The sequence below is a fragment of the Diabrotica virgifera genome, chromosome 5, assembly GCF_917563875.1.
Source record: "Diabrotica virgifera virgifera chromosome 5, PGI_DIABVI_V3a".
NCBI classification, from domain to species: domain Eukaryota; kingdom Metazoa; phylum Arthropoda; class Insecta; order Coleoptera; family Chrysomelidae; genus Diabrotica; species Diabrotica virgifera.
In genome coordinates this window covers 256,614,355-256,740,626 of record NC_065447.1, presented here as the reverse complement: position 1 = coordinate 256,740,626, position 126,272 = coordinate 256,614,355, and the positions used below count along the sequence as shown (strand labels likewise).

The following is a 126,272-nucleotide window of genomic DNA, read 5'->3' as shown; positions in this document are numbered from 1 at the left end:
GAAGAGATGCTAAAAACTGTAGAAACATTTTCTAATGATATTAGTATGCAGTTCGGTCTAGACAAGTGCCGTGTTTTGAATATAGTCAGAGGAAAGGTACAGCCCGGTGGATTCGATATGCAAAATGGCCAGAACATCGAGGCCATGGGCGATAACGATATGTACAAATATCTTGGAGTAAAGCAGGCGCGGAAAATTGACCATAAGCAAATGAAAACTGAGATGACTACTGAGTTTATAAGAAGGGTAAAACAGCTGCTTCGTTCACAGCTTAACAGTAAAAATTTGTTTAAGGCACTAAACACCTACGCTTGTTCCGCGCTTAGCTATTCATTTGGTATTGTTAAGTGGACAAAAACGGATATAGAAAACCTTCAGCGAAAAGTACGAACACACCTCACAAAGGCACAAAAACACCACCCTAAAAGTGCAGTAGAACGAACGACATTACCCTGGTATTTAGGAGGAAGAGGACTTATGGATATAAGTGAGCAATTAGATAAACAAATTGCTAATTTAAGAACTTATTTTCAGATGCAGGCTGAGACATCTACTCTACATCGCGCTATCTGCGCAGTAGATGACACAACACCGATCAAACTGAGGGAAGCAGAACTGCGCATAAACCACCTTACTAAGGACGAAAAAGTGCGCGCCTGGATGGGTAAACCTTTGCACGGGCGACATCCCAATGAGGTCAGCCAAGATTATGTCGACAATATAGCGTCGAACTACTGGTTGACATCAGGAAAGATGTTCCCTGAAACGGAGGGTTCATTACTGGCCATTCAGGATCAGGTTATACCAACCAGAAACTACCTGAAATATATCATCAAAGACCCTCAGGTTCAAAACGACAGATGCCGATATGGATGTCAAGCCCAAGAAACCATCCAACATCTTACAGGGGGCTGCCAGGCATTTGCTGCAACTGAATACAAGGAACGACATGACGCAGTGGGAAAAATCCTTCATCAAGAGATAGCTATCAAGCTGGGACTTCTCCAAACGGACCATCTCCCGTATTATCAATACGTCCCTGAGAGTATGCTTGAGGATGGCAACTACAAGCTATACTGGGACCGCACTGTGCTCACAGACCAAACAGTGGCACATAATAGACCAGATCTCGTACTAGTTAATAAATTAACAAGACAAACAACATTAATTGATGTGGCGATACCTAACAACAATAATCTACGTAGTAAATTCACTGAAAAGATCGCCAAGTACAGAGATCTAGAAATTCAAATACGAAGGCAATGGAGAATGCAAAGTACCCAGACGATACCTATTGTTATGTCTACTACTGGAGTCATTCCGAAGAACCTCCTCGAAAGCATAAAAAGGCTGGGTCTAAATGAACATCTTTACAAGACCATGCAGAAAGCTGTACTACTCGCAACGGCCAGATGTGTACGAAAATTTTTGGGAGATACACCTTCATACCAAGTCACCTAGGGCTCGATAACACGGAAAGAGTCCCACCAGAGCTCAATCCTTTTGATACCGTAGGTATCTGGGATGAGTCAATTTTCCCCTTAGAGGGAGTGTGAGCCGTATGGCTAAATCTGGATAAACGCTTTTTTCTCCTGGCTGGAATTTCATTTTCACCTGGAAATTCGGAACTTATATTAAGATTTTCTCCAATTTCATTAAATTTTTATTTGGTCATTAGCCATATTGTCTGTAACTTTTCATTTTTTCTATAGTTTCTGACAATATTTTACACAATCTGACATTTTTTTTTTCGATTTTACTAATTATGCCGCCCCCCTTGTGATGCCGCCTGATGCGACTGCCTCACCGCATCATAGCACGGCACGGCCCTGATTCCAAGGTATTTATGTATTTCCATAACTTATTCAATACTGATACCATCAATTTCTTTTTTACAGCTGATCAGGGCCGCGTTTAGGTCAATTGACGCCCTAGACAATTCTCTAGTAGCCGCCCTTCAACCATGAACCATTTTTGCGAAAAAAAAATTTCAGAAATTTGCATAAACACTAAAAATGGATGTAAACTGCGATGTGTATATACCTATAACAGAAAAAATTGTCATTCCAGTTCGATCACATCAGAGACTTCTTTTCAAAAAAGACTTTTCACAAAAACTTTTTTTTCTTGACAAAATCGACAAATTGCACGTTCTTGCGTCAAAGGAAGCGTTCAAGTATAACGCAACGCGATTTTTGAAGGTTTTTAGCCCCCCCCCTTAGTAACGCACTCTTATGGGAGTTTAACTATTGCGTAACGCAATTTTTGAAGATTTTTAACTCCCCCCAACCTGCGTTACGTAATACTTGAAGGTCCCATACTTGATGAAAAATTATTTTTAATTATTGACGTTTTCGAAAATGGCCTTTCAGCGGACACGTTGGCACCTGGGATGCACAAGTAAATGTGCAAAGCAATGTCAGAATTAGGGAATAGCTATTTGTATAACAAGGGAGGAAAGTGCTACTTTTCCTCCCGAGAATGAAGTTTACTGCCCGACGCGTAGCGGAGGGCAGTAATCATTCAAGGGAGGAAAAGGCACTTTACTCCCATGTTATACATATGGTTTTTCCACCTTCCTCAAATAACAAGTCATTTTTTTCATTTTTACTTAATTTATTTATGTAACTAACCAACAAAATTTATTAGAACTAAAACTAACAAGTACGTACAATATAACTGTCAACTGTCATATATAAGTCAAATTAATAATGTAAACATTGTTAAATCAAAATAACAATTTACTGTTTTTTACCATTCTGCAAAATACAGAGTGTTTTATAAATAAACGTTAAAATGTATAGAAACTTACGTAATAGAAAATAGATATTGTACAGGGCGTCAATAAGTTACATTTCATGAATGAAATACCATGACGTCACTTTTACTTTTCCTCCCTAGGGAGGAAAAGTACAACTTTGCTCCCTACAATCAGGTCCGGAAAAGTATACTTTCGGTAGAGGTAGGTGGAAATAGCTATTTGTATAACAAGGGAGGAAAGTGCTACTTTTCCTCCCGAGAATGAAGTTTACTGCCCGACGCGTAGCGGAGGGCAGTAATCATTCAAGGGAGGAAAAGGCACTTTACTCCCATGTTATACATATGGTTTTTCCACCTTCCTCAAATAACAAGTCATTTTTTCATTTTTACTTAATTTATTTATGTAACTAACCAACAAAATTTGTTAGAACTAAAACTAATAAGTAGGTACAATATAACTGTCAACTGTCAATAATATAAGTCAAATTATTAATGTAAACATTGTTAAATCAGAATAACAATTTACTGTTTTTTACCATTCTGCAAAATACAGAGTGTTTTTAAATAAACGTTAAAATGTATAGATACTTACGTAATAGAAAATAGATATTGTACAGGGCGTCAATAAGTTATATTTCATGAATGAAATACCATGACGTCACTTTTACTTTTCCTCCCTAGGGAGGAAAAATATTTTCCTCCCTAGGGAGGAAAAGTACAACTTTGCTCCCTACAATCAGGTCCGGAAAAGTATACTTTCGGTAGAGGTAGGTGGAAAAATATATTTCAATCCACTTAGTGCAGTCACTGAAGCTTTTCACCTCCGATATCGTTGAACCTCCATCAATTTTCATGAAAATTGGTGAGTAGTTAGAGGATACATCAAGGAACAAAGGTGACATGATGCCAACTTGCGCTTTTACCGTGGTGGTGAATGCCACCCCTTCTCGAGGATGAAAATTATTTTTTTTAATAATTCCATAAATCGATAGAGAGACAAATTCTAAGCAAAATTTGTTTTATAAAGTTATTAATATAAATCAATACTTTTTGAGTTATCAAAAATCAAAGATTAATTTTTTTCGTAAAAAATGCATATTTTTAAGCTGTTTTTCCCGTAGAACTCAATAACTATAAGCTTTTACAAAAAAGTTATTATTATCAAAATTGAAGATAATATAAAGTTGAATACACTCCTTGCTTAAAAAAACTAAACTAATATTAATTCAAAGTGAGTTATGGTTAATTGAATGTACATTTTTTTCGACGAGTACTCAAATCTAAGTATTCAAGCTTAAATGACGGGAAAAAGATGCATTTTATAAAATATACCTACTAAACACTTGTCAAAGTACTTCGGAGTACCTATCAAATGAGCTCCAGTAGCAGTCAATATCATCACAATTAGCAAGTTATGATGAAAATAAGAGAACCCTTTAGAACTTTTTTGGAAAAAGTGAAAAATAAAACATACGCCATTTCCACAAAAATTAAAATTGATAGTAATCCTTAAAAGAATTTCTTTAATATTAGCATAAATAATGATTTCAACAATTTTGACTGGTTTAGAATGCATATTAAAAAAAGATATAATTTAAAAAAATCAGAATTTTTAAAATTATCGTAATTTTCATTTTCTTTGGATCATAAATGCAAAAATACTCAATATACGTAAAAAGTGATATAGGTATATACAGGGTGAGTTTTTAGTGCGGGATCGGTCGATAATTCCATTACGGTATAGAATATCGAAAAAAGTTATTTAGAAAAAATGTAGGCAATGATATTCTCCACGCTTGGAAAATATGTCCATTTCTACAGGGTGATCAATAACAGCGTGGTATATCAAACATATAATTTTTTAAATGGGACACCCTATATATTTTTTCATATTTATATTCCACTCATAATTCTTGTTAATATGATATAGGGTTTTGCATTATTATACAGAGTATTTAAAAAGTTATGACCATTTTTATTTCGAAATCCCTATGAGATTAACACCCTGTATATAAAGAAGTAATTCATAGACAATAATTTGTTTTATGTAGTAAGATAAAAAATATACTGTAGTTTTTAAATTAAGTCCAATTGAAATCATTGACGAATGTTTGTATACAGGGTGAACTACAAAACCAAATTACGATTTTCTCTATTTTTTTAAATGGATCACCCTATATTTTATTTTTCAAAAATATTGTATTTATTATACTCTTTCATTTTTATATAGCATTCCCTATATCTAAACTTATTACTTTCGGAGATATTTTTAGTTTTCTTCAACTTTCGGGAATACATTCAATTTTTCTAGTAGAAATAAGTTGGTATTGAATGATAATTAAACAAAATTATTTTTATTCAATAAATAACTAACACAAAATATAAACCATAGCAATAGGCAATGAATGTATCAATAGATGTGATTTTAAGGAATTATCATATTTCCCGAATATTCAAGAATCATACAATTCCTACAAAAAAATATACCTAGGTATCTTGTGTATAATAAAATTACAAGATTATTTTTATTTAATAAACAAATCACACAAATATAAATCAAAACAATATACAACTAATTTAATAGTTTTTAGATTATTATATTAACAGCATTCTAAGCCAAGAAATTTTTAGTAACACATTCCTAATTGCAGATTGTGACCCGCAGTTATTAATAATATAATTTTCATATTAAATTTCATTAATATGCATCAAGAAATCCCTACTTTGTTAACACTCAAATTAGGTGATCTATAAATGTTTAAGGTGATATTGTTAGAGATTATGTGATTGGTCCACATTTTTTGACGGTTCAGGTTTTTATACGACGGTGCTCCAGTTCTTCCAAAATTGATTTTTTTAAGTGGGGCTATATAAAAAACCTTGTATACCAGAAGCATCCAACAACGCTTGATTATATGAAAAATAGAATAAAAGAAGCTTTTAATAATATTGACTTACAAAAATGTTAGAAATGTGGCTCGGTCATTTGAATATCGGTTACAAAATTGCATAGACGTTGAAAGTGGTCATTTTCAACATTTACTTTAGACTTATATCCTTAACATCACATTAATTGGTACATTCATTAAATTTTGTTATGGTTTATTATTTTTTGTTGGTTATTTATTGAATGAAAATATTTGTTATATTATTGCATAATACTTATTTGTTAATTTATTATTATATTTATAAGAATTGAATGTATTCCCGGCAAATGAAGAAAACTAAAAATATCTCAGAAACTAATAAGCTTATAGAGCTTATTAGGTATAGGAGATGCTATATAAAAATGAAAGAGTATCATAAATACAATATTTCAAAAAAAACAAAATATAGGGTGATCTATTAAAAAAAATTGAGAAAATCGTAATTTGGTTTTGTAGTTTAAAAGTGCTTATAAAAATGAATGTTCTACTAAAAAATTCTTGGCTTAGAATGCTGTTGATATACCAATCTAAAGACTGTTACATCAGTGCTATATTATTTTGATTTATGTTTCATGTAAGTTATTTATTTAATAAAAATTATCTTGTTATATTATTATATACAATAGAAAGTTTTTTTTGTAGGAATTTTACGATTCTTTTATATTACGGAAATATGATAATTTCTTAATATCACATTTATTAGTATATTCACTGCATATTGCTATGGTTTATATTTTGCGTTATTTATTTATCTAATAAAAATAAGTTTGTTTAATTATCACTCAATACTAACTTATTTCTACTAGAAAAAATTGAATATATTCCCGAAATTTGAAGAAAACTAAAAATATCTCAGAAAGTAATAAGTTTAGATATAGGGAATGCTATATAAAAATGAAAGAGTATATTAAATACAATAATGTTGAAAAATAAAATATAGGGTGATCCATTTAAAAAAATAGAGAAAATCGTAATTTGGTTTTGTAGTTCACCCTGTATACAAATATTCGTCAATGATGTGAATTGGACTTAATTTAAAAACTACAGTATATTTTTTATCTTATTACATAAAACAAATTATTGTCTACGAATTACTTCTTTATATACAGGGTGCTAGTCTCATAGTGATTTCGAAATAAAAATGGTCATAACTTGTTAAATACTCTGTATAGTAATGCAAAACCACATATTATATGAACAAGAATTATGAGGGGAATATAAATATGAAAAAATATATAGGGTGTCCCATTTAAAAAATTATATGTTTGATATACCACGCAGTTACTGATCACCCTGTAGAAATGGACATATTTTCCAAGCGTGGAGAATATCATTGCCTACATTTTTTTTAAATAACTTTTCTCGATATTTTATACTATAATAGAGTTATCGACCGATCCCGCACTAAAAACTCACCCTGTATAACCAAATTTTAGTTTTCTCTTTATCAAATATTTTAACTTTATATAACTATATAAAACTATAGGGTATATAACTACAGGGTAAAAAATAACTGAGATAGAAACGTTTAAAGCTTAAATTTTGCTGCGAGAACCAAGTAACAGGGACCGGGGCCATTTAACCTTTTATTTTTAAAAAAGTAAGGGGTTTAAAAGATTAAATTTAACGTGGTTTAAATCTGTGGTCAATAAAATTAACTTTCAAATGGTGTCGTAAAATATTGGTGCCTGATATCGTAAAAATTAACGAAGTTATTTGAAAAAAAAAAAACAATAACGTTTTTGGAAAAATTCTTAAAAGATAAATTTTGAAAAATATTTCGTGCATAAATTTTAATGCTATCAACTTGTTTGAGGGCTCATTTGGTAGATATTTCTAAGTACTTTGAAAATTAATGTTTAATAAGGTTATGTTATAAAATGCATCATTTTCCCGATATTTAAGCTTGAATACTTAGATTTTGCTACTCGCTGAAAAAAATATACATTCAATTACCTATAACTCACTTTTAGTTAACATTAAAAAGTTTTTCCAGTAAGGAGTTTATTTCATTTTCTATTAGCTTCAATTCCGGTAATAATAACTTTTATGTAAAATCTTATAGTTTTTGAGTTATTTATGAAAAATCGGTTAAAAACATGAATTTTTCTCACAGAAAATTAAAATCTTTGATCTTTAATAACTCAAAAGTTTTCGATTTATTTTAATAACTTTATGTAACAAATTTTGCTTAGAATTTGCCCCTCTCTATCGAATTCTGGGGATATTTTTAATAAAATAATTTTCACTCCCGAGAAGGGGTGGCATCCACCCCTAGGGTAAAAGAGCAAGTTGACACCATGTCACCTTTGTATCTTGAGATATCCTCTAACCACTCACCAATTTTCCTGCAAATCGATGGAGGTTCAACGAAATCCATATCCACCTTCAGTGACTGCACTAACTCTCTAAATGTTTGGTGATTTTATTGTGGTATACAAATGCATTCCGAATGCATTCATGCATGAATGATGTATCTTGGTCGTCTTTATTTTGTACCGGATTTTCAGCTTTTTTAATAATTTCTTCATTGCTTTATTTTGGAAAATCTGTTAATAACACGAAAACGTTGATAAATAAGTCGATAAGATTCAGGTCTCTTATCAGAGTGTCGATTATAATATAGAATGTGTACATTTTCATCTCATCACTAGCTGAACAGTTTAGTTCATCATCGGCCCCCTTGTCAAATTGAATTTTTATTTTTCTCTTTCTTATTTCTTTATATGTTTTATTTGGGCCCAACCATACTCTTTAATGACAGAACCCAGATCCATAATTTTTATATACAAATATTTTTGTACAGTATTTGTGCCGCCCTCTCATAATGTGCCGCCCTAGGCAACTGCCTATACTTATTGTCTAATGGATAAAGCAGCCCTGCGGCTGATTGGTTCTTTACTGATTCCTATTGTTTTAGTGTTCTGAGATGAAATTGTCATATTGAATTCTTTTGCTTTTATGTTAAATCTTTGCAGACTATCTTCATCCTGACCTATCAATATTGCGTCGTCTGGGTAACAAAGTAGTTTTACTTATTTGTTTCCTATTATGTATCCTCTTCCTTTGTTGACGCTTTTGATTATTTCATCCATGATTAAATTGAAGAGCATAGGACTCAATGAGTCTCCCTGTCTTATTCCGCTGCCTATATCTATAGGTTCTGTAAGTTGTCTATTTATTCTGACTTCCATTTTGTTGTTTTGGTAGATGTTTTCAATGGTTTTTATGATAATTATGGGGACTTCTCTATTATACAGAAGATGGACTAGATATTTGAGTTGCACACTGTCAAAAGGTTTCTTCAAGTCAATCGGAAATAGAAATGCTGGTCTATTATGCTGGAAAATGTCTATTATTATACTCTAGTGATTTCCCAGTAATTTGCTTTATGACGAATATTGCATCAGTACCACTCTCGGGTAGGGAGCTCGTGTCATCTTGTCAGTCCTGCCACCGTATAGTTACGCCACTGGCAATATCTAACTTTTGTTTGGTAATTAAAGGTGCAGTAGAGCACGCCAATGAGTTTGCACAAATCTTCATATGGCATGAAACGTCTCGTTTTGCGATTGTAACTGCATACTGCATGCAAACGTAAGACTTTATAAATTACAATAAAAACAAAAGAGCATTCTTTCTTGCCATTGCCATATTTGTATACATCACAGAAAACTTTCAATTTGCTGTTATTAGCATTTTTTAACATCTGCACATATGCGCCCACATGACAATACCTTCCTGCTATGACAAAATTCCAGTTCAGCCCACGAGATATTACGTGCACAACAGCAAGACGGCTGGCTGACCGCTATTTGTTCCCAGAAATTTTAAAGGCCTTCAGCTTTTAAATGACCCCCAGTAGCTTACCTTGCAATATACCTGTTTCGGGCATTCTCAATCGTACCCAATTCTTCGCCCACGCTTTTAAAACATCTTGGTCTCGTTCATGTACGAATTGACGCATGCGTTTCTTCCTACGCTTAGCTCAGTTGCTGTGTTGCCAGTCTTGTTGGTTTGGTAGAGAATTTACCAAAATTGTAAGATTTTCAAAGTCTTTCCTACGTTTTCCAGTCTGAAGAAAACTACAAAAATTCGTTATTCGCTTTTAACTCCATTTTTTTAAACTAATCATTCTAAGCCGGTCAAACTTCTAGAATCTATTAATAATACATAAATAAAGAAGATCGAATAAGGTCAATGACTAATTTTAATTAGGGTGGTAATTAGAGGGTTGTTTCCGATCACTTTTTCGCTGGAAAAAATACGGACTGACATTTTTTTCATTATAAGTCTCTTAATTTTTAAGCTAGAGACTCTTTTTTTATTTTTAGATCTTTTTAAATATGTACTTAAATTAGTTTTTATAAGTTATCCTTGAAAAATGCATAGTTTTCCCGTCTCTTAACTTTTAAACTACAATATTCAGCAGTTGAAGAAGTAGAGCTATTAACATATATGTAATAAAGTACCTATAGCTCGATTACTATTGGTCTTAAAGAAAACAAAAAAAAAACCGTTTTGTTTATTTTTTCAAAAGGTACATTTTTGTTAAGTAAAGTTGTTTTAATAAAACGAAAACTTTATGAGTTATTAGCAGAAAACTGATTAAAAACATTGATTTTTTCGATATAAAATTAACACTTTAGATAGCGAATACATCGAAATCTATTAATTTTATCAAAAAGTTGTAAAGAACATTTTTTGTTTAGAATCAATGTTTTTACCAACTTTTGCGGTCAAAATTTAATAAAAAATTTCCACTCCCGAGATGGGGTGGCACCCTCCCCGATGGTAAAAGCGCCATTCGGCATCATATAGATTTTATAATCTATATAATTTATATCGCTGGATAGGTTAATGACCGTTTTTTCAAGTTACAAAAAAATATACTGGGTTTTTTAATAAAAAGAGTCAACAAAGTTTCTTTTTCAAAAATCCGCAATTTTTTATTTAAAAGCGATATAAAAAATGGTCATTTACCTAAAAACTTGAAAAAACGGTCATTTACCTATCCAGCGATATAAATTTTTTTAAAATCGGTTGTCAAATGACTGAGCAATTAATTTTTAATTTATGTAATAATTGACTGAGCAATTAATTTTTATGTGGAAATCGCATAACATAATATCAATTTGCTTAGTTATGTTATATATGTAATATCCACGTTGCACATCTCATTTTAAAAATTAATTACTCAGTGATTTGACAACCGATTTTAAAAACTTTATATCGCTGAAGAGCTGAATTTCTTCCAATTTACAAAAAAATATACTGGGTGTCCCATTAAAAAAAGTCAACGTTTTTTTTTCAAAAAATCCGCCATTTTTTTCCATATTTGAAAGCGATATAAAAAATTAAATCCATTCAGACAACACTTTTACTAAAATAAAGCATTTCAGCGAAAACCGCATATTTATATCTTCAACCGTTTCGAAGTTATAGGCAGTTAAAATGGGGGAAAATATAAGTGGACACCCGGTAATTAATTTCCAAACCCCAGCTTTCAAATTTTTCTTCCAGCATTTTTATCATTTTGTCTATCTGACATGAACATATTATTCTTCTATTATTTTGTTTCCTTGACACTTTTCATTTACTATAGTAAGTAAAGCTATGTCAATTTCCATTGTTTTAGTTCCGTAAAAGTTTGTTGGTTTTTATTGGTTATACTCTGTACATTCCAACATTCTATCTCAACAAGGACCTCGAAAACCAAAAACCATAAATCCATCGTCAAAGTTGAAGTAACATATGGATGCCAAACAAGTATATTGACTATAGCACATCAAGAAAAATTCAGTTACGTAAACACCGACAGAGAAAGAAATAAACATCTCATTTCAGAAAAGTTTATGGAAAGCCGAGCCAATTGGAAAAAAGTTGTACAATCAACAAATACTCAGCAGTTGTAGCGTAATATAATGATAATGGTCAATGCTGATGATATTATGATACTTAGGATAAGAAATAATCGTAATACTGAATATGTCTGATAAACGATGTCGAGTTAAGAGCATAGGCGCAAAATTTCGCGCAAATGTGTTTTAAATGCATTCATTTTTTCGAATCCTGAGAAAACTAATGAATATTTTTGAAAACTTAAAACGTATAATGAAAGATTGCATTATTATCGAGGGCCAAAAGTCCCTGAAAACTTTTATTATAATGTTTATTTTATCAAGTTACAGCAGTATGAAAGTAAATGACTGATTCGGACCATAGTCTGCAGATACTGTTAAATAGGGTTACTGAGAGTTGTGAAAAAAATGGGGATGAAGATCAATACTGCGAAAACCAAGTTATGAAAATATCAAGGAACAAAAATTTACCCCTTCCAATATATGTGATCCACCAACAGCTTGAATACGTAAACCAATACAAATATCTTGGTTGCTGGTTTAACTTGATTATAAACAAGAAGTAAGAGCGAGAATAGAGGTAGCCCGGGTTTTATCAAACAAGGGTTTATCAAAATGAACAGCTTATTTTATAACAGTTGCAATAATATCAGCCTTAGATGTCTTTTCTGCATTGCTATGTTTGGTCGATATTTTTGTATGGAACAGAGGCCTGGACACTCAACATAACACGGATGAACAAGTTAGAAGCTTTTGAATTCTGGCTTTAGAGAAGAATCTTGAAATTCAGAAGTCAGAAAAGTTAGCTACCTGGGACAAATAATGAGAAACGAAAAGTACCGCCTCGCGCAGGGTAATATTGAAGGAAAACGTTGTCCCGGTAGGCGCCAGATTTCATGGCTTAGAAATATCAGAGACTGGACCGACATTTATTCAACATTTTTGTTTAGAGCCGCATTGGACAGAGACAGATTTGTCAACCTCAACTAAAGGAGAAAGCACCACAAGAAGAAGAACAGCAGTGAAAAAAAAAAGAAAAAAAGTAGTGTGATTTATAATTTCAAACATCTCATTCAAAAGAAACTTTTTGGTTATTCTAAGGGACTTTCGACCCTCGGTAATAATGAAATCTGCTTTTAAATTTTTCAAAAATACTTATTAGTTTTCTCAGGATTCGAAAACAATGAATGTATTCAAAACAGACTAGCGAAATTGTGTGCCTACGCCCTTAAAAAATATTTATACAATACTGAAATTCCAAGATCTAAGAAAAAGTGATCCGGCAACACCGCGTCTGACAGAGACGGTTCGCGCCGGCGACTAGCAGGAGCTGATCTCCGAATAGAACAACAGAAAATTCCTGAGATATTGGATCGCGGTGATCGGTGCTATTTCGTGATACCGCCAAGAAAACCAACAGTGCCAAAGTGCGCGAGTTTCTTCTGTTTGTGCACATTGCAGGAATAGCACTTCTAGGATACACTTCTAGGATTAAACGGTATGCCCAAATTTTGACAGTTATTATAATCAAATTAATTTTAATTGAAATTATGTAGAAACAGTTTTTAAAAAGCCTTCTTTGGTTTGGTTAATCTTTTTTTCTTCTCCTGCTAAGGAATAGCAGGGATACACTTCTAGGATTAAACGGTATGCCCAAATTTTGAGTTATTATAATTAAATAAATTTTAATTGAAAGTCTGTAGAAACAAATTTAAAAAACTGATAAAGCCTTCTTTGGTTTGGTTAATTTTTTTCTCTTCTATTCTGAACACAATCGAGGATAGCTAATGAATTATGGAAGAAAAATCTTACAGTTGTTTACTAAATTAATTTGTTAAGTATTATCAAAACATAATTATTATTATTTACAAATATATGATTTAACTTTCGTTAAAAGTTAAGCGTTTGTTTTTATACAAATAAAAATTTTTAATATCAAATAATATTCCTGCGAAAAATTTTTCTATTTGGTTTTAATAACTAAATATTTAATATCTAACCCTGTATTTTTAAGTTTTTTGAATTTCTTCACTTTTAGTTTTTTTTTTTAAATTGTAATACATTATATTATATAGTTTGGAAATAAACAACAATTTTAATTAAAAATGTTCTGTATTTGTGTTACCGATCTTTGTCAGTTTTTCAAAATACAAAATATCTTACCTTTTATTATTTTAGTTTATTAGTATTCCTACTTTGTTCTAATATGTTGCAAAATTCTTAAAACACAATCAGAAATATACAAATCAATTAACATACACAAATTAAAACAATAGGCATTTTGCCAATGATCAGCTGATAATTTTGAAATTTTGAAAGTGATCCTCAAAGAACCATCTGTCAACTATATAGTGTTAGTGTTGGTGTGTAAGAATCGTAATAGTATGAAGATATATGTCAAAAATATGAAAGTTATGTTGTTTGAAGCTTAGTATCCCATAAGAACAAAAATATCTACTAAATAATTGACCATCATCTACTAGTCTTCTTCTTCTTCTTCTTCTTTTTGTATAGACATGACTGTCTGTTTTTTCAATGTGCCTCTAGTAAGTTGTTGTTCCATCGTTTTAGTGGTCTTCCCACTGATCGTCTTCCTATTGGGGAACCGTCTCTCGCTGTCCTGACTACCCTATTTGTTGTCATTCGGCTTATGTGGCCATTCCATTCTATTCTTCTGTTTCTTACCCAGTTATTAATGTTATCCACCTTGCATCTCCGTCGTATATCTGTACTTCTAGCTCTGTCCCATAGAGTCTTACCATCGATTTTTCGAAGGGTTTTCATCTCCGCTGCTTCGAGCAATCTTTTTGTCTTCTCTCTGTCGGGTCGTGTTTCTGCCGCGTATGTCATTATTGGTCTGATGACTGTTTTGTAAATTCTGCCTTTCATTTCTTTTCCGATATTTTTATGTCTCCATATTGTGTCATTCAGGCAACCTGCGGCTCTGTTTGCTCTATTCACTTGATCTTCCACTTCTGTTTCGAGCTTTCCATAGCTAGATAGTGTGATGCCTAGGTATTTAAACTCCATCACTTGTTCTACTATCTGACCTTCCAGCTCCAATTTTCATCATATTAGATCTGCTGTTATAACCATGCATTTTGTCTTTTTTGAGGAAATTAACATGTTAAATTTTCTGGCGATTATGTTGAATTGGTGCAGCATACGTTGTAAATCATCTACTAGTCAACGGAATCATTTAATTAACTAAGTTATTACACAAGTTTCTAGAAAAATAGAGACATCGATCCTAAAATTTGCAGGTTTCAGCGCATATCAACAGTAACACACAGAACATTGAAGAACAAGATAAGAAACGATACAGAAATAAATCTGGGAAAAGAACTGATCAAAAGAAGCGTAGGACAGGACCAGTTTGCCGGAACAGGCAACAAATAACTTATCCCTTGAACTAAATGGAAGACTAACAATTAAATTAAGACATGGACACATAATCGATATTCTTCTATCGTTGGATGTCGAAGGTGTGTCTACTTTTGATGAATTTACTCAATTTTTACTTTCACTTACTTACAAATATTTTCTGAAGGGAATTTACAATAACGAAAGGTTTGAGACAAGGATGCTGTCTTTCCCCTACCCTATTCAAAATATATATCCAAGAAGCACTGCACCAGTGGAGACAAAAATGTGCGGGAATGGGGTTGAAGTTTAACAACCATTAACTGACAACTCTGTTTTTGCGGATGATCAAGTACTATTGCACGCTGTGAAGAAGATGCAGATTATATGTTTAGAAAGCTCAAATATGAATACGACAAATGGGGATGGGTATGAATATGTCAAAGTCAGAATATATGCGAATAGGAAGTGAAGACGAAGACATTTGGAAATTAGACAAATGAAAAGATGCAACGAATACAAATTATTGGGAAGTATCTGCAGTAAAGGAACAACGGAACAAGATATCGATTATAGAGTGCAACAAGACAGGAAGATTGTTCAAATTCTGAATTAGATACTGTAGTCCAACAGAGCTCCTTTGAAAACTAAAATGACAAAGTAATTGTAGAGCCCATTCCTACATCTTACATATTATGGAGCAGATTGTTGGCAAATGACAGCAAAGGAAAGAAAAAAGTTGACACGTTTGAAATGGACTACCTGAGAAGAGCTTGTCGTATCAAGAACAGAACGTACCTATACCTAATACTAAAATTAGAAGAAAAACAGATATAGAGTACATAAAACTTCAAAAAAGATTAGAAACTAGACAGTTAATATGGTATGGACAGGTGCAGCGGATGGACGACAACAGATGGCCAAAAAGAGCTATCAAATATAGTAAACCAAGTAATTGAAGGAAACGAAGAAGACCAGCTAAGTCTTGGATACAAGGTTTTATGGAAACCATGAAAGACAGAGCCATTAATGAAGACACCTAGAGAGATAGGAAAATATGACGATCGAAATGCAGGAAGCGGCAGAAGCTGTAGGACTCCCGCCTATACAAACATAGCATACTTAATTTTTTTCTGTTCTTCGCCATTTGTGTTGCTTCTTAGCGATATTTACCCTTATTTTTGCGAATTTCTTCAATTAATATAATTAATGTAATGAATGCAATATTCTGTGCTAATTAACATAATTTAAATTGTACAGCGGATTGGAATATGCGGTGAATCTAGGACGACAAAGGGACTACTACAGGGCTGCTCCATATCACCAAAACTGTTTAAAATATTCTTGGAAAAAAACCTGAAACCGTTTGAAAAAAAAAGTGGGAGAGAATGGGTATACCAGTAAGGAACAAATATCTATATTCTAAGTTTTGCTGACGACCAAATAGTGATCGCACAAGACGAAGATGGCCTCAGCTCTATGATGAGAACACTGGAATAGGAATATACAAAGAATGGAATGGAAATAAACCTTAAGAAAACTGAATAGCTAACAACGGAAAATACAGAAATAAACAATTGGAAATAGATGAAGGCAAACAAATCAAATAGATTAAATTATCGTCAACAGAAGATATAGAAATTGTATAATATCATTTAAAACTTATCCAGGAGCGGACATATCTTCCGATCACAACCCTGTTTTTTTTTGTCTATGAGAGTGAAACCAAAGAAGGTAAAGAGCCCTAGCTTCAATAAAATCATGGATACAAGGCGGCTCAAACAAGACAACACATATGCGGAAACGAAAGTTAAAATAAACGAGAACTTAAGGAAAGTCAAAGCAGATAATGCGGAAACTCTGACTGTTGACCAAAAATGGGGAAAAATTCAACATGCCTTAGTGTCAGTTGGAAAGGAAACCCTCAAACCACTTGGAGAAACAACAAAACCTTGGATGACAGTAGAAATTCTTGAACTTATGGAAAAACGAAGAAAACAAAAAACAAAAGACCCGGATAAATACAAAGAAATTCAAAGAAACATCAGAAAGAAAATTCGAGAGGCAAAAGCTGGGTGGCTCTCCGACAGATGCAAAGAAAAGAAGACGTGGATAAAAAAATATGACAGCTTTAATTTACACAAAAAAATCAAAGAAATGACAGGTTCTAGAAAAATCATAAGAACGAATACCCTTAAAAATGATAAAGGGGATAATATTACTGACGTGAAGGAGAGATTGTGTCACTGGACCAATTACATCCAACAACTATTTAACGATGAAAGAGGAGAACTGTCATTAGAAATCACAGAGGATACCGGACTACCAATATTAAGAGAAGAAGTCATATATGCCATTAAAAACACGAAAGAGAGTAAAGCTACTGATGCAGTAGCGAATGCAGTAGTGCAGAGCTATTTAGAGCGGCAGTCAACAGGGTCCGTATTGCCATGATGATTTCCAAACTTCGAAAGAAGATGGAACTTAAAGAAGAAGAAACAAATCAAAGTGCCAGACAAGTACAAGTATTTAGCTTTCATAATATCAAACAAAGGAACAACGGAAGAAAATATAAAAAATAGACTAGGACTAGAGACTGCATACTAAAATTGAACCCGGTACTGTGGGATAAGAACATCAGCATAAAAACAAAAAGAGGAATATATTATAACTTGGCAAGAAGTATCCTCACTTATGGGTGTGAAAATTGGACAATAAATAAGAAAACCAAAAACAAAAGAAGAACAACAGAGTTGGGATCAACAGGGAATTATATACATCTGTCTGTGTCAGCCCCGTTTTCATTTTCTCGTTTTTCTTTTAGTTTACTTCTATCTTTCAGAACATCAAACAATAATATTTAAGAATATTTAAAAATATTTTTATTATATATATATATATATATATATATATATATATATATATATATATATATATATATATATATATATATATTATATTGGTTTTATAGCGTTCTACGCCTTTCCGTTCCTAATCGCCACTCCTTTCTATTGTGGAAGTCTTCCTCTCTTAGATTTCTTTCAGACATCGCCTTGGAGATGCCCTTTATCCGCATGTAGTTGCTGGTCTTCCTCGTATTCGTTTTTCTGTGGGGGTCTATTCTAACACTTTTTTGGAGATTCTCCCTTCGTCCATTCGTCTTACGTGTCCGTACCAAACTAGCTGTTGTCTTTCGATGTCATCTATGATTGTTCTTTCTATTTCCATTTGTTGTCTAATGTCGTCGTTTCTTATGTGTTCTAGAGATCCTTGCTGACCTTGTCCAAAAATCCATCTCAGTGGCTAGTAAAATATTTTTAATTTACCAATAGATACATCAATCCACCTTTGACAACATTGCCAACATTGTAAATATACAAAGGACAACACAGTGTTACGTGTTATGTGTATCTAAAGCTTTTTTCTGGACTATCAATAAATAAATCATTGGAAAATGAGAGGATTGTATTATGCAACGATTTAATTAAGTGTCTACATCTACGACGTAAAATAAAATCAACTTCATCATACAACAAAATGAATTTATTCAGTAGTTTACCTTTTATGTTAATGATGCTATTACATCTCTCTTAAAAAGTGTTTCATAACATTATTATTATTCACTAATAATATTCCACCGACTCAAAACTTTTTGGTAAGTTAGAAAAAATTTGACACGTGCTTTAGGAAAGAAATTTTATGAAGATAGTCCAAGGCAAACATAAATGAATTGAAATAAATTAAGTGAAGGAGCCAAGAAAAAATATTGTGTTGAAGTAAGATGAGTTGTAGTATATATTACATCTGTTTTTCGCAGATCTTTCGCAGATCCTGAGCTATCTGCTGCCAGTATCGTCCTGCCTTTTGTTTAAGGCCGTCGATCCATCTTTTTTGCGGTGTTCCTATGCCTCGTTTATGTGCTCTTGGTCACCATTATTATTCTCTTTGCCCACTTCTCTTCACTTTCTCTTGCCACCTGTCCTGCCAATTCCATTTAGATTTTGCGTTGCGATAGCTTCGATATCATCTTTCACTTTGGTTCTTTTTCTTAGATCTTCGTTTCTTATGTGATCTTTTTTTTTTGGCCCTTGGGAGCTATGCCCATTTAGCCAGCACCAAATCCTAAACTAAAAACTATCTCATCCTAACAAGCAGCGAGATTATGACGAAACCAAAACGAGCAAGGATGGAAAAAGGAAAAACACTTTTCACACCCAGGGATCGATCAGGGGACTAACCACAGAAAAGGTAGACCACGGAGGCAAGGGATATTATAACAACCAGGAGAAAAACAAAGGTTATTCAACGCTAATCCTAATCTAAAGTTTTAATTTACACGATTTGAGAAAACCTAAAAGAATATTAAAGATTGAAATTTTATTTAGAGCCAGTAAATTCATGAAATGTGATCTTTTAAGCTTGCGTTTGTAACGAAATAGCGATGGACTACCCCAGCTAATTGAAACAATATCCGAAAATATTACCTCAACTAACCAAGATAGCCATCGTTACACCCTTAGCTTAGCTCAATCACTCAGGTGTGTGTTCGTCTTGTCCTAACCTCAGATATGAACTATGAAAATTGGAATGGAAGCAAACAAAACATAGTTTTTAACTAATCATGTTTATTGTTCATAAAGATATAATAAATAAAATGACTTAGTAAATTGCATTAACAAATGTATTCAAATTCTTGCCAAAAACTAACAATTCTGGATTATACTTATGGCTTTTGGTAGCTGATGGTAGGGGAGATATGCCTGAGACGGCATACTTTTTTTTAAATGTTTTGTAATCGATAATCGATAGAGTTAGATATGTAATAAAAATCAAAGTCAGTGCTAGGAACATTTACATAAATATAACATTATTTTTTAACAAGGTACATATTATAGTTTTTTTCTGAGAAAATAAATTGTAAAGTATTACATGTGCCATCTCACCCACATACATGTGGGTAAGATGGCATACCCTTGAAATAAAGGCACTAATCTAGACTCATAAGTCACAAATAATTTTTTTTGTAGTCTTGGGTACACCGGCACATTCGGAATATGACCACTTGCCACAAATTTGGCAAGGTTAGTCATTTGGCACATCTTAGTCGGGTTTTTCGAGAACGAGATAATGAAAAGAGGCCATTACAAAAAATGCAAGCAGCATCTTCCTCGTCACTTGTCTCAATATCGACGGAATCGATTTTGTCGGTTCGAATTCCTCTTAAAACGATCCATAACTGTAACGACAAACTTCAATCATATAACAAAATTAATGCAGTGTAAAAACGCATAAGGGTGAGATGGCATACCTATGCCATCTTATCCACCTGCTTACTATGCCATCTCAGACAACATTGCAATCATACCGTTTTTTTAACCTAATTTTTCTTAAGCACATTTTTAAGATATAAATCGATACAGGCGTGATAGGCATAAGGTAAAGGAACATCACAAAATGTAAAAACTTAACTCAGGTGTAAAGACTCGCGAATTATAATGTGATACAAAAAAAGTCAATAAATATTTTGTCCTACTTAATTAACATTCCAAAGGCTACTGCTGTCAAAATAAAACTAACATGCATAAGTTCAACAATGTTGACAAATTTTAACTTGAGGAACTGAAAACTGTCACACTAGGCACCAAATTTGGAATAGTTTACGAAAAACGCGTGATATGCCATCTCAGCCAGTATGCCGTCTCAGGCATACTTCCCCTATCTTCTTGATGTCGTATGGTTCTGCTGTTGTAGACTTCTCGTAGGCCTGGGCGGATCTTCGGCCCAAGGCCCCTGCAGCTAGAGGTGGTGGTTGTGCAGTTTGGATGTCATTGTCTTCGCCTTCAAGTGTGCATCACCGGTGATGTGAGGCTTAAGTTCCCGAAGAGGGAAAGGTTGATCTCTTTCCAAAAAACTATAAAACAGAGACACATATCAATCATCAAGAAGAAAAACCAAAATATACCTTTGCCAAATAGTATTCAGAAATAGTAATTGGCAAGGGTAAATTACATAGAATTTAGATGAGAATAGTTAAAATTCTGATTACCAAAAGTGCATATTAATAGATGAAAAGAAATATAGAAATCAAACACATGGTTGAACATTTGAAGGTTAGAAAAAAAAACATTAGAAAAACTGTTAGACGGAGAAATATAATTACTGTAAGAAATTATTAAAAAAAACTATGTGTAACTCACCCCAAGAGGAAGATGATTTGTTGAAATAGAAATGATTTATTTTTCGAATTACATGCCTTTTTAAGGATTAATTTTTCCCTTCCTGTGTATGTCAGGGAGTAGGGGGTCAAGTCGATGAAGTGACACTGTCATTGAAAACGACGTTTAAAATGACAACCAAGTACTATGAAGTAGCGGCATGTTCCGTATTGAAAATACAGATATTTGGAGAGTATGAATATACGAGGTATGTTCAGTATGATGATTTAAATGAAAGAGATATATTAAATAGAAGATAATAAAAGAAGGTAATAAAAGAGAGCGCCAACCGATTTTTAAAGGGGAAAATGGGTAAACCAAATAGAAGAAGATAATGATTAATGAAATATTAAAGGAAATAAGGTAAAATAATTATTTAAAAATAAAATATCAAAGATGTGACGTTTGTAACGTTACACATTTAACATAAGTCTCTCAATAGCTCTTTGAGTTGTTTTAATTTATTGAGAGATTGGGGTAGTAAGTGTCATGGTCTCCACTCCATAAGTTATGACAAAAAGGAAACATGTGTCAAAAACTTTTTGTTTTAAATTAACTGGGAATTTTAGATCTTTTACAATAAAGCTTGATTTTTAATCTTTAATCGTCAAGAGTGGTAGGTATATACTTCTTCAGCTAACATTACCTTAGTAGTTTTCTCAATATTCACTTAGCTTATTTAAAAAAATTTGATTCCTTCAAAGACGGTCCTGTGTTTTGGATTTGGTTTATTCATTTAGTTAAATTGGATCAAGTTCAAACTTCGCATTTAAGCACACAGAAACATTATTTATTTTTATACCCGTTACCGAAAGGTTGTCCCACTAGTCCCACACCAGATATAAATTGATTGAGATCGCAACATTGAATGGAAGATTTAGTATTTGGTATTATAAATACTACTTATTTGATTTCTTGCATGTTTGGTACATGTATATCATCACCAATTTATTGGTGAACGAGAGGATACACCCACATTGATTATATTCGACTGTGGTCTATTTTTGTTTTGAATTAAGGATATATTATGTGTGTAATAATTATTATGATCAGACACAAGACTATGGACAGGTTTATTAGCGTGTCCTCCCAATCAATTACGTGGGTTTTAATTATCCATTTTCGGCTATGACATGGCGAAAACAACACAAAACGACAAATAGACTAATAAAAATGTTGATGAAATAATTACTATTCTATTAAATAGATAATATTAATAGTTATTGTTAAATAATGATAAACTCATAATATAAACTATGTACATAATATCTTTATAGTATTCGAAAACATTAATTTAGCAAACCATATCTAAAGATATACGAGGTAAGAGCAATATAGTAGTTATGTATAGTTTGGTTTTTGAACCTTAACAACTATATTTTTTTAGTAGAATTTCTTGGGTATTATTAGAATTTCATATTAGATATTGTTCTCTATGTTACTATAACAATATTTATTTACCTTTTTTAATGTTTCGGCAGGATACTCATGCCATTTTCAAGAAATATTATTCCAAACATATCTAGTGTTATTGCTCAATTAGTTTTAGAGCACCTAGAAGACATTGTTGTAAATAAAATATATTTCGATATACCTTTTGTCTATCGTTTTATAGATTACTGTTTAAGGGTAGCACTCGAGAATATACTGGATATTTTGTTAAATGAATTCAACAACTTCCACCAAAAACTAACATTCATATTAGAAGTTGAAAAAAATTGTCAAAGCAATTTTCTGGACCTGACATGTTTGGTAACTGAACTGTAATGGTAGTTTACTATAATGATATTGTAGAAGTGTTACTGTAAATGGTACTGTAGAAAATGGTATTGTATCTACTTCATGGTACACCAAAAAAATCTGATCGTCGAGATGTCTGAATTTCAACTCTCATGATCTCTTTTCCCACAAGAAATCATTATTTATTGTTGTTGACCTCTACTGGGAAACAGTTTGGTTTATCAATAAACATAAAGAAAACAAAAATTATGGTTATCAGTAAGAGGGACAAAGTCATTACAAGCGTCCAGATAAAAAATGTAGATATTAAAGAAGTGGACAAACTGAAATACTTAGGAGACTGGATTACGGAAGATCTAAATTCGAAATCAGAAATTCGATCAAGAATAGAGCAATCAAGAACAGTATTTTTGAAGATGAGGAATTTCTGAGTAACCAAGGACTCAATTTGCAAATCCGATATCAGATGGTAAAATGTTGTATCCACTCTATTCTTCTTTATGGTGTCGAAGCCTGGAATGTTAATGTTGACGTAATTAGAAAGCTGGAAGCTTTTGAAATGTGGATTTTCAGGAGAATTTTGAAAATACCTTAGATCGATCATACTACGAACGAAATGGTGTTACACAGAATGGGAAGAGACAGAAAACTTTTGACCGCCATTAAAAGGCGAAAGACAGCATATTTGAGGCACATACTTAGAAATGATTAGTACGAATTGTTGCAGCTGGTTATAAAAGGTAACATCGAAGTAAAAAAGGAGGCCTAATGGAAGACAAATATCCCGGCTGAAAAAAATTCGCGACTGGACCGGGTTAAACACACAGACCCCTTTAAGAAAAGCAGAAGATAGAGACAAATTTGCAATAGTTATGGCCAACATTCAGTAGTGGAGTAGACACTAGAAGAAGAAGATTAATAGACCTCAAGCCATGAATAAAGCAAAAGCACTTTGTCTTTCAACAATTTCTTTAACTAATAATACATTAATCAATAAAATTTAAATATTTTTTAAGAAATAATAGTAAAATTAAACTTTTTTATAGAAAAATTGAACTAATTGATTTCTCCGAAATATTCTGAATTTTTCGGGAGGTGAAAATAGCACAGTACTTATTATTTCATCGACCTATATTTAAAAAAAAAGGCGAAAACGGCGGGTTCGCGGAATATAAAATTTTTTCAATTTTCCAATTTTTTTTTAACAATTTTTTTTAATCAAATTTCAAAAATCAATATTTTCGGCCTCGAGAAATTTTTTTTAGATTTTTCGGACCATTCCGGACAGAAAAGGTCTCTTATAATTTTTCGCTAAATTTTGATTCTGTTCGAGTTATAAGCAATTCAAAATTTGAAAAACACGAATATGGCCATTTTTAAGACTTAATAACTCGGTTAAAAATTATTATTATGAAAGTCAGAAAGTGACTAAATCAAATTTAAAGCCCCCCCTTCATGATCCTGAAGAAATTTGTGTCATTAATTTATTACTAAGCTGTTATTTTTAATTATTAATAATGAGTGGTAAGATCGTATTGACGCGGCTATAAATGTGAGTGCGAGTGAGATGCGCCATTAGACTGCCTGAATGGCATCTCTTTCGCACCAATCATGGACGGCCGCCTAATACGTGCATGGCGCTCATTATTTTTACTTAAAAATAACAGCTTAGTAATCAAATAATGACAAAAATTTCTTCAGGATCTTGTAGGAGAGCTTTAAACTTTGATTTAGTTACTTTCTGACTTTCATCGTAATAACTTTTAACCGAGTTATTAAGCCATGAAAATCGCCATTTTTCGTTTTTTTCAATCTTAAAATGCTTTTACCTCGAAAACGATTAACTTTAGAGAAAAATTATAAGAGACCTTTTTTATCCACAATGGTCCAAGAAACCTAAAAAAATTTGTTCCGGACAAAAATATTGATTTCTGTAATTTGATTAAAAAAATTGTTAAAAAAATTTTTAACCACTTTTCGTGTGGGCGACTTCTTGAATCTTATTCTGGAATGTCTCACGAATGTGATTATGCAAAAAATCGGACATCTTGAATATTAGTGCACCCTATGTAACGCACAGCTGAATCTGTTTGTGCGTCACAGTGTTGCCATGCCATTTCTTTCATAATTTCAATCAATGTTAAATGTACCTACAAGAATAATAGAATAAGAACGTTTACTTCTCCGTCATTATACTAGGTAGAATGACAAATGAGGTGTCAAATAAAAGCTTATAATCCAAGGATAGTACCAAAGGTGAGAAATTAGACCTAGATTGTCTGTCCCTCAAAAAATAAGCGTTATATTGGGGATTTCTAATGTCGACATTAAAAGTTGCATTATTTTTTTTTCTATAAAACATTTTGATCTAAAACTTACCAGAAAACTTCTTTGTACTCTCTACTTTCAAATAAACGTGATTAAGAAGCTAAATTTTAAACTTCGTCACACAACTTTTGCGATTAACTTTGCAATGCACAAATCCGCACCTTTTTCTTTGAAAAATTCATAACCTTTATCATGATAAGAATAAACACTTGAAGCAGGTACCTTTGTCTTCAGAAATGTTAGAGCTATATTCTGTAAAAATTTCAGAAAAAAATATTAAAATGGAACAGAGTTGTAGCGAGGTAAACGATAAAACGTGATTTAATTTTTTTTTATTTTTAGGTTAAAATTGCGATTTTGACAATGTTCCCCCATATAAAATTCAAAATAAACCTCATTTTCGTTTTCAGCACCCTCGAAAATATAAAGTATGAATAAAATTAGCCATTCACCCCTCCGTGGTCAGTATCTCGAAAGTTAAGCGCTTTTTTGAGGGTGTCCCGCTCGTGTATAATATCACAAAAAATTGTAACGTGATAGTATGAAAAAATAGAGGATACGGCAACGGTGTTACAAGTGATGGTCGGCCCCAATGCCAAAATCTACACAGACATATTAGGGTGCACTAATAGCCAAGATATCCAAAAAATCTCATGGGAATATTTTCTCCAAAGAACCCGCCATTTTCGCCTTGTCTACGTCTATAAAATGGATAAAAAATTTAGATCTTCGTTTATAATCTGATCCATTTTCAGCTTTTAATGTTAATAAACAATGAAAATATGATTTTAAGAATTAGTTATGTATTTTAATTAAGAAACTTGAAAAACAAATAATTTTTTAGATTTACAACTTTTTTTTTTGAATAATTTTTCTCTAAAATGATAATTGATAATTGTTTAAGAAAGTCAAAATTATGCCTACGTCGTCAAAGATTTGTCATTATCCCTCATATATCTTTTAAAACCTTATTTTTTTCGACCGTTTTTTTTCTTTACTGGCTTCCATATCTTTTAAAATGTTACGTACATTTTAATTACTTTATTTTTGTTGGATAATCCATATGATTAGGTTAGATCGTATCTGATGCTGAAAATAAGCCAATACACAGGAGTTTACACGCTCCTGCTTTTTTACCAATTTGGCAACTCTCCAAACTCTATTATTAACCCACATAAAACATTTTTAAAGTGCATTTTATTTAAAAAGCTAATGTAAAATTTGAAGAACACTGAAGATTTATCATTATAAAAATGTTAAGTATACGTAATTTTGTTAATTGGATCGTAAATTTAATTTGATTCAAGGATATACAGGGTGTCCCGAAAAGATTGGTCATAAATAATTATACCACAGATTCTTGGGTCAAAAATAGGTTGATTGAACCTAACTTACCTTAGTACAAGTATGCACATAAAAAAAGTTACAACCCTTTGAATTACAAAATGAAAATCAATTGTTTCCAATATTTCTAAAATTATTAGAGATTTTTTTATTGAAAATAGACATGTGGCATTCTTATGGCAGGAGCATTTTAAAAAAAATTATAGTGAAATTTGTACACCCAATAAAAATTTTATGGGGGTTTTGATCCCTTAAACCCCCCTAAACTTTTGTGTACGTTCCTATTAAATTATTATTATAGTACTATTAACACAGTGTTATAAACACAGTGTTTTTAAAACTTTTTTGCCTCTTAGTACTTTCTCAAAATGCCAGTTTTTATCGAGATATGTTTTGAATATTATTGGTCAAATCCACCACATATTTGTATATGGTTAAGTACGATTGAGGCGAAAAAGTTTTACAAACACTGTGTTTAACCAATGGTACCGCAATAATAGTTTAATTGGAACGTACACAAACATTTGGGGGGTTTAAAGGAACGACACCCCCATAAAATTTTTATGTAAACATATTAAAAAAGAAGCCGCATCTCGATAAAAACTGGCTTATTGAAAAAACACTAAGAGGCAAAACGTTTTAAAAATATTGTGTTTAACTGATGAAACCACAATAATAATTTAATTGGAACGTACACAAAAGTTTCTGGGGGTTTAAGGGAACAAAACCCCATAACATTTTTATGGGGTGTACAACTTTTACTGTTGTTTTTTTTTAAGATGTTCCTGCCATAATAATGCCACATGTCCAATTGCAATAAAAAAATCTCTAAGAGTTTTTGATATATGAAAAAAAATTGATTTTCATTTTGTAACTTAAGGGCTGTAACTTTTTTTGTGTACACTATTGTAGATAGTTAGATTCAATCAACCTATTTTTGACCGCAGAATCTGTGGTATAATTTATGACCAATATTTTCGGGACACCCTGTATATCTCAAAAGATACCTCATAAAGTGACAAATTAAATCATAACGAAATCCTAAAACAATAACACTTGATGATCTTCTTCCCCTTGCTTGTTTATACACATTTTCTGTGTTAGTTTTATTCGTATACTGCTTCTTCTGTCTTAGGAGAGTACTCTAACTCTCTCAGAGACGACTATAACACAATAAAATAAAATAATCTGGAAGGAATATGCAGGTTGATTAACATTTGCGACGAAGCCGAAGGCAGGTATATCTCTTATTATAGGAGATAAGATTGCTAGAGAATTTATTTCGGTACAGCAGTTCCAAAGAGTAACAAGCCCGAATTTTAATGATTTGGAGTTAAGTATTGGTAAGTGCTTCAATAACAAATATTTACGAGTTCCAAAGGGTAACAAAACAACTCTATAATAACGTTTTGTGAAGACGTCGTACATATACTTTGTCATAAAACGGTAATTACTTATTTTGATTCCAAAGTGTAAAAATTCGAGTTGTTACCCTGTTTTCTCGTTAATAATGATTTTTAACTTGTGACACTTTGGAACTGTTGTATCGATTTGATGATGTGACTAAGTAGACCAGGGCGCATCTGTAAAAATATTAGGACATTTAGACGTTGAGAGGTGACTCAAATTTGTTTGCAGAAATTGCTTAAAAATAACTCAAATAATAATATTTGAGGTATCCTCCCTCTCAAAAAGGTCCGGAACATTGTTTAAACAATCAAAATGTCAAAAAATGAAGGAAAAATTCGATATTTTTCTTCGTTTTTTGATTATAACTTTAAAAGTATCCATTTCCGAGAAAAGTTGTACGGACATAAATGTTGCGTAATTAAATTTCCTACAATATAGAATTAGTTAAAAATTTAAAACATAGTCACCCTTGATGCAAAATAGCAATAATTGCGAAAAAACCATACAAAAACAAGTATTCGCATTTTACGTTTTTCAACCATTTATGCTACACTTAGGACCTTCATATTTCACCCAGAAAAACTTTATAATACAGTAAAACAACACTGTAAATTTGATTAAGATCGGTTCAATACATTTTGCAAAATAAATTTTGCAATCCAGCTTTCGCAAAAAAAAATTCATTTTTTCAAAATGTTACAGGACTGAAAATAAAGCAGATAGCAAGTTGAAATTTTTTTGCGTATGGAAGTGTACTGTACCTTTTATTTGCAATTTGAAAAATTAAAATTGATTAACTACATCGGGGTCAGGAATTTTTTTAAATAAACATTAATTATTGGTGCTACGCGTAGGACAGCGGATAGTTTGCTCTGATTGGGCATTCCAATGACCTTTGATAATGATTAATACATTTTAATTTTTATTACGTTTCGATATAAATAAATAAATTTGTTTATTGAAAAATAAAAACACATACTCTATCCTTTGAAATAATACTTTTTTAGCAAAAACTTTCTTTGTTCATATATTTTAACTTAGAGAATAAAAGTTTATTAGTTTTAAACATATCCAATTGTTTAAATAATATTTCACAAACAATAATAAAATTAGTTTGATTTTTGTGGAATTAAAATATTAAAATACAACAAAATATAGAGTAAGAAAATATTATATTAGATAAAGATTGGAAGACATTTTGGTGGAAATCAACTTGTGTGAATCGAACACCGCTGTCCTGCGCGTAGCACCAAAAATTATTGTTTATTTAAAAAATTTCCTGACGCCGCCGTGGTAATTATTCGATTTTAATTTTGCAAATTGCAAATGAAAGGTACAGTACACTTCTATAAGCAAAAAAGTCAACTTGCTATCTGCTTTATTTTCAGTCCTGCAACATTTTAAAAAAATGAATTTTTTTTGCGAAAGCTGGATTTTAAAATTTATTTTGCAAAATCTATTAAACCGATCTTAATAAAATTTATAGTGCTGTTTTAATCATAAAGTTTTTCTGGGTAAAATATGAAGGTCCTAAGTGTAGCATAAATGGTTGAAAAACGTAAAATGCGAATACAGTGGAACCCCGTTAACTCGGATTAATCGGGACCGCGGCCGATCCGGGTTATCGAAAATCCGGGTTAGCCGGAAAAAATGGTAAAAGTTAATAAAATATGGTATGCTTACAGATAAACTCCGTTATAATAATTGTCACACAGACACTGGTAAACCACGTTCGCATTAAACACAAAACCACACATACAAAGCGTCGTCAAGAGTCTCATTCTTAGCTTTATTAGCTTTGCACTGATTGTCCAAACTGTTTTTTGTTATCATTTTGAAAAAAAATTCTTCGATTTTAGTTCTATTTTTCTTCCAATCCGATACTGTAGATGTACCGACACCATAAAATGCTGTAAGATTCACCTTTATCAATTCTACTTAATGCTTCTAGTTTCTTTTCCATTGTCACTACAACATTTTTACGTTTTGTTGCCCTTATAGACAAAAGACACGCACACAAAATCTGAATAGATTTACGAACGACTACAGAACGGAAGCGAACAATACGACTTTACTACACACAATACCGTCTCTGATGTTATGTTATTTAATAACAGTGATGACTAAGACCATTGTTAAAAAAGAATTTTAATAGTCTTTTCTAAACAATGCTAAGACAGTTTCAAATAAATAAAGGATAATACAGGTGCCTGTTGTTTTCGATAACACGACAATGAATGTGGTGTGCCATGAGTCATTTTTACTATGGTATATGTAGTTCAAATTACACAAATACCCCTTATCTCTCAAATATTATATTACATAGAGTTGGTACAAAACCTCGTGAACCTTGAAAATGCGTATGTATAACCGAAATAAAATGAAGCCAAAAACATACGACTATTTTATTTGCTGCGAAGCGAATTGCGCGACAGGGTCCCATCTGCACCCTGATATTTTCAGTCGGATTCAATCGTTTCGTTCGTATATTGACGTCACCAAATGAATGAATTAGGTTCACGAGATTTTGTAACAGCAATACATTTTTATTGTTGAAATGTTTGTCTGATAAAAATCGGTCCGGGTTAGCCGGAGTTCCTGGTTATCGGGGGCCGACTTATCGGGGTTCCACTGTACTTCCTTTTGTATGGTTTTTTTTCGCAATTATTGCTATTTTGCAACAAGGGTGACTATTTTTTTAAATTTGTAACCAATCCTATATTGTAGGAAATTTAATTACGCAACTTTTATGTCAGTACAACTTTTCTTAGAAATGAATAGTTTTAAAGTTATAATCAAAAAACCAATAAGAAAATCGAATTTTTCCTTCATATTTTGACATTTTGATTATTTAAACAATGTTCCGGACCATTTTGAGTGGGAGGATAACTCAAATATTATTATTTGAGTTATTTTTAAGCAATTTCTGCAAAAAAATTTGAGTCACCTCTCAACGTCCATCTCAAGACAGATGCACCCTGGACTAAAGTAGTTTTATAGCCCTGTCGTTTTTACATTGTTGTATATCTCACTTGTTTTTGTAAACAGGTATTAATATACTGCTTCTCCATTCATCTGGCAGGTGTCCCATACTCATAATAATTGTATTAAATAAACCTGTTCGCCAACTTGTTCCTGTGTCTCCTAAAGCTACCCACACTTCCCCAGGAATATCATCTGGTCTAGCTTTTCCCTTACTTTATTTTTTTAAGTACTTGAACAACTTCCGTGACCATTGCTGTTACTATCTCCGTGTACTTGAGTAGGTTTTTGAGTACTGGTTTTCTGTCAAATTATTCATTTAATAAACATGTACTTTTTTATCTCTTCTTGACATCCTTTCCCTACTAAATCGGGCCAAAAATTTATCCAGCTTAAACAAACGAATGCCTTCTGGTAGTTAGCAAAGCATAATATAGTAGGTATGTACTTGAAATTCTCTTGACTTTTCAATGAGTTGTCTCAAGTTCTAGATTTGCTCACGTGTACCTTTACAAACCCCACTTGTTCCTATGTTATTTAATAACATAGGTAGGTTTTTAATCTGTTTTTGTTGTTATGCAACAAGATTTTACTGGCATGTGTTACTAATGACAATATTATGTATAGTAGGTTTCACATCTGGTAACGGCTTCTTTTTTTGTGTAGTGGAATATAAATTGAGGTACACCAATCATATGGCCATCTTCCGAATTCTAAATAGCGACACAGATAGAATGGATATTATTAATCCATTGTCATCTATCTATACTGCACTCACTAGATGAGTCATCTAGTGACTGCAGTATTTGTCCTGGTATTATGTCAACTGGGGATTTATTTCTCTTTAGCGTTTTATTTGCATCTTTTTCTTCAATTCTTTCCTTACATTCACGTATATTCTTTTTTTTTTTCATAAAATAGTGTTGCTGAAAGTTCCCAGCATCATTTTGTGGTTCCAATACCTGGTGTTCCATGTATTGCTTCATATGGTCTTTTGAATTGAGCCACATCTTAGTGAAAATAAATCTTAAACATAAGTATAAAAACATGAGATCGAAAAAGAAAGTAGTGAATAAGACAAGAAGCAATCGAATGATATTGAAAGATACTGCATGGTAAAGTTTAAATGAAGATTTTCATATCGTGTCATGCGACAAAACGAAGCAATATGAAAAAAAGTAATTGATAAACATACTAAAATAAGATGCATGTCAATAGAGCAAAAATTAATACAATAAGGGACGGGAGATACACATATTTGCGAGTATTTGAACCGTTAAAACTTTTCATGCTAAGATTTTTCGTCTTTCTGAAACGAATAAGTGTAATTCAGAGTAACATCAATTAAAGGTAACACGGTAGCCTTGATATTTGTACACATGTTTCGTTTCAGACAAGCAGTAAAAAACTAAAATATTTGTAAAGCAAAATCTGCAAACCTGCTTTACGAGAATTACATAACATAACTATTAATTCCAAGGTGAAACGAATAAAATCTTTGAGTTAGTTTTATTAGAAGTATCAGTAAATATAAATAAAGTTACGAGACACATGCTCCGACAGGGAGTTATTTTTAAAACTGACACATTTTTCGTTTTAATTTCCATATTGTAAGGTCTTGAATGTGTAGTCGTAGGATAATTTTATTTTCACCTAATAATTGTTTTGATCGTTTAGAATCAAAACAATTAAATATTCAACACAGATAATAAAAAATGTTAAACCTGGTATTCACCAAAATACCATTGCTGGATAATAATAGGTATGATATTGTTTCTTAATTTATGCAATTTGTATACACATAGACGCGTAGAGAAAAATGTGAAGTGTGTATATTGAAACTATCAAATCAGTATGATTGAGTTACATTACAAAAAGATATTGGACACACAGTACCTATATAGGGTGAGGCAGATAAAGGGCCTATTAGAAATATCTCGAGAACTAAAGGTAACTAAATTGTGAAAATTGGAATAATGAGGTTTTGAAGACTGATCTATTTAATGAAAATATTTTCATCTACTTGGTACTTCCGGTTATACCGGAAGTTGCTTATAACTTCGTTTTTTTTAATGGGACACCTTGTATATTTTGACATTTTGGGTTCTCCTCGATTTCTTCTTTCTTAAAATATAGTGTTTTGTAACATTATACAGGGTAGGTTAAAAGATATTTACGTTTTCTTATTAATTTCGTAGCAATATTCACACCCTATAGGATTGTAGTAGTTTGACATAATAAACTTTATTTATATTCAAATGATTTTTAATATAGTCTACTATTGTTAGCAATTATTAGTATAGCTAAATTTTTAATATTAGTATACAGGGTGGGTCCAAACTCGGAATGAGTATTTTCTGAGTTTTCTTAAATGGAACACCCTATATTTTAGTATTGTAATGAAATGATATTTCATGGTACTTTTTTATTCCTTAAGCATTCCCTATACCTAACTGCTTTAATTTGTGCTTAATTGTTAATCGCATCAACAATCTTAACTTCGATGGTATTTTGACAGCTCAACCATTATTGGCAATTTTAAGTATCAGTCTAGATTAATATGTATTTATTTCCAAAAAATTATTTGTCATTGAATATTTTCACGGCCAACCTAATACAATTTCACATATTTTGTGTTGCAATTAATGTTTTGCTTGAATCACCAATAACTCACAAATTAAAGCAGTTAGGTATAGGGAGTGCTTAAGTAATTAAAATGTACCATAAAACAACATTTCATTACAATACTAAAATACAGGGTGTTCCATTTAAGAAAACTCAGAAAATACTCATTCCGTGTTTCGACCAACCCTGTATACTAAAACGAAAAATTTAGCTATACTAATAATTGTTAACAATAGAAGACTATATTAAAAATCATTTGAACATAAATAGAATTTATTATGACAAACTACTACAAGCCTACAGGGTGTGAATGTTGCTACGAAATTAATAAGGAAACGTAATTATCTTTTAACCTACCGTGTATAATATTACAAAACCTTATATTTAAAGAACGAAGAAATCGAGGAGAATCCAAAAATGTAAAAATATACAGGGTGTCCTATTTAAAAAAACGAAGTTACAATCAACTTCCGGTATAACCGGAAGTAGCAAAGAGACCAAAATATTTTCATTAAATAGTTCACACCTCAAAACCCCTGTATAACAATTTTCATGATTTTCTTACCTTTAGTTCTCGAGATATTTCTAATAGGCCCTTTATCTGCCTCACCCTGTATATGAAGTTATATTTTACATATCGCAATATCGCACCTCCGCTCAAAGAGCACTCTAAACTCAAAACATTGTCTCCTCAGGTTGATATTCGAGTGCTTGTCTTGTGATGTTATTAAGTATCTTTCTTTAACGTATGGCCAATCCATTTACATTTCTTCTGCTTAAAAATGATTGTTATTTTACAGGTTTGTTTTGATGTTTTCCATAGTTCTACATTCGTTATTTTATTTTTTTATTAGGCCAGTGAATTTTTAGGATCTTTCTTATAGACGGAGAGGCAGCGCTGAAAAATCTCTTTGAATTTACTAAAGCTAGATTTTTCACAGTTTTCATTACTGTGAGTGTGTAGAGAAACATACTGCGGTCGGTCAAGCGAAACGTAGAACAGGGGTTACTGAGAGGGTATCAAAGCTGCTTTCCTACGAAGGTGATTAAATCCGTTTACTAAGGCTGAAAATCAGTACACACCTTCTAAATTAAATATAAATAAAAGTTATTATAGTCGGCCAGCTGTATGACGGGACAGAGCTGGTCGGTTGGCCCCAATAATCGATTGAGGAAACGAAGCATTTTGGCTCGCAATTTTTTCGTCCAGCGTGGATTTACTTGAAATTTTCACATAAGGTAGGGAATAATCCAAGGATCATTTTCGATATCATGCGGCTATCATACGCTAAAACCTTGGGGGTGGTTGCCACCCCATCTCGGGGGTAGAAATTTTTTATTACATTTTAACCATGTAATTCGATGTAAAAAGTGATTCTAAAAAAAAATATTTTTTACATTTTCTTCGTAAAACTAATATTTTTCGAGTTATTCGCGCTTGAAAATAAGTTTTTCGACGAAAAAATCGACTTTTTAGAGGGTTTTTTGAGAATACCTCGAAAAATATGCCATTTAATCAAAAAAACTGTAGATATCAAAATTGTATCTTTTAGTAACACAAACCAAATTCGTTTCCAATAATATCTTTAAGACCAACACAAACCGAGATACGGCATGTTAAAGGTTAGCTTTTTTCGTCAAATGCATAATTTAAAATTTTCAAAGGCAAATAATGGGAAAAATTTGCATTTTTCGAGGAAAACTTAAATAATCTTTTTTCAAGTAGGTATACAATTAGACATTTCAAAAAAAAATAATAAAAAGTTTCTAGCATGAAAATTGAGCGACTTATAATCAAAAACATGTCGGTACCTGCTTTTCTCTCAGTGAAAACAACCCCCTAACTACCTTCCTAATTCAAAATTGGGAATTCAAACTACCTTTCTGTAGTTCATTTTATATTTATATTATCAATACACTCAAGGAGTTTGACCTATTTAAAATGCCTAATTTAGGAAAAATTGGAGTTTAAAGAAAAATTGATTTTTTGCAATTTGGTATTTTTCACCATTTACTTCAAAATATCTCCGAAAATACTGAAGATACGAAAAAAATTATAAACTACTAAATTGTAGCTTTTTTAATGGCTAAAATTACCCTGTGCATAGATTTTCATTACAGTGAATAGTTAGCCAGATATAGCTGTTTAAAACCTCTATTTACCAGCAAACACCCCCTTATTCGAGCCCTTTAAACCCGTCCCAATTAAAAACTAATGGATCTTACGGAAATGAATTTACACAGTCTTATAGCTCTTTAAAAATCCTACAAAATCATTTTTGAAGAAACTTTTTATCGCCAAAAATATATAGAATATTTTTTGTGGTAGGTATTCTCAAAAAACCCTCTAAAAAAGTCGATTTTTTCATCGAAAAACTGTTATTTTCAAGCGCGAACTCGAAAAATATTAGTTTGACGAAGAAAATGTAAAAAAATCCCACCTTCGAGATGGGGTGGCAACCACCCCAAGGTTTTAGCGTATGATAGCGGCATGATATAGAAAATGATCCTTGGACTATTCCCTACCTTCTGTGAAAATATCAAGTAAATCTATGCTGGACGAAAAAATTGCGAGCCAAAATGCTTCATTTCCTCAATCGACTATTGGGGCCGACCGACCTGACCGACTATAATAACTTTTATTTATATTTAATTTAGAATGTGTGTACTGATTTTCAGCCTTAGTAAATGGATTTAATTACCTTCGTAGGAAAGCAACTTTGATACCCTTTCAGTAACCCCTGTTCTACGTTTCGCTTGACCGACCGCAGTATGTTTCTCTACACACTCACAGTAATGAACTGTGAAAAATCTAGCTTTAGTAAATTCAAAGAGATTTTTCAGCGCTGCCTCTTGGTCTATTAAGGGTTCATTTATAAAAGTCTGTAGCCTCGTTGTTGTGCTTTCGTCGTGTTTCCAAGTTTCTGCTCTTCTTCGTCTTCTTCTTTTTGTATAGACATGACTCTGTCTGTTTTTCCAATGTGCTTCCAGTAATTTGTCGTTCTATTGTGTTCGTGGTCTTCCCACTGATCGTCTTCCTGTTGGGGAACCGTCTCTCGCTGTCCTGACTATCCTATTTATTGTCATTCGGCTTATATGTTCTTTTCATTCTACTCCTCTGTTTAAGTTTCTGCTCCGTAGGGTAATATGCTTTTGACACAGGTATTGAATACCTGCAATGATTTTTGTTGCTTCTGATATTTCACTTGTTTGCCAGATTTTATTTATTGAAGACGAATTGTGCCTTCGTTATTCTTGCTTGTATGTCTTTCGTGCATCCTTTTCTTTCCATGATTGATCCCAAATAAGTGACTTTCTCTACTTCTTAAATTTCTTCACCATTTATTTTTATTTTATAAATTTGCAATCGTTATCGTTTTTTAAGCAATTTATGTGGAGGTAAATCACGTCGGAGTTACTGTATTAACTTATCGATTTTTGTTTGCATGTGATTTCTGTTTTCTGTTAACAGACAGACGTCGTCAGCAAATTCAAGATCTTGATTAAAAAAGTTCCATTTAATGTCTCTTCGATCATCTGTTACTTTCCTCATAATCTAGTCTACCAAGATTAGGAGTAGTCTACCAAGATTAGGAGACCAGATTGATACAACCTTGTTTAACACCAACACCAGTGTTAATGGCTTTTTACCCTTCATAAAACAATTTAATCTGGTTAATAATTTTTGTTGGTAGTCCAAACTGTCTTAAAATTTTCGACATCTGTTCCCTATCGACTCGATCAGAGTCGATAAAGCTTACAATTAATCTTTCTGTCATTCATTGGCTTGTTCGAGGATGATTCTTAATAACCCGGTCTATATAGACATTTCAAATAACAAAAATTTCCGGAGAGCCAAATTTTGGTGGAGAGCTACGGTATACCATAACAAGTAAAGTTTAAAAAGTACCCATCGATCCCATGTGTGCGTCAAAAGTTATTCGGGGTCAAAGGTCAAAATTTGAGATTTTTTGGATTTTTTTCGAAAACGGTAAGTTTTATCAAAAAAAAAACCTAAAACCAAAGTTGTAGATCTTAAAATTCTCTACAAAAATAGTCCTTACTATTTTTTTCCTAAGAGTTGCCATTCCTGAGATATCGCGATTCAAAGAGTCACATTATACATGATATGCACACGTTTCCACACCACCTGTGAGGTAGTGTACTCAGTGCTTTTTTTTACCGTTTTGACAATTTTAGGATAATTTAAGGAAACAATACCGGTCAAGTTCTAGATATTACCTTATTATTGATATTGATTATTGATATTGTTATTGATTATTAGGTTAACTATTGTTTTGATTTCTTTAGATATTTTAATCAGATTTATATTCTTGAAAGTCTACTTCAACAGTCAAGTCTTCTTCGATTTCATCTTCTTCCTCTTATTCTTGCTGGATGTTCAAAAATTGTTCAAATGTGACTGAGTCATTGGTCTCTTCATTAAAATCACAGGAGTCTTCCTCTGTTGTACTAAACTGGACATTTGAGCAAGACTGACCTTGGCAGTTGGTACACACTAGAGAACACAGCAACCCGACTTTTTTTACATCCACATTTGGCACTACAACCTTTTTTGCAATTGCAAAAAATAGTGTTAAGGAGTTTTTCTGGAGCAGGTGGGAGTAAGGTTTTAATCGGTTCCAGAGTATTATCTATTAATTTCCAACCCCAGTCTTCTGGATTCAGTTCATTGCCTAGCCATGTTTGAACTTGATAATATACTCGATACAAATGTTGAAAAGCAGATGCTGATGTTGGAGGAAGACATGATAGTTGTACTTGTTTCTTGTTTCGCGTATTTTTTACAAAAGTTAAGTATCGGCATTTATCAAGACAAATAATTTTTTTGGAGCTCCATAAACCGCAAGAAGAAAGCGAATTCCTTCCGTAATTATTGTTTGCGGTGTAGAATCAAGTTATGTAAAAACTTTACAGCAGTCAGTCAAATCTTTTTTTTTTTTTTCGAATAATTTAAGTACTGACGTTTTGCCCCTTCTGTACATTGCGGACGTAGTGTCGCAGACGGTTATCGCATGTAAAAATAAAATGTACTTTTGACATTTGGGATAAGCCGATAAACTATTTGAAGAATATATCTCTGTTCGCTGTTGAGCCCTTCCAGGTTTCAGAAAATAAATAACTTTATCTACTGGACTCCTTGCAGTAATCAGTACCAACTACAATTGTGTTTGTTGCCTTAAATTTTTCAATTGCTGTCCCAATTATAAGGACATCTGCGTCATTTTTAGCTTGTTTCACTTCAATATTCAATATGTAAAAGTTTATTGCAAATAAAGCAAAACTGAGACATTTTTAAAACTATAAAATTGTCCAAATAACGGTAACGGTACTAAATGGTAGACGCTTGTATAGTCGGTTCGCTAAACTCAGACGCAACTGGCTAGATATTTTAGTCGATAATTTTTTTTGTTTTTTGCCAATTTTGCAAAAATTGGCAAAATTACTAACTATTTAGTGATTATTAACTATTTAGTAATTATTTTTTGCCAATTTTACTAAAATTGGCAAAATTACCGACTAAAACATCTAGAAAGTTGCGTCTGAGTTTAGCGAACAGACTATAATAAGTACTTATATTCACTTGAACTGAACCTTAAGCACTAAAAGAAACAGATAATATTATGAACCAGACCTACGGACAATACTGTAGCCATTGCCTATAATAGACAATCTGTTCTTTTTTAAATAATGGTATAGCCAAATGTTTTTCAAGGCCACGTGGATAGAGGAAATTCAGTTTGGGACTGATTACCTTTTGAAGAAATATTTTCAGAATAGTATAATATACTATATAAAAGAGACACAAATAGGCATTTATACTTGTTTTAAGGGCCACATATGTATATACGTGGCTTATATGTGCATATAATGTATAAAGTAACTTTTAAAATCGCGATATCTCAGGAATGGTAACTCTTAGGAAAAAAATGTAAAGACAATTTTTGTAGAGAATGTTAAGATCTACAACTTTGGTTTGAGGTTTTTTTTGATAAAACTTACCGTTTTCGAAAAAAATCCAAAAAATCTCAAATTTTGACCTTTGACCCCGAATAACTTTTGACGACAACATGGGATCGATGGGGACTTTTTAAACTTTATTTGTTATGGTATACCCTAGCTCTCCACCAAAATTTGGCTCTCCGGCAATTTTTGTTATTTGCCAAGCATTTTGATGTCTAAGTTGACCGGATTATAAGGTACATATGTGGTTTATAGTGGGGCGTTTACCATGAAAGCCTGCTTGGTGACTCCTCAATTTCTTGTACAATTCTTCTTTCATTCTTTCGAGCAGGATTTTCGTTATTAGCATCTTGGATGTGGCACTTAATAGTGTTATTGCACGTCAATTTTTACTGTTTGACATTTGAAAGGACAATAAAATAAAAACAGAGGGCAGGAAAAGTGTGGGCAGAAGTCTGTCCTATACTGCCCTGGTTGAGAAACCTAATGGTATGGTTGTAGCCGAAAACAACTTTTTAAAACAGATTTATTCGAAAAATTGCATAGCCATGATGATTGTCAACATTTGTAACAGAAATAAAGCTTGAATGCGAAGGTTATGTCTTATAAAAAAACCTGGAGAAAATCTAAAGTAAGATCCTTAGAAAGACATGTTGATAAACACCACATCTCACAACATTGATGATTGGCGCCTGGTAATTCTTCTACCGACCAAGTTTTCGTACTAAAAGAACCAATAAAATCAAAGAACATTGTAGTGTTGATGTAATTATTATAATAAGTTGAGAAACATTCTACATTTTTCAAAATTGTAAAAATATTAATTGGGACGATAATAAAAATGTTTTATTGCTTCAGAAACTCTAAACATAATTATTAGCTTATTTAATTGAGTAATTTTGATATCTTCGCTAACGGCGTTATCAATGACAGATTATTTTACGTAACAAGATCTTCGCAAATTGTGTGCATGCATATTTTTAAACTGTAGTCTACATAATTGTTTACTAAATTAAGACCTTGAACTCTTAATTTTTATGTAAAGAGTAAACTGCGATTTGTTCAAGTGTAATAAAAGCTTGTTAATCGTGGTATAAATAAAAATTTTATTTAGTGACGATGTGACAAAAATAGCAAATGTTTTTAAGAGAATACCACGTTTATTCATTTAAGCAGCCTATAACGAGTCTTGTACAAATAAATTAAAAATGTATTTTTGTTTGATTTTTTAAATAAGTATATGGTCAATGAGAGAGATCTATGCCCAGCAGTGGACAAGCGAAGCGAAGATTGAATGATGATGGTCAATAAGTATGTAGGCGAAATTCCGACTAACTTTCTGTTCCCAAACAAACTACATATGTATATGCAATGATGAACCTTTTTTAAGCAGAAACAGAATAGGTAATGGACGTCGTTTAGTCCAGACGGAAGAACTAAAAGTGAACATGACTACACAATAACAGACAAAAAAAAATAGTTCAAAATGTAACTGTACTCAATAAACTATTAGTAGAAAGCGATCACAGACCAATAAGAGCCAGAGTAACGATAAACTTACAAAAAGAAAAGATGATAAAAAGATGCAAACGCATAGTTTGGAATCCACCAAAGCAGCCAGAATCATACATAAAAAATATATAAATCACAATAAATTAATAACAGACTCCGTTAAAAACGCACAACTAAAATTTTGCTAGAAAAATGACACCAAAATCGAAAAGATTAGCAAAGATACAGAATTATAATTTATACACTCTGTTGAGAGTAAGGGGTCTTCTCACCAAATCAAAACTGATGAGAAACTGCAAAGATCTCCTCAACAACCTGGCAAATGACAATAAAGTGGTTTTAATAGGTGGACCGGGTCACGAAGGGGTGCATGGGAACGACCGAGCAGATCTACAGGCAAAACAAGGCTCGAAAGAAACCGTTGAAGGCCCAGAACCTTTCTGTGACATTACCAAAGATGCTACTACGAAAAACGAGGTTCAGAAATGGTTGATAAGCAATCATCAAAAGAAATGGAGAGCCATTCATGGGCATATCCAGGCTAAAAAATAATCAAGAATATTGATAAAAAACTCTCGAACAATTTGATGAACCTCAATAAACGAGAGATCAAAACGATCACTGAAATGGTAACTGGATATTGCCGTTTAAGAAACTACCTATACAAACTGAGTAAGGTGACTGAAACATGGTAAAAAACGTGTAAAATGAAAGAAGAGACTGCCATATACAAATATACATCCTATGTCATTGCAATGTTCTAACTGATGTGAGGCAAAAATTCACTGGTCAATTGATGTTTAAGATCCTAAAACCACTAATAAGAAAACTGTTGGCCTTCGTTGAGACCACAGGACTCATTAGAGTTTAAGCAAAAAAAAAACAAGATATGGTACAAATGCCTTACAAAGAAGTATCAGAGATAACGGGTCGTGTTTCTTTTTTACAAAGTTACTTTTTTCCTTTTTATTGCACCAGTTTTCTGAACTTCCCTATATCGTCGCTGAGAAATTAAAACGGCATAAATGCAAAAGCGACATTTTTCATCAGAGCGTCAAAGATTTTGTAATTCGTTTTTATCGCTTACTACCTTTAATTCACACTAGTTTCTTGGATAAAACTATCAAGAATCTTGCTTGTGGAAGTATTTTTAGCAAATAACCAGGTTATTGACTAAATCTATAGAAATATGCAGATATGCCACTATGACTTTAAAATGTGATTACTTTTTGCACTTAAACCGCAGTGGTGACAACTGATTATCTGCCAATAATTCAGATCTAGGAATGTCTAGGATGTGAGATAATTCAGTTTTACTTACATGACGCGAAACCTTTCATTTTAAAGGTTAGAAAGCGACTGATGCATTGGGCAATACATATGTCTGTCTTCTTTTAAGCAAAATAGTGATCATCACATTATGCAAACTGGCCTAACGCCATTTGACAGACTTTCTTTTGACATAATTTTATGGCGGTTTGACATAAAAATAGATAAGAGAAATAGTTTGATACCAATATCTCAAAAATCGATTTTTTGCATTTATGCCGGTTCAATTTCATAGCAACGATATATTTATTTATATTTTTTTTTTTTGTAAAAACTATTTTCATCGTCGTCTGCTAATTTACACAATTTTGTAAAGAATAGTGTCATTGAGAAATCAAATATTATTTTTCAAAGTCTCTTTAAATCAAGTTTCTAGATAAAAATGTTGATTTTTAAATATGGCCTTGTCTAGTGTGAACAACCAGCCACTCCCGTTTGTTTACACTGAAGATGGTTTGCGTTTGGTATCCGTAATTGACAATGAATTCATCAGTTCAGTGAGGTGCAGGAAAAGTGTGTTAAGGGAGTTTTCATATTATTGGTGAATATGGTCAGGGAAAGCGCAATGGCAAAGCGAATGGCAAAAACAAAATGTAGGCATATGAACACATGGTTGAAATTGAAAGACTTCAGGCTATATGTAGATACATAGAAATCACCCTCCAGGCAGTTCTGAAAACTGCTTTGGAACCGAAATAAAATATGTTATAATAAACTAAAGATTTAAAACCGAGAACAATTCTTCTCTAAATTTATGAATACTACGTGAACTCTTCTCTCCAAAAAATACTGTTTTTCTACTTCTATTTTATCGAAAATATATGATCGTGGGTATTTTTAGATTTTTACCTTTACGGAAGATTCTTTGTATCCGATAGCAATATTTCTGCAAAATATTTCAGTTTCCTATCTCGAATTTGCTCATAAGGTTTAGCTCCTGTACTTAGTAGTGATTTTATGACAATTTTTATAGTCCTTTTGGTCACCCTTTTTTTAAACTAGTAATATAATCCATATCTACCAATCTTTTGGTCTCATTTCTTCATTGGACTTTTTCTTCATATAGCTATGTAAAAAATATGGCTAGAAGGGACATGCTACAAAATTCCTCGCACAACAATAGTGAAAGGTATAAAAAGACAAGAACAGAGACCAGAAAACTTATGAAAAGGAAAAAGGAGTACGAAGTACCAGGAATAGATAATCCGAGGTATAGAAGAAAAACAGAAAAGTGGATATAAAAGCAATGTATTAACTATCGGAGAATAACGCTACTAAATTCCCATACAAAATCCGTGCAAATATCCCCCAAAAGCGAATGCAGATTTAGACCTGGCCACTCTCCTATTGACCCGATATTCACAATAAAACAAATAATGGAACAATGCTGGGAGTTTGCTCGTGAGCTTTATCAGATGTTCACAGACTTTAAACAATTCCGACAAACCAGATCCGACAATAACGGGTAACAAAAAAATAAACACTAGGATACAAGCCGACAACAGATGTGCCCTTCAAAATATTATAAAATCGAAACAAATACAAGACATCCAACGATACAACTATAAAGGAAATAAAGCACAGAAGACTCCAATGGACAGGACACCTCTGAAGATGTTCTGACGAAAGAATTGTAAGGCTGGTATGGGAAGAAGTCATAACTGGGAGAAGACCAAATGGACGACGTCAACTCCGGTAACCAGATAATATAGCAGGAGACCTATAGCAGGAGCTTGGGCGTGGAGAACTGGATGGAGATTTTTAATAGGCGACAAATATAATACATATTTGAAAAACCATTGTATTGGGCAAAATTAAAGGTCGAAGAGGATCAGGTTGCAAAGGTCTTCATAAAACAAAATGCAAAAGGCATTTTTGGACTCGATTATTTTTAATACAATTTTACGATTTCTATACAGGGTGATTGATTAGTGGGGTAAAGCTCAATAGATCCGCTATAGTAATAGATAGCAATAAAATTTAATAACAAAAATTTTAGCCTACGTTGAGCTTCACATTACAAAATTAGTTAGAATGTTACAGGGTATTCCATAACACACTGGCAGACCAAACTTATGTTTTTTTTAATGGAACACCCTATATTTTATTTTATATTCAAAATCCTGTTAACTTCTATATCACAAAAATATAAAGGTTTCTTATGTTGTACAGGGTATTTACAAAATTATAACCAATATTATATGAAAATCGGAACAAATTCAACTCCCTGTATATACAAAAATAAGCACAACAGCAATAGTTTATTGATGCCTTATTTTTTATGTATTGTCAAAGTTTTTTAAAACTATTGATATTGCTAATTTTCTTTATATCAAATACAGGGTGAGTCAAAACGCAAGTACATTATTTTCTCTGTAATTTTAAATGAAACACCCTGTATTTTATATCACTATTGAAAAGTACCATTACAGTACTTTAATTTTTAGATAACATTCCCTATGTCTAAATTAATTAGTTTTAGAGATATTTTCATTTTTCTATGGACCAGTAGCGTGGCCACCCAGATCACCAGAATTTAATAAACTTGACTGATTTTTTTTGGGTTACGTTAATAATGAAATTTATAAAATACCTCCAACAACAAGGGATGAGATGAAAAATTGAATACAAAGTGTCTTTCGATGTGTTAATTTAGAAATGCTTCGTAGTGTAAGTAGCTCATTCAATGATCGTTTTTAGGCGTGCATAAATGTGTTAGGAGGTAATTTTGAACACCTTGTGTAATTAAATATTAAAAATGTTTTATTAAAAGTAGCTTTTAATTTTTTCAAACATGTTTTTTTTTGCAAAATGTATTACTGATAAATTATTTTTCCTTCTTTATTTGTTACATTGTTACATTTACATGCAAAATTAGTGTTTGATTGTCTTCTCGAAATTTTGTATTTTGTGTTTGTGTGTTTTGTGTAAAATTTATTACTATTAAATTATTTTTCTTTCTTTATTTGTTATATTTACATACAAAAGTAGTTTTTAATTGTTTCAAAAATGTTGCATGTTGTGGTTGTGTTTTTTTTTTGTAAAATGTATTACTAACAAATTATTTTTCATTCTTTACTTGCTACATTGTTACATCGATTACCGGATTGATAATCTGGGCCCGGATTACGTACACTCGATACGCATCGTATCCGCCATGTTTTCCCATAAGGCGCTACTGTAAAACATGGCGGATACGATGCGTATCGAGTGTACGTAATCCGGGCCCAGTTATCGTCAATTGTCAATTCAGTCATGGCTTACTTAAAATTTAGATAAATTTAGACACCTAAAATTATTTGCTCTGAAAAATGAAAATATCTAGAAAACTAATAAATTGGACATAGGGAATGTTATATAAACACTAAAGTACCGTAATTGTACTTTTCAATAATGATATAAAATACAGGGTGTTCCATTTAACATTACTGAGAAAATAATGTACTTGCGTTTTGACTCACCCTGTATTTGATATAAAGAAAATTAGCAATGTCAATATTTTTTAAAAATTTTGACAATAAACAAAAAAATATGGCATGACTAACCATTGCTGTTGTACTTATTTTTATTTATACAGGGAGTTGAACTTGTTACGATTTTCATATATAATTGGTTATAACTTTGTAAATACTCTGTATAACATTAAAAACCTTTATATTTTTGTGATGGAGAAGTTGACAGGATTTCGAATATAAAATAAAATATAGGGTGTTTCATTTAAAAAAACATATGTTTGGTATGTCACTGTGTTATCAAAGAACCTGTAACATTCTAACTAATTTTGTAATGTGAAGCTCAAAGTTGGCTACAATTTTTGTTATTAACTTTTATTGCTATCTATTACTATAGCGGATCTATTGAGCTTTACCCCACTAATCAATCACCCTGTATGTGCCATTGTTGACAAAATTAATAGGAAAGTATTGTGAGGGATACAGTTGCACTCAAATCCAATCCTCATCAACTCTTATATTTTATATAACATAGCATAGATTATAGATATTTCTTGTAAACCTACACTGAATTAAACGATACCAATACAATTTCTAAACGAGCTCAAATAAACGCCTAAGATATACTCTGAAGAATGACGTCAAACCGCCTCTAAAACTATAAAAAATTCAGCGTCCATGACTTAGTTGTTAATAGTACGTTATTTAGCACTTAACACGTTACGGCGAGAAAATTGCAATTATTATAAATAAAATATGAAAACATATGGTCAAAATTACTGCTGCATTACGACATTCTGCACGATACTTTTCTTGTCTCTTGGTCATATCTTGTCCAAACCAAATATAGAAACGTGAAATGTGTGTGTGGTTCTACTTCGGTAGACGATCAGTGACGTACCAAGAAAAAAATCATTGAAATAAAGCTATGACGTGTATTGAGAAGGTTGGAAAAGTGTTTTGCTAGGTGAGATGATATCACTGGCGAAACAAAGTTCCTTTTTTGGATATCTTTATCGCCTTATAGTTGAGCTCAAATAATTTTAGCATAAAAAATAATCTTCATTTATAATTTCCTTTTCTTCTTCTTCCTCTCTACGTATAAGCAATTCTACTTACCTATTTATAATGAATTTCTCCAGTTTGCTTAATGACGAATAATATATATTTATAAGTATTTCCCGTACGAAAATCCTATCGTCCATCTGTTAAACTTATCCGTTGATTTATTTGATTTTACCAAATTTTTTTTATAACTTTTCTCTCTGTTTTTTGTAGTTTCTGGCTTTTTTGGATCGCCTATGTTTGAATAATAAGAATAGCTCGCTCGCCCTCCATCCTTCCAGGATTTTGTTTTATTATTTGGTTAATGAATGTTGTAGTTGTTAGGTAATTAAACCAGCTCCACAGTATTTCAGCAGTTCATTTGGTTTCCAATCTTTATCTGCCACTTTTATATTCTTTAGATTTTCAAGTATTTTTATTAAAAATCCACAAGGAAAAAGTTTTCCTGTAGTTGGCTGTATACCATGTACCTAATACAAAAAACATTTAAATCCTTTATAAAAGGTATATATTTAAAATCCCTAAAAAGGGCAACATCACAATCACATAACTAGTTTTCGAGTGGTTTACCAATCATCATCAGTGCTTACCTAAAATGAATATAACCTGGTAAAATAATGCAAAGATTTTGAAATTTTGACTACGGTTAAGAAAAGTTGTAGGTTATACTCACGTGAAATTTACATGCTAATCACCAAGATATAATTTTACAAAAATATGTGGGTCAAAACCCTGTATAAGTAATCCGTCAAGGAAACATCGGTTGAAAATCCTAACTTAAGCATGGATGTTTAAAGTATTTTACTAATGTGCCCCAGGTAACATCTGAGCTGTGGTTTGACTTGTTCACATGGTGAAAGTATGGCAGCAAGTGACAATGAAATGGATAGAGACCTCCGAGCGATGACAAGACAGAGATGACAGTTCCACAGGAAGTTGAAAAATTAACCTGTCTTATTTAAAGACTATGGCGTACAGCTAGTTAAAATTAGAAATGATGTAACAACACACTCCATTGTAAAAAATAGTCATTTAAAATTCAGTAAACTATAGTCGGAAAAATGAAAGATTACCCATGAACGATCACATGAATCACTTATTTTGTATATGCTGTCTTTTTCTATAACAAACGTTTATTATTTATAGAAAAGGACAGCTGATACAAAATAAGTGATTGATGTGATCGTTCATGGGTAATCTTTCATTTTTCCGACTGTAGATGTTGTAGTTAAAAATGTATTCACGTATACTGTCAGTAGAGGTGGTTAGGCAAACCACATTACACAAATGTTTTTATTCGAGAACTAAAGTCAGTAATCAAATCTTGTTGTCAAGAGACCTAATATTTAAAAAAAGCAATTTTGTGTTGATTTAAAGTTATGGAATTTATCTAACAATAAAACACTGAAAACGTTTGTTTTCTATACTTCCACAAAATTTATTATAACTAAGTGACTACAGCTGTTTCGGCGGAGTGTCTTTCTCAAGTGATATAGTTTACAATGTGTTTGCCTTTTTAAGTCTTCAACTGAAGAGGTTGAGGAGTGGGGAGCTGTTTGTCTCGAGTTGGTCATTCAGAATTATATCTATATTTTTCAGTTTATTAATTTCCATAGATTCTAAAAAAGATAGCTTAAGGCCTTTATTTTGAATATGTAGAATTTGAAACTCTTCATTGAAAGAATGATTATGATCTAGAAGGTGAAGTGCATATGTAGAAGTGTCTGTTTTTCTATTGTTGAATGCCCTTTTGTGTTCTGCTATCCGTTTGTCAAAAGTTCTGCCAGTTTGACCGATGTACGTTTTCGGACAGTCACCACAAGTTAGTTTGTACACACGACTCTGTAGTTGCTTTCTCTTTCGGCTTTTATTGTTCTTAATATATTTGCTTAAGTTGTTGTTAGTTCTGAAAGCTGGTGTTATTCCTTTCTTTTTTATGTATCTGGCTATTGTTGTTGTTATCTTGCCAGTATATGTGAGAGAGCAGAAGGTACTGGGTTCTTTCTGTGGTGGTGGATACACTAATTTCAGGGCTTTCTTATGGAGTTTTTGGTTTAAAATTTTGTTAACTGTTTGTTCGTTATAGCCGTTGTTTACTGCTATTTGTTTAATGATGTTTAGTTCTATCTCGAAGTTATTTTTTGTCATGGGAATTTCTGTCAGTCTATGTATCATGCTATGGTAGGCTGCTAATTTGTGTTGTGTAGGATGGGATGATGAATTGTGTATAGTTGTGTCAGTATGGGTAGGTTTATGATATACGGAGAACTCATGTTTGTTGTGTAGTCTGGAAATCGTTACATCTAGAAAGTTTATGGAGTTATTCTGTTCTGTTTCTATTGTAAACTCAATATTATTATGAAGTGAATTAATATATGATAGAAATTGGTCAAGTTGTCTGTTAGTTCCTGTAAAGCATACTAGTATATCATCCAACAGACAACTTGACCAATTTCTATCATATATTAATTCACTTCATAATAATATTGAGTTTACAATAGAAACAGAACAGAATAACTCCATAAACTTTCTAGATGTAACGATTTCCAGACTACACAACAAACATGAGTTCTCCGTATATCATAAACCTACCCATACTGACACAACTATACACAATTCATCATCCCATCCTACGCAACACAAATTAGCAGCCTACCATAGCATGATACATAGACTGACAGAAATTCCCATGACAAAAAATAACTTCGAGATAGAACTAAACATCATTAAACAAATAGCAGTAAACAACGGCTATAACGAACAAACAGTTAACAAAATTTTAAATCAAAAACTCCATAAGAAAGCCCTGAAATTAGTGTATCCACCACCACAGAAAGAACCCAGTACCTTCTGCTCTCTCACGTATACTGGCAAGATAACAACAACAATAGCCAGATACATAAAAAAGAAAGGAAAACACCAGCTTTCAGAACTAACAACAACTTAAGCAAATATATTAAGAACAATAGAAGCCGAAAGAGAAAGCAACTACAGAGTGGTGTGTACAAACTAACTTGTGGTGACTGTCCGAAAACGTACATCGGTCAAACTGGCAGAACTTTTGACAAACGGATAGCAGAACACAAAAGGGCATTCAACAATAGAAAAACAGACACTTCTACATATGCACTTCACCTTCTAGATCATAATCATTCTTTCAATGAAGAGTTTCAAATTCTACATATTCAAAATAAAGGCCTTAAGCTATCTTTTTTAGAATCTATGGAAATTAATAAACTGAAAAATACAGATATAATTCTGAATGACCAACTCGAGACAAACAGCTCCCCACTCCTCAACCTCTTCAGTTGAAGACTTAAAAAGGCAAACACATTGTAAACTATATCACTTGAGAAAGGCACTCCGCCGAAACAGCTGTAGTCACTTAGTTATAATAAATTTTGTGGGAGTATAGAAAACAAACGTTTTCAGTGTTTTATTGTTAGATAAAATGAACTTCCATCAAGTAACGGTCGAATCCATCAATTATTATCGAATTTATTTAACTTATTGGTAGCTGTTGGAATTTGTGTAAGTTTAATTAAGAAATCAGAATGGAGGTGACTGAGGTGTAAAAATGTCTTAAATAATCTAGGGGGATGGATCATTAAGAAAGCACAAGCTCAAACTGCGACTAATTCCTAAAGACCTCGCAGGCTGTCCGGATCCCTAAGGGTCCAAAAAACAAAACCGTCATAAGATGATGATAGTAGAAGCTGAGGGGTATGAAATGTCTGTGAGGAAATTAATGATAAAGGAACATAAACGGGACCCAGAAAGAAAATTAGGCTTTTGATTTGGTTTTACTATAGATGAGTGTTATATGTTGGTAATGACAGATTGAATAGGTAGGGTAGAATTTGTATTAATCCTTTGTGGTTATTTCTGATGCGAACGTCATTTTTTTCCATGTATATATAGTCAAGAATGTTTTGCTGTGTTTCCCTCCTATGGCGCTACAACCTAAGTCGGGTCGTGGCCTCCCCCAGAATCCGCCTCCATGTATCTCGATCCCTGGCTGTTCTCCAGTTGTCCACCCTCAATATCTCTTTAGCATCGTTTCTCACTTCGTCTATCCACCTCTTTCTTGGTCTTCCTACTGACCGACGTTCTACCATAGTTTCTTTAAGCGTTCTACTAAATATTCTGCCACTGTCCATTTTTATTAAAAGGTGACCTACTCATGACCTTTGTATTTTTGCATAATTTGCTAACTATAGAGGGTTCTTTGTAATATGGGTCTAACTCGTGGTTGAACCTTATTCTCCTGTTTTCATGTGTTGGGTATATACATATTATTTCCTTTCCAAGGGGATTGATATTAGCATGACCCAAGATAGAAACTTATGGATAATTATTGTAATTAAGGAAACGGACTCGCATAAACTATAAAGGCAAAAATAATGACGATGAAGGAGTGTTGTAAATATGTTGTACAGAAGCAAAAGTTTTTAATTATGTGAGTCCTGGCAAGCAAATAGATGTTTTCCTAAAAATATTTGGAAACGATTTAGTGAATATTGAACATTTAATGAATACCTTTTTTTAATATAAGTAGCTGAAATGAAAAGGTTACGCGGTTACGGTTTAACAAAGTCTGGCATGGTTGAGTCACGTCAGACGTAGAAATGGCAACTATGTAGGACGAAGGATAGAGCTGTTAGAAGTTGATGGAAGGAGAGGTAGAGGAAAAGTGAGCAGAAGATGGAAGAACTGTGTGGCAGAGGAATTGAGACAGAAAGGTTTAGGTAAAGAGGATACGATAGACAGAAAGGAGTAGCGAAGTAGAGTAAGCAATAGCGATCCCCGAAAAGGAAAAGTTGAAAAAAAAAGAAGAAGGAGAATGAATACTTTTTTATTTGTAAATTTAAATATACACATGCATGATTATGATCAAATTCGGAATAATGGCAAACTATTTTCTTTGTTATCATCTAGAATTTGGTTCCGTGTGCAAACGAATATACTGGAATTAAAAACATCACGTATTGAAAATATTTCATATCGATAATATTACATGTTATTATAATGAAAAATATACAATAAAAATTTAGAAAAATTTAATATCAAATCACATGGCCATTCCCTAGAAATCAAATGTAGAATAGAGCAAGCCAGATCTGTATTTCAAAAAATGGCTAAGCTATACAAATGTCATGATTTATCAATACCCATAAAATGAGGTTACTATTAGGATGTTATATCTTTCCTATACTATTGTACGGAGTTGAGCGTAGACTCCAAGAAAATTGAGGCTTCCGAAATGTGGCTTTATCGTAGAATCCTGAAGATATTTTATACCGATCACGTTACTAATCAGGGTGTTTAATTAAGAATACAAAAAGAAAAAGAAACTGTTAACCACAATAAAAACAGCCAAAATCGATTACCTCGGTCACATCATGAGGAACAGCGAGATATATAAATTGATGCAACTAATTTACTAAGGAAAAGTAGAAAGAAAACGAAGACCAGGAAGGCGAAGGATTTCCAGGCTGAAAAATCTACGTACGTGGTTCAACACAACAACCACTACAAATATTTTCAGAGCAGCAGTGTGCAAAGTTCAGATTGCCATGATGGTCGTCAATATCCGAAAGGGATAGGCATAACAAGAAGAATAAGATCTTTAAAAAAGCAAAATTCTTATAATCAAGCCTTTATAAATTACAAAGTCAAGAATTTATAAAGTCAGTGTAAGACCAATAATGACATATGCATCACAAACAAGTCCCGATACAGACACAACACAAAGACTACTGGAAACGGAAGAGCTGAGAGTACTGAGAAGAATTACAGGAAATACGCTGAGAGATCGAAAGAGGAGTGAAGACATTAGAAGACAATGTAACGTACAGAGTATAAACGAATGGACACTAAACAGAAAAAGAGAATGGAACAACCACATAACCAGGATGGGGGAGACATGTGTGGTCAAAATAGGAAGAGACAAATCACCAATCAGTAGAAGAAGTATCGGCCGACCGCGCAAAAGATGGAGTGACAACCTTCCATAGAGGTATCAATCCGCCAATGAACAAGCAGAATTTCTTGTAAAGAGGAACAATAAAACCAGCAAAAAACCGTAACCCTGTAATGACGAAGGAAATATCCCAAGTTTACGATTTCTACATGTTTCTCAGAATTTCGATAATATTCTCGTAACGTTAAAAGATTGTAACTCTATTCAATTAAAGTAATCATTAACGTCCGTCCTAATAGTAGTTAATTTTGTATGCTATTTTATTGAAAGATTCAAGTCTTTAGTGTATTTTGTATTTCATTAAAGGAATAAAAACTTTATTATGTACATTTTGTATACAAACAGCACATGTAAAGAAAATCCAACATATGGTTAGCATTTTTAATGGGTAATGTGTTTTAAAAGTAAGTTGAATGCACGTGCTTTGAAAAACAACACGCCTATTTTACAATCTCTGCTGAAAAAATGTGTAAGGAGTCAATCGGCGTATACAGGTCAGTAATCTGTTAGATTAAATAAACAATATAATACTACGAACTGTATCTATTTCATTGTCTATTTCAAAGGATAATATCCGTTGGCCTAATAAGTAACTTCCTTTCCCTCGATTTTCCAAAAAAAACTTCAGTTCTAAAAATTCTAAAATACTTGGTACCTTCGTACCAAAGTTGGTGTATGTTTTTACTCTTTCCATTTGTTGACCGTTCACACTGATTCGTCCAAATTGTTGTTCCTTCTTCTTCTTCTTCTTCTTCTTCTTTTTCTTTTTCTTTTTAAATTTTCATCTCCTATCGGAGGTTGGATATCATAATGGCTCTGGTCACTTTGTTTACTGCTGTTCTGAATAGTTCTAATGAACTACAGATAAACCATTTAAACCATGAGGTTCCTCGGCTAGGAGATGCGTCTTCTTCCTATGCTTCTTTTTCCTTGGATCCTTCCTTGCATAATAATTCTCAGCAACTCATATTTTTCTCCTCTGGTTATGTGACCCAAATATTCCAGTTTTCGTATTTTTATACTGTTTATAATTTCTAACTCCTTATTTAAACGTCGTAGCACTTCAACCCAATCCTTTGAACCACTGAATTATCAATATTATTCTGTAACACCACATTTCGAACGCTTCTATTTTTCTTATATGTTCAATGTCCAAGCTTCCATTCCGTATAGTAATATAGAAAATATATAGCACCTTAGCACCCTCAATCCGAGAGGCAACTGAAGGTCTTTGTTTGTAAGCATTGTCTTCATATTTATAAATGCTTGCCTTGCAGTTTCAATTTCGGACTTTAATTTCTTTGCTTTGGTTATTTTTGTCATGAACCTAGGTTCCCAGATATTTGTATGTCTTTACTTTTTCTATTTGGGTTTGCTCTATCATGTTTCTCCTTAGGGATGATCATACATATTGTTTTCTTAATGTTTAGTGAAAGTACATATCTCTGACTTATTTTTTTGATTCTATTCATTCCTAGAGGGCTTCAGAAATCCAGTAATGTCAGCGAATACCACCGTGGGGTCTGCGTATCTAATGCTATTGAAACATTCTCCATTAATTCTAATTCCGTCATCTACTGCTTTTTGAAAGATTTCTTCAGAGTATATGTGGAACAGCAGTGGTGATAGTATACATCCCTGTCGGACCCCACGTTTGATTTTGACGTCATCGAATTCTCCTGCCTCTTTCCGGACAGACGCTTTGATTAAAGTAAGGATTACTAATATTTTAAGATCACAGGTGTTTATTCCAATATTGGTTAATATATTCATCAGCTTGAAGTGCTTTATCGAGCACTTTATGGTAATGAATGAAGCATGCATAAATATCGCAATTTACGTCCCTACATCGTTGAAATAGAAAAAAAGAAGATCTCATTTAGATATAATCCATTTGACGCGAAAGGATATTTACTCCCACTTGGCAAAATAATTCCTGATTTTTGTTCATGTCTTTAAAAATCCAAGAAAAACCCGAACTCTATCTTTGTAATAATAGTCTGGGCAGATTATCGGAGTATAGGCCATTTTTGGGAAAAGTTATTTACCAGCAATTTTATTGCTAAAATCGAATCTTATGATTGTATATATTAATAATATAGGTATGCAAAGTCCGTAGATAGTGTGCTACTTTTTTTTATAAACAAAATGGCGCCCGAAAATCGTGTATTTTTCAATTTTTGCTCTATAACTCCAAAGATTTTAATTTTACACCAAAGACACCCAAATAAAAATTCACCGTAATTAAATTCTGCATAGAGAAGTATTTTTCCCAATTTAGTTCAACAAAAATTTTCCCCGGAAAATGCGGGTTTTTCCAACAAAATCTTTAATTTTCAACTAAAATTCTAGATAAGTAATTGTTTATCAATAATTAAATAACTTGGTAATATAAAAGCTACTTTTGTATAGATTATAATTCCAGAAGCCGATGGAAATTGAGTAAACAGTTTAGCAACAAGTGAACTGTTAATTAAAAATTTACGGTCGCTATAATAACCACCATAATTATGATACATTATATAAAAAAATACTGTTCCTATCTAACGTACTTTAATTAAACTGGACTATTTAAGCGGCCTCAGGAATATTTTAAAATTGTAAACAATTTTTTGTCTTAAAAACAAATAAAATATCTCGGGAAATATTAAATTAAATTAAATCATGAAAACGGTATTGAAAAAAAAAGCGGCAGTGCGCTTCTTTTAAAAGAAAAAAACGTTTAATTGTGATGAGCGGTTCCTGAGATACAACCGGTCACAGTTGACCAGCATTTACGGGAAAGATATAAACAATAGGATCATAATTTTCGAACCATCACCTTTTTGTTTCGGTCGTCTTTCTCCACACCAATTTCTCATATCTTTAAAATACTCATAACATATATTATTATAATAAAAACTATCGATATTACAAGTGAAAATTGCCAAAAATAGCAAAATTCCAATCAAAAATTAGGTTGGAGAAAATGTTTTCACAAACTTCAAAATCGGTATACGTTAAAAAAGATGCATTTTCTCGGCTTCCCATGGAGCAATTTTCTTCATTCTTTTTTTGTTCCCAAGTAACTCGAGTAGAGCCTAACTCTAGTAGAACTAACGCATTATTAAATGTCAAAGTTGCTTTTGTTTTGTTATAATAAATTTATTTATTTATTATAACAAAAATTTTTAATTTGTTTAAATAAAGATTGTTTAAATAATTATACAGCTTTCAAATGAGAATATTTGTGTTTTTAACGTTAAACGGTACACTTGTAGTAAATTTATCACAACTGGATAAAATATGTAGTTTTCTTTTCTTATAAATAAATTAATCTATTATAACAAAACAAAAGCAAGTTTGACATTTAATAATGCGTTAGTTAGATGGCTGTACTGAAGTTACTTGGGAACAAAAAAAGAATGAAGAAAATTGCTCCATGGGAAGCCGAGAAAATGCATTTTTTTAACGTATACCGATTTTGAACTTTGAGATTACATTTTCTCCAACCTAATTTTTGATTGGAATTTTGCTATTTTTGGCAATTTTCACTCGTAATATCGATAGTTTTTATTATAATAATATATGTTATCAGTATTTTAAAGATATGAAAATTGGTATGGAGAAAGAGGACAAAAATAAAAAGGTGATGGTTTAAAAATTATGATCTTAGTGTTTATATCTTTGCTGTACATGCCGGTCAAATTTGACCAGTTGTATCTCAGGAATCACTCGTCAGAATTAAACGTTTTTTTCTTTTAAAAGAAGCGTCCTGCCGCTTTTCTATCAATACCGTTTTCTTGATTTAACTTAATTTAATATTTCCCGAGATATTTTATTTGTTTATAAGCCAAAAACTTGTTTATAATTTTAAAATATTCCCGAGGCTGCTTAAATAGTCCAATTTTAATTCTGTAAAGTACATTAGATAGGAATAGTGTCTTTTTATACAAAAACCATAGTTATTCTTATGTATCATAATTAGTGTGGTTATTATAGCGACCGTAAAGTTTTGTGTGTGTATACACCGTTCTTAGGCATCAACGCCCTTCGGTAGGGATCTATGGAGGAGTATCACCAAGCCGCAAGCCCTTATCCCTTGCCGTACCGCTCCTCCATAGGCCGATCACACGCTAGTTTATTCCAAACCAACCGTAGACTCTATTGAGTTTTATACTACGGCGTTTGCCTTTTATTAATTTCATGACCTAGCCGAGGCTCGAACCAGCGATCGCAAATCGTAAATCCACTAAATTTGTCGATCGACTGCGCCTCAGCTAACTAGACCGTGTAGACCGACTAAATTTTTAATTAACAATTTATTTGTTGCTAAACTGTTTACTCAATTTCCATCTGCTTCTGGGATTATAATCTATACAAAAATAGCCTTTATATTACCACGTTATTTAATTATTGATAAACAATTACTTATCTAAAATTTTAGTTGAAAATTAAAGATTTTGTTGGAAAAATCCGCATTTTCCTGGAAAAGTTTTCATCGGAGTAAATCAGGAAAAAACACGTGTGTATGCAGAATTTAATTACGGTGAATTTTTATTCGAGTGTTTTTGGTGTAAAGTTAAAATCTTTGGAGTTATAGAGCAAATATTGAAAAAGACACACTACATAATACACTCATAAGATTCGATTCCAGCAATAAAATTGCTGGTAAATAACTTTTCCTTGTATTTTGCTAATTAGCCCAGAGTAGAACGCCTTGGCCACACTTTGTTACTCCTAAGCGATTTCTTGCATTTCAATGACTTAAATCACCTACTTATTGTATTTGCATTTGTAGCGAATAAATTGAAAAGTAAAACAAATTAATTACATTCCAAGGCCACACCTTTACCCGTGGGTTAAGAAGAGCACAATAAATGTGTTTATTTACGAGTCGTAGGTGGCTTACTTCTATTATGTATTTTAAAATCTGGGCCACAATCCTCGTGCTAGTGTCAAAAATAGCGCTTTTCATCGCATGAATAAGTCTGGGCAGGATATGAGTGACTCTACTCTGGCGATTACGAGACGCGCGTTTGTCTAACAAACGACGTCACTCGTCAATCTTTAATTAGAGCCCTTCAAAGCGTGTGAGACAAAATGATCAGGCTAAAACTGTGAAATATAACAGGCACAGTAGGCCAGTATCTGAACGTAAAATACGGCGATACCGTGGAATTTTCAGTGTCACCACCGAATTGTATAAAAATTTGGGTTTAGGTTTCTTTTACCTTTTACTTCATTATTGGACTTACCCCTGGGTTGCTTTTACTTGGAGAGTAGCTCCCGAGAAGAGGTACGTTCAAGTTAGTGCGGAAATGGATAAATCGACTAATTCTCAGCAACTTTCGTTTTATAGAGTTTTTTCACTAATTCAATACTGTTTGAGTTATTTGCGAGTGATAATGTTTATTTTTTAACAAAAAACACGTTTTCATGCCTACTTACTTACTTACTCCGCGGCGGTAAAACTCTTTGTGGGTTTTAGCCGAGTTAACAACATGCCTCCACTGTTCTCTGTCTTGAGCAACTTCTATCCAATTCTCCACTCCCATAGATTTCAAGTCTCTTCTTCTTCTTAAGGTGCCGAGACCGCTTGTCGATCGTTGGCTCTCATGTTGCCCAGCATATTAACAATCATTGTCTTATTTACAGCCGCACGAAATAGTTCAGTGCTAGTTTTCCCAAACCATTGGCGTAGGTTTTTAAGCCAAGAAGTTGTACGGCGGCCCACACTTCTTTTTACCATTATTTTACCTTGCATGACAAGGTGAAGTATGTCATATTTTTCTGGGTGACGCATTATATGACCAAAGTATTCCAATTTGCGCCTTTTAACCGTGTTCACTACTTCGCAACTTTTATTCAAACGTTGCAAAACCCTTTCGTTTGTGACTCTTTCTACCCAACTGATCTTCAGGATACGGCGGTAGACCCACATTTCAAATGCTTCTAGGTTTTTTAAAAGCGATTCTGTCAGTGTCCATGCTTCGACCCCGTAAAGTAGTACTGGGAATATATAACATCGGACCATTCTTATGCGAAGTTCCAAATTTAGATCATGACTGCACAGGATTTTCTTAAATTTCATAAGACTTGTTCTTGCTTTGGCAATTCTACTTTTTATTTCTGTACTAGGGTTCCAGCTTTCATTAATATGAGTACGCAGATATACAAGATTACTTACTCGTTCAATTGAGTCATTACCGATTGTTACGTTATAGTTATTATTATTTACGGCTGCCTGTTTACTAATAACCATAAACTTTGTTTTTCTTGCGTTGAGTTTGAGTCCATATATCGCGCAGAATGCCACCATTCGGTTCAATAACGCTTGAAGATGTTCAATTGATCCAGTCAGCAACAAGGTGTCATCTGCGTATCTGATATTGTTCATAAGCATACCATTAATGAGTATTCCCTCTTTTGCGTTTTCCAACACTTCATTTAAGATTGTTTCAGCGTAAAGATTAAACAACATTGGTGACAATATACAGCCTTGTCGAACTCCGCGCTTGATTTTTACTTCTTCAGAGCACTGATCCGCAACCCTAATACATGCAGCCTGGCCCCAATACAAATTTGCGATTATTCTAATGTCCCTACCATCCAGACCGGTAGTTTTGAGAATATGTAGCATTTTTTCATGGCGAACTTTATCAAAGGCCTTTTCAAAATCAATCGCGCACATGAAAACGTCATGATTTACATCTTGAGTTGCATCTTTGAATTAAAACTTGAGTTGCGAATAGTGCATCACGCGTTCCAAAGCCACAGCGAAAACCGAATTGAGTACTTGAGATTCTTTCCTCAATTCTTCTATATGTTCTTTGATGAATTATTCTGAGAAACGTTTTCAATATATGACTCATTAGGCTGATGGTGCGATAGTCACTGCATTTTGTGGCTCTGTGTTTTTTTGGTAGTACAACAAATGAGGATTTAAGCCAATCTTTAGGAATTTTTCCGCTTTCGTAGATTAAGTTGAACAATTTCGTAAGTATCTTAATGCCCTCGGCACCTAAAAGCTTTAGTGTTTCTACGTAAATCCCATCTGGTCCGATCGCCTTGCCGTTTTTTGCGTTCTTTATAGCGTATTGCACTTCTTCCTTAGTTATTGGATGACCGCTTATGTCATTTAGCGTTTCTAGTTCGCTTCGTTCATCATCGAATAATTCCTTTATATATTCTGTCCATCGTATTAGTTGACCTTCGATATCGATTATAATTTTTCCGTTTTTATCTTCGATTAGTGGAGGATTACATTTTTTCAGTTTTTTGTGCATATTGAATGCGTCATAGATACGTTCGTAGTTCTCAATTTCTTTACATTGTTGTTTATGCCACTCTGATTTAGCTGATCTTATTTTTCTTCGAATCATACTGTTTAGCTTTTTATATTCTGTCAGATTAGCATTCTTATATTTTCTTCTTACATCCATTAAATTCAATATCTCTTCTGTCATCCACTGTTGCTTATTCCTACGCTGATTTTCCATTAGATGGTCTTCTTGGACTTTTTCCAATGTTTCTTTGCATGACTCCCATAATTGTTCTTCTGAATTTTTATTTCCCAATTTCTGAAACTGATCTTCTAATTTATCGGTTACTATTTCTTTCACTTCCGCATTTGAAAGTTTATCTTTGCTGATCCTAGGAGATATTTTGGGTTTTTTAATCTTTTTAAATTTAAGTAATACTTTAGCTGCTAGTAAGTTGTCGTTGGAGGGTACATCCGCTCCTGGATATGTTTTGGAGGACAAGATAGCATTTCTATATCTTTTTGATATACAGATATAATCAATTTGATTTCTTACTATTCTTCCACAAGTGTCCATAGGAGATTTCCAGGTGTAAAGTCGTCGCTTAGGCAAGTCAAAAAAAGTGTTGGATATTACTAATTGTTTTTCTACACAAAATCTAATCATTCTATCTCCACGGTCGTTTCTCGTTCCTAAACCAAACTTGCCAACGACATCTTCTTCACTACCTCTTCCAACCTTGGCATTGAAATCCCCCAATACAATGTTTATATCTTGGCTTCCTGTGAGTGATAATAAATAGTCTAGATTTCAAGTCTCCTGCTATATTATCTCGCCACCGGAGTCGAGTCATCTTCCAGTTGGGACTTCCTCCCATACCAGTCTTACTCTTCTTTGGTCAGAATGTCTTCTGAGGTGATTTGTCCATTAGAGTATTCTGGTCTGGACTTTGTTGCCTCATCCTGCACAGTCCCAAAGATCTTTCGTAGGATATTTCTTTCCAAACACGTAGTCTCGATTTGTTATAGTCCACGTTTTGCTTCCATACATCACAACGGGTCGTATGATTGTTTTATACATTTGTATCTTCGTGCGTCTTATTAGTTGTTTCGATTTTATAAGGGTTTGAAGGGTATAAAGACATCTGTTACCGGCCTGTATCCTATTGTTTATTTCTCGTGATCCATCATTGTCTTCAGTTATTGTTGTTCCAAGATTAGGTACTGAATTTCTCTAACGTGCTTAAAGTTAAATTCATCGATAATAATAATAATAATAGGATTTATTTAGCTTTTTAGCTATTACATTACAAATAAACATTTACATATATTTAAACAAATATAACTTAAAAACGAAAAATCAACTAATTCTTAAAATACAATTTTTTTAACCTACTTTTGAAGACTTTAACATTTGGTGAATCTTTTATGCTAGATGGTAGACTGTTATATATTCTTAGTCCTTCAACAAAAAGAGTTTTTTCCATGGCACTTGTATTGAACCTTTCAATATGATAATTATCAAATCTTAAATTATACTGACCTAACAAAAGTGACCTAACAAAAGGTGTCCGAAAGAATTATAATGTTGCAATTATTGACAGCTCATGGAAAAATGAACCTAATTCAGATTTATGCGCCAACTGCTGACAAAAATGAAGAAGAAATAGAGAACTTTTATAGCGAACTTCAAAAAACATTACAGCTCACAGCATCTAGAGACATAACAGTGATCATGGGTGATTTCAATGCAAAAATTGGCGAAGGAAAATGCTACCCTAATGTAGGGCCATATGGACTTGGCGAACGAAATGACAGAGGGGATCGCCTAATAGAATTTTGCCAGGAACATAATGTTGTAGTCGCAAATACATTCTTTAAATTACCTAAGCGACGCCTTTATACATGGAAATCGCCAGCTGACAAAGACAACAAAATCGTCAGAAATCAAATTGACTACATCCTAATAAAGCACAGATATCGAAACTCAATTCAGGCAGTAAAGGCATATCCAGGAGCGGACGTATCTTCTGATCACAGTCTTCTTATTGCTAGGTTTCAACTTCAACTAAAAAAGACGCAAAAAAGCCGCAACAACAATAAACTTAACATACAGAAACTTAAGTCAGAAGAAACAAAAGAAAATTTGAAACATGAAATCAACACAAATCTAGATAGAAACCCAAGAAATAATTGCAACGTAGAACAACAGTGGCAATTCTTCAAAACCTCTATATTAGATCCAAGTAAGAAAGTACTTACAACAACCAAATGTAAGAAAGAAGAATGGATGACGGAGGAAATTCTAGAGTTGATGAATGAAAGAAGAAAAAACAAAACAATTAATAAGACTCGCTATAAACAGCTTCAAAACCAAATAAGAAGAAAAATTAGGGAGGCTAAAGAAACCTACTTCTCTGAAAAATGTAAAGAAATAGAAGAACTTCAAAACATATATGACAACTTCAACCTACATAAAAAAGTCAAAGAACTAGCCGGAATAGGAAATAGAAGAACCTCAAATATATTGCTCGACAAAAACGGAAATACTATAATAGAGACAGAACGAAAACTACGACGATGGAAAGAGTACATCGAGGAACTATTTCATGACCAGAGAGAAGCTAGTACATCCGTAGATAGCCAAACCGGAGATGTAGGCCCAGAGATATCCAAATCAGAGGTTAGTCAGGCAATAAACTCTATGAAAACCAATAAATCTGCTGGTCCAGATGAATTACCTAGCGAGCTGATAAAGTTGGTCAACGAGAAAAACCTGGACATAATAGTAGAACTGTTCAACGCTATCTATACTACGGGAATCATCCCTAGAGAAATGTTGACATCAGCATTTGTGTGTTTGCCAAAAAAAGTGAATGCCAAAGAATGCAGTGACTACCGAACCATAAGCTTAATGTCACATACCTTGAAAATTCTGCTGAAAATTATCCACGCCAGAGTACACTCTAAACTGGAGCTGGATATTAGTGACACTCAATATGGGTTCCGCAATGGAATGGGCACCAGAGAGGCATTATTCTCCTTCAACGTGCTGACACAGAGATGTTTGGATGTTAACCGTTCTCTTTACGTCTGTTTTATAGACTACAATAAAGCGTTTGATAAAATAAAACATGACCGACTCATGGAAATTCTAAAAACTAAAAACCTAGATGAAAGAGATTTAAGACTAATAACACATCTCTATTACAATCAGCGAGCAATAGTAAGAATTGAAACAGAAACATCTGAAGAAATGGAAATAAAAAGAGGAGTCAGGCAAGGCTGCATACTATCACCTCTATTATTTAACGCTTATTCTGAAGAGGTAATGCGAGAAACTCTGGAAGATGAAACAGTCGGCATAAGAGTAAATGGAGTCTTAGTTAACAACATCAGATATGCAGATGATACAGTAATAATAGCCGATAATTTACAAGACCTGCAAATACTCATGAGTAAAATAGTAAGGTGTAGTAGGGAGTACGGACTCTCTCTCAATATCAAAAAGACAAAGTTTATGAAAATTAGTAAAAACAACCATAATACTAACGAAATCTTGATAGTAGAGGGCCAGCAGATCGAAAGAGTAAAAAAGTACACTTACCTAGGGACACTTATAACCGAAAATAATGACTACACTGCAGAAATCAAAGTCAGAATCGAGAAAGCACGTTCTAATTTTATGAAAATGAAAAAGGTCCTATGTAGTAAAGATTTAACATTAGCTCTTAAAGTACGCCTAACAAAATGCTACGTATATAGTGTACTATACTATGGACTGGAATCATGGACGTTAAATGTAGAGACAATGAGACGACTTAACGCCTTTGAAATGTGGACGTATAGAAGAATTATGAGGGTTTCCTGGGTAGATAGAGTTACGAACAATGAAGTACTGAGAAGAATAGGTAAAGAGAAGGAAGTTGAACTGACAATTAAAGAAAGAAAACTACAGTACCTCGGACATGTGATGCGGGGCGAGAAGTATGGCATCCTGCGACTCATAATGCAGGGAAAGATAGATGGCAGAAGAAGCATCGGCAGAAGACGAATTTCATGGCTGAAGAACCTGAGAGAATGGTTTGGATGCAGCTCAAAACAACTATTTAGAGCTACTGCCTCAAAAATTAAAATAGCTATGATGATTGCCAACCTCCGTAGCGGAGATGGCACCTGAAGAAGAAGAACAAAAGTGATCTTTTAATGACATATTTATTGAAGTATTGAGGAGCTTGCTTGTTAATAATTTTAAATATTAACACCAAACATGACTCAGTAATAAGCTCATTAACATCTAAAAAATTTAATGTTTCCAGCATAAAGTTTATAGAGGTATACTTGCTACATCCAAGGACAATTCTCATAGCTTTATTTTGAAGCAACTGCAAACGATATACCTGTTCATTTGAACATGAAATAAACAGTGACATACAATAATTAAAATGCGGAAATATTATTGTATTATACACAACCTTCCTAGACCATCGGGAAAGCCCTTTAGATATTCTAGAGAACTAACCGAGTTTTTTACCAATTTTTTTACACAGAAAATTTATATGTTTGGTAAAATTTAACTGTGGATCAAATAAAATTCCAAGATATTTAATTTCATCTACATAACTTATTATATCTTCACCTATTTTAATACTAAAATTTCCTTGATTAAATTTAGAACAATTTATCTTAGTACCCAAAATCATACACTTAGTTTTTTGAGCATTTAGTTTCAATTTATTTGCCATCAACCAATTATTAAGAATATCTAATTCATAATTTACTGTTTGAACTAAATTATTAAAATCTTGTCCAGTACAGAGACAGAAATTAATGTATCATCTGCAAACAGATTTACAAATTAATTTTTAAGATAGAGATGTAGATCATTTATATATAAAACAAATAATAATGGTCCAAGAACGCTTCCTTGGGGAACTCCATATATAGTACCTATTTCGTCTGAAATATTATTATTTACTTTAGTTTTTTGACATCTACCGTTTAGATAATTTTCTAGCCATTTGAACACAACTCCAGTTATTCCATAATTTTTGCATTTCGTTAATAACATCTGCCTGTCTATTGTTTCAAAAGCCCTTTTTAAATCTACGAAGACACTAATTACTATTTTACCGTCATCTATATCTTTCTTCCATGTGTTACATACTAACTGGCATGCAGTTTCAGTAGAGTGCCTACATCTAAAACCAGATTGATTTACAAACAGCAAATTATATTCATTTAAATAGTTAAATAAGTGATCATAAACTAATAATTCAATGATTTTTTAGATTATCGGAAGTAAATTAATCGGCCTAAAATCTTCAAACGCCTCTGGTTTACTTATTTTTGGTACAGGTATTATGGTACTAGATTTTAATACTGACGGCAGAACTCCTGCTTGCAGGCAGGTATTAACTATGTTTAACAATGGGTAACCAACCACTGAAAATATCCCTTTCAACAGTGACACTGTCAGAATATCGTCACCAGTTGCTTTATTTTTTAAACTACTTACCACTTTATGCAATTTACCAAAAATGATGGGAAAAGGATCAATCTTAGAAACAATATCAAGCTGTATTTCAGAAAAATTTGAGGATCTAGGAATATTTTGAGCAATCCCCTTAATACTATCAAAGTAAAACTTATTTAAGTCTTTAGTATCTTTTAACCTACTATCTAATATGCTAAAATTCGATGTATTAGAGGAACTGGTCCGAATATGGGCACCCATTTGTTTTTCTGTTGAAACTTGCTTATTATATTTTTATAACAATGTCTAAATGTCATTTATAAATGCTCTAAGACTTTAGAAAAACAACTGCTAACTATGTATTTTTTATAATAAAGTTTATTAATTTTACGGATATTAATATGACGTGGGGCATATTTTTCTAACCGGGCCAGGCTGTCTGAAATATGGGCCCCACTCAAAAACTAACAAAATTTTCTTTTGACATTAATAATACTAAATAACCTAGCCAACAATTTATGCTTAAAAAACAATAAACATATCTGTGAAAAAATAAAATAAAATTATCTGAAAAAATCGCAAACGTAAGAGTCTTTTTCAGCTCCGCAACACTATTCATGTGCCCAGAGATTACACATTAAACATTGAACCCACGTTTCTCCTCTAGTGTCATCAGAAAACTGTTGTTCACAAAATAGACATGTGGCGTCATTGCTTTCAGGAGAATACTGTCCTATCTGTTCTACGTCAAGGTCTTCGTCAGCGGGCAAAAATTCCTCTTCCTCTTCTTCATCCGAACTGAATTTGGTTTTGATTTTTCTCTTGGGTTTTTTTTACATTTTCTTTCGGCTTTAGCGCAGAAACTATTCGCTTCCCCTTTTCATCCTTGGTCTTTACATTTTGTTTTGATTCATCTGAAAATACCGTTCTCTTCCCCTTTCCTTCTTTTGATTTTCTTATATTCTCAATTGATAATTCAAGGTCTGATTTATACGGAGATGAAGTTATAACTTGAGAACGAGAAGTTTTCCTTCCTCTTGAAGACACTCGCTTCGTAACTGATGGGACAGCTGAAAGAACGCAGCCACCGTACCAGAACACTGTTCAAAGTGTTTGAACAGTGTTCTGCTACGGTGACTGCGTTCGTTTTGTTCCTTATTGGTGGATCTGGGTCTTTAGAACAGCTTGGTTCTTGATCTTCTGAACGAACTGTTATATTTTTAATCGTTTCTCCAAGTTCCCTTGTCAATCCTTCCAAATTAATTTCGGATGAGTTACAGGTTTTCTCAGATTCAAGTTTCTCAGCAATAAAATCAGCATCAGAAAAAATGGTTTTTATTCATTGTCTAGATTCCTGTTACTTTGAACCCATTCTTAGCGATCTCTGCCGTTTGGCATTTCAGAAATGCTTTTCCCAATAGTTCTGCTAAATCAAATTGTGTTAGGGCTCTGTTATTAATTCGTATCCAGGTTCTAATCTATTCACTATAATAAGCTTTTAGTGGTCCCATAAACGTTTTGTCTAGCGGCTGGAGTTTATGTGTCGAATGAGGAAGAAGTGATATGATGCAGACATTATTTTCCCCTGCCAAATTTATTACCTCTAAATTTCTTGTGTGGCTGTAATGTCCATCTACTATAAGCGACACAGGTGACTCCTCAGTAGGCTTTACGAACTGGATAAAAGGATTGAACCATTCAGTGAATAAATTTTGTTGGATCCAGCCACTTGGATGTACTGCATAGATACTCCCTGGTGGTGCTCCGCGTATAAGCTGATCATTTCTATTTTTTCTTGGAAAGATCAACAATGGAGGAACAAATTGCCCTCCTGCGCTCATTGCTGCAACCATGGTCACTAGCGAACCTCTCTCAGCAGATGTAATGGCGGCAATCTGACGCTTTCCTTTTCGTCCAATGACTTTAGGAATTCTCGATGGTACAACGGAAAGACCAGTTTCGTCGACGTTGTATATTTGATGTGGACCATAGTTAAGTTTTTCATATTGTGCCTCAAGATTATCGAAAAATATTTTAATATTTTCCTTGTTGAACCCCAAAGCCCTTGCAAAAGAGGTTCCAGTTGGTCTTCGCAATGACAGTTGACTTTTGTGTCTTCTTAAAAAACCATCTAACCAGGTACGACCCGCAATACCATTTTTAAAAGGATTGTTGATTCTATTTTTAATAGCCAGTGTGTATGCCATTCTACACAGATCTCTTCTGGTTAAACCAAAAAACTGAGACTCCATTTTGAGAATATACTCAACCAATTCATCTTCCATATCATATCCAAGAATTGGTTTTCGTCCCAACTTGGTATTTATAATTACATCAACCGGATTGTTGCTAGTTTTGACTTTGTTTACCATTCTCTGTGAAGTCGTTCTTGGCACCAGGAAACTTTTGGAGGCACTTTTAATCCCATTTTTCCCTCTTTTACAGCATCTACGGCGTTCTTCATGTCATCTTTGTTCCATTTTTTTCGCAAATTGAGAGAGCTAAATTTTCTATTATTGCCAGACATTGTTGACCTGCAAAAAAAAAGATTTTTAAACTATTTCGGTCCGAATATGGGCCCCTAGCCCATATTTACATCACACATGAGGCCCATATTTCAAAATATGTACGTTCAAAAAATATATCTGGTTATGATTTTATAATTAGTCTTTGTTCATAATCTACATTAAAACCAGTTTCCTCCCTGTTTCTGTCACACAAGCATAATATGTCAATTCGGAAATAATGTCAATAAACGCAAATATCACGTAATATAAACTTACCCAATAAAATTTCTTCAAGAGCCAAAAACAAACGGTCTACACTGTGTAACAACAACATATATACTGGTCGAGGAATCTATAAATACAAGTGAAGAGAGGGGTATTCTAGTATATTTAAGCATTTTCTAACAGATGGCACTACTTGTTTCATAGATAGTCTGGGGGCCCATATTAAATACATGACCCATATTCGGACCAGTTCCTCTATTATTACTTTACAATTTCTTTTAAAATACTCCACATTCTTTTACTGTCATAGCGACATTGATCAATTTTTTGCTCGTAAAATATTTTTTCCTTTCTTCTAATTAAAGTAACAACTTCATTCCTCTTCCGTTTGTACCGTTGAAAATCTAATGGATTATTTGTATACCGAAATGTTGAAAAACAGATGTCTCTTTCTCTTTGTAAATTTCGTACTTCTTCATCAATCCAATCACTACTATCAGAACGGAATTTATGTTGGGTTGGTGCTATCTTATCCAAACTGCTTCTGATATTATTTAAAAAGTATTCGTACAAAACGTCAACATTGGTAGACGAATAATTTCAATCTTTTCCAATTAAATCAATGTTAATTGCTTCAATTTTCTCAGGCGTAATATATCTTGAAGATACCATTTTTAAATTCTTTTTTGCACAAATATTAATGGACGTACCAATAACGTCGTGATCAGTAAATTTCAGAAAAGTTCGGTCAGTTTCTTGAAGTTTGCAATTTGTGATAATTAGATCTATTAGAGTTCTGGAGTTTGCAGTAATTCGTGTTGGTATTTTAACGATTTGTTTACATCCAGCTGCTTGAATAATATTTAAGAGTTTAGTCCCAACTACAGAAACATTTAACACATTTACATTAAAATCTCCCAACATTACAATGTCATTTGTACACATTTCTTCTAACTCAAATAATTCTTGAAGAAAATCAAAAAATACAGCACTAGATCCATTTGGTGATCTATATACACCACCAATAATTAAATGCTTTTGACCAATCGTTACTTTAAGAATCGTTAGTTTAAGACCATCGATGGTGATGTTCTCACCTCTTCTGTCTCTGTTTCTATTTCGTCTTATTTTCGTACGATTATATTTCATATGGTTTTTCGCAAATTACTCAAAAGGTGAAAATTTTATCGAAAAATATATACCTACTTAGCAAAAATACACTTATAAAAAACCAAAAAAAATTGTGTATGTATGAAGTTTGTAGACTCAGCAGAAGCAGAGTAGCTCATGAAAAGTAGGTTCTACATCACATTATGTACCTATATCTTACAATACTCCAACAAACGCGTTCCTAAAATATGTTATTGAATTTTTACTCATAACTAGGTTAGTTTTTAAGCTATGGATTGCTTAAAGGACCATTTCGTAGGTTTTCTTAAGGGAATGAGTGATAAGAATAAGGTTTTAGTTGAAAGGGCTTGGACGAGTCACTAATCACAAGTGGATATGGATATAAACTTTAAACAGCCATATTTTAACCAATTTTTCTCTTAAAGAAAAACAAAAATATCCAAAATTTTCAAAAAAGTAAAAACCTACATTTCCTTACTCTTTCAGATTATCACTAATACCATTTTTAAAAATAAACACTTTGAACCGGTCACACTTACAGATCATATAAATAATACATCTATAAAGTAAATTGTAAAGCGGTAATGGTTAATTTAATTTGGGGTACTAATTAGGGAGTTAATTTTTGTAGGCTGTATTTTTGCTATAAATATTTTTTGCGCTAAAATAATTATTTTGTTAGTTATTTGCGAAAAACTGTCTAAAAACGTGTTTTTTTTTGTTGAAAAAGGAATATTTTCACACGCAAATAACTCGACAAGTATTTACTTAGTGAAAAAAACATTACAGAACAAAAGTTGCTTAAAATTAATCGGTTTATCCATTTCCGGACGTAAATTGAACGTATGTTTTTACACCCCCTAGAAGGGGGCTAAAATTTCACACCTCCAAATAAAAGTTACCATGGGCTCAAGTCCAATAATGAACTAAGTAAATATAGATATCATTAAAAGATAAATAAAATAAAAAAGATAAATCTGAACTGATCCAAGCAATCAATAGTATAAAAAGCAAATTTTCCTGTAGTACTGATGGTCTATCGATAAAAAATTTTTCTAATCTCCCAGAAAATGTGTTGGAAGTCCTCATCTGACTGATTAATGATTCTTTTGAGAAAGGCAAATTTCCAGAGTGCCTAAAGTCTGCCATCATTATTCCTCTTCATAAGGGTGGTGAAATATCTAATACCTGCAATTATAGACCTATTGCACTACTACCGGTACTCTCCAAAATTATTGAGAGACTCATAAAAGCCCGACTTATGTCCTTTCTCGTTGAAAACAACATTTTATCACAAAATCAGTTCGGCTTTTTAAATAATAAATGCACCACTGATGCCATGTTTTCTGTACTACATGAGGTTTATCAAGCACTAAACAATAATCTTCACACTGCCACCGTTTTTTGTGACTACGGCAAACAACATTTTGATAAAAAAACTAAATTTCTACGGAATTCGAGGTATTTCTTTGAATTGGTTCCAATCTTACTTGGATGATAGGAAACAACTGGTTAGAGCAAATGATACAGACATAGACTCTAGTCTCAAAAACATTGTATGTGAGGTACCTCAAGGATTAGTATTGGGTCCTCTACTTTTCCTTATCTTTATTAATGACATCACTAGTTGAAAAATCGATGGAAAAATCTTTCTTTTTGCTGATGATACCAGTATCACTTGGAGCAACTTAAATATTGCAACTCTTCATGCTACTACAACTTCTGATCTACTTACAATAAAAACCTGGTCTGACTCTAATTTACTCTCGTTTAACGTAGATAAAACAGCAGCATTATCTTATAAAGGAGCTCTTCAACCCTTACCTCTTAATAACAGCCAGATCAGTATGTACTGTTGATTCTGTAAAATTTCTTGGTATTTTTTTAGACAGCAACCTTAAATGGTCCCTCCATATTAATTTGTTAAGGAAGAAACTATCTTCAGCTTGCTATGCTATAAGATCTGTTTCGAACGAACTCAATTTAGCATCTTCCAAAATAACATATTTTCCTTTGTTTCTTTGTTGTTTCCTTGTTTCACATCTTCGTTATAATATGGTCTTCCTTTTTGGGGTTCTGGTACAGCTGCCCAATTCGATGTTATTTTCAAATTACAAAAAAGAGCAAATTACAAAAGAGCTGTTTGGCCTCAGAAGAACAACACATTGTAGAAGTTACTTCAAAGATCACAGAATTTTAACCCTTCCATCTTTATATATTTCATGACTACTTCACGATAAATTCTACCTTTGACGTCTATTTACCGACCCGTCATCTGAGTTAGTAAAGAAATCTATATTATATTCCGCAAAAAAACTTTACAACCATCTTCCTCCACTTAGAACTTAAATCTGCAGCAAAGATCATATTAAGCAGTAGAAGATTTTCTTAATCAATAACTAAGAAATTACAGTACCCTTTGCACAAGTAGTATTTTTATTATTATTTTTCATCTATATTTGGGTGTCACATGCAGCAGCTTAACTTTTAAACTTAATTATTTAATTAAGCTTATTTGCAATTTGCTTAATTTGCAATTTATTTAAATTTTTAAATTTTGCAATTGATTAACTGTTTAACTTCATTATATATTTTTTTAATTTATAAATTTATGTAATTTTAGTAAATTGAATTGTTATTGTTTTGTTTATTTGACTTTTTGTAAGCTGTGTCGATAAAATTGTACAATTTTTCATGACAATGAAGCATATTTCATATTTCTATTCTATTCTATTCTAAGTAAGAGGTATTTAAATCCAAATTTGTTGTAAGCATATTTTCTTGACTAGGAATATTACACTCCAAAACGATTATTTACTGGGCTACAGCAACTAGACCTAAATCTTTCAAATAGACGACGCAATGGGAAGTCAGTTTTTTCTTTATTTTTGATCTGGTAACGCTACTTGAATGAATGAATTAATTGTGTGTTAGAAAAAAATGTTGTACAGGGTCATTGAAATCCAATTCATTTCGAAACTCGTTTCTACGGAAGTCAATTGGTGTATTCTAATTTTTGGTAATAATATGCATTATGTGTATACTTCGACCTTTCGGTTCAACGAGCATTCTTTTCAAGGAAACACCAAATATGAGGGTTTTGTTTTTTATGTTTATGTATAATCCAATTTAATTACAAAAGAAACTTTTTATATAGGTTGGCAATTTAAATAATAGGAGAAATCGGAAAGAAGGAGGACTATTACTTGTTTTGGGAACTGGAAGATATTGAATCTAACAATGAATTTCTGTCAGAAAACGATTCTCAATCTTCTTCTTCTTCATGTGCCATCTCCTCTAAGAAGGTCGGCAACCATCATGTCAATTCGCACTTTCGATACCGCTGCTCTAAAGAGATCAGCAGAAGTGCAATTAAACCAAGCTCTCAAATTGTTTAACCAGGAGATGCGTCTTCTTCCGCGGCTCCTTATACCCTACATACTTCCTTGTATTATATTAATTGCAACAAGTTATAACGCTCGTCCCTCATGATACCTCCATTGTATTCTATCCACTGTCCTCTATCCACTTATTCCAACTTATTCTTAATATTCTTCTGTAGTCCCATAACTCGAAGGCTTTCAATCTGTCCGAAACATCCTTCTTTAATGTTCAGGCCTCCAACCCATAAAATAATACGGAAAACACGTAGCATCTCAGAAGTATTATCTTTAAACAAATTGTAATGTCCCTGCTACAGAATACTTTTTTCAGTTTGTTGAAAGCATTTCTTGCCTGTCCTATTCTTTAATCTCTTCTGTGTACTCATTATTTTCATTAATTTTGGCGCTGTCGGGCTTTTGTAATTACCATAAATTGTACCTTTTTTGTGTTTAGGGACAGTCCGTTTTCTTCGCTGACTTCAACCACTCTGTCAACCATTTGTTGTAAATCCTCAAGACATTCTGCTAATTAAATATTATAGTGTCGTCGGCAAACCGTATATTATTGATTGGTCGACCATTTTATTTTATTCCCGTATAATATCCATAATGTTTTATTTGAATAAACTATTATAATACAGAATTATCATAAAAATGTGGGTACTTAAGTCCTCTAGCTAGAGTATGACGCCACACTATGCAATCATTGATCCGCCAGCGCGTTTGACTGAACTTACTTAAATGGCGAAGTAAACAAGTTTTATACGTGCGCGGTGTATATTTACGACAAGCCTGACATTTCGAAGAAGTTGGAATTAACGGTCGAATTTGTGATTGAATAAGCAAATAGTACCTTCATTTGAATATTCAAATTTGGTATTATTGCTGCGGGAGTACTAACAAACAGAATTAGTACCAAAGCACGGTAAAGTTTACTCGTTGGTGTTGACAAATAGTAGCTGTATTATTTTTATAACACAGCTTCTGATTTTGGTCTCCGAGTATTGATCATAAATATCTTACAATTAATAAATACCATGTTTTTTTATAGAATTTGTCATTTATAGATGGAATTTATAGACGTTGAAAAGGCCTTTGATAGTGTGGAATACTGGTTAGTAAAAAATCTCTCAAACAAATCAAGGAGTAAGAGAGGAAGATACCATTTCACCCAAGCTATTCAACCAAGCGCTAGAAGATGTGTTCAAACAACAGTACTGGGATAACGGGTATTAACAGAAACGGACAATATCTGAACCACTTACGATATGTTGATGATATTGTATTAATAACAGAAAAAAGTAAAGGATTACAAAGAATGATGGAAGAACTAGATAGAGAATCGACAAAGATAGGACTGATACCCTAAGGTAGAAAGATGAAAGATGAACTAAGATGATTATGATTATACATTGGAGACCATGGAACCACAAAAGAAAAAGGGGAAGGCCACAAATACGATGGGCAGATAACCTGAAGAAACTACGCCCCGGGTCAAATTGGATGCAAAATACTCAAGATAGAGAGACATGGAAGAAGGAAGAAGTGGCCTACTATGTCCAAGGATGATTGTTTAGGGCTGATTAGGTAGATATATAGATATAAAGATAGGACTGATACCCTAAGGTAGAAAGATGAAAGATGAACTAAGATGATTATGATTATACATTGGAGGCCATGGAACCACAAAAGAAAAAGGGGAAGGCCACAAATACGATGGGCAGATAACCTGAAGAAACTACGCCCCGGGTCAAATTGGATGCAAAATACTCAAGATAGAGAGACATGGAAGAAGGAAGAAGTGGCCTACTATGTCCAAGGATGATTGTTTAGGGCTGATTAGGTAGATATATAGATCTTACAATTTAATATTTCTCCCAAAAGGGTTTTGAAGAACGAAGGTGTCTCTAAGAGAAATATTTAGAGCAAGGCTTATGGTTGTAATATTCCAGGTTCCGATACTTATTGTATTGATGCTTTCTTTGTCTTTCGTCATCTGCCTTTATCTCTACACAAGTATTCATTAATTCGTTGTTCCCTTCCTTAAATTGTATCTTTCCTTTAGTTGGTCGTTTCTGTTGGTTTCCAGTGTGTCAATATATCGTGACGGTGTTATAGTAAAAGAAGAAGTAAAATAAATAAATCTTGGTTTATTCCACATTCCTATAAAATCTTCCTCCTTTCAACCTTCCATTCTATTTTTAAATTATCTTTTACATATTATCATTAAGAAAGGAAGACCCAGGAAAATCTGGACAGAACAGATAGTCGAGATAGGCAGCAGGAGGGGTAAAACTATCAGAGAAATGACAAAATTTACCAGAGACCACAAACGAAAGAAAAAGAAGCAATAGAAAGAAGCAGCGAATAAATTAAGACTCTACAGTCAAAGTACGATACAATGTACATAGGAAAGTTAAACAACTCACGGCTGAACTAAGACGGAGGCAAAAAGGAAACCTAACTGATTCTGACGGAAACATCATCTGACTAACAGAGTAAAACAAAAAAGCGGAAAGAATATCTAGAGAAACTGTTTGAAGATCAAAAAGATAACACCGTTGAGCTGGAAGAAGAGGTAGATGATGAACGAAGACTATCACAGCAGGAAGTTTATTCTGCAACAACACAGCTAAAGGATAACAAAGCAACAGGCTCCAATAATATACAAGCAGAACTACTCAAACTAATAAACAACAAATTAAGTAATAGTCTGGGCTGATTATCGGAGAATAGACCATTTTTGGGAAAAGTTATTTACCAGCAATTTTATTGCTGGAATCGAATCTTATAATTGTATATATTAATAATATAGGTATGCAAAGTCCTCAGATAGTGTGCTACTTTTTTTTATAAACAAAATGGCGCCCGAAAATCGTGTTTTTTTCAATTATTGCTCTATAACTCCGAAGATTTTAACTTTACAACAAAAACACCCAAATAAAAATTCACCGTGATTAAATTCTGCATAGAGACGTGTTTTTCCCGATCTGCTCCAAAATTTTCCTCGGAAAATGCGGGTTTTCCCAACAAAATCTTTAACTTTCAAATAAAGTTTTAGATTAGTAATTATTTACCAATAATTAAATATTTTGGTGACTTAAAAGCCTTCATGGTTTAGATTATAGTTCCAGAATCTGGTGAAAATTAAACGAATATTTTAGCAACAATTCAATTGTTAATTAATAATTTACAGTCGCAATAATAACCAAAATAATTATGATACACTGATCAAACTTTGAAATCTTATAAAGATGAGATGCCTATTTAACATTTTGTCGACAAAATATAAATTTTTTATTTTTTTGCCTAATCGTTAAGTGTTTAAAAAAAATAGTTATAAACAAATTAACGTTTCTCAGAAAGTTTTTATTATATTATAATTTTAAGAAATAGCTAAAATGCGCATTTCAAATATCTTGAAAATGAATGCCTTAAAACTTTTTTGCAACCATTTGCAAAAAAGTTATGAAACAGCAAAGTAAAAATACGATTACTACGGTATTTATAATTTTTTTAATTCTTTCAAAGCGTAGAAGTGAGTTTAAAGTACAAGCTAATTATTTATAAAAAAATATCGATTATCAGTTTATTGGTTATATTTTAATTAAAGATTATAAATATATTTTTTTGTAATTTACACGCGCGAAAGTAGAATAATACAGTACCGTAGCTACCCGCCCACATACACAACTCGCGCGAGTTTAAGCGTGTCAGTCGCTTCGAGTGAACATTTTATCTCCGGCTCTGTATCAAGCCTACTTTCGCGCTAAAAATTACAAAAAAAAGTATTTTTAATCTTTTATTAAAATATAACCATTGCACTAATTTTTGACATTCTTTGTGAGTAATTAGATTGTACCATAGACTCACTTTTAAGCTTTAAAACAATTAAAACAAATTATAAACAACGGAGAATTCGTATATTTACTTTGCTGTTTCATAACTTTTTTGCAAAAGGTTGGAAAATTTTTTTAAAGTATTCATTTTCAAGACCTATGAAATACGCATTTTAAGTATTTTTTTAAATTAGAATATAATAAACAATTTCTGAGAGATGTTAATTTGTTTATAACAATTTTTTTAAACATTTAAAGATTATGCAAAAAAATAAAAAATTTATATTTTGTCGACAAAATATTAAATAGGCATCACACCTTTATATTCTTTCTAAGCTTGATCATTGTCTCATGATTATTTTGGTTGTTATTGCGACTGTAAATTGTTAATTTACAATTGAATTGTTGCTAAAATATTCGTTTCATTTTCACCGGCTTCTGAATTTATAATCTATAACAAGAAAGCTTTTATTTCACCAAGCTATATAATTATTGATAAATAATTATTGGCCCAAAAAATTTATTTGAAAATTCGATATTTTGTTGGGAAAACCCACATTTTCCGAGGAAAATTTTCGTCGGAGCAAATCGGGAAAAACATGTCTCTATGCACAATTAAATTGGGGTGAATTTTTATTTGAGTGTTTTTTGTGTAAAGTTAAAATCTTCGGAGTTATAGAGCAATAATTGAAAAAAATACGATTTGTCGGCGCCATTTTGTTTATAAAAAAAGTAGCACACTATATGCGGACTTTGCATACATATATTAATAATATATAGGATCTTATAATTCGATTCCAGCAATAAAATTGCTGGTAAATAACCTTTCTTTGTACTTTACTAATTAGACCAGCGTATTATAACTATTTTTTTTTCAAAATTTAAAGATTATGCAAAAAAAAGAAAAATTTATATTTTGTCGATAAAATATTAAATAAGCATCCCATCTTTATAATCTTTATAAGTTTGATCAATGTATCATGATTATTTTGGTTATTATTGCGATCGTAATTTGTTAATTAACAATTGAATTGTTGCTAAAATATTAGTTTAATTTTCACCGGCTTCTGGAATTACAATCTATACCAAGAAAGCTTTGATGTCACTAAGTTATTTAATTATTGATTAATAATTACTTACCTAAAACTTTATTTGAAAATTAGAATTTTTGTTAGGAAAACCCGCATTTTCCGAGGAAAATTTTCGTCGGAGCAAATCGTGAAAAACATATCTCTATGCAGAATTTAATTGCGGTGAATTTTTATTAAGGTGTTTTTGTTGTAAAGTTAAAATCTTCGGAGTTATAGAGTAATAATTGAAAAAAATACGATTTGTCGGCGCCATTTTGTTTATAAAAAAAATAGCACACTATCTGCGGACTTTGCATACCTATATTATTAATATAGGATCTTATAATTCGATTCCAGCAATGAAATTGCTGGTAAATAACTTTTCCATGAATTTTGCTAATTAGCCCAGAGTATAATAGCAATAATCACAAAGGTACTAGAACACCATATAGAACTCTGAAGAATTACCAACAGAATGGTAGAGTTTATTGCACTTCCAAAAAAACCAGGAGCCAAAAAATTGGAAGAATACCGTACGATAAGTCTCATGAGTTATATCCTAAAATTATTCTTAAAGATAATCCTTAAGAGAATTTACAAACTATGTGGAAAGTCAAATTTCCCCCGCAACAGTTTGTGTTCATAATGCTGTTGGTCAGAGAACGGCTTTGTTTTCAGTACAAGTCTTATTCCAGAGATGCAGAGTTGATTACGAGAAAGCGTTTGATCGAGTACAGCACGCCAAAATGATGGAAATACTAAAAGAAGCAGGAATTAACAACCAAGATTTAAAAACAATTCAAAATTATTTACTGTAATCAGACCACAAATAATCTGAGTTGAAGGTGAACACACCAACTATGTGAAAATCATGTATGGAGTGAGACAAGTCTATATTATACAGGGTGAGGCAGATAACTGGCCTATTAGAAGTATCTCGAGAACTAAAGGCAACAGAATCATGAAAATTTAAATACAGGGGTTTTGAAGGATGATCTATTAAATGAAAATATTTTCATCTCTTTGCAACTTCCGGTTATACCGGAAGTTGCTTATAACTTGGTTTTTTTAAATGGGACACCCTGTATATTTTTACATTTTTGGATTCTCTTCGATGTCTTCTTTCTTAAAATATGAGGATTTGTAATGTTATACAGGGTATTTTAAAAGATAATTACGTTTTTTAATTAATTTCGTAGCAATATTCACACCCTGTAGAATTGTAGTAGTTTGACAACTAAAACTCTACTTACGTTCAAATATTTTTAATATAGTCTACTATTGTTAACAATCATTAGTATAGCTAAATTTTTAATTTTAGTATACAGGGTTGGTCGAAACTCGGAATGAGTATTTTCTGAGTTTTCTTAAATGGAACACCCTGTATTTTAGTATTGTAATGAAATGATATTTTATGGTACTTTTTTATTTCTTAAGCATTCCCTATACCTAACTGCTTTAATTTGTGCTTAATTGTTAGTCGCACCAACAATCTTAACTACGTAGGTATTTTGATAGCTAAACCATTATTGGTAATTTTAAGGATCAGTCTGGATTAATATGTATTTATTTCTGAAAAATTATTTGTGATTGAATATTTTCACGGCCAACCTAATAAAATTTTACGTATTTTTTGTTGCAATTAATGTTTAGTTTGAATCACCAATAACTCACAAATTAAAGCAGTTAGGTATAGGGAATACTTATAAAATAAAAAAGTACTATGAAATATCATTTCATTACAATACTAAAATACAGGGTGTTCTATTTAAGAAAACTCAGAAAATATTCATTTTGAGTTTCGACCAACCCTGTATACTAAAATTTTAAAATTAGCTATACTAATGATTCTTAACAATAATAGACTATATTAAAAATCACTTGAACGTAAGCAGAGTTTTTAATGTCAAACTATTACAATTCTACAGGGTGTGAATGTTCCTACGAAATTAATAAAAAAACATAAATATCTTTTAAAATACCCTGTATAATATTACAAAATCTCATATTTTAAGAAAGAAGATATTGAGGAGAATCCAAAAATGTAAAAATATACAGGGTGTCCTATTTAAAAAACCAAGTTATAAGCAACTTCCGGTATAACCGGAAGTTGCAAAGAGATGAAAATATTTTCATTTAATAGATCATCCCTCAATACCCCTTTATTCCAATTTACATGATTCTGTTGCCTTTAGTTCTCGAGATATTTCTAATAGGCCTTTTATTTGCCTCACCCTGTATAGGTATTAATTTCCCCCTTATGGAGTGTTGGGCGCTCTTGCTTATCTTAGCCAAAAGTGAAAGATGGTTGATTGCTACTCTGAAAGAAAATTTATCGAAGCTTTGCACGAAACCGAAAAAGTCATTGTACCAAACGGGTACCTGCTAAATAACATCAGATATGCAGATGACATCATAGTATTTGCAGACAACCTAGAAGACCTACAAGTCCTTATGAACAAAATCACCTATAAGAGTCAACAATATGGACTAGATATAAACGTAAAGAAGACAAAGCTCATGATAATTAGCAAGAAAAAATAACAGAAGGTTAACTACATTTACCTCGGCATCATAATAAACGAAGAATGGACCAACGACCAGGAGATAAGAGCGAGCATTGGAAAAACTAGTTCCACCTTCAAACGGATGAGGACTTTCTTCAAGAGCAACAACCTATCTCTTGGTATACAAATAAGACTGCTTGCAAAAGATTGTAAGTTTTTGAAATCTGGCTATATCAAAGGATACTTAAGAAAGATCCCGTGGACTGACCGAGTCACAAATGAGGAGATCGTCAGAAGAATGAAGAAGAACCGAGACGTACTGCCCATACTGACAACCATCAAATCTCTAAAATACATTGATCCTACAAAAAAAAGATTTAAAAGGAGGTCCAGGAAGAAGAATATCCTAGTTAAAGAACATCAGGACTTGGTTTGGCACAACATCTGTGAAGCTTTTCTGCGCTGCTGTAGATAAGATAAAGGTTGCTATGACAATGGCCAACATTCGTCACGGATAAGCACATCAAGAAGAAGGATTTCCCTTAAAACTACTATTAGTCACCCTAAATACACCCTGTATATTCGTAATAAATATATTGCTTCTGCATAATTAAAAATCCACATTCCTCAGAAAAACAATCACATCTTTTAGTCCGTCACACGCGCTACCTTGATCATGTTTATTCGAAATTTTATAAATAGCATTAATACAGAAACCGTTTTACTGTCGTTAAAACCACACCCTGCAAATAAATATAAGAGCTAGAGTCTGATATGCCAGAAATTCGCACTATCTCGTCTCGAAATAATAAACAGCCTTTCTATTTTCGTCGGAAAGTACTCACGATACAATTAGGAGGATATCGTGTGTAAAGAAACCACGAAGTCTAACATCAAGCGCCAGCTATAGAGTTGGGAATCAATCAGTTACACTTCGCTAGTTTATCTTGTTCCTATTTGTTAAAATTGTTAGGTTTTGATCGAATAATTATACAACCTAATCTAATTTGATCTCTAGTTTTCTATTAGCTGATATCAAAGTCAAGCTCAAAGATAAATATTGTGATAGAAAAGTGGGTGGAGGATAAATTCATTGAGGAAAATGATGATAAATGAAGAAGAAAATCGAAACTTGGTATTCGTACATAAATCAATTATATACTGACGCCAGACCAGAAGAACAACAGACATTAGGTGAAGATGAAGGACCAGAAATACTTACTACTAAAGGTAGAAGTACTGTATCTTATAAATTTGTCAAATAACAGGAAAGCTGTTGGTACCGGAACTGGTAACATCCCGGCAGATATGTTAAAACTAATTATGTAACGAAGAAAACATTAAAGTATTGGTTAATCTTTTCAGTTATGTAACTTATACTCAACTGGTAAAATCGCAGAGAATTGGTTGAGGTATCAAACACTGTAGATACCATATAAATCTTATTAGTCGCACCTTGAAGATATTTCTACGGATTCTCGACAGTATAATAAATAATAAGTGTGAAGAAGATTAAGATGAAACGCAGTTTGGTTTTGGAGATGTGTTGGGAACTAGAGAAGCACTTTTTTATTGAATGTATGTATATTTACATTGAATGAATTTTGCTACAGAAATTTCGAGATCAATGTAAAGATATATTTGCCATTTTTATAGATTATAAAAAGGCATTCGGTACGGTACATCATGTCAAGTTAATTAAAAAATTAAGAGATAAAGAGATAAAAGAAATCATTGAACAATTCTATTGGCGGCAAACAGCGACCGTTCGTATTGATAGGAAGTCGACAGAAGAGCTAAGATTCTGAAGGGAGACAGGCAAGGTTGTGTGCTGCCCCCACTGTTATTTAATTTATATTCAGATAGAATATTTAAACGTGCTTTTCACAACTTGGAATGTGGTCTAAACATTAACGGAATACTGATAAATACTATTAGATACACAAATGATACAAATATATTGAACGATGACTTGGATTGCAATTGTGTTTAAAGTCCATTAACCCCTGTGGGACGAGATATGGAACTAAATTAATTGTTCTTAAACAAAATGCGTGGTATTTACTTGCTTATCAAAATACAGAATCACAAATAGATGGACAACCAATACAAAGAGTATCCAATCAACATTAACACAGCAATCGCAAATCCAATGAAGGAACAACAAAATGATCAAAAGTATAGATGTAATCCAAAAGTTTGCCACGTTAAAATGAAATGGACAGGACACATAGGAAGAATGGAAGACAACCGTTTCGCATTTTTGATGGCGACAAAGAGCAAATAGGAGAAGTATAGGCAGACCTCAAACCAGATGAATTGATGGCATCAAGCGAATGGCTGGTCACAAATGGATGCAAAAAACATCGAACAGAAATAAATAGACACAACTAAGGGAGGCTTACATTAGACGTTGGAGTGAATCGCTGTTTATGATGATGATCTTGTAGGGAATCTGCCTTTAAGTCTATTACCTCTTTGAAAAACGTACCGAAAAGAGTATATGTTTATTTATCTTAGTATTGGTTTATTGCTTATTGGCTTCACGGGTGACAAAATGGATTCCACACATTCGGTACCATACAGGAAAGCTGTAAGTGCACAAGTTGGTCAAAAATTATGATATTTTTGACTTCTGATTTCTGCAAATAACAGGAATGAAGATTCTTGGTAGAGTATTTGAAAATACGTTCATAGAAAGAATGTCGAAGATAATAATAATGGGATAAAACAAAAAACAATAATCCTAATGATTAATGAACACATTAACAAAATGAAAGAAGAAAATCTGATGACTATCCCCGAGGTCCCAGATATGTTGAGGGTTGACCTAAACACGAAAGATCCGGGTATATGTAGATAAAACAAACAATTCTCCAGAAGTCAAGGAAAAAGAAGAATAGTGATAAACACAAAAAAGAAAAAGATGCTAAAAATAAAATGTGCTGGTTTAAATAAAAAAAAAAAAGAATGTGTGTGTACTTTGTACGCACGTAAAAAGTTATACTTCTATTATATGATTCAAACGAAATTAATATATATACTTTAAACAGTTTATTTATATTTTATTTAAATATTAAACTAATTTTAATACTTACTACTTTCCAAACATTTTTATTAAAACAATACCAAAAATTAAAAAAATAAAAGAATAAAACACACACAAACACATTGAAAAATGCCACAAAGAAATGTTTTCTGAACAATAATAATTGTTGGCAAAAATTTTAACTAAATACGCATTTTCTGAAAAAAAAATATAATATATTCACAATCATAAAATATATAAAAAAAATAAAAATAAAAACTTGCATTGGGATTCGAACCCTCGTGCTTAGAGTTGAAATCCACTTACAGACGCGCCACCCGACTTAACCACTTACACGTACTTGTCATGCGAGAAGATAGGCTAACTGAACGTTTTACTGTTTGACAGTTCTGAATTTAATCAAATTAGTTTGATTTTTGTGTGTGTGCTCACAAAGGGAATTAAAATATTAAAATACAACAAAACATAGAGTAAGAAAACAATAGGTATATTAAATGAAGAATGGTAGAAATTGTGTTGGTAATCAAATTATGTAAATCAAAGCATTACCTACTAGATAGGTCATAGGTACATACATTTTCCAAATAGGTAAGTACGTATGTAATTTTTTATTACAATACTGAAACATTTACAATTAAGTACGTACCTGTTGCTTTTAAAAACTATTTAAAAAGTTACTACAATTATAAACTTGCTTTTGTCTGTGTACTCACAACAATAAAACTAATATACAATATTTGTTTATGCATAACCTCCATATCGAACAATTATTGTCATGTCATTTGCATTTAAACACCCAATCAGAGCAAAGGTATAATGCGTCTGCGCCGGGAACAAGGTTTTTGATGAATTCGCGCATATTAAATTTCACTCTAATCGCGCCTAAAGAAGTATAACTTCAATAACTGAAGATATCGTTATTTTGCGCATCTGCCCACCTCTCTCCGAACGATATTTTTTACTTGTCATGGCATTCAGCAATCTTTGATTTGACAGTTATAGGCTAAGGTGAATTTGTTCTTGTATTCATATCAGTCGAATGGGTTAAAAATGGTGCAATCTGAAGACAATGGGCGCCACCTGTCCATTGTCACCATCCTTGACCGTCTTTATTGACAAGTGAATTTAACACGAATGACTCAGTGGTGTTACAAAGGCTGTAAAATTACAAGAAAAATGACTTAATTGGCATTGATGGAAGTATGATGCGAGCATTGTAAAAAAATACATAAAACAAGCAAATATTCAATTTGGGGACAGTTGTGGTTATTAGTCACCCTTACAATGCATGTGAGGAATAATTAATATTAATTTATAGTCTGCTTACCAGGATTCAGAAAATAAATTTTTGCAATTTGCAAGACAATTATCTCATTAATCTTCTTCTTGATGTGCCTATCCGTGACGAATGTTGGCGATCATCATGACAATTTTCACTTTATCTGCAGCAACGCGGAAAGCTGCACAGATGTTGTGTTGAACCAAGTTCTGAGGTTCTTTAACCAGGATGTTCTTCTTCTTCCTGGACCTCGCTTTCCAAATATTTTTCCTTGCAAGATGGTTTGTAGGAGGGCATATCTGGATTCATCTTCTTAATATACAACTGCAATATTCTGATAAAATTACGCTTCTGGAAGATTTGTGTGAATGTTATAGAGTTTAAAGAAAGAAAACAAAAACGATGGTCATCAGTAAAGTCATCACAATTTTTTTGCTTATAATTAGGATTTTTAGTAAAAATGCTTATTTCAAAGATATGTTGCTTATCTTTGTTTATTTTACTTCTTATGATAAACCATAATTAAATTTCATGTATTACCTACTTCCTGTCTTAAGCAAAATTCTATGAAGTATACCGAGCTATAAAGCTCCAATAATTCAATAAACCATAAGAAATTTAATCCCTTAGGCGTAGGAGATAAACGGGAGAACCCATCGTTATACCTGCCCATGTAATAAACTAATATTTGTCTGCAAACAGCCCAAATTTATTATATTGTTTTTTTTTGTGAATTTGATGGCCTTGTCTGAGCCAATTAGCCAGACATTTTATTTTAAAAACAAACAATTTTTTTTTTCAACCAGAGGAATTTTTTCTGTATTTATAACTCTAAATATATGTACATAACAAACTAACATACTACTATCTAAAAAAATGCACTGTTTTGGACGTAAATTTTTTTTGTATATTTTTTTATTATATTTTTAATTTGTTTTTTTTTCTTTTTTTTAATTGTTTTTTTTTACTACGCTAAGACATAAACCCGATTCAACATCTCGGAGGTTTACATCTTTTTAGTTTTTTTCTTTTTTGGTTTTTTTCTCTTTTTTTTTGTTTTTTTTTTCTTGTTCTTTTTTTTTCAATTATAATATACAATAATTACTTAAATCTGCAGGGTTAAAACAATAACAACAAAACAAACATGTTTGTTTTTTTTAACAAACATGCCTGTTTTGTTTTAACAAAATTACTAAATACAGGGTTAATTTAATTATATTGCTACAATTTATATTTACAGTTTTTGATATGTTCGTAAATTGTTTTTAATGTATTAATATCTTCCGAAAAAATCAAATTGTTCAGGTAGACGGGAAGTGGAATTTTTAAAATATTAAGATTATCATAAAATTTGTTTATATTTACTGATTGATGGGAACATTCGAGGAGAATATGTAGTAGATCACCTTCTTTTCCACACTCACAGTTAGGTGAGTCTGTGAGACCCAAACTGATCATATGAAGGGGAGTAAGGGCGTGATTACATCTCAATCTATTTATAACTCTTATGAAATGGCGATTTGATACAGAATGAAACCATCTTTTTATGGGAATTTGAGGATGCATTTGTTTGTAATTACTTGCAGTTCTCGTGTTGCGATAATACTTTTGCCAGTTTTTTTGTTGATGTCGTTTACTAATAATATCAATATCCGAAATGGGTAATAAGTTCAAGGGAGGTTCTTCACCTATTTCTAGGACGGATTTGGCTAGCCTGTCTACTATTTCGTTACCCCTAATGCCCGCGTGTCCCTTTATCCATTATCATTATGTTGTTGTAAAATATCATTCAATATCGGTACATTTGTCTAAATTTAAATACGGAGCACTCACATATGTAGATGTTGAAAGAACTTTTTCTACGTATAAATATAAAGATAGAAGACATAGCTTTTTCCAAGAAAATTAAGGAAATGATATTACTGTTAATTGTTTTTATGCTAATGGCCATGAATAAAAAATATATTAATATGTTAATTATTTTCCGATTTTTTTATTATATTATAGTTTAACACTTTTGTTAATAATACGATAATTAAAAATAAATCTAATTTAATGTTAATGCCCTTTATTAATTTTTATATCATTATATCCATTTTTACTTACAGGTTTTTTTCTGGAACCTTGCTTATTTCTATTTCATAAAAACTTTGCTTATTTGTGCTACATTTTCTGCTTATATAAGTGCTTATTTTGACCTTTTTGTCATGCTTATAATCCGAACTTTAGTCATCAGCAACCACCGAAACAGAAGAGTGAAGGTCAATGTCGACGGAACAGATCTAGAAAGAGTAACAAGAATAACGTACGTGTAACCTTGATGAAACTTGGGACCACTCACTAGAGATAAGTACACGTCTGGAAATGGCACGTACAGCACGTACAACCACCAGCTGGATATCTCATTGAGAACTAGAATACTAAAGTGCTATGTTTTCTCCACCTTGCTCTATGGTGTTGAAGCCTGGACAATGACAGAAGCAGCACAAAAAGAATCCAAGCCTTCGAACTCTGGTGCTACCGAAAATGCTCAGAATATCCTACATGAGCCATACGACAAATGCGGAAGTCTTGCGGAGGATGAACAAGGAAAGAGAGCTTATGTTTATTTTGGTCACATCGTAAGAAATCAAAAGTATGAAGTGCTCCAACTTATAATCGAAGGCAATATCAATAGCAAAATGGGACCGGGAAGTCGACGCAACTCTTGGCTTAAAAACCTACGACAATGGACGAATATGACTTCCATAGAACTATGTATTCAGGGCGGCTGCAAATAAGATTAAATGGGAAAATGTAATGGCCAACGTCCTTAAGGATAAGACACCGTAAGATGAAAAGAAAGAAAAGAAGAAGGAATCAGTCCTTCTAAGACTTTAGTTCAGTCGTCAGAGAATTGACCTCTAAAAACCATACGAACAAGCTGAAGTTTGCTGAGAATATCAATTGTAATAATTTATTAGCACTTTTTGTGTAAAATGAACCGTCCTCTCAGAAACAACACTTGAAGCGACCGGCGATTTTGAGTGTCAGTTACGCGCGCAAAATCAATTTTTTTATATAAAATTTGTATCAACTCGACGCCGACGGTAAAAATACGATGTCTTTTGATTAGTCCTATCGACAAAAATGAAAATACGTTTTGAATGTGAACCGTGCATCCTTCGTATGCAATTTTTGCATTTTGCCGCAAATGAAGTCAGTTTATATAAAGCTGTTAAATAAATAAACGTTGAGCGTTTTTGCTGTTTTTTACGATTCTCATGAAATGTATAACTTTCATTGACTGGTCACTATGGAATTTTCATTGTTGGAGCCTAATCTTCAAAACCTATAACATGAAATTTCGATGAGGCATTTTCAAATATGAGGCATTTTCCACGTAACATGAAATAATTTGTTAAGTTCCGCGTTTTTAACTATATTTATTACTTAAATTACTATTTTAAAAACTATGATTTGTTTATTTTTGTTACAGGGGGATGAGAGAATAGAAGCAAATAAAAATGTCGCAAGTTGAACGGAAAGAGTACCAAGAATCGAAAGTAATGAGGACAGTGTCACCTGCTCGAAGAAACTATAGCTCAAATCAAAATTTATCCCAATTCGATAGCAACTTAGGTAAGAAAATTTCTAATATCAGATTTTGTTATTATAGGCCTGGATCCCGCGTACCAAAAAAAAGTTTATAGCTGAAAGTTTGTTAATAGGTTAACGGTGTCTAGTCGGACAAACTTTGATGTACGGGGGAACACTGGAACAGGGGAAGTTTTAATTGGGGAACGTGATTTTAATTGTGGAACTTGTCATCCTGACAAGTTTATGATTGTGAAAACTAGCAGGTTTTTTTAAAGTTTATTCAATAGCAACCTTTATAATAATAATATGTTGGGCATTTGTCCATACAATGTTTGTCCGACAAATATGTTGGGCATTTTAATAGTCCGACACGTAAAACATGTCAGATGACAGGAATTATGTTAGTAATAAATAGCAGTCTGATTTTTGCATGAGAGTTTAATGAAAGGGTAACAAATCAATTTGAAGTTCCGTCCGACAAAATACATGAGACGTTTTCGTAGTCTGACTTTCAAAACCTGTAACCTGTTCCACAATTAAAACTTCCCTTGTTCCAGTGTTCCCGCACATCAAAGTTTGTCCGACTAGCCACCGATAAGCTATTAACAAATTTTCAGCTTCTATTAATAACCTTTTTGGTACGCGGGATGCAGGCCTATTAGTAACACTAGAATTTAATTAATTTAATGTTGGAATGTTCTTCTTCTTCTAATGGCGCTACAACCCTTTGTGAGTCTTAGATTGCTTAACAATGTTCTTTCATTCTTCCCTGTCTGATACTTTCTTTCGCCACTACCTGATGTTCATGGTTTTAAGATCTTCCGTCTTTCCACCTTTTACCGGGCCTTCCTCTTGTTCTATTTCGTTGAGGCTTCCATCTCTGGATTATTTTTACAGCTCGATTATCTGGCATTCTATCTAAAATGTTGAAATGTCACGTTGTGTAATATTATTTACACATGTGAGAATAAAATTATCGTAATTATAAAATAATTGTCGATATACATACTACAGTATATGGTGCAAATGAAAAAGAATAAATTCGTTATTTATTTATTCGGTATAAGGAAAAATCCCGAAACAGGTCGACTTTTATTTTTAAATTATGGTTTTTGGTATATATACCATACTAGAGACGTCATCCATCTGGGAGAGTGACTAGGGGTCGTGTGCTATCTCATTTGAAAGGTTATTCAATTCTCTATGCAGTAATATAAACATTAACATAATTATTTATACAGGGTGTCCAATTTTTTTTTAAATAAATTAATTGACACAAAAAGAAGAATGTATGTAGTTTATTTAATTCAAAATATATTTTACTGCTGTCAGAAAACAGAAAAAAATGTTTATTTGAGAAATAAACATTGCTTTTCGCTTAAAATCAATGCTCAAGCTCCCACATACCTGCCTCTTTTCAGTTTGAACATTTAATTTAAGCGAAAAGCAATGTTTATTTGTGAAATAAACACCTTTTCTGTTTTCTGACAACAGTAAAATGTATTTTGAACTAAATAAATTACATACATTCTTCTTTTTTAATTTAATAACCTTTCAAATGAGCTAGCACCCGACCCCTTTTTTTATTTAAAAAATTCATCGTTTACGTTATTACGTCCAGATGGATCATGTCACTAGTATGAAATATATTCCAAAAAAATATAATTTAAAAATAAAAATCGACCTCTTTCGGGATTTTTAGTTGCTTATTATAAGGATTTATAAGGATTTTAGTAAAAACCTGAGTTGCCGAGAGGAAACAGTAGCGATCAACAGGTAGCAGAAACGCGTTCCAAGATTGCGGCTGTAATTTTTAATATTTTTTCGAGATATTTGGCACACGTATTCTTAATATAATAAAGAATGGCGGTACAGAGCCCAATTTGAAAAATATATTAATATGTGGAAATTACTCTGTAATTAAATACAATATTAAAAAAACGAGCCTGTACCGCCATTAAGAAGAACAAAAAAATACACTTTCTTCAAATAAACTTTTTTATCCGATGCCTAGATTTTGTGTCATTTTGGAACTACTAAAATGTTTTATTTCATTAGTAGTTCCAAAATGACATAAAATCTAGGCATCGGATAAAAAAGTTTATTTGAAGAAACTGTATTTTTTTGTTCTTCTTAATGGCGGTACAGGCTCGTTTTTTTAATATTGTATTTAATTACAGAGTAATTTCTACATATTAATATATTTTTCAAATTGGGCTCTGTACCGCCATTCTTTATTATATTACGAATACGTGTGCCAAATATCTCGAAAAAATATTCAAAATTACAGCCGCAATCTTGGAACGCGTTTTGGCTACCTGTTGATCGCTACTGTTTCACCTTAATTTGCACCATACTACATAATAGATTTATTATAAATATTATTTATTAAATAAATTATTAATCATTTTAAATTAGATAATAATTGATATTTGTTTCTTGTTCTTCTTTTTTTTTTGTGTGAATCGGATTGTGTTATTATTAAATTATTAATTTAATGTTTTTTGCTTATCTGTTTCTTCAAGTTTTGTCGGTTTGTGTTTAATCTGTGATTTGTTTTTATGTTTTTTATTATTGTTTTTCCATTCCTCTGGAATCTGTTTGCAATGCGTTAGGTTAGGTTGGGTTCGATATGAGTGAGCACTTAACCACTCTTTCATTTGACCTAAGAAGTCTTTTCGGGCTCATTCCCAGATTAAATGTTGTCCTTTCAGCCCAGCTTTTTGGCTGGGTGACACTTCTACAAAGTCAAAAGGTTTGAGTTGATGATTCTCAAATGTATTGAGCCTTATATTAGCAAGATATAAATTCATAATAATAAGAAATGTCTTAAGCAATCACAATCTAAACTTTAGCATCCGATGGCGCGCCACAATATGTTACGCACTTTCTTCGTCACTTTACGGAGTAGAAGGGTGGACGTTAACAGCAGCAACTAGAGAAAAGTGAGAGTGTTTTTATGTTTTTTTTTATTTTTTTAAGATTACCTCCTTGAAGACCTTCAAAACTCAGTATCTCGTCCAGGAAGTTCGTTAGGATACAACAGTAGTGGAAGTCATACACACAGGGAAACTTCCCGTGTTGTGGATACAGGCAGAAGTAACTCGCTGAATAGAATCGCCCAATTAAAACCTTCAAATCCAGTAGAATATTCTTCGGATGATGCTTACAATTATACAGTAAGTACACGAGACATAGTACAGTAGATAAGTATTTTAGAAGTAAAGATCCTAAAAACCATGGCCTGTCTAAAAGTATACGAAATGAAAGTTGGTCTGTCTAAATTTGCAGTTTATTCAGAGCTCTATGTTGAGGATGAGCGTCATCGTCTGTACTTTAATCCTTTTTTCGGACCATTCTCTCTGTCACCACCTCACACTATATTTTCTTTTGTATCCCTGAGCTTCTTTATACCCTCCTTCTCTCATTATACATAGTTTCTCCTTTAGCATTGGTATTAGTGGATTGGTACAGCTTCTGCTATCACTTGTAATTGTCGAGGAATTGACTCTTACTACTCTTGGTAGTGGTTTTCTTTGCTTCCTATCATTATTTATGTGTACTTTTTTTTTGTAAAGTACTTCCTCCCAGAGTGGTATCATAATAGAAGCGTAAAGTGTACCATTTCTAAATATATCTTCTTTCTGTATGAACGAGTCCTCCCTATATTTCGGATTATCTTTGCTAAAGCTGCGCTCCTCTAAACAGCTCTCTTGACAACTGCCTCTATATAAAGGGTGTTTCATTATATAATTGTCCATATAGTAACTGAAGAAACCTTAGCACAAAATACGAATATTTAACCAAAAACACTTAAATAAAATGTGGTTCCTTACTGAGTTTTTTTTTTGAAAAATGGCTTTGGCAGAGCCAATTAGCCAGACTTGTTTCTGATTGATTGCAGATTCATAGTCATAAATTTCTTATAACATAAGTAGATTCTACAATTTTATTTTTATAGATACATTGGTACATTGTGTAGCTTTTTTTTATTTTGTTTTTTTTTTAATTATTTTACTGTTTTTTTTTCATATATATTTTAATTTGTGCGAAACACTTTTTTACTTCTTTTTTTTTTCTATTCTTTTTTTATTTTTGTTCCTTTTTTTTCTTTTTTTGTTTATTATTTTTTTTGTTATTATTTTATTTTGTGTTTTTTTTATTATTTTTTTTTTAATTTTTTCAAACCACATTAACAAATTATGCCTATTTATTACATATTACGTTTACAACTTGTATTTACATAATTTAACATGTTTATAAATGAGATGAAGAATTTCCATATCATTTGTAAATATTAAAGTATTTAAGTTTATTGGGAAAAAACATTTTAAATCTTTTAATTCCTTATAAAGGTCCTTACTGAGTTACAGGGTGTTTTATCTAAAAATTTAAAAACTATTTTTGCTCAGAATTTTAAAACTATTCGACGCATCCTTTTTATACTTGGCAGAAAGTGCAACTACTATACACCCTACAAAATTATGATAAACAAACGTTTCTAGCTACTACAAGAGGCGTACGACAGGGGATAGTGGCTGGTTGCACCTTCCCAAATTCTACGCCACTGATGAAATTGCTATTTTAGTGTAATTTTTTGATTTTCCAATACTTTTTATGTAAATAATATACTGTTCATTCGTAACGATAAAATGATTAGTTTTCGAGATATTTGAAATTAAAAATGAAGCGACACAATAGATTAACCAAATAACCGTGTCGTTTCATTTTTAACTTCAAAGATCTCGAAAACAACTAATGACTGTATCGTTACTAATGAAGAGTATATTATTTTCATAGAAAGTATTGGAGAATTCAAAAATTGAACTAAAATAGCAATTCCGCCAGTGGCGTAGAATTTGGAAAGGGTCAACCATTCACTTTCCACGTCGTACGTGTCTGGTAATAGCCAGAAACGTTTGTTTAACATAGTTTGGTAGTTTGTACAGTACCTATAGTTTCTGCTAAGTATGAAAAGGATACGTCGAATAGTTTTAAAATGCCGAGCAAAAATAATTTTTAAATTTTTAGATAAAACACCCTGTAACTCAGTAAGGAACCACATTTTATTTAGATGTTTTAGGTTAAATCTTCGTATTTTGTGCTAAGGTTTCTCCAGTTACTATATGGACAATTATTAATGAAACACTCTGTATGTTTCTGTAAAATTGAATTAGTGATCGAGTTGAACTCTCAGATACCTTGCCTCTTTTTTCGGTACAACTTCAACCTCTTTGAGGCTGGACTTCATAAAGTCCCTCTTTCTTTTTCCTTTTAGTATTACCATCTCTGTCTTTTCGGTCGCTAATACCAATTTATTTTTTTGGCCCATATGTATATGTATACTTTGTTCCCTTTCTATGAGATATTTAAATACCAATACATTTTTTTTAATTTGGTAAACAAAATGTAGTTTATCTAACAATAAAACACTGAAAACGTTTGTTTTCTATACTTCCACAAAATTTATTATAACTAAGTGACTACAGCTGTTTCGGCAGAGTGCCTTTCTCAAGTGATATAGTTTACAATGTGTTTGCCTTTTTAAGTCTTCAACTGAAGAGGTTGAGGAGTGGGGAGCTGTTTGTCTCGAGTTGGTCATTCAGAATTATATCTGTATTTTTCAGTTTATTAATTTCCATAGATTCTAAAAAAGATAGCTTAAGGCCTTTATTTTGAATATGCAGAATTTGAAACTCTTCATTGAAAGAATGATTATGATCTAGAAGGTGAAGTGCGTATGTAGAAGTGTTCTGTTTTTCTATTGTTGAATGCCCTTTTGTGTTCTGCTATCCGTTTGTCAAAAGTTCTGCCAGTTTGACCGATGTACGTTTTCGGACAGTCACCACAAGTTTGGTTAAACCAAAAACTCCATAAGAAAGCCCTGAAATTAGTGTATCCACCACCACAGAAAGAACCCAGTACCTTCTGCTCTCTCACATATACTGGCAAGATAACAACAAAAATAGCCAGATACATAAAAAAAAAGGAATAACACCAGCTTTCAGAACTAACAACTTAAGCAAAAATATATTAAGAACAATAAAAGCCGAAAGAGTGGAAACTTGTGGTGACTGTCCGAAAACGTACATCGGTCAAACTGGCAGAACTTTTGACAAACGGATAGCAGAACACAAAAGGGCATTCAACAATAGAAAAACAGAACACTTCTACATACGCACTTCACCTTCTAGATCATAATCATTCTTTCAATGAAGAGTTTCAAATTCTGCATATTCAAAATAAAGGCCTTAAGCTATCTTTTTTAGAATCTATGGAAATTAATAAACTGAAAAATACAGATATAATTCTGAATGACCAACTCGAGACAAACAGCTCCCCACTCCTCAACCTCTTCAGTTGAAGACTAAAAAAGGCAAACACATTGTAAACTATATCACTTGAGAAAGGCACTCTGCCGAAACAGCTGTAGTCACTTAGTTATAATAAATTTTGTGGAAGTATAGAAAACAAACGTTTTCAGTGTTTTATTGTTAGATAAAATGAACTTCCATCAAGTAACGGTCGAATCCATCAATTAAAATGTAGTTTGTATTATATCTTCCATAGTTTCCATTAAACAACCGTAGGAAAATTAATCTACCTATGGATTTTTTTTCTTTTAGAGTCCAGATGGAAACCAAAAAGTTAGTGGTTATAAAAAAGAAAAATACATTTACAAAACTACCAGTGAGGATATAACTCCAGACAAGATAAGAACTCAAAATAGTATAAATCAACTAGATAATTTATTAGATGATCTACAACAAGTGAAGAAATCCTCGTTTTTGGACTCAGGTAAACACATTTCTCACTAATAAAAACATCTACAGAACTCCATAAATTTTATCGGACTGCATATTGTAGAGTCCACTTAGTCTCCTTTGTTTGTCGCCTCCGTGCCTTATAAATTGTAAAAGGCAGAGATTAAAGATGTTATCAGAAAATGGTTCCGCGAGAGATTTCAGATTTATTGTTTACATCTGGGACTTCTCATTTCTTTAGTAGATGTCGCTATAGCGTCCGATACGTGAATTACTTTTATAATTCTACTTAAATAGGCAGTTTGGTTTCGTTTCGATTCAGAGGTGTTCGTGTAGCCCTACTGAGGAGGTCTTGGGAGACCGAAACGTACGTATGGGGATGATGGATCATCTCTGAACCGAAATAAACCGAAATGAAACATAAGCTGTCTTTCATTTTTTATTTTACTCATATTTTGAGTACACGGAAGCAATTTTCGTCTGAATTTTTTCTAGACAAATAGGCGGAATGTGACTGCATATTGTGGAGTCCCTTTTGTCTCATTTATTCGTCATCTCCTTGCCTTATAAATTGTAAAAGGCAGATATTGAGGATGTTACCAGAATGTGGTTACACGAGAGGTTTCAGGTGTATTCTGGGACTCCTCATTTCTATAAATTTTATTGTATTTTGACCCTATCTTTATCAATCAAGATAAGTATTTTGATTTAAACCTTTCTATGTTAAAATAGAATACACAAGTAAAAAAACTCACAAAAAATTTAAATTTTCAAGCTTAAAGTGAAAACCGACATCTTCTATATGAACATAGAGCTTGTATGTATGTTTGTATAGACAGGATGAGCCAATTTGTAAAGTTCACTTGAAATAACTTCAGAGGGAGAAGTTTCTACATGAAACCTTGAAATATATCTAAATTGCTTTTGAATTAGGCATTTTTGAGTCCAAACTATGCGTTTACAATGGTTGAATATCTTTAGTCTTTCTTTCTTTATATTTACTTTTTGTGCTACATATATTACCTAACCATCAAAAAAGTCCCAATCGGCAGCAAAATCGATGTATCTCGGTGTTTTGCAAAAAAATATTTTTTTTTGCAAAAAAGAAGATATTTCAGGACTAGTTTAATTGTATCAACCTGTATATCCATATATCACCCAAAACCAAAACCAAAATTATGGTATTCCACAAAAACCCCCATGAATAAATTAAACCCAATATACAAATAAATGGTATCACCCTTCAGAGTTCTCAAAGCTTCATATACTTGGGCACAGAGCTAAATCAACTAGACCACTCAAAGAAGTTAAAAGACGCATTGAAATAGCAAAGTTTGGTTTCAAAAACATGCGTAAAATGTGCTGCAACCCCAAGCTATCAGTCACAATCAGAATGAGAACACTAAGGGCCGGTTGTTCGAACGCTAATCAACAATGATCACTGATCACTATCAAATATTTAATTACTGTCACAACTGTCAATGTCAACTTTGGTTGGGTTGCTGAAAATATAATTGATTATAATTATGAGATCGGTTAATCAATTAACATAACAATTATTAACATAATTGATTAACTAGTTTCATAATTGTAATCAATAATTATGTTTTCCGCAACCTAATCAAAGTTGACATTGACAGTTGTGACAGTAATTAAATATTTGATAATGATCATTTTTGATTAGCGTTCGAACAACCGGCCCTTAATTGTTACGTGTGGTCTCTATTACTATATGAGTGAGACCTCGACATTAAAACAGTATCACCTCAACAAATTCAATTCATTCGAAATGTGGCTGTACCGCCGAATGTGAAGAATAAGCTAGACCAGCAGAACTACAATTGAAGAAGTACTGAAAATAATGAACACACGTCCTCATCTCGTCAATACTATCAAAATTAGAAAGACGTCATATCTAGGACTAGGACGCATAATGCACCATATGGAGTTTGAGCAGCTCCAGGTAATATTAAAAGGCAAGGTCGAAGCTCTCCCCTTTATTTTGCCCTCTCCCATATATTTCGATCTAAAAGTGTCCACCGAATTACAAAGATGAGAATCTATAAAGCTTTAATTCGACCAATAACTTGCTATGGCAGTGAAGCCTGGGTCCTGAAAGAAACATCCAAAAACAAACTCGACACATTCGAAAGGAAAGTGCTAAGGAGAATACTAGGACCTGTGAGGGAAAACGGAATCTTCAGAAGTCGATACAACAACGAACTTTATCAACTTTATAAGGAAGCACCCCTGTCAGACTTCATTAGAAGACAAAGATTGCAATGGACCGGACTGTGATAAGAATGGGAGAGGATAGGCTACCAAAAAGAGCACTGAATGCTACAATGCAAGGAAAGAGACCGGTTGGAAAGCCAAGAAAGCGCTGGGAAGACACAGTAAACAGCGACGCACAAGCCCTTTTAGGAGTCCGTGTATGGAGAAGAGCAGCCGCAGACAAGCAAGGGTGGAGGCAAAAAATAAAAGAGGTTAAGGCTCAATTTGGGCTGTAGTGCCGTAGAAGAAGAAGAAGAAGAAGAAGATCGAAGCTACAAGGGGTATAGGAATAAAGAAAAAATATTGGCTACGAAACATATCAAAACAGGAAATGACTTAATTCATCAAGCCCAGAACAGAGAGAAATTTGCCATATTGATCACCAACCTTGATAGAGAAGGCACTTAATTAGGAGGAGGACCCTGTATATAGCCTTCTCAGTCGCGTTTACTAGTTTCATTTTTTTATAGCTTTCAATGTTGTTATTGGATAGGTACTGCTTTATTACAGTATTTCTTGTTTTCGTTTCTTGTTCTTTATAATCCTGATCATTTCAAAATATCATATTTCGAATGTAGATATTTATGAAACTTGTCGATTTTTGCACTCACCGTTTATAAAACTGACTGTACGTTCTAAAAATACTTTATTTGTTTTGCAGAGACTTATAATAGCCCTGGATCCGATCCAAAGTATCAGTAAGTATTGTTTCACATTATTTTTGCAAAAAACTCGGTCAAAAATTATGTTGATGTATGAAAGTAAACATTTTAACATATTTATTTTGATATCTCACATAATGGCGCCTAAAATTGTTTGGAAACGTATTTTGGTTTTACCAGATGCATAAATTAATGATTTTCATCTCTACTGAATAGGTTATAAAGAGGAAAACATATATCATGGGAATATAGCACTGGAACGATCAACAATTCGTATTCAGATGGCATTATAGAACAACGTAACAGTATTACGTATACTTGGGAATGATGACGAATGACCAATGGGATCCTCAACAAGAAATAAAATGCCGTACCGAACAAGCAAGGCAAGCTTTAATATCGCTACTTTGTAACTCCAATGTTTCCTTCAATCTCCGTTACAGAATGGTTAAGTGCTATGCATGGTTCATATTGTTATACGGCATGGAGACATGGACGTTGAAAATATCTTCCATTAATAAGTTGGAGGCCTTCGAGATGTGAACCTTGCGAAGAATGTTCCGCATACCATGGGCAGATAGGGTGAGAAACGAGGTCTTAAGAAGAGCAAATACTAAGAGAGAATCGCACAACTTGATCAAGGCACGAAAAATTGGATACCTGGGCCATATTCTGAGCCGGCCGTAAAAACACGGATTCTGTGATAATAAGGCGTCTGTACCAGGCCCTAAGAGTACTTGGAATTCCAGAAAAGATGATCAGACTCGTAAAAATGACCTTAGTGAAGACCGACAATAGAGTAAGGATAGAAGGAAGCCTAACAGGAAAATTTGAAGTTAAAAGGGGATTAAAGCAGGGAGATCCGCTGTCCACAGTACTCTTCAATTTCTTGTTGGAGGCAATATTGAGAGAGAGTGGAATACGAACGAGAGGTATGACCTTTGACAACAGAAACCAGGTTCTGGCCTTTGTGGATGATGTGGTGCTAATGGCAAGAACGGAAAGGGAACTGCTGAGGATTTTCAAACTCTTTGAAGTAAAGGCCGCAGTATGGACTGAGAATTAATGAGCAAAAAACAAAGTATATGGAAATGGGACAGACCTCAGATGAAGATACACAACTGAAAACAACCACAAACAACGAGAATAAAGAGTATCGCTTCAAAAAGGTGACGGAGTTTGAGTATCTAGGAGTAACGCTAACAAGTAAAGGGGAAGAAAGCCAAGAAATTGAAAAACGAATTTCGAAAGGAAGAAAAACAGTCGGAGCCCTACACAAACTACTAAGAGCCAAAAACATCTCCAAAGAGGCAAAATTAAGACTCTACCGAACAGTTATCCAGCCCACAGTTCTTTACGGGAGCGAAACATGGGTCATGAACAAAAATCAAGAAAATATGCTGAACATCTGGGAGCGGAGTGTCTTAAGAAAGATATTCGGGGGAGTAAAAAACGATGAAGACGTTTGGAGGAGACGAACAAATGCATAGATCAGAGAGCTGTACCAGAAACCAGAAATAAGCCAGATGGTCAGAACAAAGAGACTAAGTTGGTTAGGTCATCTTGCAAGAATGGCTGACGGAAGGTGGGCAAAGGACTCGCTGATGAGAGGGGAAGGAAAGAGGAGAAGAGGACGATCCAGGAAAAAGTGGCTAGAAGCATGTAAGGAAAACCTGGAAACAATCGGGATATCAAATTGGAGAACTGCGGCCATGGACAGGGGAAAATGGAGGAAAACCGTGGAGAAATTCCAAGCTATGGGCCTTTAAGGCCTGCTGAGCTATATTATATATATAAAAAACACATCATCATGTAAAGAATTTAGACTAATTAGTCTCATGAGTCACTCACTCAAATGCTTCTCAAGTTAAACAATGGAGACAAACAATTCGGTTTCGAAAGGGAAGATTTGTTCTCAATGCTTACATTACTTCAAAGATCATGGGAAGTGCAGAAACCAATTTACGTCTGCTTTATAGATTTTAAAAAGGCGTTTGATAGGGTCCAACATCATAGAATGGACTGGCTAATCAGCAGATGAATGGTTACATGCCGCGCAAGATCGAGAACAGTAACGGCTAAATTTTGGCGTGGTACTCAAAGAAGATGAAGAAGACAGGCGACTACTACCTGTTTGAGGTGAAAAGTGGAATCGAGAGGCGATAGGAAGATTTAACTCTTTCGACATGTGGACATACTACATTTAATTTTAGTAGAAAGGTTGTGAACTTTGAGGCAAGTTCTGGCGCATAAAAACTATAACCATATTTAAAAGCATGCAAACATGATACGAATAACTAATTTTCTGATATCCATTATGACTAAATCATAATGTACAAACTGTACTTAGACTTAATGCAATAACCAATTTTTTGCAGAAGCTCCATATCGAAGAAATCTATTAATAGAGAACTCCACTACGGAGATACTCCTCGAAGCAGTTCCAGAAGCCGAACCCTTGAAAGAGACGGTACGCTACAGAGGGACGTGGAGTACATCAGCGAAGGTAACATCTTTTTACTCTTTAACAGTCTAAAATATTTTAGAAAAAATTGTTACACAAAATATATTTTTGTTTTACAGATATAAAATATGGAATTTCTACCATTTAAGACTTTCATATTTGTCTTATTTAACCGACTTTTACAGGTACTTACAGTGATACCCGCACGAACCGTCCAGTCTCCCCAGCCGTCACCTCCAGAACCTCAACGCTAAGCAAGCAGACCAAAGTCAACAACATCCACGAGTACCCTGTCGAGGTCATCGAAACAGTCACTCCAGAAATAGATCCTGAAGTGCTGGCCCACTTGGACCCTAACTTAAGACCTCCTGGTAACACCAAAGTTACCACTACCATCAAAACTTACACTTACGAAATCCCCGGTTCTGGAGACTTCCCCACGAACGTCAACGACTCTACTGCCACTGAGCAAAAATATGTTTACTCACCTAACAAATCTATAACCACGCCGAGCAAGAGTTTTGTCTATAATAAAGTCGAGAACAAAGAGAACACCATCGTGCAACAACAGGATAATTATCCTCCTTATCAAAAACCAAGTCCTCCAGGTAATAAACAAGTACTTGGGTGCTTTTCAGTGTTGCTTCTGGTTTGTGTTTCCTTCAACATCGATCAACTCGCATGTCTATGCATCATCTACGTCACTACTTTTACGTATGTTTTATTTATACCTTTAGAATAGTCTATGCACATTCTTATCACAGCAACTCTTTTGGTACACCTTCACAGCTTTTGAGCAGGTTATTTTTCTTCATTTTCATCACAGAATATAAATATGTATCAAAAAATCAACAACTTATCATTTACTTTGAACTGGGTTCATTCATTTTCAAAACTGCTATAGAAAATTACGAAACAGTTGAATACTTTACAAAATAGTCCAACTGACTGTATAGTAAGGATGTTGCCTAATAAGTATTGTCATTCTATAAGAAAAATGCAATTCTGAAGTTTGAAATACATTTTTTTATTCACTATAACCTCCCTAAAGTTAAATCAACTTAAACTACATACAGATTTTTGACTCAAGTAAGTCAAAAACCTGTAAACAGCACTGATGATTACCTTTTCAGTTCGAAAACGTTCTGTAGCCCTTTAAGGGATTTTAAAATAAAATATACCTTTTGTAAAAGATTTTAGTAATTTTTTATTGTTTATTATTTAAAAAATGGCAATAATTGGGAAAATAGTGCAAAAAATAGTTTTTCCTCTAAATTTTTCTGACTCCTTAAACATACAGCCTTTATATTCCGCCTTGAAAAACTTTATAATATGATTGAAACGTGTGCTTAATTTCGATAGGATCGGTTGAAAACTTTTTGCGTAATAATTTTGCAATCCGCAAAAAAATTAATGAATTTTCAAAACTATGCTGGGCCCAAAATAAGTACAATTCATTGTGGTCCGCCAGGACCACTATGGAAATATCTAAAATTTATTTTTGATCTATTTCTTCTGTTGGCAACAGTGTGTTATCTCACACACAAAAATAGCTGTAATGTAAACAAATCAGCTAGTCAAGGAATGTCCTATGCAATAAAGAATTCATAACATTAGACTTATACCCTGTTCCACGAACTTACGCCTGCCTTAGATTATCTCGACAACTAATATTTTACTGTGCAAATTATGAAGAACGAAAGTAAATTGCAAAATACATTGTTGTTTATTGGAACAATTATTAGAGACATTTATTTTCGCACTTCTTATGTTGCACACTAAAATATACGTTGTCGCGATAATCCAAGACAGGCGTATATTCGTGGAATACACCATACATGGCCTATCCTAGTTGTAAAGCTATCGATCTATAAGCGAGGTTTCTACAGCCTTTGCCGCTTCTCGCATTTCGACCGCCATCGTTTTCTGTCCATCCATTTGTCTCCTTTGATGGCTCTACCTCTTATGTGCCGTATATTTTCTTCACAGACAACTGAAGGCCTTCCCGTTCTTCTTCTTTATTGTGGTATCTAATTTAAAGCTATTTTGACCATCTATATTCATTCATTCGTTTTATGTGACCATACCACACTAGTTGTCTCGTTTTAATTCTATCTACACTGGAATATAAAGTATTTGTCCTCCTTCTATTCTTCTATATCTTCATTCCTGGTGTGATCTTTTTTGGATATATAGTACGCTCTCCTTAGATAATCCATTGTTACTACTTCTATTCTTTTTCTATCTTTTTTCGTGATCTGCCAAACTTCTGCTCCATAAGTCATAAAAGGCTCTACGAAGGTTCGATAGATAGTCAATTTTGTTGTTTGTATAATATCTTTAGACCATAGTAGAGAGCTTAGAATGTTTACCGCATTTTTCCCTGCTGGGTTCTGTTTTCGATGTATCTTTTAGTAGTGCCTTCTTTAGATGTTTTAGATCCCAGATATTTATATTCTTTACGTGTTTTTGTGGTTCTAACTTCTAACTCTGGATCTTCTTCATCATCCCCTATTTTAATATACTCTGACTTTGACATATTCATATTAAGGCCCCATTTTTCACATTCCTTCTTTAGTTTTCTAAACATTTATTAGTCCATACCTTCTTCATCATTCGCTTCGCTACGACTACCTGATCATCTGCGAAAAACAAAGTTGTTACACATTTAAGATTGTAAATATTTAGTTGTACAGCTACTTTAAAAAATACTATGATAGCTCAAATTTGAACAGCTATAAATACACAAATAAGTTTTATTTACATTTAATTTCACACGTGTAAATTAAACAGTTCTACCAACTTTAGAAAAATAAACCGATGACTCAAACAGCGCCATCTCTTATCGAATGCCATTACTTAAATTAAAACCTAATAAGCAATTGAAAGACAGTAATTATTTTAAAAATAAAATACATATAGTATAGTATATCTGATCCATAAGATGGCATAAACCAGACATCCAAAGTGAAAGTTATCCTTCAACACCAAATTGCTCTATATTATATGATCCATACAATGTCCAGAAAAAAGTCACACCATTTTGAGCGTCGGGTTTGGGGAGGGGGAGAGGGGGGAGAAATCGGTAAATTCGTAGTTTTTTACGTTTTTCGTCAATATTTCTAAAACTATGCGGTTTATCATAAACAACCCTCTATACAAAATTGTTCTACATTAAATTTGAAATAAAATAGGCCCAATGCATAATCCTTCTAAAATGAATGGTTCCAAAGTTACGGAGGTAGTATAGTATAACTGTTCCAAAAAAAGGACTAACCCAAACATCCAAAGTGAAAGTTTTCCTCCAACACCAAATTGTTCTGTATGGGCCACATATTGTTAAGTAAAAAGTTACACCATTTTGAGCGTCCGGTTTGGGGGGGTGATGGGGGGAAGTTGGTAAATTAGTAGTTTTTTACGTTTTTCGTCAATATTTCTAAAACTATGCTTTAGCGTAAACAATGTTATATACAAAAATGTTCTACATGAAATTTAAAATAAAAGATGTTTATACATAATTGTTATAAAATCAACAGTTCCAGAGTTACGAAGGGTGAAAAGTGGAGGTTTTCGACACTTTTTATATTCTTTGGGCAATTTATAGAAATTTTCTTTAACAGGATTGTGTTTTGTAAATAAAATTTGCTATTTCAGTGGCCGATGGTATGTTAGTGATAAGTCCTTGAAGAACCGTCAACCTCACCACCCAAAATCATCATTAATTGCCCGAAAAATATAAAAAGTATCGAAAACCTCCACTTTTCATCCTCCGTAACTCTGGAACCGTTGATTTTATAACAATTATGTGTAGAACATTTTTTGTTTTAAAGTTTATCTAGAACATTTTTGTATAGAACATTGTTTACGCTAAAGCATAGTTTTAGAAATATTGACGAAAAACGTACAAAAACTACTAATTTACCGACTTCTCCCCCATCTCCCCCCCAAACCGGACGCTCAAAATGGTGTAACTTTTTACTGAAGAATATGTGGACCATATAGAACAATTTGGTGTTGAAGGAAAACTTTTACTTAGGATGTCTGGGTTAGGACTTTTTTTGGACCAATTATACTATTCTACCTCCGTAACTTTGGAACCGTTCATTTTAGAAGGGTTATGCATAGGGCCTTTTTTATTTAAAATTTAATATAGAACAATTTTGTATAGAAGGTTGTTCATGCTAAACCGCATAGTTTTAGAAATATTGACGAAAAACTTAAACTACGAATTTACAGATTTTTCCTCCCTCTCCTCTCCAAACCCGACGCTCAAAATAGTGTGACTTTTTTCTGAACATTACGTGGACCATATAGAACAATTTGGTGTTGGAGGATAACTTTCACTTTGGATGCCTGGGTTTGGGTCTAACTATACCATACTAATATGAGGAAATTTTATAAATTATTTATGAAGAACTCATATGTGTAGTTTTATAACTTAAGCATTTTGTGAATGTTGTATAGTAAATACCTATGTATTAGTTTTAGCTATACTTTGTATTTAGTTTGGCTTTGTGTACATTATTGCATGTAAAGACTGTTTTGTACAAATCACGTAAGTATTTTCTAGTAGTGCAATGAGTAGATTAGTAGGTATCTAGAACCATCACCAATATCCACAACATCTAGTACAATATTTATTTATTTATTTAATATTTTTTTCTAGGAGGTGTCTTAGTGAAAGAAACCATCACTACTCGCAACTACCAACCAGGCTACAGGGTTGACAAAAATCCACCAACTACGAACCAAACATACATATACAACGAGACCAACACCACCACGAAGAACGTTGATAACGGATACCCACCGGCACCACCACCACCCCCAGCCCAAAACACGTACATACTTAAAGAAACCACTACGAACGTGAACCAAAGTGAGCCTCCGAGAAGCTATCCCCATCAACCTGGAAAGGAGACGTATATTTTGAAGGAAACCCACAATACTAATGTAACTGAATATCCCCAACGGCCTGAGCCTTATCAACCTGGAAAGCAAACGTATATTATCAAGGAGACGCACAATACAACTGTAAATGATAGATATCCACCTCCTCCTCCTCAACAGCCAGAGAGCTATCCCCCAGGAAGGGAGACATATATTATTAAAGAAACTCATAATACCACTGTTAATGATAGACCTTACTCGGAAAGAGGATATCCTGTGTACAATCCACCTGATGAGTAAGTATCCTGTTCGTTGACTGGTATAAATCTATGATCAATAAAGTATAATAGAGCTCGATTTATATGCCAACCTCAAAAGAGATGACACCTTCTTGATAAAAGGCTCTGACGTTCTTTAACCTGGCCTTTCTTCTTCCTGGACCTCGCTCATCAAATATTTTTACTCGCAACATTCTTATTTTTCAACCAAGAAAGAGGTAGTGACTCTAGAAGAAGGCCCTTATCCGTTTGTTCTTTTCTTCGAATCTTTTCATTGCTTTTTTTTTCGATTCTCTAATTGTTCTTCTTATTATTGTATTTAGGTATCATTCTCTATGTGTCTATGTCATGTTTGGGTTTTATTCCTTTGTCCATCAGTTTCAGGATCGCATCTGTCATCTATAACTTTTTCTTGGTTAATATATCTGCCTTGAAGTATTTATATTTTGAACTATTTCTGTAATCTGTTTGACCGTTTGTTCTTCGTTCGATTCGTCTCTAATTGCAGTCACTTCCTCGTTTAACGTGTCTTGGACTCTCTTGCACTCTTTTGAGTTTGACTCGGAATACTCCCATCACATGGAACGTGGTCCATCTCCAAATCTGGTCCAGGACAAGTCTTAACAGATGTAAAGCTGTTTCGGAATCTTTTATTTACTAAAATATTTCATTTCTAAAGGTTCTCCAGAGTCTGTCTTGAGGGGATTTCCACGTGTACAGTTTTCGATATGGTAATTGGAAGAATGTGTTGGTGACAACTAGTTTTGAGTCTTCTGCGAATTTTTCTAGGAGGTTTCCTCCCTAGTTTCTGTTTGTGCTTCATTTCCAAGTCCATGTGCTCCGACGTACTGTGTATTATCTACATCTCCAACCTTATAATCAACTATTTTTAATGGGAATAAGCCACAATTTTACCAAAAAAATTATTTTATTAACGTTTCGAAGCCCAAATCGGGTTTCGTTGTCAAAATACAAAATACTACTAAAATAAACAAAAATGTTGTTGCTAAGTAAAAAAATTCTTCTAATAATTTATTTAATTATTAAATTGTGGCTTATTTAATTTATTAAATAATTTATTTAATTATTAATTGTAAAACTGTGGCTTATTCCCATTAAAAACAGTTGATTATAAAAAATGCCACAAGGAAATAGCTTCAGAACAACATCTCCAACCTTGGCATTAAAATATCCCATAACGATAAGAACTTCCTGTCGTGGAATTTTCTGTTGATGGCACCTAGCAGATGTAATTAGTCTGCTTCTTAATTTTGTCTGGTATTCTTTATTTTGATTATTCTTTTTAGAAATACTAGGTAGAAATCTCAGTGAATGATTTTAATCTCCTTTGCAAGTTCTAATAACAACCAAGTGTAAAACTCATTGATTTTTACATTTACTGGAAACTTTTATTTCAGACGAAATCCACCAACCAACACCACCTACTTCTACGAGGAGACCACCAACACAACCACTAGCAACCGGCCTGGTTCCCCATACCACAACGGATACCCACCTGCTGAACCTCCAAAAACGATCGTCTACAAACAAGAAACTCATACCACCAACAACACTTATGGTCCCAACAGACCTAGACCAGACGTCGAGACATTTGATCCCAACAATCCTCCATACGGATTTAAGAAGAATCCAAACGAACCGATAAATATTCACTACTCTTACAAATCAACAAGCAAGACCGAAAACAATTATAAAGGAGGATATCCGCCCAATGGGGAGACAGAAAGTCTGTTGCCCAAGAAATTCCCAACTCATGACGGACCTGATGGACCTCCCAAGAAATTGGACGAGCTTATGGCCACAATAGGACGTGAGGTAATGCTTTATATATTAATGAAATTATTTTATTTCTTAGATCTACCTCTCCAGGACTGTGTTATAAGGTTTCACAAATATAGCGCCTTCATTATTTTAACCGCCTCTTAAAAATTATGGCAAAGAAATAAAAATAATCCAATGAAATAAAAATGTATACCATTTTTATTCAGTTGCAATGCGAAGGCAAAACTGTCTTATTTTTCACTTGGTATGGCCACACGCTGATTATATTTGGACGGATTATTAACAAGAAACGCCATTTTGAACTCACTACATATACTTAAAATAGTAGTCAAATACAAATAATAGGAACTGATCAGTGCGACGTGTACAAAGATAACTAACATTGTTTCCAAGACTTACCTGACCAAATAATTATGTTTCAATTGAACAAGCTTATAAATTTAATATGCTGTTTAGCATTACGATTAAACATTTTACTTTTTGCAGCCTCCAAACAGTCCACTAAACGCAGGCTTCCTTCAACACGAAGAAGAAAAGGCACACCAAAAGAAGGTAGACAGTTTGAAACAAAAATCAGAAGTGGAAACTTTACAAAAGAAAGAACCACCACCAAAATCGAAGAACATCGCTGGGCCACCCGTGTACTATCCTCCAGGAGAAATGTTTTTGAAGAAAGAAGAAGGTGGCGAAGCTTGGAGAGCACAGGTAACGATTACAACTTACAACTACTAATATGTTGAAACCATAGACATAATAAGAATAGACAGGGCACACTGAGCAAAATAGTGTAACGCGCAGGCTATCGATCGGTGATCTATCTATCTCTTTTTATTGAGAGATCCCGCGCATGTGACAGACAAAGATGGATAGACCACTCAAAGTGAATATTGACCAATGACGTCCTTGATATTGGCTTTACAACTCTATTCCCAGAGTAGCCCATACACATTACCTAGTCTATTATTATGATGTCTATGTAGTCAAAGCAATAAAGCATTGAAAATCCGAAAAAAAAACGACAAGAAGGATCTTAATAATTCTTTTTGCATTGGATTCGTGAATGCGCCAGGAAACTTTGTGACCCCGAGCCATAATATAATATTGAAAAACTGCATACAAAAGACTGTAGACAATAAAAAAAAAATGTGTATGTGTGTACTTTGTACGCACGTAAGAAGATATACTTCTATTATATGATTTCAACGAAATTAATATACTTTAAACAGTTTATTTATATTTTATTTAAATATTAAACTAATTTTAATACTTACTACTTCTCAAAAATTTTTATTAAAACAGTGCCAAAAATTAAAATAATAAGAGTATAAAACACACACAAACAAACACATTGAAAATGCCACAAATGATTTCTAAACAATGTAGGAAAAAATTTTAACTAAATACGTATTTTCTGAAAAAAAATTATATAATAAACTTACAATCATAAAATGTATAAAAAAAATAAAAGTTTCCACTGGGGTTCGAACCCGCTTATCAGCGCAGTTAGTATTGAAATTCATTCACCTTAAACTTTTACCCACGGAGACCATGTGTCATCATGTGCGAAGATCAACTAACTAAACGGATTAAACTTTTGACGGCTCTGAATTTAACCAAATTATTTTGATTTTGAATTGAAATTATTTAGAATTGAAAGAAATATTAGAATACAACAAAACATAGAGTAAGAAAACAATATATTAGGTGAATATTGATAGAAATTTTGATGGTAATCAAATTATGTAAATCAAAGCATTACATACTATTTTAGTAGGTTCTTTTTAAATTTTCCAAATAGGAATTTTTCCATTTTTTATTATAATTAACCTACAGTTATCTACCCTAACATTATTATATTGAATAGTTACGAAAATTTCACCTAAAGGTGTAATAATACTTCCATCAAATGATCTGAGTCTAACTTTAGTTGGAAGTAATGCACTGGTTTTGAAATATCTGATATAAATATTTTCAGGAAGGACAGAGATACCTGCGCCTGAATCCAGTTCCATTAAAATAGTACAATCATTAATTAACATATTTGCCTTGTGTGGTTTTATAAAACCATTATTAACATTATCAAAAGAGGTATGGTACATGTTTACAAAATCAAAATCTTGTACATTTTCTGAATCAGAATTTTCACTCTCTACAGGTTCTACATAATGAGTACTTTTTCCTTTGTTTTTATTACACATTTTAGCCAGATGGCCAACCTTCCGACAGATCTTACAACTATATTTTCGGTACTTACAATTTCTAAAGTCATGTTTTATTCCTCCACACGCATTACACTTGGACTCTCCATACAAACCTCCTGAACCTCCTTCTCGTGCTTCTCTATTTCTGCCTTGGTTAACACTGGTGCTTGATATCTTATTTACTGGAACTGAAGTGTTGGCTTCTACTGCTGCAGCTTCTTTTCTCAACGCCAACTCATATAGATGTTCTAAGGTTGTTTTATGATCCTCCTCACATAAGCGATCCAGGACTGGTCCCTTTCTCACACCACAAACGAATTTGTCTTTTAAAACATTGTTTAATGTAGCCCCAAACTTGCAATCTATTGCTTTATTTTTAATTCTTACGTAAAAGTCTGCCACGGACTCCTTTTCAGCTTGTCTCAAAGAATAAAATTCTATTCGTTCCTTAAAAACAGAAACTTTTTTAGTGAATTGCTTTTGTAGAAGGATACATAGTTCATCGAAAGTCTTATTCTTAGGTAAAACTGGGTCACACAATCCTTTTAATATTTCATAGGCCTTATCACCAATTATTGTCAATAATACTGGAACCATTCTATCATTCTCTACATAATTTGCAATAAAATATTGTTCTAACCTCTCCTGGTATATATTCCAATCAGTACCTATCCGGTACTCTTGTAAGCTGCCTATTGCGCCCCTTAGAACACTCACTTGAGTTGAAGGAAATACTGCACCTTCCATTTTGTACCTTGCAAATACTAAATAAAACGTTTATTCAAGCGCCTTGCTTGTAAAATTGTCTACTGCTTATTTATCCTAGTCGCCATATTATGTGGTGTCCACATCTAAGAATATTAAACAATTTAGACGGCATGAAAACCTTTATTCATTATACTAAATGAACATATGCTAATATCTGAATTACATATTGTAGGTTATCTGTGAAGTTGGTCATAGATAGATTTGTAGAGGTGGGAAGTAACATAACTGTTACAGGTAGCATACATTACAAAAACTACACAAGACGGGGTAAACAGTAGGTACCCTAGGCACCAGGTACTCCGTAGATCACTGCCGATGTTATATCCGTCGTTAGTGACCCTACAAAACCCCCCGAGTAATGATGTTTGACTAATTTTTTAATGAATTTTAATGACGAGGTAAACAGTAGGTACCCTTGGCACCAGGTACTCCGGAGATCACTTACGACGTCATATTCGTTTTCAGCGACCCCAAAAACCCCAGAGTAACAAAATTGAACTCATTTCGCCGATAATTGACGAGTTCTTAATTTTTTTATTGTCTGTTTGAGATGCACTTTAATAATGCATTTTTTGTATGCAGTTTTTCAATATTATATCATGACTCGGGGTCACAAAGTTTCCTGGCGCATTCACGAATCGAATGCAAAAAGAATTATTAAGATCCGACTTGTTTTTTTTTTTCGGAGGTAAGGCCGATTTTAGTGCATTATTGCTTCGCCTAATGGTTGAAACTCTGACTATTAATATTTTTTCTGATGCTCAACATCTTTTTTAGGGAGGATATGCCAGAGCATCTGGAAAATACCAATACGAAGCAGAAAGCAGGAGCAAATCAAAATCGAGTAGTGGTGCTGCAGTTGTTCCTGTTTGTCTACCTTTGTGCTGTGGTCTTCCTTGTACCATCTTGTAAAAACCCCCAAGTGTCTTTCATATATGTTTTTAAATAAGAATTCACAAGTGCCTTGATTGTTTTTAAACGGATATATGCACAAACACGTGCAAAACATTCAAAGAAGTATATTTTTGTACTAATTTTTTTCTGATTGTATTAGCTGACGGTACCAAAAATCATTATTAAATGGAAGGATTTGATAGTATTCTTTACTAAGCGTTAAGTTTGAACAAAAACTAAAATGGTGGACCCTCGATATTTACCTGCGCGTCAAAAAGTTTTGTCATTTTTACTTGACTGGTATTAGTATTCAGTTACTAGTCTGGCCTCCTAGAAGTCCAGACCTTAACTCGATAGAGCATTTGTGGAACGAAACAGGAACATTAACGGAAAGGTAGACAATGAGTATGGTGGGATTATGAATATGCACGGGTTATAGTGTCTATGAATCTATGTGCAATTATCTGATAGACAAAAATTTATGCTGCTTCAAAAATTTGTTTTGTATTTAGTCAGATATTAATGACGCACAGGTAAAAATCCAGGGCCCTATTGTATAAATATTCATAGAAGGAGAAACACGATACTTAAAGGAAAAGATGATTTAAAATATGATAATCAATAAGAGAACTTTATATAGGATATTTTTATTTTCAGAACAAATAATATAAGACTTTTAACATGAACAAATCCCTAGATAAACCACGACATGACACTACTTTTTATTTTAATATTGTTTATGGTGCTGCTATATTCTACATAAAAATACCTCAACTTACATTCACTTAAATACTCTGATCAGAATCTTAACCCATTGTAAAACTAATACTAACTACAAAACAATAAATGTAAAAAAAACTTTAGGTTATTTCCACAAGTAGTTTTTAAATCTATAACTTATTAAAAATTGTAAAATTTGTAATTTTCTTAGTGTATGTTTAATGTACATATATATTTCGTGAAAAAGCTTTAAAAATGTAATTGTTTTACTCATAAATTGTTATATACAGAACTCGAAATACGATAATTATTTTACTCTTGCCTGTTAACAACAAAATGTGTCTAATAAATAATGTATTTTAATAAATAAGTTATTAAAAACTAGTTAGTGTGTGTTTTTGGTTTCCTTATTCCTTCCTACTGGGATATTTATTTACAGTGGAAGAATAAGCAGGTCAAATGGTTGGGGTTTGGGTCTTAGAGATAGCGAAGATTGCTGAGGTCTTTGCTAGGCAAAGAATCTGAAAAATGCTCTCAGTTCTTTCAACAGAACATCCCAGTTATTTATTTATTTATCGTATGGCAATTACAACACATTTAGAACAAAATTACAAACACTAGTAATATAGGTATATGACAAACTTTAAATAGTTACAAACAAACATCAAGTGTATTAATATAATCAATTGACTCTGAAGTTGCAAATAGGAAGTCTTCAGGGCTACCATTGTACTATCTTGAGGGACACTCTTCAATAATGTGGTCAATGGTTTGGTTCTCCCCACAGTCACATCGAGGAGACGGGCTCTTTCCCCATTTATGTAGCATGTATGCACATCTGCCATGTCTGGTTCGGATCCTATTTAGAGTGGGCCACGTTTTACGTGGAAGATCAAAACCTGGTGGCTTGTGGGTAATGCAGGGCATGTTATTTTGCCATGCGTTCCATTCTTGGGACCATGCATTCGTGATGTTGTCATCACGAACAGAACATCCCAGTAAATCACAGCAATGCATAGCGTTCAATGAGTGTACGCTATGTAGCTAACGGGAGGTGAAAATGGCGAGTTTTCGGTGCCATAAAATTCAAAGAAATCGGCTAAGGTATGGTAAACCTTTAGAGAAGAGTCGCTAGCCTTCCAAGTTGACAGTTAGGACGTAGGACCAGGCAGCACCCCTGTGCTCATAAAAAAGTTATACGTTAAAATTACTAATAAAGAAAAGACACGGATGTACATAACGATGACTTGGCAAATAAAAAAGAATTATGAATTCTGGCTTCATTCAAAATACTCCAACGTGATGGGCCTGAAGATAAATACAGAAAAAAACGAAACTCTTAAAGAACAACAACCACGAAACTAAAATTGAAATAATTCGAAGAGGAGGTAGATAACTTTACATATCTGGGATCAATCATGGAAAAGAAAGGTGGTAGTAGATCAGAAGTAGAAAAACGTAGTACGAACGAAGTAGAAATAGTAAAGACAACACTCATATAACCCCTTAAAGAAAATCTGGAACACACGTCATATATCAGAATTACCCAAATCAAAATATTCAAAACCTGTATTAAGAGTGTATTATTGTATGGCGCAGAATCTTGGAGACAAAAAGAAACAATTACCAAAAAATTACAAACCTTTATAAATAAATTGTTGAGAAAAATCCTAAAAATATACTGGCCGGATAAAATAATAAATGTAGAACTATGGAGAAGAACAAAAGAATAGAAAATAACAGTCACTATTAAAATATTGAAATGGATTGGACATACTCTAAGAAAAGGCCAAAATAATATGACCAAACAGGTACTCGAATACCAACCAGACGGATAACCCGATAATAGCTGGAGAAGAACTATAATAAGAGATCATGAAAGAATTGGCCTGAGATGGAGAGAAGTCAAACAGAAAGCGAGACAGAGAGAAATTTCGAAAGAATAAAACAGAAGAGGATGCGCTGATACAACCAATTAGCCATCTTTCATTTTTGGCTAAGAAACTCAAGAGCGCCATATAGGTACGCCATAAGGAGGGAAGGCAATAGAGAGATGAATTCTTTCTGACACCTGGGATATTAAAAGAATACTTACTAAACATAAGAAGGTTGTAAATGAGCTAAGACTCTTTTAAATGGACGTATTAGTTCTTACTGAAATCTGAAAGAAAGACAGAGGAAGTGAACAGTAGATGTTGTTCTGAAGCTATTTCCTTGTTGCATTTTTATAATCAACTATTTTTATTGGAAAATAAGCCACAATTTTACCAAAAAAATGATTTTATTAACGTTTCGAAGCCCAAATCGGGTTTCGTTGTCAAAATACAAAATACTACTAAAATAAACAAAAATGTCGTTGCTAAGTAAAAAAATTATTCTAATAATTTATTTAATCTGACTCATTTATATTGGCAATTCAGACGTATATTATACATTTTAAAGTAGACGACTTTAAAATTATATCGCCAATATTTATGAGTTGCGTTCCTGGGACGACTTTACTAAAAGATAGTTCATTCGATTACATGAAATCAATCCCAACTCAAGAATAGGTATCGGTCACAAAAAATCATAGCATGTGATCTGTCTTTAAAAAAGACAACGAAATGCAATGATGACAGTAAAATTCTCGCGTTAGAGATTCCAGAGTAAATCACGAGGGAAAACCATAAAAAAACCTCGTGATACTATCCCGACATCGTAAGTATTTGGTCTTACATTTAATTTACTTTCAAAAAGCTAATACCAAATTAAAATCAATGGGAAAATCCCAATAGTTGGCTGTATACCATAGTTTAAAAAAACCTATATAGAAGTAAAAACTTCAAATTGCATTTTGGTATAAAATCGTTTATTTAAAAACTATCTAAAAGTCATCCACATGGATTGCAAAACGTTTTCGTTCTGAACAGAACATCTTCAGTGCCTGGAATGAAGTATTTCCACGTTAGATTAAGGCAAAAAGGTTAAAATTGTGACTGTTAATGAAAAAAATATGTGGAGAATACTTACATTCCGCAAAGTTGTTGTAACTAGCACACCGATGAAGGTGGTAACTTCATAATATATGGCTTACATTATAAATTTTAATAAAATATTGTGACTACTAGTCGATGTTAAAAGATTAAATTATGTATTGAAATAAATTGAAAATAAACCAATTGTGTCGCGAATTCCTCGGTAGAATGCAGTAGGAGGTGGTTACCCATACTGAAAGAGGAAGTCAATAGGAAGAAAGAAAATACCACGATTAGTAAGTCAATAGCATATCGAGTTAGTACAAATTTTATATTTTAGTATTACTTATTGTATATCTATGTATCCAGATTTAGCCATACGGCTCACACTCCCTCTAAGGGGAAATTTGACTCATCCCAGATACCTACGGTATCAAAAGGATTGAGCTCTGGTGGGACTCTTTCCGTGTTATCGAGCCCTAGGTGACTTGGTATGCAGGTGTGTCTCCCAAAAATTTTCGTACACATCTGGCCGTTGCGAGTAGTACAGCTTTCTGCATGGTCTTGTAAAGATGTTCATTTAGACCCAGCCTTTTTATGCTTTCGAGGAGGTTCTTCGGAATGACTCCAGTAGTAGATATAACAATAGGTATCGTCTGGGTACTTTGCATTCTCCATTGCCTTCGTATTTGAATTTCTAGATCTCTGTACTTGGCGATCTTTTCAGTGAATTTACTACGTAGATTATTGTTGTTAGGTATCGCCACATCAATTAGTGTTGTTTGTCTTGTTAATTTATTAACTAGTACGAGATCTGGTCTATTATGTGCCACTGTTTGGTCTGTGAGCACAGTGCGGTCCCAGTATAGCTTGTAGTTGCCATCCTCAAGCATACTCTCAGGGACGTATTGATAATACGGGAGATGGTCCGTTTGGAGAAGTCCCAGCTTGATAGCTATGTCTTGATGAAGGATTTTTCCCACTGCGTCATGCCGTTCCTTGTATTCAGTTGCAGCAAATGCCTGGCAGCCCCCTGTAAGATGTTGGATGGTTTCTTGGGCTTGACATCTATGTATCTATGTATTATTAATATTATTTATAATTTAAACATAATAAATTCAAAATTTGGTATTAGTTTTTTGAAAGTAAATTAAATGTAAAACCAAATACTTACGATGTCGGGATAGTTTCACGAGGTTTTATCCTGGTTTTCCCTCGTGATTTACTATGGAATCTCTAACGCGAGAATTTTACTGTCATCATTGCATTTGGTTGTCTTTTTAAAGACAGATCACATGCTATGATTTTTTTGTGACAGATATTCTTGAGTTGGGATTGATTTCATGTAATAGAATAAACTATCTTTTAGTAAAGTCGTCCCAGAAACGCAACACATAAATATTGGCGATATCATTTTAAAGTCTTCTACTTTAAAATGTATAATATACGTCTGAATTGCCAATATAAATGATTCAGAATAAATAAATTATTAGAAGAATTTTTTTACTTAGCAACAACATTTTTGTTTATTTTAGTAGTATTTTGTATTTTGACAACGAAACCCGATTTGGGCTTCGAAACGTTAATAAAATCATTTTTTTGGTAAAACTGTGGCTTATTTCTTATTAAAAATAGTTGAACAGTAGATAGATGAATATACACATGTATACAGGGCAGCGGTGTAAATAAGGATCAGAAAGCAAAGGAGGGTGTTTCTATATCATTCAAAGGATCATCGCCAAATTTATCAAAGACTAGGATGCTGTAAATAAACGCATAATATAGTAAGATATTATAAAATAGTGATAATAGGGGTCGATAAAGGAGAAAGGAGTCTTCAGCAAGACTAGAACGTACTTCTTCTTCTTAAAGTTCCCTCTCCTATCGGAGGTTGGATATTATAATGGCTATGGTCACTTTCTTTGCTGCTGCTCTGAACAGTTGTAATTAACTACAGTTAAACCATTCTCTAAGGTTCCTCAGCCAGGAGATGCGTCTTCTTCCTTGGATCCTTCCTTGCATAATAATTCTCAGCAACTCGTATTTTTCTCCTCTGGTAATGTGACCCAAATATTCCAGTTGTCTAGTTTTTATACTCTTCATAATTTCTTACTCCTTATTTAAACGTCGTAGCACTTCAACATTGGTAATCCTTTGAACCCACTGAATTTTCGATATTCTTCTGTAACACCACATTTAGAACGCTTCTATTCTTCTTATGTGTTGTCTCTTCAATGTCCAAGCTTCCATTCCGTATAGCAATATAGAAAATATGTAGCATCTTAGAGCCCTCAATCTGAGAGGCAACTGAAGGTATTTGTAAGCAGTGTCTTTAGAACGTACTAATGAACTATAAATACATTGGGTCTTAGAGACAGGGTTATTATGCCTCTGGAGAGAACATTAACAGATTTAAAGATTAAAAATATAATAACACAAAAAATATCCACAGAACTTAAAGAGAATATCGATATCTGTGTACTTCTTGTAAGAAGAATTAAAACCGAGCACTGGGAACGCTTCTTAAAGGACTGGAACATGATTTTTATGGTTTGTAAAAAGAAATATCGCGCTTTAAGAGGTCAAAGAGCGAATATGAAGAAATTAATAGACCCGAAACACATCAAAAAGGATGCATGGATTTAATATCTAAAGAAGTTATATACAAAGGAATAACAAAAAACATTGCAACCATAAACATCAAAAATTTCCATAACCGAAGAAGTTCACATAAGCAAGCATGAAGTACAAAAAACACTTGAAAACTAAAGAACTGCGCAGGTAAAGATGGGATTTGTTAAATATGGTAAAGTAACAATGGCGGATAAACTGACCACAGTAATTAATTAACCACAGTAATCAACAAGATAATACAACACAATAAAATATCTGAAAGATGGAGGAGTCTTATCATTCAAAAAGGGCGACAAGAATCAACCAGAAAAATACAGAGGTATCAATTAGCTGAATAAAATACTACTTGAAACTAACAACTAAAATTTTGCAAGGACGAATACTTACATCAGATCATAAACTTAACAATTAAGCAACAAGATTAGATAGAAAACTAGAACAATATTAATCAGTAAAGAACCAATGAGATGCAAACTTGAAGTCGATGGTGTTAGCATTGAATAAGTAAACAAAACAAAATACCTAGGGATTACACTGCACAGTTATGGAGACGTTGAGATCAAGTACTAGGAACAAATATATTAGCAGAATACCTTAATAATACTATGTGGTGTAACCGACACATTAATTATTGTGATATGAAATCAAGAACTTATATGGCCAGTATAGTCGAAGTAATGAAGCTTAAAATAGGACAAAACCTCGCAATTTTTACAGAATGGATCGATTTGCTTGAAAATTTGAGAATAAGTAGTGGATAGTCCAAGGATCAAAATCTATAATATGATGCCGAAAGGCATGGGGCTCGTTGCCACCCCATGTCGGGGGTGGAAATTTTTGAAGTTATACTTTTTACGCGCGATATGAGGGTGAATTTTTATATGTTAAAACCTACGATCCGGGCACATGCGCATTATAACTTTGTTCTGATTGGATGTTAAAATGACATGTCAAAAATTATTCAATATGGCGGCTGTGGCACAGCTGTGGTTTCATAGAGAAATAAAAAGAATGTTGTTTTTATTTCTCTATTTGTGGTTTGATTATTTATGGTTGTTGCGTTTTTAAATTTGTGGGAAAAGAAACAACAAACAAAAGTTAGTTAATAGTTATACTGCCCTTTTAAGTAGTTCTCATATATATTTTTGGACTTTTGGACAAGGAAAACTCATTCTAATTTGGTAAGTAGTTTTTATTATAATCATATTGTAATTATACATTTGGATTAGGTTGGAATAAATTTATTTTCTCAAGAATGGGGATTTTAGAGAGAAATCCGAAATTAGGTCCGATTTTTATTTTTAAATTATGATTTTTTGGCGTAGATTTATTTATCTAGTAGGTATGTAATGCTTTGATTTACATAGTTAATTTGATTACCAACAAAAGTTCTACCAATCTTCATCTAATATATTGTTTTCTTACTGCTTTGTCATATTTTAATATTTTCTTCCACAAAAATCAAACTACATAATTTGATTAGGTAAATTCAGAACAACTGTCAAACAGTAAAACGTTCAGTTGCCCTATTTTTCCACATGACAAATAATGTGTAATTGGATGAGTGAGTCTAGGCTTCGATTACGAATCAAAGCGTCCCCAAATTCGCGGGTTCGAATCCCGATGCAAGTTTTTATTTTTTTATTTTTTTATGCATTTTATGATTGTAAGTATATTTGTTATATAATTTTTTTCAGAAAATGCGTATTTAAAATTTTTACCAACAATTATTATCGTTCAGAAATCATTTTTTCTTTGTGGCATTTTTCAATGTGTTTGTGTGCGTTTTATTCTTTTATTTTTTAAAATTTTTGGTATTGTCTTAATAAAAATTTTTGGAAAGTTGTAAGTATTAAAATTCGTTTAATATTTAAATGAAATATAAATAAACTGTTTAACGTACATTATATCAATTTGGTTAAAATCACATAATATGTAATAGAAGTATAACTTCTTACGTGCGTACAAAGTACACACACATTCTTTTTTATTATATTTTGACCACAAAAGTTGATAAAAACGTTCATTCTAAGCAAAAACCGTTCTACACATTTTTTTGATAAAATTAATAGTTTTCGATTTATTCGCTATCGAAAGTGTTCGTTTTGTATAGAAAAAATAAATGTTTTTAATAGGTTTTCTGCTAATAACTCCAAAAATTTTCGTTTTATCAAAACAACAGTACTTAACAAAAATGTACCTATAAAAAAATAAACAAAACCGTTTTTTTTTAATTTTCGTTAAGACCAATAGTAATCGAGCTATACTTTATTATAGGTTAGCTCTTCTTCGTCAAATGCTAAATATTGTAGTTTCAAAGTCTACAGACAGGAAAAATATGCAATTTTCGAGGATAACTTGTTGAAACTTATTTAAAAATATGTATCTCCAGAAATAAAAAAATGTCTCAAGCTCAAAAATTAAGTGACTGATAATGAAAAGAATGTCAGTCCCTATTTTTTAGCGAAAAATTGAAAAAAATAAATAAAAAATTACGGTTAAAAAATCAATATTTTTTTTGAAAAAAGCATAATAATGTAAGTTAGCAGTGATTTTAGTCATTGGCCTAATTAATTCTTCTTTATTTATGTATTATTAATAGATTATAGAAGTTTTACTGGCTTAGAATGAGTAGTTTTTAAAAAACTGGAGTTAAAAGCGAATAACGAATTTTTGTAGTTTGGTAAAAAATGCCATTTTGTTCAGAATAGAAAGATTAGCATCAAAGATACGAAAAAATGTTTAAATATGAAATTATAGGTTATTTAATTCTTAAGAACTTGGTTTGAAAAAGTTTGTCCTACGGCAAAAATTGAGTAAATAGTAAATGAGTATTATCGAAAAACAATGATTTTTTCGATATAAAACTAAAACTAACACTTACGATAACGAATAAATCGAAAATTATTATTTTTATCAAAAATATGTATAGAACAGTTTTAGTTTATAATGCATGTTTTGGTCAACTTTTGCGGTCGAAATATAATAAAATGTTTCCACCCCCGAGATGGGGTGGCAACCACCCCCATGGTAAAAGCGTCTTTCAGGATAGTTATTCTCAAATTTTCAAGCAAATCGATCCATTCTGTAAAAATTGCGAGGTGAGAAGCTTCGGTTCCTGGAGTAGTATAGAATGACGTAAGCATCAGCAGAAATTCGAATACTCGTGGAAACAGATGGAGAGGGGAGAGGCTAAATACACACACCCAAACTTATATGGAATTATCTGATATTTCTTACTATTTCGTGGGAATTTAAAAAAACGAACACATGAAGTCAAACAATATATTTATTTTAAAGCAATTAAATAACAAATACATAACAATTAAATAAAACAATAAAGTATTTAACAAACAAATTGAAAGTAGTTGTTTTAAAGTCAATAGCATACAAAATTTCAATGTAAAACGAATAATGTTTACATAAATTGTTTTTATTTTTTTTGTGTTTGTGGTAGCCAGTGTTATCACCTCTAGTCCTTATGCAAGCTTCAGTTTGCATGGGCACGCCCTAATCAAATTATCAACATTTTGTTGTGGTAAGTTGCTCCATCCTTTAAGAGCAGCTTGTACTAGCCGTGCGGTATTTTGTGGATTATCCTGGCGAGCTCTAATTTTTCTTTTAAGCATATCCCACAAATTCTCTATAGGATTAAGCTCGGGTGAGCAAGCAGGCCACTCCAAACAAGGGATACCTTCTGCTTCAATTATGTCAGTAGTCACTCTAATGGTATGTAGAGGTTCATTATCATGCAATAAAATTAAATTTTCTCCTGTTGCACCTCTCCAGAGCCTGACTACAGGTTATCAACATACCTGTAAGGAGTTAAAGTTGATTGGATGAAAATTAAAGGAGTTTTTTTACGGATCACAATTCCTCTCCAGAACATTACACTGACCCTTGTATATCTGTGAACAGATCTGACAGTTCTCGTTCTTGCTTGTCTTCCTCGACCTCTAAGTACACGATTTCGTGGGTCATCTGATTTTACACAAATCCTGACTTTTTTTGAAAATAGCACATTTTGTCAATTCGCAATGTTCCAGTTTTGGTGGTGAAGACACCAATTTAGGCGATCAATCTTATGCTGCGTGGATAACTGGAGAACCCATAACTGTCTCCTGCTGTATACTTCTTGGTACGAACTCTTCTTCTTATCGTTTCAACTGAAAAAGTTACACCTGTAGCTTCCAAAAGCTGCCTTTGGAGCTGCGTGAGAAATGGTTGGGTGTCTTCCAGTTGATTGGATAATTAAACGATCGTGGAGAGCCGTTATAACTTTTTGCGACTTTCCCTTGCTTTATTTTTGAGCTTTCCTACTTCCTGTTACCTAGCATGGGTTTTGGACAGAACACCCTGTATTACGCCTAGCTCTACAGCTATGTCCCTCTGAGAACATTACTTTCTCCACAACACCAATAATATTTCCTCGTTGTAAGTTCTATCAGGGCCGTGCGGTGCTATGATGCGATGAGGCAGCCGCATCAGGCGGCATCACAAGAGGGGCGGCATAATCAGTAAAATCAATATACAAATAATTTAGCAATTCAATAATTAAAAATATATATAGGACCAAGTGTCAGCCGAAAATATTTAACCGGTGAAGGTACAGAACTTATTTTGACAAATTTGGAAAAATTAGTTCTTGATTTAAAACGGCTCAGAGGACAAGGCTATGATAACGGGGTTAATATGAAAGGAATAAGAAAGGGTGTGCAAAACAGAATATTTGAAAAATATCCGAGGGCGTTTTACGTGCCCTGTGCATGCCACCTTAGTCATAAATGACGCAGCGTCTTCTTCTACAGAAACAACAACCTTTTTTTGTATTATACAAGAACTGTACACTTTTGTTCTAGTTTTACAAAGCGTTGGGAAGTTCTGAAAAAAACATGTTGCACAACTAACACTAAAACCGTTGAGTACTACTAGATGGTTAAGTCGAATAGATAGGTACATTGAAACCTCTAAGATTTCAATTTTGTGAAATATATAATGCCTTGTTCGAAATAGTAGAAGACGTCAACAATGATTCAGAAACTAACGTCAAAGCACGAGGATTAGTAAAAAATATTAAAAATTATAAATTTATATGTCGTGCAGTTCTTTGGCATGATATTTTATTTCATATAAATTCAGTCTCGAAGACGTTGCAACATGTAACCGTACCATAAATTTGTTATATTGTGTAAAAATGTCGTCAGAAACTATGGAAAAAAATGAAAATTTACTGACAATTTGGCTATGACCATTTGAAAATTACTGATAATGAAATTGCAGAAAATCTTGTAAATAAGTTCCGAATTTCCTGCTGAAAATGAATATTGAGGCAAGAAAAAAATGCGTCAATTTGATCTGTGGATCAGCTCTCAACAGAGGAAGATCAATTATTTAAAGTAAATTTTTTCATTTATATTTTAGATATTGCCTTTAATTCTTTGATTGATCAATTTTCGCTTTTAAAAATTTTAAATTTTTATAAGATATTTTTAAATTGAGGGAAATAAAAGAAAAGGGAAAAGGAAAAGATGATAAAATACTAGAAGATCTTCATTCAATACTTTTCATATATAAAGAATCGGAGATAGAGGCAAATTATTTTCTAGAAGAATTATTGCATGATTTATCCTAAATGATACCATACTCCATGAAACCTTTAGAGGTTTTGAACTATTTGTGCCAAAATAACCTAATTTCTTTATACCCAAATATAGTTGTAACACTAAGGGCCGGTATTATCTGTCCCGATTAAACCCCGGTTAGAGGAATTTTGTCATGCGAGGTGCAGAAAGTACCGGCCCTAAGAATTTTATTAATACCTCTGTCTCGGTAGCTTGGGGAAAGAAGTTTTTTAACACTAAAAATGATTAAAAACTATTTACGAAACTCTATAAGACAAACAAAACTAAAAAAATTAGCACTTATTTCAATAGATTCCTCACTATCTGCTACTTTAGACTACACCAATCTCATTGATGAGTTTGCCAAAATTAAAATCAAAAGGATAAAATTGTAATTTTCATAAATGTTATTTAATGTTAATACATATTTCATTTAATTTTAAGTATGTTTTGTTTTTAAAATAAAAGTTTTTATTAATTTTGTGTATTTTCATTTAATAAAAATAAATACCTACTAGTATTAAGTTTCAATAATATTTAGGGGGCGGTATTTCGAAGACTTGCATCATATTGAAAATATGTACCGCACGGCTCTGAGTTCTATAACCCCACATGAGGAATATTTTCCTGTTTGGGAGCAAAAGTTAGTTTATTTATTTTCGTTCAATTTGCAACTCTTATATTTGCAAGCAAATAACCGTACCGAGCTGTACTATCCGATTGTCTTATATATTTGTTTATTTTCAATAAAAACCTTTATTCTTCGCAAGAATAACAAGTTTTTTCAAAAGAAATAAATATTACTTTGAAATACATGGTGATTCCATATAAGTTTGGGTGTGTAAGTCAATATATCAGAACAAAAGATCATATTTATACAGCATACTCAGGATTTTAACCAGCGGACACTACATAGAAAAAAAGAATGGAACTATCGCATCAATAGAATGGCGGATAGAAGACAAGTGGTAGGAGAAGTATCGGCCGACCGCGCAAAAGATGGAGCAACAATCTTCCATAGAGACAACAATCCGCCAATGAACAAGCAAAATTTCTTATACATATAAAATAAAGGAAGAAGAAGATAAGTATTTTGTTATAATATTACCATGCTGGGTTTCTTCCCGTTTTAGTTTTTGGTACAAATTCCTAATTAATGAAAAGTAAGATAGTAAATAGTAAAAAGTTAAAAATAGTTAAACTTTTTTACAAATTTTGCAAAACCATTTTTTTTAATTACATAAGCAACATTTTGGCATGTTTATTATTTAGGTTTTGTGTACATATAAATTTAGACACACAATTGAAGTTTATTTTAGCAATTATTATTGATTAGTATTCATAAGTACCTATAATCATAGAATCTAAAACCTGTTCATTTTTATAAGTAAACAAAAAAACAACGATTTGCTTGGACGTATGTATATGTATAAACGGGAAAATCCAAAATAAAGTGGTTATCTAAATGACCATTAATAACTTAGTTAGACGATACTCGGGATGACAAAAAACCATGATTATTACGCGACTAATAAAATTCCTGCATTTATTAAAGTTCAAAAAAATATTAAACATATTATGCAAAAAATATTGAGAAAAACAAATGGTAGAGGAGCCCAAGCGGGGATTTTTGCAGTTACTCAAAAATCTATCGAATGATACCAAACACGACCCCAAGTAGTTAATTGAGTACTGAGCAGTTCAAAAGAAAGGAAGAATGAATATATGTAGCGGAAATAAGAACGCTTAGATGGATGAGGGGAGTTGTGACAAAAAGAATACAATTAAGAATAAATATTTGGGATACATCTAGGTGACACCAATTGAATGCCAAAATGATAGAGTTTAGGTTGGTATTGTGAGGTTATCTCCAACGTCCGATATTAGTAGGTATGACCTAAGATAGAAGGTTATGAAGAAATTTAACTAGAAAAGCTGACCCCTCATAGGGATCAAGGCAAAGAGTGTCATAGTATTCAAAAATTGTATGTATCCAATTCAAACCATATGGATATCGTGAAAGATTATTCTAATAAAAGAACTGTTAAACCAAAAAAGAATGTGTGTGTACTTTGTACGCACGTAAGAAGTTATACTTCTATTATATGATTTAAACGAAATTAATATACTTTTTATTTATATTTTGTTTAAATATTAAACTAATTTATACTTGCTACTTCTCAAACATTTTTATTAGAACAGTGCCAAAAATTAAAATAATAAAAGAATAAAACACACACAAACACATTAAACAAGCGACAAATGATGTCTGAACATTAATTGTCGAAAATTTTTTTAACTAAATACGTATTTTCTGAAAATACAATTATATAATAAATATACTTACAATCATAAAATGTATTAAAGAAAACAAAAAAGAAAGTTTCTATTGGGACTCGAACCAGCGCTGATACGAGCGGTTGGTATTGGAATTCATTCGCCTTCTCCGCTTAGCCACGGACACTATGTGTCATTATTTACGAAGATCGACTAACTAAACAGATTAAACTTGTGATATTTTGATATTTTAAAAATTGATCAAATTATTTTAATTTTGAATTGAAATGATTTAGAATTGAAAAAATACAACAAAACATAGAGTAAAAAAACCATATATTAGGTGAATATTGATAGAAATTTTGATGGTAATCAAATTATATAAATAAAAGTATTACATACTATGTATTTTGGTAGATCAAATAGGTAGGTTTATACCCATGATACATTAACAATTATTACGTACCTGTTGCTTTTAAAAACTATTTAAAAGTCACTACAATATTATAAACTTTTTTGTTTCTGTCCTCACAACAATAAAACTAATATATTATACATTTGTTTACCTTTACCTTTACCTCCAAACCACAGCTGCCATATTGGATAATTTTTGACATGTCATTTGAACATCCAATCAGAACAAAGTTATAATGCGCATGCGCCGGGCTGATAGGTTTTAACATATAAAAAAATCACCCTCTATCGCCGGTAAAGAAGTATAATTTCAATAATGGAAAGAAACTTTAAGAGACTATATTCAGAATTTCCAGAGGAAATCTAGATCGAATCATTCATAGATTGCTACCTGTTATGAGCCTTTATTTTTGCAGTTTATTTACTAATTATGGTAAATTGTAATCTCCAAAACAAATTACTTCTGCATTGAAGACATCTTT

The 126,272-nt window shown here is 32.8% G+C and overlaps 1 protein-coding gene across 3 annotated transcripts; it reads left to right on the top strand.

The window, feature by feature from the left end:
• Positions 1 to 12,879: 12,879 nt before the first annotated feature.
• On the top strand, positions 12,880 to 112,271 carry LOC114334827 (proteoglycan 4). Of its 3 annotated transcripts, none has more exons than XM_050651846.1 (11): positions 12,880 to 13,046; positions 88,069 to 88,211; positions 91,152 to 91,348; positions 94,796 to 94,967; positions 97,869 to 97,905; positions 100,248 to 100,375; positions 100,519 to 100,941; positions 105,000 to 105,519; positions 106,920 to 107,337; positions 107,791 to 108,009; positions 111,051 to 112,271. In XM_050651846.1, the coding sequence occupies exons 2-11, from the start codon at positions 88,097 to 88,099 to the stop codon at positions 111,183 to 111,185; spliced, it is 2,364 nt and encodes a 787-aa protein (XP_050507803.1). In that variant the 5' UTR covers positions 12,880 to 13,046; positions 88,069 to 88,096; the 3' UTR covers positions 111,186 to 112,271. The 3 variants fall into 3 exon arrangements, with proteins under 3 accessions (XP_050507803.1, XP_050507806.1, XP_050507805.1); XM_050651848.1 differs by having other exon boundaries at positions 13,046 to 13,195; XM_050651849.1 differs by lacking the exon at positions 100,519 to 100,941.
• Positions 112,272 to 126,272: the final 14,001 nt, after the last annotated feature.

What these genes read in the sequence shown, in the direction of transcription:
- LOC114334827 (XM_050651846.1), top strand. Translation starts at nt 88,097, where the DNA reads ATGTCGCAAGTTGAACGGAAAGAGTACCAAGAATCGAAAGTAATGAGG. An exon ending in CCAATTCGATAGCAACTTAG is followed by an intron (nt 88,212 to 91,151) that starts GTAAGAAAATTT and finishes TATTTTTTTAAG; the next exon opens with ATTACCTCCTTGAAGACCTT. An exon ending in GGATCCGATCCAAAGTATCA is followed by an intron (nt 97,906 to 100,247) that starts GTAAGTATTGTT and finishes AATTTTTTGCAG; the next exon opens with AAGCTCCATATCGAAGAAAT.